At 40.9% G+C, this 133,050-nt stretch overlaps 25 protein-coding genes and 1 non-coding gene across 49 annotated transcripts in view; 16 read left to right on the top strand and 10 right to left on the bottom strand.

Annotated features, from left to right (window-relative positions):
- LOC115765000 (ankyrin repeat and KH domain-containing protein mask) overlaps positions 1-5,805 on the bottom strand; it is a 21,773-nt gene extending 15,968 nt beyond the window's left edge. For 3 of the 6 annotated variants that reach the window (XM_030708344.1, XM_030708343.1, XM_030708345.1), the window contains exons 1-2: positions 3,314-4,816; positions 323-361 (exon numbers count right to left, since the gene is read on the bottom strand). In XM_030708344.1, coding sequence (XP_030564204.1) covers positions 323-361; positions 3,314-4,696 — 1,422 coding nt within the window. In that variant the 5' untranslated portion in view covers positions 4,697-4,816. Of the gene's footprint in view, positions 1-322; positions 362-516; positions 662-3,313; positions 4,817-5,788 lie in introns of those variants that run through there. The other 3 variants (XM_030708342.1, XM_030708347.1, XM_030708346.1) reach the window with 3 other exon arrangements.
- Positions 5,806-6,631: 826 nt separating this feature from the next.
- Positions 6,632-7,301, top strand: LOC115764926 (signal peptidase complex subunit 3). Its single transcript, XM_030708236.1, has one exon. It carries the CDS (start codon positions 6,682-6,684, stop codon positions 7,216-7,218), a length of 537 nt encoding a protein of 178 aa, XP_030564096.1. The 5' UTR covers positions 6,632-6,681; the 3' UTR covers positions 7,219-7,301.
- A 73-nt stretch (positions 7,302-7,374) lies between these two features.
- Positions 7,375-10,119, bottom strand: LOC115764927 (mediator of RNA polymerase II transcription subunit 25). Its single transcript, XM_030708237.1, has 2 exons — positions 8,597-10,119; positions 7,375-8,548 (listed from the first exon to the last, which is right to left on the bottom strand). The coding sequence occupies exons 1-2, from the start codon at positions 10,037-10,039 to the stop codon at positions 7,457-7,459; spliced, it is 2,535 nt and encodes an 844-aa protein (XP_030564097.1). The 5' UTR covers positions 10,040-10,119; the 3' UTR covers positions 7,375-7,456.
- Positions 10,120-11,354: 1,235 nt separating this feature from the next.
- LOC115764861 lies at positions 11,355-13,310 on the top strand. Of its 2 annotated transcripts, XM_030708136.1 has the most exons (5): positions 11,355-11,680; positions 11,739-11,924; positions 11,984-12,640; positions 12,782-12,976; positions 13,031-13,310. In XM_030708136.1, exons 1-5 carry the CDS (start codon positions 11,453-11,455, stop codon positions 13,286-13,288), a joined length of 1,524 nt encoding a protein of 507 aa, XP_030563996.1. In that variant the 5' UTR covers positions 11,355-11,452; the 3' UTR covers positions 13,289-13,310. The 2 variants fall into 2 exon arrangements, with proteins under 2 accessions (XP_030563996.1, XP_030563995.1); XM_030708135.1 differs by having other exon boundaries at positions 12,782-13,310.
- A 132-nt stretch (positions 13,311-13,442) lies between these two features.
- On the bottom strand, positions 13,443-14,545 carry LOC115764862. Of its 2 annotated transcripts, none has more exons than XM_030708138.1 (2): positions 13,805-14,545; positions 13,443-13,741 (listed from the first exon to the last, which is right to left on the bottom strand). In XM_030708138.1, exons 1-2 carry the CDS (start codon positions 14,444-14,446, stop codon positions 13,454-13,456), a joined length of 930 nt encoding a protein of 309 aa, XP_030563998.1. In that variant the 5' UTR covers positions 14,447-14,545; the 3' UTR covers positions 13,443-13,453. The 2 variants fall into 2 exon arrangements, with proteins under 2 accessions (XP_030563998.1, XP_030563999.1); XM_030708139.1 differs by having other exon boundaries at positions 13,443-13,720; positions 13,805-14,544.
- A 254-nt stretch (positions 14,546-14,799) lies between these two features.
- LOC115764863 (40S ribosomal protein S8) lies at positions 14,800-16,255 on the top strand. The gene is made up of 4 exons (XM_030708140.1): positions 14,800-14,818; positions 15,088-15,194; positions 15,433-15,844; positions 16,069-16,255. The coding sequence occupies exons 1-4, from the start codon at positions 14,815-14,817 to the stop codon at positions 16,170-16,172; spliced, it is 627 nt and encodes a 208-aa protein (XP_030564000.1). The 5' UTR covers positions 14,800-14,814; the 3' UTR covers positions 16,173-16,255.
- On the top strand, positions 15,946-15,992 carry LOC115765082. The gene has a single exon (XR_004018070.1). It is a non-coding gene; the product is annotated as a small nucleolar RNA R442 (small nucleolar RNA).
- Positions 16,256-17,807: 1,552 nt separating the features above from the next.
- LOC115765027 (zinc transporter ZIP13 homolog) lies at positions 17,808-25,378 on the bottom strand. 2 transcript variants are annotated; one of them, XM_030708389.1, is made up of 6 exons: positions 24,992-25,378; positions 19,204-19,589; positions 19,028-19,135; positions 18,552-18,965; positions 18,338-18,493; positions 17,808-18,285 (listed from the first exon to the last, which is right to left on the bottom strand). In XM_030708389.1, the coding sequence occupies exons 2-6, from the start codon at positions 19,412-19,414 to the stop codon at positions 18,107-18,109; spliced, it is 1,068 nt and encodes a 355-aa protein (XP_030564249.1). In that variant the 5' UTR covers positions 19,415-19,589; positions 24,992-25,378; the 3' UTR covers positions 17,808-18,106. The 2 variants fall into 2 exon arrangements, with proteins under 2 accessions (XP_030564249.1, XP_030564250.1); XM_030708390.1 differs by lacking the exon at positions 24,992-25,378 and adding an exon at positions 23,509-23,575.
- A 27-nt stretch (positions 25,379-25,405) lies between these two features.
- LOC115765024 (protein RUFY3) lies at positions 25,406-37,476 on the top strand. Of its 5 annotated transcripts, XM_030708381.1 has the most exons (7): positions 26,471-26,563; positions 26,636-27,508; positions 31,896-32,329; positions 32,391-32,641; positions 32,704-33,133; positions 35,729-35,826; positions 36,652-37,476. In XM_030708381.1, the coding sequence occupies exons 2-7, from the start codon at positions 26,653-26,655 to the stop codon at positions 37,283-37,285; spliced, it is 2,703 nt and encodes a 900-aa protein (XP_030564241.1). In that variant the 5' UTR covers positions 26,471-26,563; positions 26,636-26,652; the 3' UTR covers positions 37,286-37,476. The 5 variants fall into 5 exon arrangements, with proteins under 5 accessions (XP_030564245.1, XP_030564244.1, XP_030564242.1 ...); XM_030708384.1 differs by lacking the exons at positions 26,471-26,563; positions 26,636-27,508 and adding an exon at positions 25,407-26,052; XM_030708382.1 differs by lacking the exons at positions 35,729-35,826; positions 36,652-37,476 and adding an exon at positions 33,998-35,467 and having other exon boundaries at positions 26,462-26,563; positions 26,636-27,646.
- Positions 28,195-31,794, bottom strand: LOC115765026. 2 transcript variants are annotated; one of them, XM_030708386.1, is made up of 5 exons: positions 29,815-31,792; positions 29,062-29,465; positions 28,908-29,004; positions 28,705-28,832; positions 28,195-28,650 (listed from the first exon to the last, which is right to left on the bottom strand). In XM_030708386.1, the coding sequence occupies exons 1-5, from the start codon at positions 31,748-31,750 to the stop codon at positions 28,597-28,599; spliced, it is 2,619 nt and encodes an 872-aa protein (XP_030564246.1). In that variant the 5' UTR covers positions 31,751-31,792; the 3' UTR covers positions 28,195-28,596. The 2 variants fall into 2 exon arrangements, with proteins under 2 accessions (XP_030564246.1, XP_030564247.1); XM_030708387.1 differs by lacking the exons at positions 28,195-28,650; positions 28,705-28,832 and having other exon boundaries at positions 28,937-29,009; positions 29,815-31,794.
- Positions 37,477-46,306: 8,830 nt separating the features above from the next.
- On the top strand, positions 46,307-52,033 carry LOC115764929 (doublesex- and mab-3-related transcription factor A2). The gene is made up of 5 exons (XM_030708239.1): positions 46,307-46,559; positions 47,012-47,389; positions 47,453-47,554; positions 47,635-48,043; positions 50,855-52,033. The coding sequence occupies exons 2-5, from the start codon at positions 47,243-47,245 to the stop codon at positions 51,700-51,702; spliced, it is 1,506 nt and encodes a 501-aa protein (XP_030564099.1). The 5' UTR covers positions 46,307-46,559; positions 47,012-47,242; the 3' UTR covers positions 51,703-52,033.
- A 28,301-nt stretch (positions 52,034-80,334) lies between these two features.
- LOC115765068 lies at positions 80,335-80,742 on the top strand. Its single transcript, XM_030708443.1, has one exon. It carries the CDS (start codon positions 80,338-80,340, stop codon positions 80,740-80,742), a length of 405 nt encoding a protein of 134 aa, XP_030564303.1. The 5' UTR covers positions 80,335-80,337.
- An 11-nt stretch (positions 80,743-80,753) lies between these two features.
- On the bottom strand, positions 80,754-81,321 carry LOC115765014 (general odorant-binding protein 99b). Its single transcript, XM_030708367.1, has one exon. The coding sequence runs from the start codon at positions 81,303-81,305 to the stop codon at positions 80,817-80,819; it is 489 nt and encodes a 162-aa protein (XP_030564227.1). The 5' UTR covers positions 81,306-81,321; the 3' UTR covers positions 80,754-80,816.
- A 3,260-nt stretch (positions 81,322-84,581) lies between these two features.
- LOC115765013 (extensin) lies at positions 84,582-88,383 on the top strand. The gene is made up of 3 exons (XM_030708366.1): positions 84,582-84,719; positions 87,360-87,635; positions 87,695-88,383. The coding sequence occupies exons 1-3, from the start codon at positions 84,705-84,707 to the stop codon at positions 88,271-88,273; spliced, it is 870 nt and encodes a 289-aa protein (XP_030564226.1). The 5' UTR covers positions 84,582-84,704; the 3' UTR covers positions 88,274-88,383.
- Positions 88,384-88,489: 106 nt separating this feature from the next.
- LOC115764986 lies at positions 88,490-88,950 on the top strand. The gene is made up of 2 exons (XM_030708313.1): positions 88,490-88,652; positions 88,706-88,950. Exons 1-2 carry the CDS (start codon positions 88,604-88,606, stop codon positions 88,921-88,923), a joined length of 267 nt encoding a protein of 88 aa, XP_030564173.1. The 5' UTR covers positions 88,490-88,603; the 3' UTR covers positions 88,924-88,950.
- A 174-nt stretch (positions 88,951-89,124) lies between these two features.
- LOC115764889 (pterin-4-alpha-carbinolamine dehydratase) lies at positions 89,125-90,282 on the top strand. Of its 4 annotated transcripts, XM_030708171.1 has the most exons (4): positions 89,125-89,220; positions 89,279-89,521; positions 89,576-89,729; positions 89,934-90,282. In XM_030708171.1, exons 2-4 carry the CDS (start codon positions 89,367-89,369, stop codon positions 90,231-90,233), a joined length of 609 nt encoding a protein of 202 aa, XP_030564031.1. In that variant the 5' UTR covers positions 89,125-89,220; positions 89,279-89,366; the 3' UTR covers positions 90,234-90,282. The 4 variants fall into 4 exon arrangements, with proteins under 4 accessions (XP_030564031.1, XP_030564035.1, XP_030564033.1 ...); XM_030708175.1 differs by lacking the exon at positions 89,125-89,220 and having other exon boundaries at positions 89,256-89,521; positions 89,585-89,729; XM_030708173.1 differs by lacking the exon at positions 89,125-89,220 and having other exon boundaries at positions 89,256-89,521; positions 89,582-89,729.
- On the bottom strand, positions 90,250-91,009 carry LOC115764888 (N-alpha-acetyltransferase 40). Its single transcript, XM_030708170.1, has 2 exons — positions 90,604-91,009; positions 90,250-90,547 (listed from the first exon to the last, which is right to left on the bottom strand). The coding sequence occupies exons 1-2, from the start codon at positions 90,978-90,980 to the stop codon at positions 90,310-90,312; spliced, it is 615 nt and encodes a 204-aa protein (XP_030564030.1). The 5' UTR covers positions 90,981-91,009; the 3' UTR covers positions 90,250-90,309.
- Positions 91,010-91,134: 125 nt separating this feature from the next.
- Positions 91,135-91,730, top strand: LOC115764890. Of its 2 annotated transcripts, none has more exons than XM_030708176.1 (2): positions 91,135-91,232; positions 91,318-91,730. In XM_030708176.1, the coding sequence occupies exon 2, from the start codon at positions 91,361-91,363 to the stop codon at positions 91,718-91,720; it is 360 nt and encodes a 119-aa protein (XP_030564036.1). In that variant the 5' UTR covers positions 91,135-91,232; positions 91,318-91,360; the 3' UTR covers positions 91,721-91,730. The 2 variants fall into 2 exon arrangements, with proteins under 2 accessions (XP_030564036.1, XP_030564037.1); XM_030708177.1 differs by having other exon boundaries at positions 91,146-91,232; positions 91,321-91,730.
- An 88-nt stretch (positions 91,731-91,818) lies between these two features.
- Positions 91,819-98,823, top strand: LOC115764887. The gene is made up of 9 exons (XM_030708169.1): positions 91,819-91,956; positions 92,910-93,204; positions 93,265-93,457; positions 93,529-93,925; positions 93,983-94,922; positions 94,995-95,248; positions 95,318-96,036; positions 96,092-96,257; positions 96,879-98,823. Exons 2-9 carry the CDS (start codon positions 93,123-93,125, stop codon positions 98,742-98,744), a joined length of 4,617 nt encoding a protein of 1,538 aa, XP_030564029.1. The 5' UTR covers positions 91,819-91,956; positions 92,910-93,122; the 3' UTR covers positions 98,745-98,823.
- Positions 98,824-101,139: 2,316 nt separating this feature from the next.
- LOC115764916 (dehydrogenase/reductase SDR family protein 7-like) lies at positions 101,140-103,452 on the bottom strand. 2 transcript variants are annotated; one of them, XM_030708219.1, is made up of 5 exons: positions 103,039-103,452; positions 102,835-102,978; positions 102,561-102,777; positions 102,253-102,498; positions 101,140-102,189 (listed from the first exon to the last, which is right to left on the bottom strand). In XM_030708219.1, the coding sequence occupies exons 1-5, from the start codon at positions 103,273-103,275 to the stop codon at positions 101,978-101,980; spliced, it is 1,056 nt and encodes a 351-aa protein (XP_030564079.1). In that variant the 5' UTR covers positions 103,276-103,452; the 3' UTR covers positions 101,140-101,977. The 2 variants fall into 2 exon arrangements, with proteins under 2 accessions (XP_030564079.1, XP_030564080.1); XM_030708220.1 differs by having other exon boundaries at positions 102,108-102,189; positions 102,253-102,446; positions 103,039-103,292.
- A 28-nt stretch (positions 103,453-103,480) lies between these two features.
- On the top strand, positions 103,481-104,506 carry LOC115764917 (complex I intermediate-associated protein 30, mitochondrial). The gene is made up of 2 exons (XM_030708221.1): positions 103,481-103,963; positions 104,031-104,506. The coding sequence occupies exons 1-2, from the start codon at positions 103,496-103,498 to the stop codon at positions 104,445-104,447; spliced, it is 885 nt and encodes a 294-aa protein (XP_030564081.1). The 5' UTR covers positions 103,481-103,495; the 3' UTR covers positions 104,448-104,506.
- A 264-nt stretch (positions 104,507-104,770) lies between these two features.
- On the top strand, positions 104,771-107,056 carry LOC115764939 (probable glucosamine 6-phosphate N-acetyltransferase). 5 transcript variants are annotated; one of them, XM_030708256.1, is made up of 6 exons: positions 104,771-104,910; positions 105,754-105,961; positions 106,019-106,146; positions 106,204-106,265; positions 106,325-106,538; positions 106,872-107,022. In XM_030708256.1, exons 1-6 carry the CDS (start codon positions 104,908-104,910, stop codon positions 106,911-106,913), a joined length of 657 nt encoding a protein of 218 aa, XP_030564116.1. In that variant the 5' UTR covers positions 104,771-104,907; the 3' UTR covers positions 106,914-107,022. The 5 variants fall into 5 exon arrangements, with proteins under 5 accessions (XP_030564116.1, XP_030564115.1, XP_030564112.1 ...); XM_030708255.1 differs by having other exon boundaries at positions 104,772-104,910; positions 105,751-105,961; XM_030708252.1 differs by lacking the exon at positions 104,771-104,910 and adding an exon at positions 105,093-105,679 and having other exon boundaries at positions 105,751-105,961; positions 106,948-107,056.
- Positions 107,057-107,069: 13 nt separating this feature from the next.
- LOC115764938 (GATOR complex protein WDR24) lies at positions 107,070-110,112 on the bottom strand. 2 transcript variants are annotated; one of them, XM_030708249.1, is made up of 8 exons: positions 109,989-110,112; positions 109,293-109,932; positions 108,875-109,207; positions 108,733-108,817; positions 108,510-108,674; positions 107,918-108,382; positions 107,663-107,848; positions 107,070-107,598 (listed from the first exon to the last, which is right to left on the bottom strand). In XM_030708249.1, the coding sequence occupies exons 1-8, from the start codon at positions 110,110-110,112 to the stop codon at positions 107,242-107,244; spliced, it is 2,355 nt and encodes a 784-aa protein (XP_030564109.1). In that variant the 3' UTR covers positions 107,070-107,241. The 2 variants fall into 2 exon arrangements, with proteins under 2 accessions (XP_030564109.1, XP_030564110.1); XM_030708250.1 differs by having other exon boundaries at positions 107,242-107,598; positions 108,733-108,814.
- A 381-nt stretch (positions 110,113-110,493) lies between these two features.
- LOC115765050 (integrator complex subunit 11) lies at positions 110,494-112,693 on the top strand. The gene is made up of 3 exons (XM_030708424.1): positions 110,494-110,761; positions 110,826-111,800; positions 111,858-112,693. Exons 1-3 carry the CDS (start codon positions 110,548-110,550, stop codon positions 112,460-112,462), a joined length of 1,794 nt encoding a protein of 597 aa, XP_030564284.1. The 5' UTR covers positions 110,494-110,547; the 3' UTR covers positions 112,463-112,693.
- Positions 112,694-112,764: 71 nt separating this feature from the next.
- On the bottom strand, positions 112,765-113,956 carry LOC115765051 (ATP synthase subunit gamma, mitochondrial). The gene is made up of 2 exons (XM_030708425.1): positions 113,901-113,956; positions 112,765-113,849 (listed from the first exon to the last, which is right to left on the bottom strand). Exon 2 carries the CDS (start codon positions 113,827-113,829, stop codon positions 112,936-112,938), a length of 894 nt encoding a protein of 297 aa, XP_030564285.1. The 5' UTR covers positions 113,830-113,849; positions 113,901-113,956; the 3' UTR covers positions 112,765-112,935.
- Positions 113,957-114,031: 75 nt separating this feature from the next.
- On the top strand, positions 114,032-117,976 carry LOC115765049 (N-terminal kinase-like protein). Its single transcript, XM_030708423.1, has 10 exons — positions 114,032-114,577; positions 114,660-115,213; positions 115,272-115,495; positions 115,554-115,959; positions 116,020-116,662; positions 116,718-116,882; positions 116,940-117,085; positions 117,139-117,267; positions 117,336-117,738; positions 117,798-117,976. The coding sequence occupies exons 2-10, from the start codon at positions 114,833-114,835 to the stop codon at positions 117,923-117,925; spliced, it is 2,625 nt and encodes an 874-aa protein (XP_030564283.1). The 5' UTR covers positions 114,032-114,577; positions 114,660-114,832; the 3' UTR covers positions 117,926-117,976.
- The last annotated feature ends 15,074 nt before the right edge of the window (positions 117,977-133,050 follow it).

Here is a 133,050-nt window from a genome sequence, read left to right as displayed (position 1 = left end):
GGTAGTAGTGGTAGTATTTTTTTTTATAGTTATTATTATTGTTTTTATTATTGCAAACAGTAACCCATTTTGCTATTGGGTTTAGTAGTTTTGTAGGTAGCCTTAATCAAAGTGCGTACAACAAAAACATGTAAATCGTTTTGACCAAACTTCCAAACAATTTTCGTTTAACCTATGAAGCACTTGGTTAAGATTTGTTGTTGGTTTAGTTTGGGTTAAGTAGAGCTAATTGAAAATTTAGACAATCGGTCAAAATAAATTGATAACTAGGTAAACTCTTTCGATTATAGTTTTTTAGAGGCACTTATAACGCGAAACTTACCAGGAGATCTGGCCTTAAACACAAGAATGCCAATAGGATCTACAAATAAAGAGAAACGTAAGAAACATACATAAATAATAAAAATAACTAAAGCGAAATATGCATGTATGTTAACTAAAACCAGTTCAATACGATATTGACGCGGTTCGATCTTTGCTTGGCTTGAAAATCAAGGAAACACATGTTGATATTACTTGAACAAAGGACTGCAACACAAAGTCCATGGTGGATAACGCACGCCGTACCAAATCTTTAACTGAAGCACGCATTATACTATCAAAAAGTGACGATTGAACCATTCTTGGGTGGTATGAGTAGTTGTCAGATATCAAATGCAATTAGAACAAGAATTTTTTGAGTTATTTTAATTGTCAAAGATCATGAAATATGATTACATTTACACGGCGTACTATTAGTTTACATTTCAATTTACTGTAACACACACGCAAGTGCCTGAGTTGTGTTTAGTACAGTTAGCAAATATTTTACACAGATAATTCTCTAAATATGCGGTAAATCTTTTAGCATACAGCGTTGCCAGATCACGACAAAGCTGGTAGCACAAAAAAAAAAGAAGAAACAACAGCAAGACCATCAAATTATTGTTGCCCGTGTGCTTTTTGCTTTCATTCATTACCATTTCCATTTTATTCCGTTTCGGCGCAAATACACATGCAATACTTTGCACCTATATTGGTTCGTGCGTGCGGTGCTTGCTGGTTTTTTATTACAAATTTGCAAGTCAAAGGGGAGAAGGGAAAAACGGTTTCTTTGGAATTTTAAGAATAGCATGAGTCATTCCATTCAGTTGCACTGTGATAGCGGTGTAGAAATATGTACGTAGTCATACGTATGCAATGTTCATTGATTTTTATATGTAAAATCATATACTTGCACAAGATTGAATATACATGTATGTATATGTGTAGCGCGCCCACGCCAAAATATTGAGGGAAATTATGATTTAATTAGCATCGAACACAATCATACATATTCGTACACATATATGCATGCACATATAATTGCCCGTAACCTTTAGTGAATGAAGGAACGAGACATACGCATGTTTACATACAAATGTATGTATGTATATAAGTATTTAAAGTAGAAAATGTTAAGAACAAAACTCAAACGAGTTCAATCGCCGTCGCCGCCACGACATGCGTTTTCGGTTGCTCGTGCGTTTGTCTCTGCTTTTTCTCTCATTTCGGGCGTTGAAGTGCGTAAGTGTGTTTGTGAGTATGTAAATGTACATGAGCATGTACATGTTTATGTATACTGTGTGCATTTTGTCTTATTTTTATTGAAAAAATATATATATATTTTGCACATTACACTCAAAATTTTCAAATTAACCTTTTTAAGAAAATGTTATCAAGTATATAATATTAATCGGTCATTACACTCTACGTACATTTTCTACTTTGTTTTTGTATTATTATTTTTTGTATCTCTTATTTTGCTTTGTAGTTTTGCACAATTGCTCTTCGCACACGATTCCATTCGACAAAAACAACAACGGGAACAGTAAAGGAGCTTGGCGTTGCCAGACTACCAAACCGCCAGTGTAAATTTAACCTGCAAACAACGCAATATTCAAAATGCCACTAATCCAACAACGTTGAGCATGAATACGTAACTCATTAATGAACCGTGAGAAAGTGAGACAGATAATATGCACTCGGCGGAGGGGTCAGTAATATTGTTAATTGAATGGATGTCCGAAGTTAAAAATTGTCTTAAGCATCCAAAATGAATCGAAAGAATTTGCTAATGACCTTTCCGACTAAGTAGACAATATATATATGTATGTTGATGTGCTATATTCACAAAAGGCCAGACAAAGAATTGTATATATATATATACATATATAAATACTAACAAACAGCAGCAGCTGCACAGCTGATTTTCGTATGCATGAATATTTTACGCGAACGAGTGTAATTCACAATGCACCACAGAGAGAAAAAAAAAACCAAACATCGAGTCATACCGAAATGTTACTTGAAACGGGTTTTTCAGCATGCTCAAATGAGAGAGAGAGAGAGAGAAAGAGGGAGAGAGACAGGTCGATTTATTGATTTCAGACGAAAACTTCAGAACAACTTGTATATATCGAATGGATTGATACAGTATAAGGAAACTTGAGTTTATTAATTCTAACGAAATTTTTGCATTCTATAAATATACAAAATCTGTCAAGCCGCGACTGTTCAGACAGCTGTTACCTGATAACAGTATCGAGCAGCGTTTGGAGAAGAGCAGGAAAATAAATTACAGTAGAGCATGGAGATAAACGCTACTGACATCAAATTATTTTAAATTAACTTACTACGTATTATTAAAATAACGAAATTATTAAATAACGAAAGGTAAATCCGACAAATAAATGACAAAAGGACAAAACTGAACCAAAATATAAAAGATTGCCAATTCCCATTTTCAATAAAATACATCAAATATGTAAAATAAATTGGCAAAGTATAAATTAATTGAGGTTTTGTGCCAACGAGAGTATAAGAAAACGTTAAGCAATTTGAAACTCTTATCACAAGTTGAATCGTTAAAGCGGTATAACTCTGACGTGTGCTTAAGGAAATTCGAAATCAGATTGTTTTTATAATGTAATTAGGGGATCGGGAAGAACTTTTGAAGATTTTACCAATTTGCAAACTATATATGACATATGGCAAAAACCATTGAAGAGCGACAAATTGTAAGGTTCAGGGTCTAGGAAAAACCACCTGTTACGTCCCTCAAATTTGGTTCACAGTATGAGAAATAGCTACGTGTTATATGTAAAACGCTCCTAAATACTCAAAGAGAGAGAGAGAGAGAGAGAGAGAGAGAGAGTCTGTAATTTGCACAGACCGCGCTCGCTACAACACACATACGCACAAAGGTTTTAATTATAGGTTCTAGAGAGTCCAGCTCAAATACGGAAAAAAAAAAGTCGTAGACAATTTAATATGTTTGAAATATTTGACTCACCTCGGAGACAGACTCCTCCTCAGATTCAGAAAGATCTGTGGTGACGGGCTGCGGATAGAACTCAGTATCCGTATCTGTATCCGTTGTTATGATGTTCTGCAATGCCGATGAAATGGCATTCACAATGCCCACCGACGATGACAGTGGCGAGGAGTTGGAGGATGTGGATGATGAGGCGGCGGCTGAACGATTCGCAGCGGCTGCTGCAGCGGCAGCAGCGGCATTTGAAATGGCGCCCACATCCTTCAGCTTTTGCTTGAGCACAGCGACAGCTGTTGCCGCCGAGCTGCTCGTTTGCGGCGGCAGACCGAGGCCAACAGCAGCGCCAGCGTTGCTATCGGCAGCAGCGGCAGCGGCGCCCATTAGCAGAGTTGTTGCTGCGAATTTCAAATGCGCAGAGTCTGTGCTGCTAGCGGGGGCGGCACCAGATCCACCTGATCCTGTTGCTCCAGTAGAAGGCGTGGCATTTTGTTGCTGCTGCTGTTGCATGGCTACCTGCCGCTTGAGGGCTGCGTAAGCAGCTCGCGTTTTTTTCGAGCTGGTTGGCGTGGGTGCGGGTGCGGGCGCGGGCGCAGGCGCAGAGGCAATAGCCGCTCGAAATTTGGCGGCTGCAGCGGCCGCAATGGGTGCGTTCATGGTTGCCGATTCACTTATTGTTGTGGTTGCTGTTGCTGTTGTTGTGGCGGGCATGGGCGTGGCTGTGGGCGTGGTTGTGGTGCCAGCTGTAACGAATGCGGCCGCAGCCGCATCGCATTGCGCGTTTGTTTTGCTGGCAGCAGTTTTAGACATTTTGTTGTTGTTGTTGTTGTTGGTGTTGGTGTTGTTATTGTAACTGGTAGTACTGTTAGTATTGGCAGTGGCTAACGCGCTGTTGTTGTTGTTGTTGTTGTTGCTGCTGTTGCTGTTAACTTTTAAACTGACACTTGTGTTGTGGCTGCTGCTGTTGCTGCTGGTGCTTTTCTGCTTCAATTGACTCAGCTCAACTGCAGTTGCTGCTGTATTGGTTGTCAGATCCTTGGCAACAACAGTCGGCTCATGCTTGACAGCCTGCTTCTTAGTGCTGTTGTTATTGCTGTTCTTGATGTTGTTCGCAATGAGCGCAGCCGCTATCGAGTGTCGGGCGGCTGCAATCCGCGGACCGGTGTAATTCACCTGTCTGACGTTGTTGTTCTTTGATGCTGCAATTCTTTGTGCAGATGCGCTGTTAGCTTTAATTTGTGTTGTTATAGTTGTTGTTGCTGCTGATGCTGCTGCTGCTGTTGTTGTTGTTGGTTTTGCAGCTGTTGTTGTCTTTGTTTTGTTTTTGTTTAAATACGCAGAGCGCACGTTATTTAAATTCAAGTTCAAGTCATCGCAATCATGATTTTTCGCATCATTATTCATTTTAGTCTCGATTGGGCTTCCTTTAAAATCAATTCACGCGTGCTTGCCGTGTACAAATACGAATTTTTTAACAAAATATTAAATAATAAATTACTTCAAAGAATTTGACATTTTGGGTTTTTTTTTATTTTTTTTTTTTTTTTTTGTTTTTTGCCATTGACAAAAACGCCAAACACAATTTCGTGTATTTTTTCGTTTTCTTATACAAAGCGTGCTGCGTTTTTATCGATTTTGTTAAGGAATTGAGCTAGATTATATATGTGCATATATAAAGATACACGCACACACAAAAACACACATGCACATGCACAGGCAGATCGCGACCGTATGGCAACGCTGCGCATTCTTTCACTTCTTCAGCATTGCACACTCATTCGTTCGCCGTTGTACATATGTATGTACATGCATACATATATACACTCGTTTTAATTTTCCGTTTGCCTAGTTCACGTTTTCGTAGTAACTTGTTAAAAAAAAAGGGGGAAAAAACACAGAAAAACAAGGCTAAACATGTATTTAATAAATAAATAATTTAACTTTAGTCCTTTCGCCTGGCTAATCGATGCGCAATTGGTAATTTTGAAGCTGGCACAGCGTGCTTTTACGCTTTATATAATCTCGTCAAGTACACAAAATAAACGTTAGATTCTTTCTGCATTTTAGACGATTTATAATTTATATATATATTTAATTGCAGTACTTTATTTATAAAACTTTTTCGAGCATTTTCGACTTCGCCCCAAACGAGCGCAGGCAAAAAATCACTTTACACATTTTACAGCGAACGAAACCGAGCGAACGTCGCGTCAAAGCGAGATAACAATTGCCAACCAGCTTGTCAGTGGCACAACATAGTGTATGCACAAGCGAGAGGACGCTACTAAGTCGAGCGAAACCACAATCACACGCACGCCAAAGTCGAATAGCAGGCGGACGACGACGAAGGCAAATTAAGCAACTAAGGGAAAATTTTTCTTCGCTTCTATTCCGATGCAATTTTTCACCAATTTAACGCTGCGTTAAGGTTTGAAAACATGCACAGCGTATGGGGCACATGTTATGCAATACTTTTACAATAGTTTCGCGTATTACCGTTGCAAATTTTTGGCAAATAAATAAATTTTTCAGCAGCTTTAAAATTCACTGTCTGTCATTCAGAGTTTCGGATCGCCATATTATTCCCGGATATTGAATTGAACTAGAACGCAACGGAATAGATGAACCAGTCGGTTCCAATCATTCACGACGTAAATATTGTTACGATACGTAAGGTTTCGGGAAACAATTTACGCAGCAATTTTCAGGAAAAATAATAATACTATACAAATGTACTTTGTAATTATATATAATTATTAATTATTATATCACATTAGTAAACATCAAATTTCTTGCATTCTGATATGGCAACTCGCCATGTTGCAATTGTAAGTAATATATTATATTTGATTGCAAATTGTATATTTATAAATTCAATATTTACGATTAATTTTCGCAAAAGAACGTAATGACTTATGGATAGCATTATTGAAGTCATAATTAATAGGCAAGCAAGCGAAATTTATGAACAGAATCTTAACATTTCATATAAAAGACTTTTTATTTTATTTAAAGTTATTTGCCACGAAATTTCTTATCACAAGTTAACATTATGTGTGCAGTATTTTATGTCAACAGCATACTGTCCTAAATTACCTTTTAAATACCACGAAGTCACAAATGCATCGCAGCTATCGAAGAACAGCTTAACCAGTGTGAATTAGCTTAAAACCATAAGATTATCATTTGCTGTTTGACTTTGCTATGGCTTAACAATTAAATCATAATTTTAAGAAATGCATTAAGGAACATTTTTTAATTTATTATAATCGTTACATCGTTTGTAAATTGCTAGTGCCGGCGATAGTTGTACATCTCTAACACGCTCATACATATTTTTCCATACGCAAACTACGTGTCCACTTGCGTCTATTTTGTAAACTTTAAAAATGCATACTGTTTTAACCAGAGGAAATGCCACTGTTGCCTATTCATTAAGCGTATTGGCATGCCTTACTTTCTGCTGCTTTATATCTACAGTGTTTCTGGATTATAGAACCGATGCTAAAATAAATACCGTACGGGTGCTAGTGAAAAATGTCCCCGATTACGGTGCATCAAGAGAGAAGCACGATCTCGGATTCGTGACATTCGATTTGGAGACAAATCTAACGAACATTTTTAACTGGAACGTCAAACAATTGTTTCTCTATCTAACGGCCGAATATAAGACTCCATCGAATCAGCTGAATCAGGTTGTGCTCTGGGACAAAATTATTTTGCGTGGCGATAATGCAGTTTTGGATTTTAAAAATATGAACACCAAATATTACTTCTGGGATGATGGCAACGGTTTGAAGGATAACAAAAATATAACGCTATCCTTGTCATGGAACATTATACCTAACGCCGGCCTGCTGCCATCGGTGCAATCAACCGGAAAGCATGTATTCAAATTTCCCGCTGAGTACGCGTCATCCATTTAGAATCTTAAAATTTTGATTAGAAACATTCAATACAGCTGTATTTTAATGTACTAAAATAAAAGCCTTCATATTAAATACACAAATGTATCGATTGTGGGCCTAAATGATTACAAAATGTTGCTAAAAAGAGAGAAACTTGACAATTTACAAACAAGTCTGGGGTACATTGATACTGATACTGAACGTGAATCTATATATATATATATATAAATGTATACTACTAGAACACATTAAAATTTTACATAAACTCATAGCCGCCATCATCAAAATTACGATTGCCCACCATGGGACCGCCGGCGCCCATCTGATTCGGCTGGCCGCCCATTTGCGGACGAAACTGATTGCCAGACGTTTGATGCTGCAGCAGCTGCCGCAGGCCGGGATTGTTGTTACCCAGCATGGGACGCACCATGCGCTGCTGTTGCTGCTGCGGCACCTGTTGCTGTTGCTGCTGCAGCTGCTGTTGCAGATTGGGATTCGCAACGGGCACGCCCAGTGGCATGCGCTGCTGCTGTTGTTGCTGCTGCTGCTGCATCATATTCATTTGCATTTGCGGCTGCATCGGTATGCCGCCGGATCCATTGCCGCCGGGAGCGCCGCCCATTTGCATGTTGAGCTGCGCATATTGATTATAATGCGGCTGCTGTTGCTGCGAATTATCCTGCTGCATTTGTTGCTGCTGTTGTTGAATTTCCATGGGCGACTTGCCCTGTTGCTGCTGCTGCAACATTTGCTGCATTTGTTGCTGTGGCGGCATTTGCTGCTGCTGCTGTTGCATGTTGCCGTGCGACTGCTTCTGTTGTATCACCTTGCGCAAACGTTCCACAAACATGGACTGATTGTTGGGTATGAAACCCAGAAAGGCATTGCGATCAGCCGTATATAACAGGATGAGTACCTTAATATCGCAGGCGGGCGCATTATGCAGCGCCGAGAAGTGCACGCAGCCTGCAAAGCCAGAGGTCATCATTTTAGCCAGCGAATCGAGCGCTTCGCCGGGCGTTGGGCGAAACACGACCATTTTGGAATCTTTGAGAAACTGACCGCCAATGTTGCCCACCAGATGTTTAGGCATTAGCTGCATCAATAGCTTCGGCGGCCAATTGTCAGCCTTGATTTCGGGCTCGCCATCCTTGATATTGGTGCAGACCGTGCACTGCAGTGAATGAGGTATTTTTTGCTGATCGTTTTTGATCTTCTCCGACCATTCGAGCACCCCGGTCCAGATCTTTTCCCGCAGCGATGATTGCTCCTGTGGCTGTTGCTGCTGTTGTTGTTGTTGCTGCTGTTGTTGTTGCTGTTGTTGTTGTTGTTGCTGCTGCTGTTGCTGCTGCTGTAGCTGTTGTTGCTGGGCCTGCTGTTGCTGCTGCGGGGGAGCCTGTTGCTGCAGCGCGGGCACATTAGCAGCACTGGAGACATTAGGCAACATGTTGGCATTGGCATTGGCATTAACCTGTTGCTGTGGATGCTGCTGCTGTTGCTGCTGTTGTTGTTGTTGTTGTTGCTGTGCAAGCTGCTGTTGCAGCTGATTGAAATGCTGCTGATTTAACATTTGCAATCTTTGCTGCTGCTGCTGCTGCTGCAATTGTTGCTGTAGCGAGTTCACCGTTTGATTGGGCGGCGCATTGATCCGTGAAATCAGCGCTGAATTGGGATTCTGGTTTTGCTGCAGCGGCATATTGTTGCCAGCTGTTTGCATGAAGGCCGGCCGCTGACCGGGCTGATTTGGATACATCCAGCGATTCTGGCCGGGCACAACATTTTGCTGAAAGTTTGCATTCTGCATTTGATTGGGCACAAATTGTTGTTGTTGTTGTTGCTGTTGTTGTTGCTGCTGCTGTTGCTGTTGCAGCAGTTGCTGTTGTTGCTGTGCGTTCATGAGGCCTGTTTGCGTGCCAGCGCCAGACTGCTGTGCCTGTTGTTGCTGTTGTATGGAGTTCATGTTCATGACCTGCTGCTGCTGCTGTGGTGCACCACCTGGCTGCTGCTGCACTGGAGTCGTGTCCATGGGCATGTTTTGAACTTGAGAAGACTGCTGGCCATTTGGATTATTGTTCATTGCCTGCACGGATGCTACTTGTTGCTGGGGTGCCCCCATTTGATGCTGTGCAGCCGTTGTGCCCACCACGGCCATGCTGTTCGGACTGGGCGCACGCTCCTTCAGGCTGTAACCCTTAAGCAGCACCAAATGGCGAATATTCTTGGCATAGTTTTTGGTCGTTATGGGCTGATCGCCGTCGGCCTTCATGAACAGCTTGAAAAGCACCGGCATTTTGCGTGGCGCAATGATGGATAAATTAATTTTGCGTTCATTAAATAGTGCCGCCAGCTGCTCGCAGGATTTGCCCTTGTATTTCCACAATTCATTTACGGACATCTGATACGGTGGACTGTTGCATATCAATATGCAGTGGCGCTGCAGATTCGCCTGTTCCAGTATGTGGCGCTGCTCGTTGATCTCATCGAAGCAACCATGAGCAGCAGCAAAGCCCTCGGCCATGTGGGCATGCGACTCCATGCCGCCACCGACCAAGGGCAGACGCTCAATTGTCTCAATGACTTTCTGAGGCTGAACAAAGGGGCCATAAGTGGTACAAACGGGCTCCAGGAGATTCGAGGCAGTGCGGTATGTGACAATGCCGTAGAGCGTTGCATATCGTTCGGCAATTAGGAATTCGCGTTCATCAATGGAGCCTTGTGTAAAGTGCTCCAGGGTGGGAAGAACGTAGTTTGTTTTCAGCTCGTTTAGGTAGGCTCCATTGATAGCAGTGTTTTCTATAACGAACACCACATCGGCCAACGTCAGCTGATCCACTTCCATATTGCTTACGCGACCAAAAAGCGGCTATTTGGGTGAAATTAAAAAACGTTTACTACGGATTTAACTTTCCTCTTAGCCCATATCGACACTTTTTGTTCATCTATCGATAGGTTTGCCATACTTGGTACGTGCGTTAAATTAGTGATGTGCATCAAATTAGTGACCATCTACTTGAGCTCTAATATCTTTTCTCAGGGACAATGGCACTTAATGCAAGATACAGCATTTTGTAGATACAGGCTTTAAGAAGATATAAGCATATAAGCAGATGGTTGGTACTGTTTTTGAGAAAATTATTTGATTCTAAACGAACCTCATATAGTTGATTGATAAGGTCTATCGAACTGCTAGTTCTTACGCGAATTGAACCACTCTTTGGATGCAGTGTTGAACAATTTGATACAGTTTGAGCGGGATTACATCAATTGGATAAATTGGACAAAATCAAGTTATATGAGAAGTATCCAGTCAAAGTATATGCAATTTTTGAGAAAATCTCATTTTTAATTCATGTTACTCATATGGCAACACAAAAAAAAAAAAAGTTCCCTAATATGGTTTTTTAAAAATAAGGTGGCAATATTTGATAATATTTGCAAATATATTTATCTATTTTCACAAAAAATACCACAAACTGTACGGCAGCTGTGCATTTAGAGCTGGATTTATAAATTATTTTGTTTTTTTTTTTTTTGTTATTAAATTCAACGATACAGTTATTGAAAAAATTACATGTTTCTACAACTTGCTGGTAATATTTATTTAATATTTTTTACATTGAAATGGTCGCAATATTTTCTTGTAACGGTGTTTAACAAAAAAGAGTGGCAATATTTGAAAGTAGGCCTCAACACTTCGAACTGAGCCACGGAAATGTAAAGACAGCATGCGTGTGATGTATTTGACCACTTAATCAAAATGTCTCAACATCCATTAAACAAAAAGAGTATTAGCTTAATTAAGAAGCAACAACCAAAAATACGTAATCAGCAAAAGGCTCGGCAGACACAAAATAGAAATGGGGCCGCAGTTTCAGGTCCTAAAGGATGAGGTGGTAAAATTAAGGGTGAGACAGCCGGTGCAGATGCCAAATTTATTTCCAAAGATCTAGACGAAAAATCATTTGAGACGTGTTTCACACTTTTAGCTAAATCCGTGCTTCCTCGGTAGAAATGAGTGGATCCAGTTCCAGATCCAAGTTCAATTGATGCCACCATCGCTGATTAGGCGCCCGTTCTAGTTCCCTTAAAAAGTTCAGCAGTGAATCAGTTATCGCATTAGTTATCGATTTTTATTAAAAACAAGCCAATTCAACTCTTAGTTTTGCCTGGTTGTTAACGAGGGAATAGTAAAGTATAAATTGTAATTTATATTATTTGAGACAATTTATGTACATACTGTGAGCGAGGCGATATGTCCGATGAAAGCGATTCAATAGGTGACAACGAAATCGATCCAATGGAGAACCAAAACATAATACCCCTCTTACCAAGCTACAAGCGTCAGAGCTACGTTTGGGGTTTCTTTAGTCCAGTGCCTGACCATTCGGACGTATTTAGGTGTAAGGTGTGCAGCGAAACGTTTGGCAACCGTACGCCCATTCTAAGCCGACATTTACAAACAGCGCACGGCATCACGGAGGTGATAAATCCCTTAATGATCTAGTCCATTTATTTAATTACGTTCTATTGGAAAGCAGCATCAAGAGGATGCCGTCAAAAAGGGTCGACCCAATCGCAGTTTCGTTTGGAACTTTTGCACCAAGCTGGATGATAAGCGCGCCCTATGTCATATATGCAAAAAAGTGTTGTATTTCGGTGGCGGCAACACCTCTAACATAACAAAACATTTGAGACGCATGCATGCCGAAAAACTGGAGGAGGTGGTAAGCATTCACAAGAATAACCAAAAGATTATTTTCCTAAAAAACTGTATGGTTTATAGGCAAAGCATATGCCTCGCAATGTGCGTTGGGCCATGGAACAGTCGGTCAAAAAGGAGCGCAGGGGTTCGAGCTATGTGTGGAATTACTGTGAAAAATTGACCAAAAACACGGTGCTCTGCAAGTTATGTAATCGACGTATGCGATTCCATGGCACGGCTAATGTTATAACGCACTTGCAACGTCGGCATGACATAATGGATGAAACGACGCCGGTGAAGATCGAAGCGCCCGATAAGGTACAGGAGGCAGCCACATCCAGTACTAATGAGAATCCTATGTTGCGCACCTGTCGCAGGACCAGCCTCAGCGGCAGCCTTGTTTGGAGATACATCACACGCATTTCGGATGATACCGTACGCTGTCGAGTTTGCCTCAAGAACTTATCATATCAAGGCACTAGCAATCTGCAGCGGCATCTGCATCGTATGCACAACATTGCGTGGAACGGACAAGAACCAATTGGCTTGATCAAAGTGGAAGGACATCAATCGGATGATAATTCATTTTTCTCCTTTTGCGAAACCACCAGCGATCCCAATATCTGGAAGTGCCAGATGTGTGACGAGCACTTTGAGCACAATGAGAACCTGGAGGAGATCATAAGCAAGCATATGATTAAGATTCACAGCGCTGCCATGCGTGGAGAGGCGACTGAAGTACGTGAGAACCCACTTGTTATACTCGTTATAATATACTTGAGCATTATCAACAGCTATGTTCGCCTGTCTGTTTCCAGTCAAACTTGTTGCTCAGCTTCTATCATATACTTATAATTTACCAATTCGTTTTTTGCTTAGGACTACGAAGATGATGAGGAAGAGGAGTTTGCCGCCATCTATACCGAAGTTGTTGCTGAAGACAGCAATGCGGCAGCCGCTGCTGTTAGTGCGGGAGATGCAACCGAGCAAGCGGAACTAACAAGCGCCCTTGCTGAGGATGCGCTTTATGATGACCTAATTGAAATCGAGGAAGATGTGCACCCCGTTGACGAGGTTGGCGAACATTTAATTGAAAATAGCTTTCATGCAGATGCATTGTTTGCGCAGTCCGGCGAAAACGTTGTTTCGGATTATAGCAATGACAGCACCGACGCTCAGCTAGTGACTACAACCATACAGGCTGAGGATACACCGCTAATGCGTGAGCTGAAGGAGGATCTGTTGCGTCAGCAGGCAATGTATTTCAGTGAAAAGGCCGGTTTCTATCGTATGCAAAAGTTTCTCGTGGCGCAACAGGTGCGTAAAGAGCGATTGGAAATTGAGAAGCTCAAGGCCGGCCGGGAGCAACGGTATCCAGATAGCTAATATCTCAAACAGAGCCTTGTACACGATCCTACTTATGCAAATTTAAGCACCTTTCTTTTAATCGTTAAGTGTAATGTAATTGTAATTCAAGTTGTTACATAGACCGCCATCTACTATCATTATTGTTTAATCATAAATAACAAAATAATTCTGTGTTCATGCTTTTTAGTTGCCTTCAACAACATTCATGTCAAGTAAAAGCTTCTTGGTCTGCAGATCAATTAATCGCCGTTTGGCTCTGGCCAGCTCGGCCATTTCATTGTAATATATTGTTTCCGCTTTTAGCTTCTCATCCAGTTGGGTCGTTGTCTCACCAAGTGAATTTGTGTCGTTTTGGTGATCCATCGAATGGGCCATATTCGATGGTTCCTCATCACAATGTCGGGATACCATCACGTCCGAATTGTCCACCACGTATTCGTAGAAAGGTCCCTGAAGTGAAACCGAAGTAAACTAATATCAAAATTTGCATTTGCATTCGCAGCGTATTCGAGCATATGTTTTGCCTATGCCTACCTCATCTTCCATGTGATCCGTGACCTTCTCAATGATGCTATCCACATCGTCAAAGTCGACCTTTTCCAATGGATCCAATTGCCTACGCTCCTCAGCTTGCATTATCTCCTTTTTGGGTGATATTAGGCTGTGTTGCGAGTAGCTGAGGTTTTTGGATAAATTATGATGACGCCGGATGATGTGCCGCATCAAATTGGACGACGAGTGTTTCGAGGATAATGTTTTGCTGCAGTGCTTGCATTTGGCCATAAACTCGGATATGCGCACAAAGTGCGCCCACAGCTTATTATTTTTGCCAATCACTTTATTGCGTTCGGCATGATGATGTTGCTCCTGGCGCACCTGGTTGTCAATGATGGTGCGCACCGCCGTTTTTGTTTCCCGCTCTCCCAGATTGGCCTCCATGTGTACATCTGGTTCCGGATCTGGTGCATTCAATTCCTCCCTTAGCTCCGCTAGCATTTTACCCTCGTCACCGGCAAATATTGCTCGCGCCAACTGTTTGTGGTTCCTGATTAAGTGGCGCGTCAAATTGGAAGAAGTGTGTTTGGATGAGAGGGTCTTGTCGCAGTGCTTACATTGCACAATATATTCGGTTAGCCGGTGAAAATGTGACAGCGCTTTGGCATTTCGGCCAACCATGATTACATTTGATGTTTGTTATTTTGATTATTTCTCATACGCGCACAATCAACACAATTATGTTGCTCCGAGTTGGCTTGGGTTAAATTTTTCTAGTTCATGTACAGTAGGGATGTCAGAAGTTCAGCGACTTATCGATTATTTTCAAATATCGAACGAGTGTTGAAGTGTGCTGTCACTGGTTCGTATTAAAAAAAACTAGTGAATGCATAAATTAATGTTGTATCGATTACGTAAAGTGGACAGTTATAAGGCCAAAATGCAACTCTGCAAAAAGTGCTGCCCATCGCTGTCAGTCGATAACCTAAAAATTTTTTGACACGAGGTTGTGCGTGTCTTTTCCTTTCTTTCTCGCTTTTTACTCGAACATGGGTGAGTCGTCGGCTAGTGCAAATTGTGTTAAAATATCAAGAAAATCGACTGTGAAATGCATGAAAACAACATAAATGTGCGCAGAATACGTGTCAGCTAACAGTGCACATGTGCAGCATATAACGAACATGATATTTAGCTAACATTTGTGCATTTAAAGATTGTGCAGCAGGCAGCACCGCGTGTTGAGGTTTTCTTGATATTTCGACGGGGTTCGCTATGAATTCCGAATTTTTTAATTGTGTGCATTTTCCTTTGCATAATTTAAGGTATTAGCCGTGATAGTGCACACAAGCGTCGCGCCACTGGTGGCAAGCGCAAGTCGCTCCGCAAGAAGCGCAAGTTCGAGTTGGGTCGTCCCGCTGCCAACACCAAGGTGAGTTTTATACCTGTCCGAGCGCCCGCCGCCATTGTTGTTTTAACACAACAAATTATCATAAAATGATGTTAACGCGTGTCAACTGCAAACGCACTCGACTTGTTCGAGGGCAACTATCTTTGATGATCAAAAAGCATTATGTTCGGACTACTGATTGCAAATTAAATAACAAAGTTGATTTTTTATTTGGCAACTTTTGCTAATATCTGGCAACTCTGGTTATAAATATTTGCAGCTTGGTGGTGCTCGCGTGCACAAGGTGCGCACCCGTGGTGGCAACACCAAATTGCGCGCCCTGCGACTGGAGACAGGCAATTTCGCCTGGGCTTCTGAGGGTGTTGCACGCAAGACGCGTATCGCCGATGTTGTCTACAATGCGTCCAACAATGAGCTGGTGCGTACCAAGACGCTGGTGAAGAACAGCATTGTGGTCATCGATGCGACGCCATTCCGTCAATGGTACGAATCACACTATGTGCTGCCCCTTGGTCGCAAGCGTAATCCCAAGCACGTGCAGAAGGAGGATGAGAACGATGTGCTCACCAAGAAGCGCAGTGACAAGGTCATGAAGAAGTACCTCGAGCGTCAAAAGTACGGCAAAGTGGAGCAGGCTGTGGAGGATCAGTTCACCTCTGGTCGCATCTTGGGTACGTATTCTGGATAGACAGCTAACTTTGACTGCCCTTCAATGATGTAAAAACCCTAGCGATCCAACTAATTTATTGCATCAATCTTGTTTTAAGTGAGATGCAAGCCAGTTGGGCGTGAATCACGCTTGTCATAGTTACTCTGAGATCTCTTAGATTATTATTTGATTTGTAATATTATCTACAGTATTTTAATGCATTTCTTATTCTATTTATCTAAACAGCTTGCATTTCATCCCGCCCCGGCCAGTGCGGTCGCTCCGATGGCTACATTCTGGAAGGCAAGGAATTGGAATTCTACCTTAAGAAGATCAAGTCTAAGAAATAAACGCACTAGATAAGAATGCAAACTGACAACTGATTTGCAAACAAAAAACAAATAAAACGGCTTGTTTTTTTATAAGAAGAACATATTACATATTTTACTCCATCGATTGTGTATGCGTGTGTGCATTCTGCATAAAACTATGTAAAATAGTTGTTTATAATTTTTAATTGGTATTAAAAAAAAAACAAACAAAAGTGGAATAGATAATGATACCGCCTAGAGTTGCGCTTCGTGCTATATTCATTGTATATATAATAGTGCTCGGTGGGTTTCTAAGATATTAACTTGAATATTTTTTGTATTTACCAATATTTCTCTGGGTTTTAAGGCGATAACTATATTTGTGTATAATCCCATAAAGAAGTTGGAGTAGATCCTGTTGAAATGTTTTCATACTACTTTGCTTTAAGCATATACCGCTGTATTTATATACATATGTTGTGAAAATCTGTACATGATTGATTTATATTTAGACATGAAATATGTATGTCCGGTATGTACATGGAAGGATTCAGGTTGAAATTGGGAAATATTGTTTCCAATTTTAACAAATAACTTACTTGTAGAGTCGATTCGGCTATCGTTTTCCTCTTATTTTTTGACAAAATTGTTTAAATTGCGAACACGCTGGGAAGTTTACTTTTTCGAAAATCCTTTGAGTTGCATATTAGATCATGATCAAGTATGTGTGTTGGTATTTATCAAATGCTTCTAAAATAAGGTAGCATTTTAGAAAGGCTTCTTCATTTAGGTTTTTATATACTAGTATCTCAGCCATCAGAAGGCTGAAACTGAAATAATTTAATTCTTTTTAAGATTTAGTTAAAAATCAACTGGAAATATATTTTTATTTCGGGAAGCTACCCAGAGATCACACATTTTCTTGAGTCAACTGCCTAGCCAACTGCTAGGTTGTTGTTGTGCAGGCGGAGCCTATGCACGTATCTGCTTGGTTGGTTTTTAGCGATCTCGTCACTGACCCATGGGATCTTGAGAACACTGTGGTTGGAAGTGGTGTCATGGTGAATATGTGCGTTGGAAACAATGCGCAGTGCCTTGTTTTGAGATATCTGAATCAATCTTAAGTTGCTTCGGCTGGCAGTACCCCATAACTGAATGCCATAATCCCAAATTGATTTGATAATTGCCTTGTAGACAAGGAGCTTTGACCGAGTAGTCAACTTGGATTTGCGACCAATAAGCCAGTAATAGGACTTTAGCTTTTCTTCCGCCTGTTTCATTTTCTTTAAAAAGTGAGTTCTCCAAGTTAACTTCCTGTCGAGAGTAATAGTGTCGTCTCTTCTGTTATTACAGCTTCACCTAGGTAGACAGACGGGCAGTTACCAGGCCTGAGAGAGAAGGTGGTGGCTGTGGACTTTTCGTTGTTCACCATGATGTTCCATCTCCTCTGCCATTCGTTAGATGTGTCTAATTGGACTTGTATGACTTGAGAAACCTCTTCAGGCGTCTCAGCAGTTGCGAGGAATGCCGTGTCCTCAGGTTAACGAGAGAAAGAGGCACTCCCGAGCCGTTCATAAATAAATATATATTGATATTCGTTGTAAAAGACAGTTTCGATTTATGCTTAACTAAGATATATATTCATAATGTATATTTAAATTTTCACTTGTTTCTCTATGCAACCTGACTTCATACAGTATGATATAAAATAGATATATATATACGTAATTAATAACAATAGTTCAAATATCATTCGCATTAGTTGGCTATAATTACATAACATAAACAGGGCGGGTCGTATTGTCGTAATGCGCAATTGATGTACAAATACAATTACAACAAAAATTCCTAGAAATTTGTACTGCCAATGACAATTTGGGATTTGTGGTGGCCAAAATTATAACAAAATAATTTTTAAAGCAGCGTTTAATTTGCTGCTGCTGTTACTGCTGCTTGGAGGCGTTGGATATAGCTCAGTGCTCGAAGAGCATCGTCATGAGGGCCATTAAAGCAATGCCAAAGACTAGCGCCAGCAGCTGTTTGACAGACTCTTTGCGCTCGTCCTCCTTCAAGAGATCTGGTAGTACTGTGACCAATGAAATGTGCAGGAAACCGCCAGCGGTAAACGGCATGATCCAGGATGTGCGTGCCTCTGCAATAATCGTAAGTTAAGCAGAGTTTCAAAGGTTCCTTGTGATGCTTACCCATGGCTGAAGTGACGCCCGAACCGCCAATGGCCACCAGAGCACCCAGCAGGCCGGCGCCCGCGGTCAGCAATTGAGCGCGAGCCGCATCCCAGCGACTGAAGCCGGAGCGCAGCAGTATGGCAAAATCGCCCACTTCATGTGGAATTTCATGCACTTTAAAGAAGCAAATAGATAGGTTGACGCTTTAAGATGCTTTTCGCAAAACACTCACGGAGTATGGCGAACGTAGCCAGGACGCCGTGCCTGAAGGAGACCAGAAACGAACCGGCCACTGCCAGACCGTGTGTGAAATTATCTATGGAATTGGCCAGCAGATTCAAATAGCCGGCTACTTTCTTTGGCTGCTCCTTGTGCTCCTTGGACTTTTGTTCGCGTTCACGCAAAAAGCACATCTTGTCCACATCCTCAATGTCGCAGGCACCGCCGCAGTTTTCCGCTGTCTGGCCCTCGGGTAGCTTGCCCCCGTGACGACGCAGCAGACAGTTGGCAATCTCCACGCACTTGGGCTGTGGATTCTCCTCATCGGCGCTGGTATAGCCCGAGAAGATTTTCTCTACAATTGTAAAGATGAGTATTCCAGAAAGAACCCACAGGCCAGAGCGCAGCGATGGATGACTGTTGGCGTCTTTATTAGGCGAGGGGAATTTTATGATAATATATTAAATGTCTTGACAATGGATTACTCACTCTGATTATCGCCCTCCCAGGCCTCTGGGAGCAAATGTAAAAAAACATCACCCAAAAGTCCGCCCACCGCAAAACTGAGCAGCACACGCAAAAACTTGGACTCAGCGGCTATAAAAAGAAAAATATATATATTATATATATATTCTAGTTTGCAATTGAAATAATCTGAGACTAACGATCTTTGAAGCCCTCCTTGGCCATTTTCTCCTCTGTTGGTATTATGAGCAGCGGCAAGATGCCGCTGAGCCCAATCACTGCGGAGCCGAGCAGGGAGAATACCCACGGTTTGTACTCCATACTTTTGAAATATTCTGGCACATAATCGTTCACCAGATATGTGTAAATCAGCCCAAAGTGCTCGTCAAAGAAATTGCTGCTGACGTTCATCTTGACAAGTATTGGAATTTGCCCTTGCACTTGCTCTGTTTGGTTATATCTTAGGGGGTGTTCACTGTAATTGATAGTTGGCTTTGGCTCAGTCAATGCCTTGTCATGACCTCTCCAACTGCAACGCTTGAGCCAATTTAATTGCTTTTCGCCTTAACTGTTAGCCCACAACAAGCTAAATATGAAAATTGTAAAGTTTTGTTATTATATAAACATTATATATACATATTTTATATAAATATATTTGTTCAAATTTGGTATATCACACAAGAATTTTGAGTGTATTATTTATTGTACGTCAAGTTCAGTTAGTTGAGCAACAAATTTCCGAGCCTAGTCGCCTAGCAACTGCGCTTCCACTGATATAAGATTGATGTACAAATCCCCCCCATGGAAACCAGACAATGGACGTCACATCGGGCAACAGCCGATAGAGCGACACATCGATAAGCGGAGCTGCTGTAAAACTCAAGTATCAAAGCTTAAATATGACCAGATAACTAGATACTAGCTGTGTAAAATGTGACAGTTCGCCCTAAGTCGGGCGGCTCATTAAAGATTTCGGACCCATCGAAGGGTTCTTGCATGACAAAAATTGCAATTGCAAATTTTGTTTAATTTGTTTGTTTTTGCATAAATATAATTTGATATGTGCATAAACGAACTTTTTTAAAATTTAATTTTCGATTTCTTTAAATTGCCCATTAACAATAAATATGCAATTAGATTTCACTCGACCAACTGTTTCTATGTTTCACAACAATTTCTACTTTCCAAATGACATTAAAAATCACATTTAAAAAGTTAAGAGCATAAGATCTAGAATAAATTTGCTTAATTGACCGACACGTTAAGTAAACTAACTTTTATTATATAGATTTAATGTTATATGCATCTACATCTATAAAAATGACGACTTCTTGACTAATATGAGTAATACTGTGGCAGAGAGTAGATAAGCCCTGAGCTTTGTAATGCGATGCCCACCCCATGGACAGAAAAAAAAACACGTTTCACTCAAGGAAGACGAGCTCACATTGGCACAAATTCACACAATAAACACATACGATGATAATCGAGAGCTCACTTTTGAGGAAAATCTGTTGAAACACTTTCGAAGCACAAAATCCGTAGTAATGAAATCCGTTGTCGTTGGCGAGCAGCAGGAGACTGAACTGATTGGGAAAATGTTTCACAGAGTTCTTTGTGAAAAGCCAACATACTTGTTGGGCACTTGGTAGAGGTAGGTGCGCGGACAGAGCGTGTGATTTACGACACATTTTGAGCTATTTTTGCTGTTGATTCCGATTTGATGTGCACAATGCAGCTTAAATTGTTCAGTTTTTGATAGCGATAAGATAGATATAAGTAGACGCCGACCAAATGGCAATACGAGCGTGTCCAAGATATAGACACGATACAGACGGCGACTCATGTGTGTCCGAGCTGCTGCTGCTGCTGGCTTGGGGAGGGCCTCCAAGTGTCAGCGCAATGTCAACTATGGATAAATCTATGCAGAAACGTGAGCAAATGGACTGAAATTGTGATTGATCACGCGCCGTGGGCGGGCAAATGGGTATCGCAAAAATATCACGTATACGTTAACAGTTTAACCAAATGCCGAATTTGGCATAGCAAATGCGTTTAAACGGTTTCGATTTAACGCTCGCAAGTCAGTAACTGGCAACTGCTCACTAAGCCCGCCAGCTGGGCCCGTCAATATCACAGCTGCGTCATCGTCACAGCTGACGCCGACTGCGGACACTGGGGAGAGCGACTGCGTCGGGGGTTATCTTAGGCTAGCTAAGAGTATTTAGTTATTTTTTTCAATGTTGTTATACCCTATACGACTGCGGACACTGGGGACAGCGACTGCGTCGGGGTTTATCTTAGGCTAGCTAAGAGTATTTAGTTATTTTTTTCAAAGTTGTTATACCCTATGCGTATTGAAAATGAGCTCGTCGGTCTTTGTTACACCCTGAACCCATTTAAAATGAGTAAGAGGCAAAGGAAGCATTTCCTACCCCATAAAGTATATACATATATTGTTGATCAGCATCAATAGTTGAGTCTATCTAGCCAAGTCCGTCCGTTCGTATGAACGAAAGGATCTAAGAACCTATAAGAGCTAAATAACTTTGGAACGTATAATCGATAGCTGGCCCCGTTTCCAAGTAATCTATCAAAATCATGTTTTTTGAGCATATCTCTTCGGTTTTTAGAGCTAGACTCAACAAACTTGACACGTAACTTTTTGAATATATGTATAAATATATATCAATTAACCTTTTTTTTTATATCTATAGCCACCGCCCCGTTAGCAGCACTTAGCTGCAAATCAAATAAACCAATTTAAGTCACAATTTTAATGAAACTATATTTTTAAGAATACATGAATATTCTATAATACAAGAGGATTTACTGTTGAAAATTACATCAAATTTCATAAGCTTTAAGCGCAACCTGCATTTGGTTTTGGTAGAAGAGGGTTCAGGGTATCTCCTAGTCGGCTGCTCCCGACTCGAGCCTCTTACTTGTTTTTCTATTGTATTATGTATTTGGGGAACAATGGGGGCTAGAGACTTCATATTTGATATGTAGTAGGCTCTACTAGATTATTTGAAATCATATCGATCGAAAAGTCGCCTCGGACCTCATATAACGTAAGTAATCAAAATTAGTTATTTCAATTTTGCCTGCCCAGTTCTACTCCAACTTGAAAAAAATGCATTTTTAAAAAATATTAAAATCGGACGATAAACACCAAAGTTACTCAAGAATGATTTTCCCATTGTAAATTGACTTTAAAAAGAAAGTTCAAGCTTTGAATGTTTGTTACTTAAGCTCGATGCCCGGTACTGGACATTTCCCAGTCGAGTCGATGCTAGGCACAGGGCATTTACTAGTCGGGTACTTATTGTCGTAGCACTCTTTCTTGTGCGATTCCGTTGTTGATTAAATGCATTTGGTTATGAATAGATTACATTCAGTTGCGGTTCGCTTATCAGCAGCACACGATTTGCCACTAAATGCTATAAAAACCATTACGATTATATCTACACAAAGAAATCGAAAACCCGTTTTAAATGTTTGTTTGTTTGTTCTACAGGCTGGCGGATCGGCTATTATTAATTTTGTTACGAATTTGTAATGCTTTAAAGTATTACTTTACATATCGGACCGCGTAAAGTACATAACTATATTAATAATCTGAGTCGCGCTGCCAATCTATTATAACTGACTGAAAATAGGTCCCGCGATAAGCGTGTACGATATTTGGATTTAATCTCTCTCTATATTTGAAACTTGCCAAATGCGGACCAGTTTATCATATGCCTTTAAATACCATATGTAAAGAAACGGAATAAAATATTCATATTTTGACGAAATTCACATTTTTAAAAGATATCTGGACTAAACTTAATTCGACTAAAGCTCGAAAACTTATCTATATAGATGATCAGGAAATTTCATTCGATTTGGTACTTGAAAATTTAGAATCTTCAATGTGTGGAACTTGCGTGTACCTAGATATCTAATTTGAAAGAATCGAATTTGTGCTGAACACACAGCGAGCCACTTGTCTAAACAAGCTAACCCGAAGAACAAGGTGAACACGGTTGAGACCTGTATTTTGTATATTCTGCTTGTTTTTATTGCCTAAGGCTTAAACTGAAACACACAGAAGCGTAAATCAAAAGGAAATACGAAATAGATGGGAGCAGAGCTCATGATATCAGCGCAGAGACCTTATATATGACTACGTTACGCGAAACAGAAAACAGAAACTCATTTCAATTATAGAAATTGAGACACACGCATACACACACGCACACATATATATATATACACACACACACGCACACACATCTATATTGATATGGAGGACAAAAGCCACACATAGCTCCATCTTTTCTTTCGTGTGCCTCTCGAAAAATTGACAAGTGCCGCGTCGCCGGCTGCCGGTGCTTTGAACTTGATTTGTGGCATCCGTGTAGTTGTATTGTTGTATTTTTTGTTGTTTTTTTTTTTTTTTGCATTTGTATTTGTTTATCTTCCACATAAAACACAATACAATACGCTCTGGCACTCACTTGATTTGCGGCTAATGCGGAAATTTATGCTCCCAGCTTTTATTTTTTACACAAAAAATCGAGCGACTTGTCGTGACAGCCACTTGGCTAGTTCTGAAGGAGGCTCTCGCTGCCTCGGCCTTTAAATACGCCAGCACTACGCTGCAAATTAGCCCACTTTTTGAAAAAAACGGCATCATCTGCAGCTGAATCATGTTCAATCGAAGTTATCAGCTTGTATTGTGCTTTACTTGATTTTAAATGGCGCCGCTTATTTTGCGCTCTGCACTAAACTTGTAAATACTAGATGGAAAGAGTGAGATTGAGATATGGCTGCAAAAAGAGAGAGACAGAGATAGGAGCAAGACCAGAACTGTAAATGATCAAGAAACAAGAGATTTCTTAGGGTTGCCAAAAATTGTACACCCCAGCTATATGTTTGTTGTATAATTAGACACTTAACGGTTATTTCAGAAAAAAACTAGTCTGGTTCATGATATAGTCAGACAGTAGTCTGATAAGATTTTGTTGATATATGAGGAGCATTTTGCTCGAAATTGTTAAGTTTGGTCAAGATATTATAAAACAAAAGTTTCGTAAAAAAAAAAGGAGGAGGTTTTAATCGGGCCTATTGGTGCTGATCAAGAATATATTTACTTTATGGGGTCGGAGATGCTCCCTTCTGCCTGTTACATACATTTGGATTTTGCACAAATACAATATACCCATATACCAATTTTTAATGGGTTCAGGGTATAAAAATCTGTTTGATAAATCGGTTCTATGACATAGTATACTGAGGCACAAAGCGTTCGATCTATTGCTATTATATATACATACATACATACAAACAAAAACAAAGTGGCCGGAAAAACAAAAACTAACAGCTGCAATGACGATGTGATAAGAGCACCGCGTGAATCGATCAGCTGTGCAGGCAGCGTGGGAGAGAGCGATGCAGAGCGTGCACGAGAGTAAGAGTTGGCGGCAGTGAGAGCAAAAGTGGAAACATGGCGTCGCTTTGAGGTCTTCCTCGCTTACATTCCATATGTGCTGACACACACACACACACACACATGCATATGTGCAATAATGTAGATATGCTTATGCACGACAAAGAATTGTGAAATTGAAAAGCATTTCGGTTTTAATGGCAAGATTTATAAAATGTATTTGACTACGAGTCTTGTTCAAAATGGCGTAATTGCGGCCGTGTAACCAGTTTATCATACATCAGCCGAACAGCTACCATTGTTGTTGTCTGGCGTGTTATCGCGTTGATTATGGCCAACAACAACAAGCGAATCGGCCATACTCGAGTGGTGCTCACCGTGCACAGATTCTCAATAATAAGTTTAGTGCTGTTTGCAAAAATAACTAATATGGCCGCTGTGTCTGACGTTGTATCACAACTTGAAACTTTTCTACACACACACATACACACGCATACATACAGACATATGAAATAGCTTGTGGGTGTAGGTTAGTTACACTTCCGCCTTACCGTCTCAAGTTGTTTGGTTGATTGCAGCTTACACTGCCGCAGCGGTTGTTTTCTTCTTCTGCATTACATTAATGTGGGGATAGTTTGCTTGCCTATTGATCGACGCAACTTCTTTGTTGTCGTTGCTGCTTTTTCTACGTGAATATGCGGAAAATATGCTTAATGCGCAGTATCGATCAATTTTGATGACGCTGTTGTTGCCCGGCCACTAATCTGCACTGAGACTGAGTAACGGGACGTTTATTCGAGATGCTTACAAGCTTAACTTTGTTTTTTTTTGTTCTTTTGTAACACTTTTGTTCAATTTGTTAGTATTGTGACCCAGTTGAAGTTTTCGAGTAATGTTATAAAGTCTTGTTGCTGCGACGCGGGCTGTTACAGCTGAAATGAAACAGGTACGCGTAATATACGTACTTTTTGTTTTGTTTTGGGCCGTGCGAAAAACAAACATGGCTGCACAGCACAGCTGATTTCTGTTAAGCACGATCTATCGATAATACAAAAAGCGATAGTTGCTATGTTGTTGTTTTTAATTCCTTCCATCGAACGGGCACACTGCTTATGTCGCATGCAACAGCTGTTGCAGTTGTTTCATATTTGCTCTCGCGCTTTGTTTATATTTTTTTGTTGTGCTTGCATCTAATAAAAATACGTTAATATTACGCGCTGTGTTATTATTTAGTTCAAGTGAATTTTGTGGGCGTGTGTGCTGTGTATGTGCATGTAATTGGTGCGTACTGCAATGAGTACGGACGATTTGTTGGTGCGCCATGATAAAAGCGACGACTCTGCGTCAACGTCGCCAGCAACGCCAACGTCAACGGCAACGCCTGCGCCCAGTTCGTCATTGAATCGCCTGCGCGACACATTTCGTCGCACCGAAAGCATCTCGTCTCATATTTTCAGTCAGATTTCAACGCAATTCTCAAATGCTGCTGCCGCCGCGGCCGCCTCCGAGGTTATCGATGGCACCACCACATACCCAGAGACGCCACAGACGGTGGCAACCGTGTCCAATACGCCAGTGGGATCTTCCGCACAACCCAAACGCAAAAAGCCCGGTAAGTGCACATTATATATAGGAAAGTTCTACAAACGTGACAACTGACCCGACGGTCAACTCGTGTATCATAAGTCCCAAAAATACCAGTAGGTGCACTACATTTTTCCAATTGGATAAATAAGCTAACAGGAAAATTGTCAACAATCGACATCTGATTTTTTTAAAGCCCTGCCAATGTTGGTGTCCGCGCACGCGTGCTTTCACTGTACCTACAACTATTATTATAACGCATCTTTGCGAACATATGGTATTCTTGAACCACCCTAACGAAAGCTCCTGCAAAGCTGCGCTACGCCGAGCGTGCTTGACAAATCAATAGGAGCTTTTGCGTCAGTCTGAGTCAACGCAACAACAGGATAACTCAGCGCAGCGTTTATAAATGCAACATATATGCAATCAATTATTATTTATAAAGTTTGAAATATAATTAAATATAGAAAAAGTGTTTAATTAACAAGTGCGCTCTAAAGCAGCTGCTAAACCGACAGCCAAATTCAGCAGTTTTTCACGTATGTTGCAAGCAACGCAAGCTTTTTGATTGCGCTCATTTTGGCTATTTTACTTTTTTGTATGCAACTAAGAAAGTAAGTGCAACACGATGCGTGGACTGGTTGACGAGGCTAAGAAGTCAAAATTTGGCACGGCCAACAACAACAACAATAACAACAACCTCAACCACAGCAGCAGCAGCAGCGGCAACATGGGCAGTCGTGGCAGGACAACGCTGGCCAGTGCCAGCACATCTCGATCCTTGAAGGGTGCTATTAAAACGCCCACAACAACAACAGCAACAACAGGCGGTGCGGCCAAAAAGCTATCACCACAAGTTGCTACAAAGTCCAAGGCAGCTGTGTCTACAACAACAGCAGCAGCAGCAACAACAACAACAACAACAACAACAACTAGCAGCAGCCACACAGCAAGCAGCTCCAGCATGAAGTCCAGTGCCGCAAAAGTCCAAAAGGGTCAGAATCCACCCCCACAGGCGCAGTCAACGGCCGCAGCAGCAGCAGCCGTGCCCCCTCCTGCACCCACACCCGCACCTGCAGCAGCCACCCTGCAGCCACAGTCAACGCAGCTGCAGCCGTACAACAACAACAGCAACACCATTGCTTTACCCAAGGCATCGCATGCCAATACCAGCGAGGAGCTGGCCGGCGGCGTCCAGGACACCATTTACCTATGCAATTTTCGCGTCTCTGTGGACGGCGAATGGCTGTGCCTCAAGGAGCTGCAGGACATCGATGTGGCAAACGGCCAGAAGACTGTGGGCGGCGGCGCAGCGCTTATAAATGCCACAGGAGTAGCTGGCGGTGCAGGTGCAGGAGGCGCCGCCGGTGCTGGCCACGTGCAGCAGCGTACACAGACGCACCATCATCAGTTTGGGCAGCGCAACAGCAAACGCTACTCGGGCCTGTCGACAACCAGCGGCGGTGGCACATTCGAGGATAACGGTATTATGGCAATTGAAAATCTAATCGGTCGCCGTCTGTGCGACGTTGTCGGCTCAAATGCACTTGCAACGGCAACGCAACAGCAGCACAAAAATGTCGGCCTCATCGGTGGCACATTAGCTGAGTGGTCGCATCTCTGTAGGTTGCTTCTTGCCGTATCTCACACTCTATCACACTCTATCTCTCTCTCTCTCTCTCTCTCTTTCTTTATTTGCAAGCGTTATACTTTCTCTTTCGTTCACTTTGTAGTTGTTGCTGTTATGTTAAGCATATGTTAAACAAATGTTAAGTGCTCGCAACTACGTTTATGCTATGCAAAAAGTAATTCGTTTGCAATTAATCAAAAGACCTTGTGTTGGCTGCGCCTTCAAGGCATCTTGCAGAGAGTCAGTCGTCAAATTCAAAAGCTTATTCATTTTGCCAAGTCTCAGAATTTGAAGCGATCTGGCAAGCATTGTCAATTTGCTTAACATATCAGAACTCGTTTTGGTAGCATCAGTTAATTTAAAGGGAATGTTAAGTAGGCTGCGCCTCAGCATTTTATGACTGGTTTTCTCAAACGATCCGGCCACATCTGCCAAATTGATGAGCTTATTAAGTTAGCTGCTCCTCAGTTTTCATACAAAACTTGGCTAAAGCTTAGAAAAGTTGCATTTCTAACCACAAATTAGAACACAGTTTTTCTTACAAGAATAATGTTTCTCTAAACCAGTTGTAAAAAGTGGAAAATATTCCATATTTTCTCAAAAATATCAATATTAGATTGAAGCCGTCCAAATTTAAGAAACTTTTTCTGATAACTCTCATTTTCGATCGACTACTGTTACTTTGGTGTCATTCATTAAGAAAGTCGATACAACTCAGCTAGCATAAGCGTAGTTCTAATCTTAATTTGGCATGTTATTGCATTATATTACACTCTTTGCTTTGCACTTGCTTTTCTCTGGCCCGCGCCTTGACTCGAGTGGGCTGGACCCAATCTTGGATCTCCTTGCAGCAGCTTGTGAACTTTATTAAGTAAATATATTTGTAAAAAAAAAAAAATGAAACACATTGCAAAAGGAAACACTGTCGACAGCAATTGCTCTTCACTTGCTCTCATCGTCGTAGGTGGTTTCCCAACTGGCTCCGTGTATGGAGGACTGTTTAGGATGTTTGCAAAAATCTTACACCTTCAGTTATACTTAAAAACTTACCTCACAGACACCACTTGAACGATCCGTTAAAGACAGTGGCATGGATTTAATTTCCGAATTTTCGGTCTGCGTTTCGGGCTTTAGGCTAACCGAAATATTTGGTTCAGCTCTATAGCTATTTGTAGTCCCTGTAATTGTTGAATTTAGTTTTAAAATGCTGTTCGACTTAAGTTTGACTTAAGCACAGTTCGCTTTCAACACACCTGAACTTTTTCTTTCACTGTCCAGTTTGTTTTCATCTGGTGTATCCTTTCTTCTGCAATCGCTGTTACGATTCGTATCGCTCTCGATGGGTCTTATCTGTTCTTGTAGGGGCTTAGGTTGATTTTGCTTGAATTGCGCCAGTTACATACTTACCTCTGTTTCCTTCACTCTCTCCTCCCTGTCTTGGCTGGTGGCCAGCCCGCCCTCTTGTCGTCTAAATTTCCGTTTGTTGCCTATCTTTCGTAAACTTTCCTCTGTCAGCTTTATATCTGTTTCTCGGTTTCTCGCTTCAGGCGATTGCCTTTCGGGCCTTACAGCTATTGGCTGTTTTTCTTGTTCACGTTCCCTCTCTCGATCTCGGTCTCTATCCCTATCTCGCTCTCGGTGCCATTGATTGCTGGACTGTTTACTAACGGGCTTGACTCGTTTTTTCTCCGTTTTACCATAATATTCATAGTGCTTTTCCCGACCCATCTTAATGGGTATGAATTTCCTTGGGAATTGACAAACCAACGATGAAGTCGATGTAAAGGAATCATTCTCATACCTGTCCACAGCTGAGATTAACAAATAATTTTGTTAAATGCAAATTGATAAAATTTATATTTGAGAACTCAAAATATGGAATCATATAATAAGTGATTAGTGAGTCTACAAACTGAACCCCAAAGCAATGACTTTCAGACTGTAAACTAACGTACAGATATTTTATCAGTACTCTAACTACTTAAGTAATTGTGTGGATTATGTCCATATGTAAGGCAATATGGCCTGCCTTTTAATATGTATAAACACAAATACTATATAGCTTGGACAAGTTTAAATGAACCAAACTATATAATATACTATACTAGTGTTCGGTTTCCTAAGGAGTGCGTTTATATTAAATAAGACCCATCAACTTACCATCTTTTTTGCGCGGCAACTGATTTTCCATATCAATAGAAACGTTGAGGTCCTCGTCCCGATGGCTGCTCACCAGGCTCATGCCAGGACTCAGCTTGTAAGCCTGCTTAAACGGCATACTGTGTGGCCTGGGTGCGAACATAGCATTACCTTGTTGTCGTCTAGACTTTTTGCTTTGAAACATTTTGCTCCAGCAGCTTCTCTCCGATTCTGCCTTATTGGGCGAGTCATTTGAACCTGCTGGAGGTGGACTGCGAGCCTCGGATTGTTTCTCCTCCGGCTTATTGGGTTTCAATGCGCCTCGCTTTTTTTTATTCGCCCGATTCCGGTGCATGCAACAACAGATGAGCAGCAGGAGCAGCATCAGAAGAAGCGCCAGAATGGCTGCCGCATAGCCCACATAGCTTTCATCATCGCAATCGACGCATTCCTCGCCATTTGCATCCTTTTCAGGTTTAGTCTCCTCCTGAGCGAAGCCTTTATTTTGAAGCTTGGACGTCGATCGGCTGTGTTTGCGTCCTAATGCTGTCTCCTTATCATTTTGTTTCACTTTGTCTTTTCTGTTGCTTTTATTTTGTTTTCTCTTTTTGCTTTTCTCCGCCATATCGCTGGGCTCGCTAAGGCTCTTCTCTTCGGGCCCAAGGTCATAGTCATCCGTTTCGCTCGGCATGCGATCCCGCTCATCTTCATGTGCGGACTGCTCGGTGCCTTTCGTTGGGCAGATCAAAGTCTCATAGATTTGCAATACGCCACCCAATCCCGGATAGAACATCTCATCCCGGTAGTGAAACTGCAGATTTTCGCGTATCCAGACCCTTAGCTTGTGATTGTAAATCTTCTGGCTCATGCCCTGAAATCGATAACAATTGCTCAGCGTCTTGAAGAACTTGACCATAATAAAAGCTGCATCCGGCGAGCGCAGATTGTAGATGCGTCGATGCTTGAAGGGCAAAAATATGTTGCTTAAGAAGCCACTGCTATCCTCTAGCTCCAGATGCGGCAGCGGCACAATCATCTGCTCATTCTGTGCATCGCTATTCGCACAGCTGTGATCTAGCAGGGCACAGCTGGACGCATCGTTCTCGGTGCTACACGAATCGTTTAGATGCACTGGTTTAATTTGCACATTTTTCATTCGGGAGAGTATGTCCTGTTCAGGCTGCTTCCAGCCATTGCCGTTCGTGTTGAGCACCATCAGACACTGGCGATAAAGCGCCACCAGACGCTGCACCGTGCACAGCTTGAGGCGACCAGCATAGTAGGATACCTGGGCAACCGGTACCAGCTTGTATCTCAAATAACCGCCCAATGCATCATAGAAGGCGCGCTGCAGCAGGCGACGTGTTTCTTTGTCGGACATGCGCTTTATCACCTGGTTAACGCTGTTGAAGTACTTCATCAGCGTGTAGATAATGCTGTCGCTGACCAGGCCTTTCGGATAGGAGTTGGGCACCAGCAGCTCAAAGTCCTTGCGCGCCGACATGAGTGCAATTTCCTCCGTGGAGAAGCAATGCTTCGGATAGCTGCCAAATAGGTTGGTTCCCAAAAACTTGTCCTCATCTCTGGAACAGCGTTCGGGCTTATCAATTTCCAAATCCATCTCGGGGTCTGTTTCCTCTGGCGTGGCAGCCGCATAATATGTGGCCTTAATGCGATCCTCAATGCTGCGCATCATGTCACCTTTGTCAAATGGATCCTCCAGGTGTCGTCGCACTATCTGCTCCTGGTCCTTTTCGTTCAGATTTGGCGCTGATGAAACCTCATTAGAATTTAGCTTATTTCGATACTGATGCAGTTCAGAGCTGAGCATCGATTGCAACGTCAGCTCGTTCTGAAAATCATTGGGCACCTCCAACGTGGACAGATCGATGCTGTAGATGGGACAACCGCCGGGCGCCAGGAGCAACAGCAACGAGAACAGCACACAAATGTTCATAATAATTTTTTATTGAGTTCTCTCATTGTTTTTTTTGAAACGAAATGCGAAGGCACGAGGCAGCATTTCGAACTAGCAGCTCAGACAGACCTCTTCATCGGCAAAACCGCAACACTAAAACCCCGCTTGGACTCTTCCCTTGCAGCACGTGACACGGCCGAGATTGAGCGCAGCAATTTGGTCAACATTTGCAAGCTAGTTGTCAAGGAGCTGCTGGAGCAATCGCTACGCTATGGCCGCATGCTCGACTCGGATCATTTGCCGCTCCAGCATTTCTTCATAGTTATTGAGCATGTTCTGGGGCATGGACTGCGACCCAAGAAGGGTCTGCTGGGGCCGCGCAAGGAGCTCTGGGATTTGCTGCAGAGTGTCGAAACCTATTGCCCCGAGGCGCAGGATATCACGGCCAGTGTGAGAGATCTACCCACGGTCCGCACACACATAGGACGCGCACGTGCCTGGCTACGCATTGCTCTCATGCAAAAGAAGCTATCCGATTACCTGCAGGCATTGATCGAGCATCGCGAGGATTCATTGCACGACTACTACGAACCGCATGCTCTGATGATGAGTGATGAGGTCTGTGCCAAGTCCTTCTAAATGCTGGAAGCTCTTTAACTACCTCCCCATTGCCTTTTAGATTGTTGTCATTATGGGCATTTTGGTGGGCCTAAATGTTATAGATTGCAATCTGTGTGTCAAGGAGGAGGATCTGGACTCGCAGCAGGGCGTCATCGACTTTTCGCTCTATCTACGCTCCAGCTCCCGCAGTGCTGAATCCAGCGAGGAGTCTGGTGCGCCACCTGCCCAACTGGATGCCGCTGGGCAGGGCAACATGATTGCCGTGTTGGATCAGAAGAACTATATCGAAGAGCTCAATCGGCATTTAAAGTGGGTTACCGCCAGCTATTAACCCAACTGAGGATATGTTTCAAGCTTCAATATTTTCATAGCGCCACTGTGGGCAATCTTCAGGCAAAGGTCGAGTCGCTGACCACCACCAATGCCTTGATGAAGGAGGATCTGGCCATAGCGCGCAACAGTTTGCTCGCCTTGCAGGCCGAGAACCAGGCCATGCGCCAGTCCGCCAGCCAACAGGCAGCACAAAGTCACTCGGACAACAGCTCCACGGGCAGTGGCAGTGACAAAGACAAGGACAAGGACAAGGTCGACGGCTTGAGCACGGAGCTGGCGGAGGAGCGTAAACGCAGCGCCGAGCTGGATAAGGAGCTCAAGCTGCAGATCTCCCTCAAAGCCGAATCCGACATGGCCATGAAACTGCTGGAGAAGGATATACATGAGAAACAGGACACGATTGTCTCGCTTCGCCGTCAACTGGATGACATCAAGCAAATCAACCTGGAGATGTATCGCAAGCTGCAGGTGCGTATGGACGAGCACATGCAGAAACTCACTATTAGAGATGGGCGCAAGACAGGAATGTCCCGGGAAAACAAATTAGGGTAGTGTGAAATTGGGGTTGTTCTGGAATTACAAATAATCGTCTGATGGATGGGAGGACTACATTTTCCCAAGTCGCACTTATCTATATAACGCACAAGTAAAGTTGAGGATGGGAATTCCTCAATATTCGATTTTGAGCTGGGACTATATCTAAAGAATTTCTGGAATTTTCGGAACAGCTTAACGAAGATGTGGGGTTTCTATCGAATTGGGCATTTGATGAGACGTTACCAATTACCTGACGTTAAACGGACCATGTCTGAGATATGAATGAATTATGGAGTTTTGTTAAAAAAAACGCTCCGGATTTTGTGGGTGGAGCACATTTATTGAAGCACAGCCAAGTAGACCCAGGTGTAAAATGAGAGTTTGTTGCGATAGGGAAGCCTTGAAAGAAATTCGAGACATGAGGGTTAGAATATCCAATTTTGTTGTCAATCGCACTGAAAAGTGTTTTGTTCCGAATAGGGCTTCCGTGAGAAAGAATACAATTCAATATTTTGGGATATAGCTCGACAGACATGTTGCTTGAGGTTATCCCTCTTCTGTTGCGCCTATCTCTATCTCATCAGAAATAATAAAAAGCTGACACCACACGCAAAAATCATATCTCATCTGACATTCATTATCCTCCTTCATTCGCTAGTCATTGGTTTGATTCTGTTTGTTTTTATTTTGGTTACAAATCATTTAACTTAAAATTCATATCCCAAGAGAGAACACTAAAATCGAAAAAGAAATAAGATAACACCCGCTACTCCCACCGTTTTGAAATTCAATTAGGAATGTGAAGATGAACTTACACAGAAGGGCGAGATGGTCTCTCGTTTGCAAACGAAAGCCTCACAAATTGGTAACATTTTACAATCGCTAGAAAAGAAATACGAGTCCAAGCTCGTCGAGCAGCAGCAGGTGAGCGCCGGCTGCGGCGGGGATCGTTCGCCCAACACGCGACGCCAGCAGAATTTGCAAAAGTTCGAGGCACTCACCAAGAAGCACAAACAGGACACCGGACCGCCGATGAAGCGGCTGCATCTCAAGATGGAGGGCATACCGCCCTTCAATCCCAACAACTATCGCAAATCGCCAGCCGCCACCCAGATCCAGTTGCAGCCCGATGAGCCAACCACAGCCAAGACGCCCACGTCCGCCAAATCCTTGAACGATGAGCTGGCCGAGGCAGCGGCCGCTGTGACGCAGCATTTTAAGGGCGGCGGCGATGGGTCACGCAGCGACTACGCGCTGTCCCGGGAACAGGAGGCGACAGGAGACGGCGACGCCTAAAATAGCAACAGCTTTAGTTTTATTTAATTGTTAAGAAGGCATTTACTTAAGTGTACAGTGGTTGCTCGCTAATGGGAACGGTTCGGAATTGGTTTTAAATAGCTGGAAAAAAAATACCAATATCGGAAGACAGGTTTTTGTTTTCAAACTAAAACATTTATCAATATAATATCTATAATATATATAGTTTTTGCTACTTGACTGACTGATTGATGGACTGACAGATTGGTGATTGATGAAAAGAGCCAGGAGGCTCTTCTTTCTGAAAATAATTGGAGCCGCTTAAAACCCTATTAAAGGGTTTAAATTTTAAATGAAAGGGAAACTGGTTTAAAATGTTCTGAAACACATGTTGACCGGGCAAAGAGGGTTAATATTTGCTTTTATACTACATTTATTTGGGCCAATTTTATTTATTTACTTTTTTGAATTGTTAAACAATAACATAACAGGCAACTCCTAACTTGCGAGCGGCCACTGTATATTAATTGTGCTAGTCAGGTGTACCTATGGGCACCTATAAACCATATAAGTACTAAATTCTGAGCTCTTGTGGTCCGCTAATAGAGCTGTTAACCTAACTGTAACTGAAAGTGCAACTGCTTAACAATATGTCAATATTTGAGATCCGATATTAAAAATACGTTGCCTTCAGTACTACCTATATAGTACCATAGTCATGTGTTATATAAATATATATATATATTTATATTGAATACTCGTATAGCTCCTTAGTATAGCTCCTTAGCAAAAGGCTATAACACGTTGTTGAAGATTCTCCAAATTATAAGCTGTTAGCTGAATTTCCTTCCCCTCCCCCATCGTAAAGGCCCCAAGTATTGCAAATTGCATTATGATGTACTATAGAGCTGATTTATTATATTATATTATATTCAAATCGATACGCATATGTACTCGCAACTTGCTTTATATATATATCATTTATATAAATAGATATATATATGTACTTAAACTAGTCAAATGACAATGTAATTATATAAATATGTATGTATGTATGTTTGTATCTATCTATACATGTTAAAGGGACTACATATACACACGGTAATACATATATAAATAACTCTCAAAACCAAACCAAAGAAATAAAACTTATCCTAACTCTAGTCTTTCATTTCTAACTAATACCATATTTACATATATATATTTATCATCTCCAGTTATGAACACGTACAAAAGATTCTCGTATTTTCTTCAAATCTTTATCGACAGGATTGCAAATCATCGCTGACTCACAAAACGGAGCTAATGAGCAAATTAGAGTGCCAAAAGGAAGATATGGCCAGCACAATTGAACAATTAGAGAAAAAGTAAGATCATATATCAGTTGCGCTCGGCTGTAAGGTAGAATTTGAAGACAGTTCTTAAGGAATCTTATTTTACTCAGTCAATAGATTTGTGTAACTCAATATATTTGACAAAATCGCAAGGTTTCTGATCTAATGATTCTAATGATTCTAATGCCCTTGCTAACTTATAAGAAATGGGCTTCATATATATTTGGTATTGCTTTTTTTTGTGAGCCTTAAATTATAGTAGGTGCCTAGAGAGTCTCGTATTTGGTGATTGAAATGTCATTGAAAATAAAAATATGTATTGACTTATCGCACCCATAGAGCTCTATGTTATAGTAGTCCGCTGTTGATAAGGCAGATTCTATCGGGATATTTTGAAAAGCGAACAACTTTCTGTTCAACCAATCCAATTCTAATGGAAGCTATATGACTAATCTGTGCGGTCAGTCGGACTACAATCTACGGATCTATGTCAAGTTTCATTAAGATAGCTCCAAAATGGAGATTTTATTGATTCGCCTGTTAAAAATAATTATTCACTGGAAAACTGTTGTATTTCCAAAATCACTATTTATAGTTAGCGATGCAACATTTTTTGTAATATCGTGCTCTATATATTATATATTATTTTTGGGCATAACCTTTTTGTTTCTTCAATCGGATACTAAGACATATTCTAAGGCTTTAAATTAACATTATGAAGTCTTCAATTTTCTACCCAATAGATAGAAAAAAGCATTTTATTATAATACTTATTATCTCATGTAATATATATATATAAATATATGCCTGCCTCAAAAAAAAAGCACTTGTCTAATTAACAATTCCTCCATCCCACAGATGGACTAATGATAAAAGCAATTTGGGCGAGATATTGAAGAATACCTCACAGACACTATCCACCCAGGTGAACGCTAGCGAGGAGCGCGCTGCACGCGCGGAGGCTGAGACGCGCATAGAGCGGGAATGGCGCGTATCCTTGCAGGAGAAGGAGCTTAAGTTAAAGGAGAAGATCGCCACGCTGCAAGCGTGCCTGAAGGAGCTGAACGAGGAGAAGCAGAAGAGCGACAAGCTGAAATTGGATTTGGAGAAGGCGCGCGCTCAGTGGTCGGAGGCGCAGACAACGCTCGAGGAGCTGGGCATACAGCTGAGCATGAGCAAGCTGAAGATAGCTGAATATCAGGACAACGAGCGGCGCCATCAGCAGCTGCTCTCCGGCTCTTCGCAGTCGCTGCAGGCGATGCCGGAAACGTTGAGCTCTCCCGGCATTTGGGCGCCCGATTCGATAACCACACAATGCACTGCCTGCACCCGGGAATTCAATTTGGCGCGCCGGAAACACCATTGTCGCAGCTGTGGGGAGATCTTCTGCAAGGCCTGCTCCCAGCATACCCTGCCCCTGCTCAATGCACAGGGTCAGCCGGGCCGGCCGGTGCGTGTGTGCGATGCGTGCTATTCTGCCACTGGCAAGTGATCCATAGCGAAGCTCATTTATATTTACAAATATGCTATATAAAATGATTGTAGTTATTTACGAATTGATTGTTATAAACAAATATTGTTCAGCGTCATAGTTTTTGTAGTAAACATTGTATGATAATTTTGCTGCGCCCCCATATTTCCAATTGACGTGGCCTGCGTATATGCAATAAATGTATTTTTATATTCCTATTATTTGACACAAGTACATTAAGCGAAAACTGGTTTACTTGCCCGGAAAGTCTTCAATTTGAATTTAAGCAGCAGCTGTTTTTAACAGCTGTTAAGTGAATGGAGCACCTGCTAACTTAACAGTCGTGCGCTGGTCACCTTGCCTTTTTGGTATTTTGCTGGTATTTGCTGTTTTATATACATCGACTATCGATTAATTATCACTGTTGATGGCAATGCAGCCATACAGTTTGGCGGTATTATTTAAAAGCTTTATACACACAAAATTCGAATAATTAATTATAGCATAAAGTTATATTATTGTATTTATCTAAAGTACATAGCTGTGTTCTTCTGTATGGTCTGTAGGCGTTTGAGGTGCATTTCTGGTAAGTCTATACCTCTTACCCTGTTATTGTGGGTATAAAGGTTTTTGGAAATGTATGAGATAGCCAGATAAGGACTTCAAATATACCTAAATATTCTTAGTCAACATCAACAGTCGCTTCGGTCCATTCGTCTTTCCTTCTGAATGAAGATGCCATGAGATTTCACTGTTTCGCCGACATCAATATACTTCGTCGGGGCTTAACTAGGGCTGGGAGCGTGTCAAATTTTTCGGCAAGAATCAAACTTTTTTCTAATAATTACAGGCAGTTTGCGACAAATCAAACAAGTGCCCAGCCCAGCTCTGCAGTGTCTGTAATAACCTTTTGTTTTGTTAAATAAGATGTTTCTATAACTAAACAAAAGGCCCAACATAAAAGTAAGTAAGTAAGTCAATAAACGTGGTCGATGTTCATTAGGAATGTTGCTGAAATGCAAATTGTTTTCTGTCTCCTGTTTAATGTCATGTAGAATCTTTAAATTGTATCTTTTATCGATTGCGGCTGTAAAAATCCAATCTAAGAAAAGATTCTGATGGGTCTCTTTTTAGGGCAAGATGCACGGTCCCAAGAAAACGTTGCCAAATCTTAATCGATTTTGATAAATGAGCACATTTTGGTCATTTTTGGTTGTGCATCAACAGTTGGTAAATAAAAATAACTAACTTTTTGTTTTAAAATAAATGCTATACTCAAACCAGTCAAAGTGGACACAAATACAAATGGGACATGGTTGTCAATTTGTCGGCCATTATGTAAAGCCGAAAACGCAGTTTTTAATTAAATCAAATAAAATTCACAGCTGGCAGCGCCCAACAAAAAAAAACATAAATACAGCCCGCGGCCTTTTAAGAGTTGTCATTACCATAATTCGAAAGAGAGAGAGAGACAGAGAGAGGGTATATAAACCCGGTATTTGGCTGGGAACCACGCGCCCTGTCCCAGGCGTACATATGGGCAGATTCGAGAGCCCAACTAATAACAGTTGCCCTCAACGAGCTGTCAAAGGGGCGTTTTATGCTTTTTTTTCATTCTTTTAGTTTTCGCACATAACTGAGGGTTAGATAACCCCGTTTGGGCGGGTTGAGAGCAGTTGCTCAGCTAGTTGGGGGTTAGCTCATCGAAATCGGAAACAGTATTCGTTGCCCGAAACAATGGCTGTGAGTGTACTCAAAAAAAGAAAGCATTTATCGGAAGATTGAATACAATTTATAATTTGATTATTGAAAAATGGGCTATTGGATTAAACTTTAAAAATTAATTTGATATTTTTCTCACAATATTTAGAAAATGCTGCTTAAAATATTATACAATTATTGGTTTGCTTTTTTTTTTTTAATTTTTAAATATTAATTTTAGAAGAATAAATTAATTAAAAATGTGTTCAAAAGAGTTTTTTGCAAACAAGCAAAACATTTTCTACAAGTGGAAATTGATCATTTTTTTTATCACATTTTTCGGAAAACTTTTTAGCTCGATTATAGAACTTTTTACTTTTTGCATGCCCATTGGATATAGTAAAATGAAAGATCAAAAATAAAATGATTGAAATTTGGTTTAACAAACGTTTTTTCCTGCTATTATTGCAAAAGTCCGGGATTTTTTAAATTTTGAGGATTTTTTAATATCATTAGACTATAGAATTTTACTATTATATTAATATAGATTAATTTTCAATGGAGATAAACTTATGAAAAAAATAGAAACATTTATAAAACATATATAAAATATTTACTCTAAATTCTGCCAAGCTTTTCATTTTTTAAATATTTCATAAGCTACCTCGAGGTCCAGACTTAAATGTTTATATAACATTTTATTATTATTTTCTTAAGTGCAAATAATTTATTAGAAAAATTTAATACGACATTCCATTTGCTTACTTAGTTAAAATAAAAATACGTATGTTTCTAGAGCAATGTTTTCAGTCAACCGAAATCCTCGCTGATTTTTCTGAGTGCACAGGGGGCTCAGTAAAAAACGGGCGTTGCCTCTTCATATGCCTTATTGTTATTAAAAAATTATACAAATTATGCACAATATGATGTTATTAGATGAAAATAGAAATAATCCGAGCGTGTCACATACAAAGTCAGCACAGTAGCTGCCTGGGCAGGAACTGTGTGACCTTGTTTTGGGCACAATGTGGCCAGCTCGAATTACGGAACGCAGGCATCATAATCTCAGTGCTAACGCCCAGCTAACGATCCTTTAAATGGTCCTCGTTTGCGTTAGGGTGTCAAATGGAATTCGCAATATTGTATAAATATGTGTGTGCGTGTGTGTGAGTGTGTGTTGCTCCTTGAGCCATTTGTGTGTCACGGCAATTGTTTGAAATCGGAGCTTCCGGCTTGGGTTTGATTATATTTTGTGAGCTCTGCCGGAGTTCCAAGGAATGCTTTTGGCGTGTGTCAAATGACGCAGGATATTGATACTAAGTACATATATACCTGGTATTTGGCAATAATTCGATTACATTTACAAATGAATCACAGATCTGCATGTGACACCAGCAACTCTTGGCTAGAGACTCTCTGTGAATTGATGACAAAATTTCAAATATGGCAGCCGAATACACAGAAAGTTTCTGTGAACTTTGAACAACAAATTTGTACGTTTCCTTGAATTTAGTTGAGTTTCAGTTCCAGGGCACGTTTAAGATGAAAATGGCTTCCGATTCCCCCTACCCCCCTCGGCCCCTTGCCAGCTAAACACGTTTCGTATATCAGAAAATGTAATTTCATGGCTCGCTGCTTCACGACGAGCACAGAGAAAATACAACACGAGAGTTCAAAGTTTCAGCTTGTTGCAAAGACGTGTGGCAATGCTGGCAGGTTCTGCGGCAGGACCACAGGCACACAGGACTTGAAAGCGCCGGAAGTTATTTAATGGAATTTTCTTTATGCCAAAAGATAAGTCAAAGATTGTACGCAAAATAGTCTTGTAAAAACAATCCAAAATATACAATATAGACACGATTCAGGCTCGGTTAAAGGAGCGCCGCTGCCTGGACCAAAGGATAAGCACAGAGACGGGAACAATTGTTGCACACACTTGAAATTAAATTAACTTTTTTCTCGCCCCCTGTCCACTTGGAGTGGCTGGCGTCGTCCTCGTCGCCGCTTTGTTCCAATGCCTGCCGCTGACAGTTCCAAATGGAAAGCGTTTCGGCAGCTGGGCGGGCGCTCAGCGCCTGGGCCCCGGTTCTGGGCTTGGGGCTGGGTCTCTAGCGGCTCTGCTCGGCGCTCTTCTGGGTGGCTTCAGCTCCACCAAAGACCTTTCAATAAATAGAGACAATGTTCGCTTTGTCTTCAATGATTGCTCAAATATTGGCTTTGGCTGTGGCACAAGACGCCAAACACATGAAACACAAGTTCAACTGCGCAACGCACAACAACTACAACAACAACAACAACAACAGCAGCGGGAACAACAATAAAAAAGTAAAAAACAAAAAAAAAACATAAAATAAACAAATCGCAATCGGAATGAATGAATGAGGCAATGACGCAAGGAAATCTCATTAGCCGCGTGTCTTTAAGTTTCATTTTTAATTTTGTACACTTTTTGATCTCTCTACCTACAGTAGACACACACAAAAACGATCTTTGTAAGCATATGCACTTAGAGAAAAAGGCTCTTATGTTTGCTAGCATGGTGCTCAGAACGATTTGGCCTTAGGATTTTGAGACATTTTGTTAATTTTATGTTACAATTAAACATGACTTAAAATATATTTTACGAATTTTGAAATAAATTTAACCAAATCCGCTCTTTCTCTATTTTTTTTATATCTTTAAATTCATTTTTACACTACAGTAATTTAAAATAAAAATAAAAACTGAATTTTAATTTATTTCTTTAATTAATAATTGGGTAGTTCCGAATTAAACTATATTTCTTCTAAAAATAAATTAAAAGAAGTTTTAAATGAATTCAATTTTATGATCTAAGTCTCTCTGCTAAACTTTCATATTTTATAATTCATTTCAAGCTACAATAATGTAAAATAAAAATTATTTTTTATTTTACTAGTTAGTAAAAAACGTATTAAAATTTAATTCTTTACATATTTATATATAGTATTCCTTCTGAATAAGCATTAAAATAAATTCGGAAAATAAGAATCAAACTATATTTCTTTTAAATATAGCTTGAAATAAATTCAGCTCTAATGAAGGGAGACCTGTAGTAATAGACTTTGGTGAAAAGTGAAAAAATTTGAAATGAGTACTAAAATTTATAATTTATAGTTTCTGAAATCCTTGCGTTCATACATACAGTAATACGGACAGGCAGACGGACATATGTGGCTAGATCAACTCGGCTATTGATGGGGTCGGAGATGATTCCTTCTGCCTGTTACATACATTTGCACAAATATATTATAGCCTTTACCCATTTTTAATGGGTTCAGTGTATATTAATAGAAGTATGCTTGGGTTAAGCTCAAGATACGTTTTACGACCACGGAAATATTGAAATATAAATAATATTGCTTGAACTGTAAGTCTTGAGTTTTAAGAAGCTCCAGTGTTTAAAAACAATTTCTTGAAATAAGATTTTCAACTTTGAACGACATTTGATTCCAGCGCAAAGTTGTGTTTAAGATATACATTTAACTGGATTTGATCATACAATTCCTTGGTGTTTTCTGCGAGTGTAGTTATGTACATATATGTATATACATATATATATTTTTCGGTGGTCTTGATCAAATAATTTTGCGGCCAATGCACGGCAAATATTTGTCAACATTTTAAGGCACTTTTCTTTTGTCTCTCAATCGTCTGTAAGTGGCCCAAACCCGCACGAGCAATGCGTCGCGCCCCGTCCTGCCGCGGCCAGCCCCTACTGCCTGGTGAGAGCAACTGTCACTGTCTCGGCCAGGCGCTGGCTGAAATCAGAAGCAGTTCATCGAAACTGGCAACTGGCAACTGACAACTGGAACTGGCTTCTGGGCGGCTGCTGCTGCTGCTGCTCACTTGAGCACTTGAGTCAAGTCGAGTCGAGTCTGCGTCGGAGGCATCAAAAGCAAAGAAACATGGCCAACACAGCCGAAGGCAAGTAAAGTAGCTAAATGATGATACCCCCGACTCAGTCGACAACTTTCCTTAACCCGTCTGGCGGCCCCGTTGATGGATATTTACCATTTCAGCCAAGCTAACGGCCAGCTATTTGTCTGTGATGTACATTGTGATCTTTGGCTAAGACTGGGCACGCAGACGTGATTGCATTGACATTCGAATAAGATCATGATCAAGTTGAAATACACAAAAGATATGGCACTTTATCTGTGTGTGTGATGTGAGTGTAAATTGCATTGAAGCTTAATGATGTCTGCCCTGAGATACCCTGTAGCATAACATGACTGCAACTAGTTTGCAATGTACTTTGTAGGAGGCCTCCGTAATACTAAGAACCGCTTTATATATGGTTTATTTGTAAATTACATTGACAGTGTTAAATGGTTAAAAGGTTAGTGAACTCTAGTCTAAGCCATGGCTGCTTACCCAACAAGGTTTTTCAATGACTCGCCTTAAGATTCGGTTCGTGGATTCCGAACTTTATATCCGTAAACTTAGATTTCAGTACGAACCTTGATTGGTTCAGCTTTTTAAATATATTTAAATATTTGTTGAAATTAGAGAATCATTTATATTAAACATGCATAACATATCTACAAAATATATATGATATATTAATTATTATTAGTTTAAGAATTATCTCGACCTTGAGTCCGCAAAACCTTCAGCTACATATGAAAAGATATGGTATAAGTGTATATATATATATATATATATATACGAGGCAAGTTTATACTCTAACGATTTGGAATAATCAAATTGTGGACTTGCTGTTTTCATTTCAAAAGGATTTATCCAGCAATCCAATTGAGGGAGCCTCCATTCAGTTCCTTTTTATTGCCACGCTTGAAGGGTATATTGAAAGAAAAAAATCAGGCCTTTGTGTATCCGTATTGAAATCAAATATTTGTTGTTTAGTTTAATAAACATTTGAATATATAACAAAACACAATAAAAAGAGAAGGAAAATAAGATAAAATATGCTTTGTCTAAACAGATTGAAATAGAACATTTGTTGATAAGTTAACCAAATTTTGATAAATATGATCAAATTCTGCTTGATATAACATAATACAAAGACCCCATAGTAGTTCAACGACTTAGGGAATATCAGATACAACACATTTATGTAGATGTCTTTCCTATTATTATTCTTATTTTTATTGTTTTTCGTTTTGTTTTCATTGTTGTTCAGTTGGCATTGTTGTTGCCGTTGTTGTTGTTGTTGTTCTTGTATTAGCTACTGGTTACCGATTGATGCCTTGACTCTGCTTGCTCATGATTATTACGAGTATTTTGTTTGTACTGGGCTAACCTAGCTACCCTAGCCGCCCAGCCCCCCCTGCCGTTGGGTCTGTTATGAAGTGCAGCTCATGCATGGCGAGCGGCGGCGACATAATGGACATGTTTCAGCTTTTGTTGGCTGAAGAAGTTGTCAGTACGCGGTACGAACTAATTTGCATATTTGGCCCGCAGTAAAAACACTTTTTAAGTGGCCACCCAGCAATGCGCGCTCACACACACACACACACACACACGTGCATGTGCGTGAGAATGTCTGTACATATGTGTGTGCGTGTGCACTTTAAACAAAGTTAAAATACGAGAAATCGACAACGCGCAAAAACCAGTTGCAGCAACAACAACAACAAGCATATTCTAGCCATTTACAGTTGCCAACGCTGAGGCAGCCCACTGTGCGCCCGGCTAAGAGCGATAGAGAGGGAGAGAGCGAGTGCCTGGGCCTGTGCATGTGTATGTGAGTTGTCCTTGTGCCGCTCTCACGCACGCACAAGTTCTGCTGCTGCTGTTACTGCTGCTGCGCCTCTCTTCAGTTTGGAAACTTGTTTCTTTTGGGACCACCACCAGCAGCCAAATACAACATTGTAGCCGCTTTGTGTTTATATTAAACGTGTGTGTGTGCATGTGTGTGTGAGAGAGCGAGCACTAAAAGGCGGAGCTCTGCGCGTAGGCGGAGTCTATACAGAGAGAGGGAGTGAGAGCGCAGAGAGCGAGTGAGAGCGCCAAATGCGCAGAGCTTTTAAAATGTCGCCGCTTCTGTCGCACACGTGACTTTTCATTTTGATATTGTTGTTGCCTGACGCTGTTGCTGCTGCTGCTGGCTTCGCCGTCGCACTTTGTTTCAATTGCAATACATTTGTAACATTCTAATAGGCCAATGCGACCCAGTGCTGCAGCAATTCCCACCACAGCCTCAACCCCGTGAGTCTTATGTACAGGAGACTTGCAGCGGATAGTTACTGTAAACAGCGTGATCCGATGTTCGATATGTTATCGATATGCAAAAAATGGCAACAATAATTTAATGTTTTCCATTATAAATGCATTTGTGACATCTACAGCATTTAATGAGGTTAGGCTAGTCAATATTTGCAATTTAACTATCTATGTTGTTTAACTATATTCTGTATTAAGTCAAAAGTAATAAATTTAAATTTACATACATTTTAAATTTGCATGTTGCATCAATACGCTACCGTAATAAAATAATGTATGTAGAGCAAAGATAACAATATGAATAACGAGTCAAAAAGGCTCCTAAGCAGAAATGGAAGCTTCCTTTCTATATGAAAAACCTAAAGTTACACATTTAAACAAAAAATATTTCTATTCATATAATTTATGCAGGTACAAATTTTACATCGATCTCAGCGCAAAGCAGACCTAATAAGATTTGTTAGCAATATAATGTTAAGATATGTCATGAATATCTAGTTGGGTGTGAGGAAACTAATTTGCATTTATTGACAGGCATAATAAAAAAAGATGTGGCAGTATAGTTTGTCATCTCACTATCAATTAATCCATAGAGACGGTTTCTATAATTCGAATTTATATTTATAACAGACTCGGGACATATTGCCGCGAGCCTTAGGCTATATTTTGCACTCAAAACCACATTTAAAGTGATACGGCAACATTTTCCCAGCCAGAGCTGCCATATTGTTGAGCTTAAGAAAGATTCCTAATAAATACCCATCAAATCAGTCCATGCTTCTTCTTTAAAGCTCTAACGAACATATTTTTGTTATTCGTCTAAGAAATAAACAAAATCAAATTTGTGTACAGAATATTAAGAGCTGAGCTGTAAATGAAAAGCAAAGTGGCAACATGCCAAAAACGTAAAGCAACTTTAACAAAACGAGAGCAACTCTTGCTGCAAATCCTTGAGACTGGCCCTGGGGCTGCAACTGCCACAACAGTTGACCTCCTGAGGCAGCCAACCACCCAACCCACCCAATCCAATAGGCTATACATAAGCAAAAGGCAACAACAAGCACTGCCAACTGTGTCAGTTGTGTTTTGCTCTGCCTGTGTGTGTGTGTGCGTGTGTGTGTGTGCGTGTGCGTGTGTGTGTGTGTGTCGCCTACGCTGCCATGCCAACCAGCGGCGAGGTCGCAACGCAGCTGAGGCGCCACAACGTTTTTGGTTGGCTGTGCCATATATGAAGCTCTCACACACACAGACGCACTCTCATACGCACACACGTACATTCGCACAACACCAGCAAAAAGCAATTGTGAAACAAAAGCAACAAAGAAAATGAAAGAAACCTCAAACAACCACCAGACGTGGCAGCAGCTGCTGTGCCACCACCGCCAACGTAAAAAAAAAACACACACAGCCGCGAACCAACCAGACCCGCTCCACGCTGCACGTTGCACGTAGCATGTAGCACGTTGCCCATACGCCGCGTCCGCCGCAGTCGCCGTCGCCGTCGCTGCCCGCCTCGAGTGCACAAATTTGTATACAGTACCAAATTAGAATTTGAAACTTTTTTCTTAATTGCTGCCGCAACGACTGCTGCCGACGCAGAGGCCAGCGTTAACGCCGACGCAGGCAGCGCAGGCACACAAAAGTGGTGGCAACACGCTCTCAATGCGATTTGCAACCCTCTGGCTGTGTGTTTGCGCGCGTGTGTGCGCGTGTGTGTGTGAGCGGCTTTTGTATTGGTAAATGTTGCCGCTTGCCGCCATTTGCTTGGGCCGCTGCCGCTGGCAACGTTGGCTGCGCCGCTCGCTGCTCGCCTCGAATTAAAAACCAAAGTTGAATCAGTTGCAATCGAATGCTCCGCCTGACATGGTCGTTAAAGCGCGCGTCAAAAGGAACTTAACGTGAACGTTAAACTGTGACAAGACATGAAATGCGCGTATTGAAAAACAAAGCAAATTGTTTATAACGAAAAATTCCAATAACAAAAATACTTATATAAACAAAAAACAAAGGTGCCGTGCTTGTGTGTGTGTGTGTGTTTAAGATTTTAGTGTAGTACGGCGTGTGTGCGGCATGAGTTTACCGTCGGGCGTGGATATGCAGAATCTAATGTCACAGCATCCGGTGCTGGGCGCCCTGCCGCCCGCTTTTTTTCTGCGCGCCGCCTCGGAGCGTTATCAGCGGACACCAAAATGTGCGCGCTGTCGCAACCATGGCGTGGTCCGTATGCCTAATCCTGGCCAGCTTTTACATTACATACTCACCTTATGCTCCCATTTGCAGGTCAGCGCCCTGAAGGGTCACAAGCGCTATTGTCGCTGGCGGGATTGCGTCTGTGCGAAATGCACGCTAATTGCGGAGAGGCAGCGGGTGATGGCCGCACAGGTGGGTTGACCGCTGGACTCGTGTGACCGCAAAGTCATCTAATGTGTCAGTTTTCCGTCCATTCTCTGCCATCATTTCAGGTCGCTCTGCGACGCCAGCAGGCGCAGGAGGAAAACGAGGCGCGTGAACTGGGACTGCTGTACACCAGCTCGGTGCCCGGTTCGGGCCAGCAGAACGGCGGCGATAGCGTCACGCCCAACTCACACAGTCCCACACATGTGGGTGGTGCTGGTGCGGCACCAGCACAAAACGGCGTATTCCACGGCGGCATACCCTCGCCGCCTAGCGATGGCTACGAGGCGAGCCCCACGCCCAGCCATCAGCACCAGCACCAGCCGCCGCAACAGCAGCAGCAGCAGCAACAGCAGCAGCGGCAGTCTCAGACGCAGCATTACAATGGCAATGAATCCGACACGGATGGACGCACACGTTCCGAGCACCTGAGCGTCGGTTTCTCACCCACACGTACCGAGCTGGACGAGAGTCCGGGTAAGTCCTTGCGAAAATATGAAATTATTATATTTACGCGCTGCTGCCCGCCATCGCAAACAACGTCGGGCCACTTCAGAGTGCAGTCCATGTGTGACATTCACCCCAGGGCACCTCCTCCAACATTCCCCGCCTGCCAATTCCTACACCATTTGGCCACATCCTCGAAAACGCTTCAAAGTCTGAAGAAAACGCCCGCGAAATTTTCTGTTTTTCAATTGTCAAAAGCGCAGCGGCGCATAAAGTGCCACACTCCCATCTACATGTGTGTGTGTGTGTGTGTGAGTGTGTGCGGGCTTGATTCTAGGTGTTGTTAACCCAAGGGCTTCCCAGCCAAGGCGTTGCCCCGCACTCGATTAAACCGCGCAGAAACAACAACTTCTCACACCCTCTGGAAGTTGTTTTTAAAGTTACAGCAAATGGGCGATAGAATTGCAACAATTTATGCGAAGCCCTTAAAAGGACTCCCGTCTGCTGTTATTACAATTTTCCCAGCACTCAAAGATCAACCCCCAAACTGTTAAATACACATTTATATATGAGAGTTTTAAAGGTATTATCAATAGAATTTTCAGAAGAGCAGAGATTAGCTTTTCTCTACAAGCTTTAAGATAAACATTCATACTTCTTTATGACGAATATTTTCCTTGCACACAACTTTTACTTGAAACATTTCCCCATACATTCATCTTTCGTTTGAAATCTTTCTTCATTAATTGGTGAAATATCCCTATACATAACTTTTTGCTTTCAAACCCTTCCGCATACATCCATCTTTTGTTACATACATCTTTCCTTTTGAGTATTTTCCTATATATGTTTTATTTCAAATATTTCCCTACTATCATATTTCTTTCAAATACTTTCGCATACATTCATCTTTGGTTTTAACATACTTCCTCGTGCATACATTTCACACTTCATTCCTTTTCACTATTTTCCCATACATCAATATTTCGCTGCAAATATTTTTCTAATTATACATTCGTCTATCAAATGCTGTCCTATATAAACAACTTTCGTATCGAATATAATCCCATACATTTAAATTTCGTTTTGAGTATTTCCCCCTGTTTATTCTATCATTTTTCTGAAAGTTTTATCGATGGTGCACCAAGATTTAATTATCATGAGTTTTACCAAACAGAAATAGATAATTCTGATTACCTTTACATATCCCTATTCATACTATCCACACTATCTGACATATCTATATCTCATACATATGTTATGTACTGAATGGTATAAATAGGTGTGTTTATAACTTTATAAACCACCTCTTAAAGTAGACTTTGTTTCCGCATATCCTGTGAATTTTAACTAGAAACGTTTTTCGTCTGAACTTTATTTGAAAGCACGTAAATTATTTTCCCCGCATTCGTTGGAAATGGATAAAAGTGCATAATTGTTGTGTGCAAATGTATGCAATAGGCAGAAGGAACCCGATAGAGCATAAAAATGCTTCTTTTGACAATCTACTCATGTCCTCCTGTCTGTTTATGTGAACAAGTTAATCTGAGAAGCTATAAGATCTAGAGATTTTCAATGTGAAATATATAATCTCCTATTCTTTACGTTGAATGGCATTCCTATATTTTTCGTAATATCCTACACTTTTCATAATATTGTATATTATGTATATCATGAAGATTATAAGAGCAAGATATACCAAAGTTGGCATGTAGCTTCTCTTACAGAAACCGAGATTAAGAATATTTCATCTTTTCAGTACCACTCCAAATTCCTACCGAAATTGGAAAAACTGAAAACTGAAATAGTGGATCATTTCCATAATAGCTTGTCTTCCATTCAATAATCTTATTTTGACTCAATACACAAACATATTCCTTCCATTCGTTACTTTCAAATCCTCTATTGACTTTTCCTTTATCATCGACCCAACTGTGTAAGCCTTTCAGTACATTCCCAACTGATTGATTGCTAAATAGATATAATAACTATGCCCCATAAGCCTATAAAACAATTAAAGGCAACATTATCCGACACAATGGACACATTAGCAACCACTTTTTAACAGCAGTCCTGAGAACTGCCTGAAATGGGGGCACGTCAACAGTTACAAAGTCCTTGGAATAGATACTTGGGAGCACTCAATGGGCTAATTTGAAAATGGACTTACATTGTCAGGTTGTAAGACAATGCCAAGCTGAGGGCGAAATGCGAGACTCGCAGTAGTCCCCTTTCTGCTGATATGCTTGTCCTTTTTTTTTATTGTATCGGGGAAAGAAAAACACGCAAGGACTCTCACGCGAATCAATCGAACCTGTCCATTTAAGTGCTGCGCTGTTTATTTGCACTGAAATTCAAGACGATTTCACGCATGAATTTACAGAAAACAAAATTCTGAATCAACAGCACCAGGTGCCCAGAGGAATGTTTTTTCTCGATTTTCCGAGCGCTGGTGGGTTTACGAATCGACAGAGGGGGGCGCAACTTAATTAAATTTTCACTGCGGCTTCGTCAACAGCAAAATCAAATAGACAAAAAAAAAAAATATCGTATAACTTGTTTCCATTTGTGTACAGGTTGTGCAGGAGTATTGCCATGTCAACGAACCCTCCCTACCATTAACAGAAATAAAAAAATCCCAAACTTCACTTGTGTTTGCGATTCCCGTGATTAAATTTTTATATTTGTTGTTGTTGTTGTCTCTCTGTTGTCCTCGGCGCTGCATTCGATACTTTTATTTGTTTTTTGCCTTTTGGAGTGGAAAACCGCACAGTTTTCCCAGCGCTCTACCTGACTCTGAACTCCGCACTCAACTGTCGCTCTGTTTTCTCCCTTTTGCAGTTTCCAAGCGCGGCCTGGCGCACTCAAATGAAACCGACCAGGACACGGGCTCCGAGTCCGGCTCACCCAGCAGTCCCCACAGGCCCAAGGTGGCCGGTCTATTTAATCTGACCTCCAGTCTTTCGCCCGCACGCACCGGCCCGCCCAGCTCGCCGGAGTCCGATCTGGATGTGGACTCGGCGCCCGATGAGGCCACACCAGAGAATCTTAGCCTGAAGAAGGAGGACAGCAACTCGCCGCCGAACACACCCGCCGAGAATCTGCACCTATTACGCTCCTTTGGCAATGGACATGCCCAGGGCTTTATGCCCTATCATCACACGCAGTTCCTGGCCGCTGCGGGCTTACCCTCGCATCATCCGGCAGCGCAGACGTCCATGCAGCAGCAGCAGCAGCACTTGGGCCAGCATCCACATCAGCAGCAACAGCAGCAGCGCTCCCCCATTGATGTCCTGATGCGCGTCTTTCCCAATCGCCGACGCAGCGATGTGGAGCAGCTGATGCAGCGCTTTCGTGGTGATGTGCTCCAGGCCATGGAGTGCATGTTGGCTGGCGAGGATTTGACGCAGACGCCGCCGCCACCGCAGGTGCCCCCGTCGCCGCCGTTTCCCATGAAGTCCGCCTTCTCGCCGCTGGTGCCGCCCGCGGTCTTTGGCTCGCCCACCCATCCGCATCGCTATCATCCGTTCATGCAAGCGCATGCCAAACGCTTCCTGTCCGCCCCCTATGCCGGCACCGGCTATCTGCCCGGCGTCTTGAGCAGCGCGGACATTGAACAGTCGGAATCGAATGGTGCCGGCGGCATGGCCCTCGATCGGAGCAGCAATGCGGGCGACTCCCAGGATTGAGGCAGCAGCAACAGCAACGCCGCCAATGCCAGCGGTGTTTGCGTCTTTCGGCCCTTTGAGCCATAGCTGCAACTCGTCCTGTCGCCAACCAGTTGATTTTTGTTTTAGGGAAATCGAGCCGAATCGTAGCCTAGCAATTGCTCTTTTCTTTAGTTCGTAAGCATCGTATTGTAGCACTGGCTATGCATGTATTCCTAGATACCCTACCCCATATATGTATACCCCACATATATTCTGTGTCTGCGGCATGCAAGTATTGTACCATACGTTAAGAGCTCGTAAGATACGTTTAGATCAAATTAACATCATTGAGATTATTGTGTAAAGATCATATAACTATTGAGATACCTATATGTATATGTACCATATACATATATATATATATAAATATATAAAGTACCATGTATTAGTTAATAAATTACAAACACTGTGTTAAAGTATTTAATAAATTAAAAAGAAAAAAACAAACCAATTCCAGCAAATCGAAGCGCTTAAGAGTTTCTTTTGAAGATAAGTGGAACATTTTAAAGCTTTTTTTTTCATTGGTTTATCTAATGTGCAAGAAAATAATTGATTTATTGATTGACTAATTGACGGATTGTTGATTAACGCACAGAACAGGTCGTAAGAGCTAGAATACACAGTTTTTTTACTTTTTAAAACGGAATTCGTTTTTTCAAACATCTGCAAACGTTGAGAAATGTATTGAGACTTGTTTCACAATTGTTGGAATATACATCCTCCTGAGCTTCAAAAGTTGTTTCAGCAAAATATCAAGTTTCATTTGATCTCATCAATAAATACGCGTTTCGCCCACTTTGGGTATTCCCCGTTAAAATTTGGATTATTATCCAATTGAACTCAAACTTATTTGGAAATATAGCAAAATGTTATTTGCAATATGGTGAAATATCATTAAAAATCGTAAGTACATAAATGTTTTGTTGAAGATCTAAGAATAATACTTGGATGAGAGCTATTTTTGAAAAGAGCGTTATATAGAATATTTTACAACTATCTTGATTAAACTTGATATAGACTGATAACAGTAATAATCAAAACTAGTATTGGAAAGTTTAAGTATGGATCTGATTTGACGGATTTCAATGGCATATGCATATTCACTGACATTTCAATGGATTATATAATATCTTGAGCTTATATATTCGTGTTGTAAACAAGCCTCTCGCATAAAACACATTCGATGAAATTTACGAAAGTATTCGAACTGAATTCATATTTGAATTGAATATATGCCAAAAATAATAGATGAAAAATCTCTACTAGTTCTCTAGCCCTTCAAATGGACAATATATAGCAAATCCTTGAACTTTAGTTTGGGGTACAGCCACGCGAAGGCGAAAGGTGAGCGAGCGGCACCAGCAGCACCAAAAGGCAGAGTACATGGGAGAGCACAGCGATGGGGGCACCTGAATGGCGGCGGCGTCTGCGTCTAATCCTCAGCGGCCAACATACACTCCATGGTCTGGAGCACATCACCAAGTCCTCTCACAAAATGTTCAAACGTAAGGCCGAGCACAAGCAACATTGTTGCTAGAGCCGCATCTTCGTTGGCATGCCAGTGCCCGTATTAGAAGGAGCTGGGCCTTCTCTTTGGTGGCATTGAGAAATGTACTGCAGCCCGGGTGAGCGGCACCTGAAAATCAACAACTGACTGAGCTATGAGGAAGCCGCCGAGCATTTCGGGTGTGAACCACCTGAGACACAACAGACTCAACTCCGTCAGCAACAGCAGCTCGCCTTGTGACCTCTTAAAGCGCTGATCCACAAGATCATTATTATTATTACTATATAGTTAAAAGCTTGTGGGAATGATTAATAAGTAATTATATTAATTAGGTTTCATGAACTATAAATCTTTTTAAAATCGGTTATAAGATTCTTGAGCGTGATTTGCAAGAGATGACCCTCTACAAAAAAAATGGGTTTGAAAAATTAACAAAAATATATATTATCCAAGAGACTATCCTTATATCACATGGGATCACAATTTGAAAGTTATCTAGTATTATTGATATTATATTTTGCTAAGAATACCTTCAACAAATAAAAAACTATTGTTTTTGACCAATTGCTTGTATGGAAACTATAAATATAGTGTAATAATTCGAATTTTTCTTATAATAGCTATGTTTTTGTGTGGATTACTGAAATAAAGAAAACAAAATGCATGAAAATAACAAAATATTTGAAAAATCATTCCTATTTATTAGCTGAACCAAGCAAATGTGTTGTATCTAGGAAAAGGATGAATCAATGCAAGAAAGTATCGAGAAGATAGCTTTAAATTTAGAAGATGAAATATTCTGAATATATATGCTTTATTGGTATGGATATAAAGGCATTTTTGCCTTTTTGCCTGCTTTAATCCCAATATCCAATTTTAAAATGAAATCAGTAATTAAATGGATAATTGTGTATGGATTAACAAGCACATCATTTCGAATCGTGGGAAATTTGATCAAAATTGCAAACAAATAAATGTCCGAATATATTTCCAATTGAACGCCAGCCAGGACAATTATGGGATTATAATGATGCGATGTGATGATATGCGGGGCGTTAAACCATATCGAATTTATCTATTTGCCACTATTTACAAAAACTAACGGCACACGACAGACTATGAAAACTGCAAATGGAAATGGAAATTTGATGGAAAAGTGTGTGAAAAAGGATTTCACACACATACGCACACAAACAAATTTATAATAAAACTAATGCAAACAATGGGGGATTAGAGTGCAGGAGGGTCCGACTGCTCTGTAAATGACCAGCATGCGATGAGAAGGCCGGACTCCCGGAGTCTGTTAAGCATTTGAGTTATTTTACAATGGGCCAAAGGACTCGAACAGGACAATAATATCGGTTACACGCATGCCATAGTGCAAATTACAAAACTATTTTGCGGACATGGGGCAAACTGAATGGCAAATGGATAACAAAATTAAATTATTGGATATCAATTTTATCCCAATAGGTTGGCATTGTGCGGCAACTCGAAAAGTCAACAACAACAGCAGCAGCACCACCACCACACAACACGGCTGTAAGTGTGTGTACACACACAATACGCTTGCTGTATGGACACCATTGTCAGTGGCTAACAATGACGGGGTGGTCTCTAATGCTAACCCACAGCACACAGCCAACGGAGTGGACAATAGACAGGCTGGCCAGTTGTCCTGATGGCTGCTGTGCTGCTGTGCTCGGCCAGCGTTTGGTCTGGTCCGTCGGCTTGTCCAGCCGCTTGCCGCTTGTTATTGTCAATGGACGAGAGCTGTCGATAATATCTTAGAGTAGCGTTCCATGTTGGCCAAACAATGCGCACGCCCTGCACCCAAGTCAGTCGAGACGCCGCGTAACATGGTTATTCATGTGTGTGCCTGTGTGTGTGTGTGTCTGCTCTAGTTGTGGTTGTGCTTGCCACCACACAAAATGCATACAATGTCAGGCAAGGAGCTGCATGGATAATGGACAATGAATTAATAGCAGGCGATTACGCCAAACTGAAGCCAAACAAACAAGCGACCCAACAAATAGATATTTAGATACGATAGATAGATAGCTACACAGTGAAAAAAATATATATATTTATGTTAAATTATATATTATAATTAAGTTAAGTGAAAAATAACAATATTATAAATCTAGGAGAAAAATAAAATAAATCCATAAGGAGTGAAAAATAAAAAATGAAAATAATATTAATATTAAAAAATCATAAAATTATAAAAAATCATAGAACATGCTATTTTCAGTTTAACAAATTGAATTTATATTCGTCTGGTTTTCATAATTTGTCTCCAATTTCAATGTTCTCTTTTATATATTTAATTTAAGAAATTAAGTGAACGTTATGCTGTGAGTTCGAATAGCTAAATGGAACAAGAGAGAGTTTCACTGTTCCATCAAAAAATCATTCTTCTTGAAATCGAATTATCAATGAATAATATAAATGATGTTTTTGCTCGTAAGCCTTAGATGTTCTCTTACTTAAATGCAACCTACCTTAAAAATTAATAAAAAATACGCCCACACCTAAATTGTTTTCTTCTAACATTTTTTTCATATGATATCAACTTAGAATTTGTTTTTTTTCGATTAAAATATAAGCCACAAATATTTTGCTGTGTAGAATAACTGGGCATGGGCTGTGACCTCCGGCAACTCATGCGGCTGCCGCTGCTGCAGATGCCACACGGCTCTTGTGGCTTTCCATAAGTGCCGTCAATTAAAACTCAAACAAGCTAACCAGCCCAGCTCTACCTTTAAGAAATGGCACATGGTTAGCACAGCCCTGGGGGCTGTCCTTAAGAGCGAGGAGAGAGGGGAAGGGGGGGAGGTAGAGAGCGAGTCCTTGCCAAAGGGTTACTTAACAGCTTAAATGCCTAGACATATGTTTTTCACCAAAATAATACACGAGGGTGGTCCTCGGGGCAGACAGTATTTTGTTTTTCTCTCTCCCTTTTACTTGGCATTAGTTTCATTTATTTGTTATTATTTGCTTTGCCAGATTTCAAATTTCAAATTTCAAATGCATTCGTTTTTATTTCTATCTCTCTTTCTTTTTTACCCCCCTTGTTTTTACAAGGCAAACATTAAAGACACAGGCGGCATGGTTTTGGGATTGGGTAACCCAATCTGCGGCTTGTCAAGCAATGGGTCATAAGGCTACATGGCAACTAATTTGGCAGGTTCCCCAGCCCCCAATACGGTTTTTTTTCGTTTTTTTGTTTTGTTTTTCCAGCACACAGACAGACAGTCAGCTAAACTAGAGAAAAAACCATGAAAAGACAACAAATGCCAGTAGCAAACGTGTAAAGTAGGTGGCCCAGACCTTTTGCCGCAATAAGAGACACCGCCAGAGGCGCACAGTGGTGCCAGCTTCTTGTGCACTAGTTGAAAATTTGTCAGCAGGTTAAAATTTATATAGTTCAGCTGCTGGGCTTTTCAATTTGACTCACACTTCAATTGGTGCATTATTGATTAACATCGTACTATAAACATCTCCGACTCCATTAAGTATATACATTCTTGATCAACACCAATATCCGTTCGTCTGTCTGTCTGAAGACTTCAAATTTTGAACGTAGGTTGACATGTAATTAGTAACTACTATGTAACTAGTATAGTAAGTATATGAGATCAATTATTTTTCCTCTTATGGCATCCAACTTCCCCCATAGCGCGAGCTATATTTGATGTTGGCAGAAGAAGGTTCGGGGTATCCTCTAATCAGGCACCCCCAACAAGAGCACTATTACTTTTTTTATAAGGTTTCCAGTTATGATAATTTCCTGAGCCTTAATTTGAAATGTGCTAGCCTCTACAGACTTCTTGTGAGGCTACCTTACAGTATGTGACCACTGTGCGACGTCACTGAGGCTAGGTCCGTCAGCTAATAAGCAGAGAGTCCATAGTAGAGACCTGGGCCGCCTGTTGAGCAACTGGCACGATGAGAAATCAGTTTTGATGCCGCCCAAGCAGACAACAGACAATGATATGGCCCAACAGGCCATCGAAAAGCAACCACAGATATGGTACCCATATATGATTTAATACAGTAGCTGGGCTAATGGCAGTTCTCCTGCTGCTGTTCTTTGATGCACTCAGTCCCAGTTTTGTTTACACAAAATATTCATAATTTACATATTGTGGTTTCTACTCTGTGTGTTTGTGTGTGATGTCTTTCAAATGATTTTTAACATTTGCTTTCTTATTTTGAGGTGGGATATAATCATTTATTCTTTTTATCCCAGCCGATGCCTCGCTCTGGGGCAACAAATGCTTGTACCACTAATAATTTCCGGTAGGCAACTGTACCTCAAGTACAATTTTTATTTTTTTGTAGGTACTTATGCTAAATGCGTGGGGCAGGGGTGGGTTTTTTTTGTTTGTTTGTTTTTTATTTTTTTATTTTTTAGTTGTAATGCTCCTTAGCTCATTGTGTGCCCATCAAGGTCCTCATCGGTCGCTCGTCAAAGTCCTTCGCTGCTGTGATTTTTGAACTCTGCACAAAAGTCACGTGTTGTCTCTGCGGTTGACATTGCACGAGCGTGCGCGAGGGGGACTTGCGAGAGGCAAGGGCGGGCGTGTTTTCTGGCTAAGTGCGATAAATATCTAAATGCAGCGCTTTGCGGGGCGTTTATGTTTATCCAATAGTCTAAATGGAATTGTGTGTGTGCGTTTGCGTGTGAGTTAATTGACAACAAATCGTGGCTCGAGTGCTTTGTGCAGGACACGTGAGACAAATGTGCATTGTGTTAATTGGCACGCGCTCGGCAAGGACATGCAAATTTCAACTGTTCGATGCGATAGTGAGGCAAATGATAAACAAATTTGCTTTATAAAAAGCCTTCAAATAATCGCATAAAAATAAATAATCCCATAGTAGAGTCATCTAGAAAAGAACTAAGAACTAGTTCATTTGCTGGATCACATTCAAACACAAATGTTTTCTCAATTTCAGATTAAAGACAGAAAAAAACAATTATTTTTTAGAGTAAGTTTTTATAATTTGTTTTGTATTTTTTTTTAACTTGCGAAAAATTTGTAAAAACAATGTTTCTAAGTGCACGTAATATGGATTTCTCCTTATAATATTCGCTAAAATATCACTTGGGTTATTCATTACAATATTTGTACAAATAAAAGAACATTCTTAACATATCACTTGCACATCAAGAAAATGAAAACTTTCAACGGAAGAGATATATATATTACTCTTAACAAAAAAAAAATAAAAAAATAAAACAGAAGTTTTAGACTTAATTCAAACATATATATCAACGGAACGAAGAGCTTGGTTCACTCATCGACATTTTTTTACCTAAGTTCTAAATATAATTCTTGACAATTACATTCTTATCAAAGACGTGTTATACATAGTTTATTAATCGAAATTCTTTTTAATTCAAGTTACAAATATAATTTAAACTTTTTACTTGTTTCATATTACGCTCAAGTTTTCTATTAGCCATGATTCTTACTCAAGAATATTATAATATAATATTAAGAATAAGATAGAATTTATGAAAATTTTAAGATTATAAGATTATTTCGCATTTCCGAAGCGATCTTATGATCTATCAATGTGGTATATGTATATATACATACATATATATATATGTATATCTATATATGATATAGACGCTTTTTTCACTTGCCTAAAAACACATAATGTTTATATGCTCGTTCAGAAAATATAAATAGTTACAGATCAAGGGACTAATTGAAAAGTAAATCACAAGCAAATTTTTAGAAAGAACCTTTGCTCAAGTAGCAATTCGTATTGTTTTAAAGGAAAACTTGTTAAATTAAAAGCCAAGTACTTAACATGCCACACTTCCCCACAACCTTCTACCCCAAACCCACACACAAACACACAGAGAAAAGAAAAGAAAACTGTTTAACACTGAGGGAAAAACAAGGGAAATAATATACAACAATATACAAAAGAGCGCACTATTGGACACTTGATAATACAAAGGCAATAACAAAAGGCGTGTAAAACGAAATATACAAAATACAATATGCAAAATAAATGCTCAAATAATAAAAAAATAAAATAAAAAAGAAACGAAAATAATAATAAAGAGCGGAACGCGCACAAAAATGGCAACGTAACTCAAGAGCTACTCCAAAAAAAAAGCAGCGAGCGAAAGAACAAAGGAGCAGCCGGGGGAATGTCGGTGGCAGGCTCACAGAGAGGAGTGTCAGAGCGAGAGAGAGAGAGAGAGAGAGAGGGATAGAGAGAGGAAGACACGGAGCGTGGCTGTGCGAAAGAGAGCGAACGATACAATACTGTTGAGAGCAACAAACAAAGTTCGAGGAAATAAAGCAACAAGGAAAGAAAGTACATTTTATAAAAGCAATATTAAAATAAATTGCAAGCCAGCGAACCGGTCCATAAAAATAGTCAAACGAAGGCGGCGACAAACTAACCGAAAGCAAGCAGCCAGAAAGAGACGGGCATACTCACTGGGCTGGCCAGTGAAGGAGTGTGAGCGAGCGCGAGCGAGACACTGATAAAGCTTAAGTGGATAGAAATAAAATATATAAAATAAACATGCAAGAATGTGTGAGTCACAAATGCTCGACTAGATGATACCCAGCAGCTACATATAACAATCTAGACTGTTGACCCATATTATATGACTGTTAAAAATGCCTTGGACGAACAGCAATAGTTGGGTCAATCGCTCAAGGAGAGTGTCTGCCCACTGGAGGGGCAATAGGTGTGGACCGATTTACATTTATTTGAGATAAAATGTCCTGCCATGAGTAAAATTTGTACTGTATTTTATATTATTCTTCGACTTTGTGCGGACCTAGGGTTTTCCTCAATTTGTGTACATTACATTTCTACTAATTCCCTAAAATAAATAGAATAGAATAGGTTCAGTATTCAGCACTCACCCGTGAAATTTACCAATTAATTTAAATGAAAATGCAGCTATTACGGTATACAAAGTACGTTAATTAGCAATCAGTCCTTCAATCAATCAATCAGGTTGTCAGGACAAACGGGGTAAATCAACGATATTAGAAGCTGATGAGCACTTATTTCTAATTTTCCATATTTTTCTATACATACAAATACTGTTTTAACTGAATTAATTGAACATATAGTTTTACCCCAATTAAAATGAACTGTATTAACTTATAAACTAAAACATACAAAAGATATATTTTTCAAAAGTTTGAATAGGTTCTTGTTCTTATTTAAGAATTATATATATAATTATTATATATATGCATATAACCCAATTCCCGATTCCAAATTCACATAATAGTTAAAAGATAAAAATTTAAATTTAAAGTTTTAATAAAAAATCTTAATTTTTATATAACTTGGTATATAACTACCAATTGTATTTAAATTTGTAGTTCAGATGAACTCTAAGCTCAATCATATAGAACCCATAATGGGTTGATATTCATGTTTGGGACAAGAAATTAAATAACCAAATGAAATTTGATATTATATTATCTGATAAACAATACAATACATGCTGTCTTAGCCGACTAATAGACAGTACGATAATAGAGTATTCTTGATGTCATCTTCTGCTCATTGCCCGACCCAGCTTTACGCTCTTCTGTCAATTTAACGTGTACAGGGTATGCAAACAATGCAAGAAATACATTTTATAACGCAGCTTTTGTATGGGACCTGAATCGGTAGCAGGATCAGCCCTTGTGACCAAACCCGCCACTGCCTGACTGCATGACGCCCCCCCCCCCTCCCACCTCCTTCCTCCAAGCAGCCACAATTGACAGGAGCACAAAATGCGAAGAGAACGAGGCAAAAGGGAAAAAAGAAGGATTCTCGCCATCAGTTGTCCTTTGTGCGCTTTGTTGATCGAGTAGTTTTTGTTTTTGTTTTTGCCTCAAAGGAAATAAATGTATGCGCATTGTATTCAATATATGTATACATGTGTGTGTATATACGGATATGTATGTGTATAATTGTATATATCATTTATATATACATATACTTTTTTTATAAACGCAGCTACAAATAAAGTTTTAATCAAAATGTAGTTGAGTGTTGAAGGGTTGTTCGGCAGCCCTTCAAGCGCCTCTGTGTGTGTGTGCGTGTGTGTGTGTGTGTGTGATTGTGTGAGTGAATTGTTTCTGTCAATCAGCAGCGCCTTTTGTTGCCGCTGAAGGATACAACATGATATTGATTTCGAGTTGCGGCAAATACAATGGCTGCGCACAGCATTCCGCGGGGCAACCAATGAGAAAAGTTTCAAAGACACGAGTGTGGCACACACACACACACACGCATAAAAGCTCATGTGGCAAACACACACACACACACACACACACATTCACACAGCTGTCATTCCTGCTTCTTGCATAGTTTCATAATTACAAACTGCAATGGCGCAGGACACACAAAGTCCAGTGGCACACCGAGCTCTGACCACTTGGCATTGCAACGCCCTCTGCCACACACACACACACACACACACACACAACACACACACGTAACCCTGCTTTATTTGCCTTAAAGTTTTCGCCTTGTGTGCGGCATGCGACTTGCACCGTTTGCTTCCGTTCCACTCGCAGCTGGTGGCAAATTTCATTTAAATGTGGTTGAGCGCTTGTTGGCATTGCACGCCAACGGGTGGTTCAGAGTGAGTGAGACCCCTGCCCCAGCGCACCATCCCACCATCCCACCCGTCAGCCCCCTGCTCCGTGGCCACTCTTCCAGCCCGCTGCTAAAACTCAATTAAAACGGCATTTAAATCATGCAAATTTTCAACTTTTGCTCACAAAACGTTGCCATGAAATTCTTTTCGACCCCCCGCTGCAGAGACATTCTGCAAGTTCTTGGCTTCACATTCACTTGGAATTGTTAATAATTTGTCAGGACACATTTGTCAAGGGGCTGTTCCCCCGCCCTCTTCTCATTTTTTCGTTGCCGCATCGAATTGAGACAAAGGCATCGATTTAGTCCATCTTATTTTTTTCTTTTCGTTTTTAGCTTTTCCCGGTTATGTCTGCAATTTACTCACATTTTTATTCAAATTTTGTTTAGTGTACAAACTGCTGTAGCAAAAAGAAAACGTTCCCCCCAATCTCCTCCATCAAAAGAAGAAAAATGGAATTGAAAAAGTATTTTTATATTGAAATTCAGCCGAAAATTATAAGATTTAAGTGCAACGCATTCGGTTTGCATTTTTCAAAGATACCGATTAAAGAATACCCTGCAAAGCAGTAAAAACTTTTTAAGTAGGTCTCGTATAGTCTATCCAACTGTCCAGATGTACCCCTTGGACTCGGGAATTGTAAGTGTAACAAATTCTTTGTTCAATTCTACTGTTCTCTGTACTCCTAACTTTTATAATCTAATCTACCTTTTATAATAACCAACTGTCTGATCTCAGAGACTACAAGAGCTATAGTTTGTTAATTTGATATATTAATAGGTATACATAAACGTAAATACAGAGTTTTTCTTTGAGGCATATTGCAAAATCCTTATGCGATGGAGCTGCACGTTAAGACGGGGTTTTGAGAAATTCCTCCCGCAGGTATGGAAAAACTGACGGAAATTTGTAAATTTTTTGTTTACCATCGGATTGATTTAGACTTATTTCGCTGCTCTTGGATGGAAAATGTCGTTCAAAGTCCTAATTATAGAAAGTTTATTTTTCGGCTCATCATTTCTCATCACAAGACTAACAGGAGGGCAGACCGTTGTTGCCATTATTTTGTTCTTTATTATTTTCATATTTTCAAATACGGGCGGGAAAAGTTTGCACGACAAAGTCGGACAATACCCGACCGTAATAAATATGTTCTATAACTAAACCCAATATGATGAAATGTATTATTCATACAATTAACTAATATATATTAGGCACAATGTGTTTCAATAATTAACTAAGCTGTGAAACATTAATTTTGTTTGTTAAAGGGGATTTTAGCTGATGGAATCTTAATATTTCACTAATAAAATATTAGTTTAAATCACAATCAAGTAATTAATTGTTCAAATGTGTAGAGCTCCTTCGGCAAGTCTAGCCAACCCTTTAATACCCCTTAGAAGCAGATATCATCTACAAAAATAAGAATAAAAAAAAGAGGCAAGCGCTATCATCGAGCACATTAACGACTTTATATGAAGACGGCAACTATGCCGCAGTCACATTTGCATATTTATGTAGATTTCTTCATTTTTTTTCGGTTATATTCTACGCCGGAACATTAGCATTACTGCAAAGGATAATGCGCGAACGGAAACGCTCTCCAACCGCCTCACATGGCCCCTTTACTTGTGGCTGATGCGTTGTGGAAGCAAGCGATTTGGCATTTTTTTGCGCTCAACATGTGTGGGTGTGAGTGTATATGTTTGAGTGTGTGCGTGTGAGTGTGTGCGTGTGAGTGTGTGCGTGTGAGTGTGTGTGTCGCTGTATGCATGCGTGTGCTTAAGAGCCTCGTTAACAAAGTTATTTTGTCTTTTATAACTCGACTATTCTGTTCGGGCTGTCAAACATAATTTGCCATGTGCCAAACGATTTTATCAAAATATATACAAATGACATACATCGATTTGCCTGACGTCATGCGGCTTGACATACATATACACATAGTTGCCTGCCATTTCTTTTTTGCGCATACACGTACATCCCATATCATGTTCCAGCCAAAACGTGCCGGCATTCGTGGCGTATGCGCAATATTAATAGTTAGTTCGCAGCGAACATGGCAAATTTTTGGCTTGTCATTCTGTTGCCAGCCATCAAATCCCTATGGGAGGGACAATATATATAGATATATACATATATATTTCATATACGTTATGGGCCACGCACAATTAATCTATTGTCGCTGGGATTAATTGAATTACCCTGCCCCGGGCAAATGCTACGCACCGCAAATATCAATTACAACTGCAATTAGAGCGCACAATGCTGTAGGAAGTACCAAGTGTTCCACTTCGCATTTTAATTGAATTACAATTTCAGAAATTCAATAAAAACCTACAAGATTCCTTGGAAAAATATATCGTAAATTATTGGGTGCAGGATGCACGGAAATTTTAGACGCCGCGCAGGCGCAGAAATCCAGCATGGAATATACCCTGCCAGGGGAAGGCGAGAGGAAGGGGGTAGGGGGTACAACAACTTTTTAACACATTCGCACAATGGGCACAATGGATGCGAGTAGTTGGCCTTTGTGCTCGCACAAAATGGGCCACTCGCGTGTGCATTGTTGTATATAATACTATATGGCAAGCATATCCATTGCCCCCGCAACCCCGCGGTTGGGCATATTGAAATTGCGCACATAATGCCCAAACAATTGGCAGTTTATGTGTAAAGTATACATATACAATACATAAGTTTATATATTCAAGTGATTCGCGTCGTTTGCCATTGTGCGCTCTTTGATTTCACTTTAAATCGCAGGCGCAGTCGCAGTCGCAGTCGCTGCCGCTGCTGCAGTCGCAGTCGCAGTCGCAGGGGACGTCAGAATGGCGGACGCAGCAGCTTTTGCCCCGGCAAAGCCCACTTAATTCCAGGAAATTTAGCCTTTAAATGCTGCACATAATTGTACCCTCGAGTTGTGGCCACTTGGCATTGTCAAGAGACTCCGAAACGCTGCCACACCACAGGAAGAGACGTTTCTTTTTTTTTCACTTTTTGTTACCAAATGAGGATTACCTTTGAGCAAAACTAACTCCACGTATTTAACGGCTATAAATGTGGTTCATATGCTTGGTAAATTTACAAATATGGATATAGTAAGACTATTTTATATAATTATATACTTATCTACAAGCTGAGCGCACAGTTCTAACCGAAGCTGGGATCGGGTTGGGATTGAGACCTGCTGGACGGACGTAACCGAAACGGATTTTAAACATGCGATATTTTTGTGGAATATAGTTATGGCCGAGTATGATAATTATATATTTTGAAAAACAAAAAATTTTTCTTGCAAGAACCTCATTTTCGGCCGATCGTTCCTATGGCAGCTATGTGATATAGTGGGCCGATCTAGCCGGTTCAGACCTATGTACCGGGTACAACAGAAAGAAGGAAATATGCAAAGCTTCATGACGATAGCTTTAAAACTGAGAGACTCGTTCGCATAGAAACAGATGGACGGACAGACGGCTGGATGGACGGACCTATATCGACTCGGCCGTTGATACTAATCAAGAATATATATATACTTTATGGAGTCGGAGAGGTCTCCTTCTATGCGTTACAAATTTCGAAGCACATTTAGAATACCCTCTGCAAGGGTATAAAAACCAAATATTTACTATTTAATCAAATATACCCCATTAACTAGATCTCATAAAAATTCATTTTTCACAGCTCACATTTTGAATTGAAGCTTTGTCACAATTTCATACATCAATTTCGACAAACCCCAAAATAAAATATCACAAGATAATTTTCAATTTTGCAATGAAATGTCAACAGCCCCCGTCTCCCCTCAACTCAACCAATAACCAGCATCCCTCCCCCTCGTAGACCACTTCAGCATAATTCAAAATGCCAGCAAAACATATTCTTGAGGCCAGCAAATGGGGGGAACTCACAAACTTTGCGGACTGTGTGTGCAAAAGTATTTCAAGCGCAAATATCACACTTTGACATTGTCTGTGGGTCGGTCCCGGGTCCCTGGTCCCTGGTGCCGGGGCCCGGGCTCAGGGTGCGCTTGGGGGTTGCGGTTGGGCCTGTCCTAGGCACAATTACCGAGCCATGTATTGCCAATAAACATCGCGCCTCAAACCCACAACGCCCCCTTGTTTGGACGCAGCGCCGCGGGTGCAAAAACACTTTGTAATACATATTTAGCCAGGCAAGGTGAAGAGATGCGTAGAGCATGGACGTAGAGGAGGGCAGGGGAGATGCTTGCGGGTATTAGGTTGGATCTGTGGCAACAATTCGCGTGTCAAAAGGCAAGCTCAAAATGGGGGTGACTGGGCGCCGGCTGCTTGGTGACGACTGTTGACTGCTGACTGGTGACTGGTGACTGGCGACTGGTGGCTTGTGGGTGGTCGATGTGGGGGGTGGGTGGGTGCATTGGTTGGCTGGCTGGTTGGGCCACGTCTGTGGCTGACATTCCGCAAACAGCAAAATACAACAAATTTCATTTGATCTGCGCGCTCGCCCACCAAAATTTCGTCACGCAAAGTGTGTAAATAAGTTCATTATATGTGCATACATCAAATTTGATTGAGCCACCGTCTCTGAGCCAGGTGTGCCGCCAGTTGCAATTGGTAATTAAAATCGATGGCAATTTTGAAAAGGTAACAAGAATTTAATTCAATTGGTTTGCCAAACACAAATCAAATTTGGGAAAAAATTAAAAATCCCAACTCGTGCCCTCAAGCGGACACAAAATTTGTACAATGCATATCCTTTATTGTGTGCTTATGCACGACTGGCAAGGATAACTGTCTGCGCCCGGGCCTGGGCAAGACAAATGGGGGTGCAAATCGTTTACACACACACACTCACACACACGCAGTCGGCACACTCATCACTGACCCAAACCCCGACACGATGTACCGACTCGAGCTGTAACGGATGCATTTAATTTATTATTAGAATTATTTATGACAAACGTCGACGTCGGGGGTTTGGGTTGATAAAAAAGCCGTTATTGTTAAGTTTATTAGAGCGAACCAGCAGCAGCAGCAGACCCACAAAAGGGGTGCCACAGTGGTTGGCATCGGCATTACACAGATGGTCACCAAGTCCACAATTGAATTCGCGGCGATTTGCAGTTTTTTGTTCGAGTATTGAACGTAATTCCTGATGGACTAGCTTACAGTGGGTGACAACAAATTATGAAAACATTCATTTCGTTTCAGAAATATACATTTCATTAAATGCAGTTACTTATTAATTTGATTTGTTAACTTACATAAATAAATGAATTATTTAGCTGGTCAGATCCATCTTTAAGAGATTATTGTGGCTTAAACTGGGATCCTCGTATGCGGTTACATTCTTACTCCAGTGTACTTCTGATGATTAATCTTCCTTCTTTAATTATTCGTACAACTGGGCTTGGTGGAATATGTATTCATGAGTCAAATTGGTTGGTTTCTTTTGGATATATTTCTTTACAATGTTTATTTACAATGATGCGAACTTTTCACACTAAAAGACTAGAAAACATTTATTGTTCCACTGCCTAAAACCTTTTTGACATTTAAGCATTATAATTTTTCCCAATATATTTTGAGTATGATTAAAGCAACTCGCTCCACTGTGGCAAACGCATAAAGTTTCAAAGTTTGAACGGGTCGACAGCAGAAAAATGAGTAGAAGAGCAAAAATGCAGATAGAAGTCAAATGGAACTGGCACAAAAATGATCAAAAACAGCAAAAACGCATAATTCATGCATCAGCAACATGGCAAGTCCCAATGGCAAAGGACACTTGAAATAAATTGCAGAGCCCAAGCAAACAGGACAACTGACCACAATCCGAGCACAATAACAACTAGGATAGTCACAGCAACAACAACAACAACAAAAGCAACAACAACAACATCCACAACGGGTCAACGCACACACTTGAGCAGATAAAAGGATAACAATTGAGCAGATTTGAAATATTTTTGTAACTTGCCCGTAAAAACCAAAACGAAACGAAACGAGACGAAAATTTGTTTTCAATACGAAAGTGAAATATGTTTTGGTGACATTAAGCCGTCGGTATCAGGATTAGAGGCAGCCGCCAGCCAGGACAATGGCCTAGTCCTGCGCTTCGCTAGCCGCTTTATGTGCGGCACGTGCTCATCATTTGCCAGTCCGTTGCGATTTCTCGCTTACACTTTTTTTATAATACCCTTGCAGAGGGTATTATAATTTAGTCATGGAATATGCAAGGCAACTCATATTTGAAAAAGTGCTCGATCGAAAGACTTTATCATATCTATTGCTACTAGAATGAATGGACGAAAATTGGGTTATTGTACGGAAACTTTTTTTTATTCGAACTTATTATTCTTTAATCTATCCTTCTTCCTATGTATAAGCAAAATCGGACCACGATATTATGTAGATCGCTCGAAAATTAAGTTTTTGAGATATCTTAACACAACTTGGCATTTATTAGTGTCAATATGTTCGTGAAGAATCGGTTGATATATGAGACATTTATTTTGTTTTTTTTTTTTTTTAATATCCTGAAAGGAATTTTTATTATGTCAAATTCTCTACTATTTTATTATTATATATATCTCCATAAGAAACAATCGATCGAAAGTAAAGTTTTTACATAAAAGCATTTCCAAGCCTCACAAGAGCATTTAGACTTCGGTGTTGTAGGGATCACATTTAATTCCTTTCTTTTTTAATAAGTAGCAAATTTATTTTAAACATGTGAAAATGTTGTTATCCCTGCGCAGAGGGGGGAGGTTTGGAGGGCGGTTGCAGCACAGAACGTCAATCGCATGCGAGTAAAAATTTTTAATTTGTCATTTGTTGATGTGCTTGGATACCTCTCCCTTCCTTCCTCTCTCTCTCTCTGAAGCTGACATATGCCAGCATTTGAACTGCAAGGGATTAGCGACGTCCTGATTGTCACCTTCAAATTGAACGTCACAATTGACGAAGCCAGGATCAAGCAAGGAGCAAGTTTCTGTTCGGCTACAAACTCAAACCCAAACCCCAAGACATATTTATGCAAATTTTTCTCATTACGTTGTCGCCGGCTGCATTGTGTATTTGCTGCTGTCTTGTTGCTGTTGCTGTCTTGTTTAATTCAAAGTTATTTTCCAAGTGAAATTTAATTAAATTAAATATTCAGCACACGCTTCAGCGAAGTGCGGCCTTTCGCCTCGCTGAACATGGCTAACACTTTGCCACCTTTTGCACCCGATTTTATTTCATTTTAATTAATACATATTTATGCACAAAAACCTTGCAATTTTTACACGTTTGTCGCCCAAATCAACCAATTTTTGCCAAGGCAGGCTCTAATTAAATTTTAATATTGATCAGCAGCAGCAAGAACAATTTAGGAATTCCTTGAGAGAAAGTTATTCCAATAATTACTAGATAAATGTTTTTTTCGACACAAATGCATAGAAAAATAAATCTAGAGAAGAGTTTAAAGAGTACTTTTTTATTTTGACATGATTTTATTAGAACAAGTAAAAATTAAAGTTTGAAATCATATATGTAAATGTGAGATACAAACTATATCTACAGGACAAAGCAGACTTGAAATGCCCTCAAGCATTAAAATCTTTTTAGCATTAAGAGATTGAAAATTGAAAGCACATTTACTATGGAATCCGGAATCTTTAGATGTCCAAGTTTTTATTAATTTTGACTTGACACTTGACAGAAAGATAACCAGCTCAGAGTCTGCTTCGAGATAGCTTTGTATCTCCATATATACAACTATTTGTCCTGACTGACCGACCTATTGACTGACTGGCTGACTTATTGACAGACTGTAGTTTGGTTTTTGCGAAAAATGTGAAACAATTTAGAAGAGGCATATTATCCGGAAACTAAAAGTGTGACAATTTTGAAATTTGACAGCAATATTTGCCAGCGCACAATTAGTTTTAAAATAGTTAGTTTTCGACATCTACAACCGTATATAAATATTAATTTAAGATTCCACAAATAGATCATTTTTTTCAACAAAATAAGTAAATACTTATACACCCAATACTGTTTGCACTAAAAATTTGCAAAATTAGAATTTCAAATACGCAAAATAAATAAAGTTGAACAACCCGCGATAAGTTGTTTAAGTTTTGGGTAGTACGGAGCATGGAGAAGAGCTCATAGCTTACAAAGCTGGAACTTGTACAAGTAAATATTCCTTTTGTAATTTGTTGAAATATGAAGGCGAAGAAATTTCTTTATAAAATTTGCGCTTAACTTTACCAAGGAAAAACTTGAGCGCCTGTGAGCCACGATTAGAGCACCTACCAGAAGTGCCAGCTGCGGTGCGAAAGAAACCACAGAGCCACAAAATCGCAGGGTCAGAGTGTATGAGAGAGAGCGAGAGGGAGTGAGCGGGAGAGAAGGGAGAGAGAGAAGGCGCCACAAAGCGTTTTTCAGTTTGCGCAGCAATTATGTTGCACAAAGAAAATTTTGGTTTATTTGGCATAAGGCAGATCTTTTCTTTTTTGAATACAAATTACAAAGCACACGCCGCTGCACACAAGCAAACCAGGTAGTGGAGGGCGGGGGGCGGAGGGCAGGGGGCAGCCAGGTAAGAAGTCAGCCATTTTGTTTATGCGCCGCGCACAAAGGAAAGCAACAGCAGCAATTACAACAGCAACTACAATAAAAGCCGCCGTTAGTCAAGAGGCGCCAAGAGGAAATGCCCAAAGCGGCGTAGCCACAGGCTAAGGGGCTTATCGGGGCGGGGCTGGGCGGGGCGGTGACTGGAGGACTACCGTTCGTTTTTAGTGCAAAAATAATTGTGCTAAAATCGCAAAAGGTATTTTCCTTTTGCACCTACAGCTTCACAAAGGTAACACGCACACAATGCCCGCCAAGGCTTGAGGTGCTCAACTTCTGCTCTACGAAAATTTGCCTGCTTGCCGCAAAATGCGGCACGCAATGTGTGTGGCATGTTTAAGCCGGAGAATTGCAATTTAATTGCAGTTAAATTGCAAACGATTTGGCAAAAATCAGCAGAATAAACACGCACATTATAGAGAAATCAAAAAAAAAAAGAAAAAGAAAACCAAATAAAGGAAAGCAGGCAGAGAGAAGGGCACAACCTTTGACCTGAAGTGCTGGCTGACTGGCTGGCCGGCTGGCTGTTTCGCAGGCCGCTCGCTCGAGTGGAAGAAAAGGTTCGAGCAAATGTATCTAAAGGATACGCAAGTGCATCTGTTTGTGTGTGTGTTTGTGGTGATTGTGATTGCGATTGCGATTGTGGGAAGCCTGAGCAGGTTGCACTCGAAACTCTGCTTCAGATACGAGTCTATGTCTATCTCATTATTTGTTTGCCATTTAAGAGCCAACAGCGCATGAGAATGTCCTGGGATCGCAGTTAGTGCTAGACGAATAAACGCAAATAAATAAATAGTAAAAGTGCTCTACTCGGAGTTGTCTGACTAAGAGATACGCTGCAGAGAGCGCAACAACGTATAAACATACTTCACACTTTGCAAAATAATAAGAATTGATCTGATGTTTTTAGGGCTTAAAGCTGACATTTAAATTTGTATGTATACCGAAATCAAGTATATTTCCATAAGCTGCAGTGAAATTGATTGGGAGGTATACAACAAATGTTATAAGCATAAAACGGTGCCAGTCTTTTAGGACTTACATTCGCCAAGATACATCAACAAAACACAGAACTGAGTAAGCTTATCAAGTTGTCTTGTTAATCGAATAACTTATCGAAAACAAATTACATAGTTATCCAGCGTTTATGTAAAAGAGCCTCCAGCTCTTTTAACCTCCGAGACAAAAAAAAAAACGAGATAAATATCGGAATTTATTCATTTTTGGATAAATGAACGTAATTCTCGATGAAAAATTATAAATTTCTTGTGCGTATGAAATGCCAGAACAAAAACTTTGTATAGCCTCTAAACAACGAGGTATCGATATTTATCGATTTTTTGTGAATCGAAGCATTTACTAAAGAAATTAGTTAGCGTATGATTTGTCAGAACTTAAACTCCATATTTGGTGTCTCCAGCTTTTGTAACTCTGATATTTTGCAAAGACGACCGATCGATATATATCGATTTTGGGTACAGGACAAATTTACGCTTATTATATGGCAGGTAGATGGACAGACAAACTTGTCTTAGGGTCTTCTGTTATTGATCAAGAATATATACGAGTACTTATTAAATATCTACATATGCCTATTATATGCATTTGCAAAGACAAGTATATACCCATTCACAAACATTTTCAATGCATGCAGGGTATAAAATAAAAATAAAAATGCATATCAAAATTGAAATGATAAACGCAGCGAGACAATTTGAAGATTCTCAATACGCTCAAGTGCCTATTATTATGCTGGCCACAATTGTGTCTGTGGATCAGCGAGATAAGTATCTATTAGCATTGAGTGGGCTAATTGCAGCAGGAATAACTGCCTACAGCCTGTAGTCTGTAGTCCTCAGCTTTAATCTGAAACCCTTTCTTAGGCCAGCTGCCAGATGTGGGCCTGAGGGCAGCCGCTGTTCCTTGCCGCTGTCATCACCTTGGTTATTTAATTTGGTTATTGTATTCATTGACACAAAAGCCAGGCCTGCTGTGCGCGGCAATATGTGTGTGTGTGGGTGTGTGTGTTTTATTTCGCCCTGCCAACTGCCAGAGGCTAACAGCACAAAAAACAATATGATCCCCACGAAAATACTTAGCCAAAGCTGTGCGCCAGCAATATGTTTTAGTCGAGTTTATGAATAAAATTACACCGGATTTGCAGGCACTGGCAGCAGGTCAAGAGGCGAGGCGAGGCGAGGGGTCAGGGGCATGCGGCAGGCAGGCACATATCAACGCCAGCGAAGGATAATAAGCGTATCCACTTAGTGGTTGCCAGGAGGAGAGTGCCAAAACACGCGGTCAAATGCAAGCAAACAATGGACGTGGGTGGGTGGGTGTGGGTGGGTGTAGGTTGGTGTGTGTGTGTGTGCTGGGTGTGCGCCAAAAATCCTTTGGCTGTAATCAAGCGTAAAATAGTACAATGAATATATCTACAATATATTTATAACAATGGCCAAAACTGGCAGCAACCAGGTCGCGGCATGGGCAAAGCTGCCGATTGTCAGTTGGCAAACAAAAGGATTTTCCAGCACACGTAGGTTAATGAGTTCTACGGATAACACAGAGAAAGAGACACTGAATGAGAGTAAGCTGCAGATAGAGTGAGAGAGAGAGACAGAGAGAGACAATGAGAGAGAAGGAGGGAGAGGGAGAGAGAGAGAGAAATGAGCTACGGCATGTATGTCTTGCCAATGGTCGGACCAATGCCAATGGTTCGGGTCGGTCGGGTGGCTCGGGTTGTGGGCCACACATTACGTACATGCAAAACAGATAAAAGTAACAAGAAGCAGGACAGGAAACAACGGGAATGCAACGAGTATGCGTGAATTGACTGCCAACAAAGAGGGTTGCCCAGAAAGTTTCACATATATGTAAGGACCATAGTGTTAGTAACAACCGCCGGGGTCGCTAAAGATATCTTGATAAACTTTCGGGCCGATCGTTCCTATGGCAGCTATATTACATAGTGTTCCGATCCGATCCGCAAGACGGACTTTTGTAAAGACCAGTGCGCTTAGAAACAGAGAGGCGGTCAGGCAGATGCGGCTATATCAACAGGGCTATTGTTGCTGATCCAGAACATATTTACCTAAAGGGTTCTGAAATATCTTCTTCTATGGGTTATACATTGTTTAAACTCGTTGCGAATTATAAATCGTTCAGTGCGACGCAAATACAATTAAAGTGAATATCACCTCATGAGCGGTTGCAAAGTTAGCTTGCTTTAATTTACAGGGACATGTTTGTGTCCTGCTATTAGAAACCAAACCAAATAGAGCTTAGAAATAGAAAATGCTCGTAATCAAAAGTGAACAAAAGGTTCATTCATTCACCCTTAAGAGTGCCAGAAAAATACCCAAAGAATGTAATAGAAATTTGGGGAAAGTACATTTCGATTGAGATATCTCCGGCCCCATAAAGTATATAAATTTCAGATAATCCGTTGCCCTGCCCTGCCCTGCCAGACTAAGAGCTATCGTCTTGGAACTCTGCATAGATCTATTGACATACATGCATGTGACGAAAGTAAATAACTACATCATATAACTGTCATAGGAATGATCGGTCTTTTCTGCTAACCAATATATCTTGACAAAACCCTGAATTTATTAGTTTAACTATGCGGCTTACATATGAGCCAAATCCTATGAAGATCGCACCTCTTTATAAAGCTATATAGAAAGAATCGATTAAACAGTGAGTTTTTGTAAATATAAAATATACAGTATTTCAAGATATTTTCATTAGGTAAAGCATTAACGAGCTTCATTATCATTATACATCTTTCTCATTTAAGTATATTATCTCTCAGTATATATACTTGATGCACGAATCACAATATTAAGTTTGAGTATATTATGTTTATTTATTTAAACCTTAAAGCATAAACTGGTTAGTCAACCCACACGCAGCTAAAATGTCAATAAGTTGCAGACAGAATTTAGCTATCTCGCTCGGTGCCACGCCCAAAAGCAACAAACTGCTGCCCAAGTTTTGTGTCTTGTCTCTCCGGCTGTGCACTTGACATTGCGCATACGCCGTGTGGGTGGACGGGTGTGAGTGCATGTATGTGTGTGTGTGTGCGACCAGCAGTAATTGTTGCCTTTGTTTATAAAGAGATATATAGCTGAAGATAGCAGCTAGATGCACAGATAAGTTGTATTTGTATAAAGACTTTATTAACTCCTTTCGACCGTTAAGCGCTTTGATCTTCAAGACTTCAAGATACCCGCTTGACCTCATGCTAATTGCCGAGCGCTAATGAGCTGTGGCTGCCAACTGCCATTCGCGGCAACTAAGCGCAATTAATTAACAGGACCCACATTCTGCGGCCCAATGAGAATAGAAAAAATTATATAAAATGTAGGCACTTCAGAGGGCCAGGCAGAGTCGGAGCGAGAGTGCGGACGAGTGAGAGTTGGCCAAAGAAATGCAGCTTAATGCTAAATTAATTCCAATTACCACGTTGCCCGCTGCAGTCAGCAGCCAGCAGCCCGACAAGTGGACACTCGAGCCAAGCCATGCCAAAGCCCAAGCCACCCAAAGCCCACCCAAACGCCACCCAAACCGCACCATAGACCTTAGTAATTTAGCCACGCTAATGCGCGGACTGTGGTCAACAAAAGCCGCCGCACGCGCCGCGTTACCCCCCCCACCGCACCACCATCCAGTGTAGGGTGATGGTGCGAGTCCTGTTCCAACTTCTGCGGCCTTTTGTGCAATGTTTTAATGTGAATTATTTGATATACTCATTTATTTCTTTATTTCTTTATTTTTAATTTTTTTATGGACCGCAGTTGTTTGGCTTTGTGCCTGTTCGAAAGATTCGCTAATTAATAATTAATTAAGCTTACAAATTGCCATGCATACAAGGGGCTGTGAAGGCGGCCATCGATTCGAGTGAAAACATAACAATGTGCGGTTCAAGATACCCTCTAAACACAAAGCGGAGCTCATATTTGAAAAGTACGCAAGATAAGAGTGTTGGATAACGAGCTTTTTTTATCACATAATCGAAAATAGGGTATAAGAAAAGCGATATCGACCGTATAGAATAATTGTATTGCAGTTTTCGTGTGTGGAATCTACTCTCAGATGTGCCTATGTCTAGACAGCACTAACTTAAAGGTATAATAAAATAAAAAGGGTGTTAGATAACGATATTTATCGATATTATGATAGGACCTTTATCGATTTATGGGAAAGATGATCGAATGTTTGAAAGAAAACTTGATTTTGACATATGGGATCAACTATTCAAACAAATGGGTAAACATCGATTTGTATCGTTTTGAAGAAGGGTTAGTGGGAAGGAGGCAGAAGTCGAAAAATGTTGTCAAACTCCCCACTACCTGCATCAACAAAATCTAAAAAAAAATAGCAAAATTATTTATCGATTTGGGTAAAGATAACGCAGGTTCTGAAATTTTTAACAAACGATTTTCTAACTATGTACGCCAAGCCAACCAAACTATATGTACCCTGGAAATATATGTAGTCAAAATGGGGGCTATAATTAAGATGTACATACCAAATTTGAGCTCTCTAGCTTTTATAATGTCTGAGTTCATATAGTTAGGCAGTTGGACAGAAAGAACTATGTGTCTAATATGCCTAATGGACTCTGAGAAAGGTATTTCCTTTTTTTCTTTCACACATTTGCACAACTTTATTATACTCTCTCTATACTGTTTTTTAATGGGTATAGGGCAATAAAAAGGAAACGAACTTTCGACTTTAGAAAGTATTCCAATTTTCTAGCATTTTGCAGCACTTCTTTTGCTGGCAGTTGCTGTGTGCAAAAGTTTTTCCAACTTTGCCGGGAGCAAAAGTTTTGGCACAATGTGTCGTCGTTGCTCCTCGCTGGCCACGCCCACTTGTGAAGGGAACAGGGGAAGGGGAGGGTGCGGGGTGAGCACTGAGAGCGGCTACGGAAAAAGTTTTTACTGTCGCATTTGTTGGCAGCGCAACTTGGCGCACTAAAATGCAGACACACGCGCCGCTGCACACGAACATGGCCGAGTGGAGCGAGATCCTGGCAAAGATTTCCCGCTGCTTTAAACAAAATGAAATAGAAAAGAATGAAAAAACCGCACGTGTGCACCACCCAACCACCCAACCAGCAGCAAGCAGCCAGCACTTGGCTCCATTCAAAATAGAGCTGACCTTACGGCTGGCCCCTGGCCAAAACATGTGCAAAAATTCAAGTGGATGCCGTAAATTGTGAAATTTTGTATACTGTAAACTGTGTATTTTCTGAATATGCTGAAAAACTGAATGAAACTGAAAAGCGCAAAACATTTTTTATTTAATTGCTGTGGGTGTGTGTGAGCGTGTGTGTGTGAGCGTGTGTGTGTGCGCTTTTTATTCAAGTCAAAAAGTGGTTCCATGCACCCGTTGGCCACCCAATTGAGTTTCAAAGTTGCAATTAGAGCAGCTTCAGTGGGCGACAGCCACTGACCCATTGGGGCGTGGCTCTGACAGGGGGGGTGGCCATACAATGGAAACAGTTCAGACTGGACCCCATGCTGCCCCCTTCAGCCACCTGAGAACAGAAACAATGCGCATCAAAAGAAACAACTCGCAGACCATTTAACTCCAAAGCGAACATTTTATAGCGCAATCAAATGCATCGTGAGTGAAATTATAAAATAACAGAGAGAGAGAAGTAATATGAGAGAGAAAAGGAAAACGAGAAAGTGAGAGGGGAGGGGAGAGAGGCACTATAAACCTGAATGTCACTTAAAAGTAGAATTTATATAAGCATTAAAAAAGGCTTCAAAAAAGTTTAAGCTGAACCGATTCGAACCTGAAAGAGATTAATAAACAAAAACAAGCGAGAAAGAAACCGTGGAACCGGTATGATAATATGATGTAAGGTTTAGTATATGACTAATAACGGGAAACTCGTTTTAAGCCGAACCGTTTTAAATTCCAGAGCGTCAATTTATCCCAGAGAAATCCAACAGAGAGATTAGAAAACAAAAGAAGAGAGCACGAGAGAGGGAACAGTATAAAGCTGAAATAATGTTTATCTTAAGCCTAACCACTTTGAAGCCAAGAGAGAAATTAGAAATATAAAGAGTGCAATCAAGGCGAACCAGTTCATTACAAAAGAGACGCTCAATTAAGGCTTAACCCTTTAAAATGTTAACTCTCTTTAACAGAGTGGACAGCTGAAATTATGAGAGCAGCTGTATGGCTAAAACCAAAACGATTACCATATTCTGAAAATGGTTTGAATGGTGTTTGATATTTTATCATGATACGCCAACAAAAGTTGGTGATACTGCATTGTGTTGCATATAAGTTCTTTTAATACTGAACTATACTGTGCTGCATAATCAAGAAATCCCTTTAATCAAGCCTGAAATAGGTATCGCTCCTTGTTCTACTTCCTTAAGTTCTTTGAACAATGTCAAAAGTTAAAACAATTCGTTGAGTTTTACCAAGAGACGAAGCCAACCCAAAAACCAAAGCTAAAAACTCGTAATGCCCAAATGCAAATGAAAAACTCAAATTGAATTCAGTTTTGCCTTTGACTATTATGTGCACGCCTAACCCCCTATAGAAAGCGCCCCCCCCCCCCCCCCTCCTCCTATCCTACCACCGAGCGATCCATGAAAAGTGTCAAGTGTTTATCGATGGGAAGCAGGCGCCCAATGGAAACGCCAGCAGGAACGCGGGTGAGAAGGTGGCTGTGGACGTGGTTGACGACAACGTCGATGATTTCTTTACACGACATTTAATTGAGAAATAATTGAATAGGTCGTGTGAAGTGTTTGTTTGGCGTTTTGCGGGTCTTACGTAGCGCCCGGTTCGGTAAGCCCGACGCAATGAAATTAGCTTTGTCAAACGCGGCTGACATATGCACGGGTTGAGGTTGAATGGCGCGGAAAGATCTATTGCAGCGTGAAAACGACACAGCGCGATGTTAATGAAGTAGTCACAGTCTACGGAGAAAGTCACCTATGCACTAAGACCCGCCCCTCCCCACCCCACTCCTCCTCCTTCTTCCACAACGCCCTACAACCCAGCTCAGCACACAAAAAGAAATCCATGTGCGGCTGTCAAAGGCCAAAGAAACAAGTAGGAGTGCTCCAATGGGGAGTGCACGACTAGGAGATACGCTGAGCTGCCGATTAAGTTATTCTAGCTTTTTTTAAACATATCAAATCGCAGGGCTCTACCTAACAAAATATCATTTTTTCAGTTGTAGAGGAATCCCTAATCGAAGTTAACTATAAAAGAAGCTGGATACCTTTCAGCTATGTCTTAAAAAACAGATCTTTAAATCGATAATTATCGTTACTATCGAAAAAATATGATAAACTCGTAAACTGCGTAAGGTATCTAGCTCATATATGTATTTCCCGATATAACGCAGACAGACAGGCGGACTAATATAACTTGATCGATACTTTTCACATATTTTTGTCAAATATTCTTTCCTATGCCTTTTAAACACAGATGCACAAAAACATTATACCCTCTTCAATTCCCAATTTGTCAAAAGGCACTGGGTATAAAAAAGAAGTAGGAAGTCACGTCTGATTGCAATGCACTCGGCACTTGGCTTAAACCACGAATTGCGCAATCAGCCGCAAGCTTATAATTGCAGTTGCAATTTAGACTACTTATTGTAATTGAGGGAAACGGTAAAGGGATATGATGGCGAAAGGGGAGGAGTTGGATAGGAAAGCGTTTAGGAAGATCAAAAACATTTAGATATTTGCAACAGAATGATGGTGTCACCGTTAAGGATGAAAGGGAAAGAGGATAAGCAGAATCTCGTCAACACGAGCAGATGGTTCAGAATGAGGTAGAGCAGAAATGTTCAGATGTTCAAATTGTTCGTTGTCGTAAGACTAACAATTGAGCTCGGGCTAGTTAATAATAAGCTCCGGCAAATAAACTTTGTACGCGACTTAACTCAGCTGCCTCAAAACAAAACAACGAATTAAATAAATAAAGCTTTGCCAATAAAAACACTCACAAGCAAGTAGAAAAGACTACGAGTCCCGCACAGCCCGGCTTAAACAAGAGTAGCGGAGAGTAACCGACTAGGAGATACCCTGTAGACCGCACAGAGCTGCTATAGCAAACATTTTTGCAAATATCCATACATATATAAAAATAAATACACACACTTAAAAACATATCTGAGCCGCATGCTCTGAGAAATGTTTGCTTAATTAACTTCAGTAATAAATATCCCATCTTGATGAAACGGCTTCATATACCAAAGACCAAAGCTCTACCTATAATAATGGTCGTTATTTTTTTCAATTTTGCGGAGACAGGAGAAAATATTTAAAAAGTCAAATAATTTAAAGCTGGCAAAGTTTTGTCTCTAGCTTTAATGACCTCAATAACAGGATCTGAACACCTATGCGAAAAGCGATTATTTTCGATATCGTGCTAACGAACTGCGGTATGGACGCAGTTCTGTGCCCCTAGCTCCTATAGTCTCTGAGAAATAGGCACTCAAACAGGCAGACCGACGGACAGTTGGGCAGGCAGACGGACTGACAGACAAGTTCTGACCTGTTACATACAATTCCAAAAAACTAATATACCCTTTCTTTAAACATCTTCAATGGGATCAGGGTATAAAGAGTGCGATTTGCCCGAGCTGGGCTTGGATCTGGGCCTGTCCCATTACGTGCGAGGGACAGCTATTAGAATCGTGTCGAGTCGAATTCCACGAATTCTAGGTTAATGTCAATGCCAAAGCACTAATCGGAACTGGTTTTGCCTAGAGCGGGCTTATACTATATATATATAAGAGATGCGTGTCGGCGCACATAGTGCTCCATTTACCAAGTGGATGACAGTGAATGATAATGAAACAGTTCAAGCTGCATTTGCTGTGCTGCCTGCTAATCGGAGTTATATGGACTGTCCGAGCAGACGGCACGCCTAATTGGCAGCTGCCTACAGCGGAGGCAGTGCAGCACAGTCTGCAAAGCTGCCAGGCGCAAGCAGCTGGCGAGGCGGCAAACACGCTGAGATGCCTGACAAAGCAGCTGGGTCTGTGGTCGGACGTCGATGGCTTCAAGGCCAAACGCATAGCTCACATGTTTGCGGAGCGCCACCAGATGGAGGAGCTAATCGTGGTCATCGACTACTGCAACAATAGAGAGCAACGCAAGGAGCAGCCGGCACAGTGGGCCTATGCGGCCTACAAGTGTGCGACAGCAGGCAGATTTGGCCGGTGGGTCGAGGAATACATGAATAATATCAAATAAAAAAAAATTGATTTTATTCAGTGTGCACGAATTTATTTTGGATATTTTTCCAAGTGTCTGGTTAGACTAAGCTCTTAGGCCTTGACGCTGTGCTGGACCAGCTGCAGATTGGAGCGCATGAAGCACATGCCGCCGCGATAAGCCCAGGTGCAGGCATCGCTGCCCTGCGTATTGCTGTCCGCACAGGCCACAATCTTGTGATGGGTCTCATCCGTATGATCGACATGAGCACCGCCAGACAGCTGCTCATGGATCTTGTGCACATCGAAGCCATGGGTGGCATCAAAGAAACCAAACTGCTCGAAGACGCACTTCAAGTAGCAGCGACTCTTCTCCTCGTCCGCAAATTCCCATTTAATATACTTGGCCACATCCTCTTCGGTGGCGTGCACCTGCTCGGCGCACAAATGCCGATATTTGACCAGATCCTCATGCGTCTTTACCACATAGCCAGTGACATGATGAGCATGATCATGGTCATGGTCTTCATGGTCATTATGATGATGCTCATGCTCATCGGCCAGGGCCAAAGTCAAGCTCAGCAACAGTATGAAAAATTTCATGTTTGAATTTAGTTAGACGAATTGCAACTGCAATTTTTTGCTGTGCTTGCATTTGTTTTTATAGCTAACTGGGCTCGGGCGATCACCTTCTAAGGTCGCCGGCAACAAATGTGATTGACTGGCTGCATTGATTGTCTTATCGATGGGCTAAAGGTGCTAAAAAGTAATTGTCAAGGTTCAAAGTGACCAAAAACACACCTGATAATGACACATACAGACATCTCTATTTCGGTCTAGAAATAAATTTAAATTAAATATCAATTATATTTTCATTGTAAATAGTTTAATCATATAAGAATATATACTGGGGCAAGCTGTTATGCCATCTGTTAGTAAATTTATATTGGCGCCATCTAGCGATATATTTATTCGAATTGGATCCAATATGATTCAAATAAACTGAAAATACCTTCTATAGCACTGTTATCATCTGCATCTGTTAATAATGTTATGTTGGCGCCATCTAACAACAAAGCTAATGTAAAAAGGCGACATCTGGCAGTAATATAATGTAAGCGGCTTCTAGCGATAGAGCTAGTTTAACAGGACGACGTCTATTATTTAATGTTGTCAGCTATTTAGCGATATAAAGTAGTCCAATAAGAGTGCAGCTAATAATATTCAAAATAAACAGAAATCACAAATTGTGGCGCCATCTATCAATAATATAATATAGTTCTTAAGCTTAAAATCAAATAACCCTTACCGCCATCTGTCAGTAATATATTAGCGCTACCTACCGACAGAGCAATGTAATTACGGCAAGCGCCGCAAAGCTGCTTGCTTTGCACAGCGTACAAAACGTATTTTAGTATTTAAAACGTTCAAAATTTCAAGTTTAAGAAAACTCTTTAAAATTGTAGCACAGTGAAAGCGAACATCTACAGTTCCAGTTGTTTGTGTACCGCCAAGAGATTTTCGAATTAAAGTTGTAAAAATATTTTCCTGATTATTGTACAATGGAATAGAGTAAAAGTTATGTCCACAATCGGTCAAAAAACGTTGATAAATTTTTGTAGGACTTTAACGTTTTATGTTAATTAACAGCATTTGCAGTTTGCACCTACAGCTTCTTTCTCAGTAGAAAGCACTGCAGACATAATTCGTAGTATTTATTTGACTGGTCGAGAGCTCATGATAACAGACACCTGGCACACAAACAACAATAACAACAACATCATCTAATGAACTGTTACCTGCCAGATCAGGCTGCCACGGAAAGTTCAAAGACTCATTATGCCAATCAAACGGACGGCAAACGTAAAAAGGGAAAGCGAAAGTTCATGCAATAAAGAAAACGCAACAGGAGGCAAGCAGCAACTAAAACAACAACAACAACAATAACAATAACTGCAACACACGACTAACAACAATAAATTAACAGCAAACAAGAAATCTACAAATTGTTGATTGACCCCAAGAGCTGTCGGCATCTCCAGTCGCGTGTGTATCTGTGTGTGTGCGTGGGTGGGTGGGATATACGCGCAGCTGACAGGCCGACACTTATCACCTTTGCCAGTGAACGTGACTACCACAATGCCAGCCACCTAGAAGAAATGATAGACTAAATGACACCCTATAATAGAACACATAATTATAAGGCCATAATTTCTTAAACAGTTCGAAATTGATGAGCACGCATAGTTTGAACAAACACGTGCTCCAAAACAGCACACCCTTCTTTGTAGCACGCACAGCTGCAGGGTATATTAATCATGCCAGCAAAGAGCAGTTGGGGCGAAGCTGTGGGGGCAATTTAATAGCTGTTTTTGGTTCAAAGTGTGAGACGTGCGGTAACTAGTAAACAACAAAGACAACAACAGCAACAACAGCAACAACAGCAACAGCAACAACAACAACAACAACGTCAACAAAGCAAACAAATGTCAGTTCTTAGCCATTGTAATGATGAAAGTGAAACTATTTTTGTTAAGCTCATTTGTTATGGGCTAGAATAGGGGGCGTGACCTGTCCGAGAGCCGATCAATAGCTTGTCCAGACCAGTCTCTCGCACTCATTATTCTAGACTTTCGCTCAGTTAACTGCATCCAATTGATTGCGATGCCAAAGCAATTAAATCAAAGCTAATGAAAAGCCAACAAAAGGCAGCAGAGAGCATGCGCAGCGGAGCGCACAACTAACTTTTAATACCCTACTAAATCAGAGATACAAAAACAAATCTTTTTAATGTGCGTGCTTATTGATTTAACAAAAAGTTAGTGGAATACTTTAAGCTAGAAAGGAAATGAAAAACTGTGAAGAATATGATGCTTAGGTAATACAAATAAATCGAAAATATAATTATTAAAATTTTTTAATATATATATATATATTATATATTTATAATATATATATATATGAGAATATATGCTCTACAAAATAAAATAATATATTTTTTTAAAATTATGGAAATTTTAATAAAAATATATGTAGATACTCTAAAATTAAAAAATTATCGTCCCTTTATATTTTATTATATTATTAAAATAATACAAATTGCAGAATAATTCCTTCCTTATAAAGAGCATGTTGAAATTTTTAGTGAATGCTTTTTAATATAAATTAAAGTTCATATGTGCATTTAATTTATTTGCTGCCTGATTTTGTTGTTACACATGCTATGTTGAATATTCATGTCAAGCTAATAAAATGAATATAAGGAAAGGATATACGACCCATTTTAAAAGATGAATCCCCTTCGTACGAGTCTCACACAGAAGAGAAAAGAGAATTTCGAATAATTTTCTTTACGATATGCAGCTTAAGGATACTTCCTGCTGTGCATGGCAAACCGCATAAGTGAGCTGTCATAACCGAAAAGCTGGATGGCCGTAACTAGGCCAAATTCGCAAAGAAGTTCCTGCAGCGAGCCGCCGTAAAGCGCCCATTTGCGCCAGCGGCAGCGACTGCGCAGCAGCATTTGACGTCGACGTCGCTGCCGCCGTTGAAGGTATAAAAGGTAGGAGACCGCCCAGTGCTCGCTCAAAATCCAATAAGAAACGCGCGTGCGCAGCCGCCGTCAGTTGTTGTTGTGCGCCTCGTGTGATCCCATGCTAAAGAGCTGAGCCCCGTTATAGTCCGTGGTGTCCGTGGTGTCCGTGGCAAATCGTTGCATTTAGTTTTTGCATATGCAATTTATTGCAATATAATTTATAGCAACTTGTTTTTCTCAAAGTCACAACGTGCGACGTCGCGTCGGCAGCACAAATTGCGCATTTTAAAAGTTAAAATAAATAAAAAATAAAAAAAACCAACTGACAAGAAAAAACAAAAAAAGAAAACCCCGAGTGCAGTTGACGATTTATGTGTTAATTTTTTGGACATTTCTTGAGGCTTCCTGCAAGGCGAATAAGCCCAGAACACAACTTTTGCATACCAAAAAGGCAACAGACAGAGACAATGCACAACTTAAAGGTAAATGTTGACTGATTCGATTATACGCATGGGGCATACGTACTCCCGTATTTTGATATAGATTCCACGCTCCACATGATTTTAGTTTTTTCCTTTTGTATATGATTTTGTGGCCCAACACTTTCACTTTTCGTGCCAGGTTTAAGGTTACATTAGTGTCCATTTTATTGCCTTTGAACTGGTCTCTGATCTTTTAGCCATGACTCTGAGTGTGTGGCAGCTGTGGCCAACTCTGGGGGCTGACTCAGCGTCTAACATGCAAAACTGGCAATGCAAGCTAGTTAAAAATAAGCGAATGAGAGCGCATAGGTGGACCAACCACAAATTGTAAATCATTCACAAGTCAAAAGCACAACCAAAACTATCAGAACACAAAGAACACCCAATTACTTAGCGTAATTCATTAGTAAATGTATTTAAATCTACCGACTATACTTTAAGCCAAAACAATAAAAACAGCTGCAAAGCAATAAATTATTTGTCAGATACAAACATTTGCATACAAACACCAAATGAACCAAAGTAAATCTACCACGACTTGCGCTACATCTATGTTCTGGTAAGACAATCTTATGCTCTCCAGTTCTGATCTATCTTATACTCTCCAGTTCTGAACACTTTCAGACGAGGTTTGGAATTACAGACCATTACCTATATGCGCTTTCTTAGCCAAGGCTCAGAGAAATAAGTGTCATTTAAAAGTAAGATTAGTACAAATCCTTAAAATTGAAGACCCTTAAAATCTAATCAAAATGTTAGACAACTTATACAATGAGAAATTGCGTTTTTAAGTGTTTGAGTAAAAGGAAAGACTAGAATATCGTAGTAGCTAACAAGCGCTTGTACAATTCTTTCTAAAGTCAACAGCAAAATAAACACAAGACTTACATTTTCTTTGACCTACAGATTAAAAAGATTCTGATTCGCCTTAAAATGTGACCTTTGCTTCATTTCTTGCTGTAGTAAATGGATGATCAGCCTTGAAGTTTCTAGGATTATTGCCCATTAGAGGGAAGGGAGAGCCTAGGTTGGTTTGATCAAGGACTCATCTAAAATAAAAGCAACATTTTCATTAAGCAACTCAACTATAATAAGAAAGAACAACCTTAAATCAGCCGACTCGTACAAGGAGTCCACATCGTTTCAACATACCAATTTGGAGAAAAGAGCCAGACTTCATTGTAGATCAAAGATCAGCATAGCTTAGCAGCATTTCTACTCTGTAGAGTTTCTCAGTTTTCCCAATGCTTACTTTGGCACACCCACATCATAAAAAGCCGATAATCAGCTATTGGAGTCTAAGCTTTTAAGCCTAACACACAGCCAGGGCCAAGAGCGTGTGATCTTCAAAGACGAACCGCAGCAACTTGTGCAGCAGCTAACGCTCACGTTGTTGTCTTTGTTGTTGTTGTTGTTGTTATTGTTGTTGTTGTTTGAAAACAAGCTACAAAACTCTGACTTTTGGCACTTAGGATGGCCCAATTACGAGTATTGAAGTGCACTTACTTACTTCATCATGATGATCATGATAATGACGGCGATCATCATTATGATCAGCTCATGATCGGCACGAGCTGTGCAATTGTTGCTTTGTTCCGTCGTCTGTTGATTCAATTTCAAACAATTGGATTCCATTTCATAGCCGCATGAAAAGCCAAAAAGGAAAAGCGTTGAAAATTGCTCTCTGATCTTTCAATTGCTACGTTTTTGGAAAGCACCCATACATATACACAGTTACAATTCTTCTGCGCAGATCCAGATAATGCCCGGCGTGCAATCACGAGCCGCTGCGTGGGTGGAGAATGTGTTTTGTTGTCCATGGCCATAGCCAAAGGAAAGTCAAAGTGAAATGCTTGGAAAGCAAAGCCAATTACCAGCTTCAACTTCAAAAGTGGGGGAAGCCCAGCATAAATGTCTTTGGGTAATCTGAGCGCAGCCGGCGCGGATTACAATTCAGAGTGTGGGGCGTGCAAATGCAAAGATCAAGATCAACGGAAACTCGGTCACTGATCATACTCCCAGTGTGGTATGTGTTTGTGTATTCGTCACTTACAACTTCATGGGCTGGCGCATTTCCATGCCAAGTGGTCAACTCGTTTAACCGGACCTATGACAAAGCTGCCTAAGGAAAGGCTCAAAATTCCAATGCTCTAGCCCATGTCGATCGCTCGCTGGCCGTCCGGTTTGATCGGCTTCCATAGTAATCCAATTAAAGGAACAATCTACATTTCAATTCAAAACTAATGAACTGTAGTTAATTCACAACAATGGCTAACACACATGTCTATAGATTGTAGTTGTTGTTGTTGTTGTTGTTCGAGCACGTTTTGAATGCAATACTTGCTTAGAGATCGAAGCGAATCGATCTCCCAATCGAAACTCTACTCTGGCATTTGAAAGTCATGTGCGCTGACGTCGAACTTGTGGTCTTCCATATAGCTTCGGCTTCCTTGTCCGTAGTTCCCAAACTTCCGTCAAAGATTTTCGGCTAACACACAGCACAATTGTTGGCCAATGTAAACAATTCTTTGATTGATGATCGCCATGGCAATCAATTAAGCAGCGTTAAATGGTCTTGGTGACAAATCATGGACTCGCTATTGATGTATATCTTAACCAACTCTCCTGTTCCACTTATAGTCCAGTCTGCCGCTGCTGCTGTTGCTTTTGGCCTTGTCGCTGTGCATAAGCTCCTGCCATGGTGGTCGACGTCTGCGCAAGAAGCCGAAGGTCTACAATGCACTCATCACCACAGACGACAATTTGACCTCGAGTCGCGCCTATCCGGTCATTCAACCCACCATACACGAGCCAGGCTATGCGCCATTTGGGCCCTATAACCCATTCGGTTTCTACAGTCCGCCGCTGGTAAGATTCGGACAGCCACTGGTGCCAGGTCTGCCGCCCAATGAGCGGGTGAGTTTCATGATATCTGGCCACAGCTATAAATAGTTATTAATGTTTACTCCACCCAGCTGCCGTATCCACTGCCCACAGCGCCGCAATATCCGCCCGTCTATACATCCTTTGATATCAACCAGCCCAGCATTGTGCCGGCGGAAGAGCAGCCACAGCCGCAACCACAACCTGAGCTGGCGCCACAAGCTCCAGCCCAGCCAGAAGAGGCAGAGCCCAAGGAGCTTAAGACCAAGGAGCAGCTGCCGCTGCCACTCAACGAACGGGGACTGCCGCCTGTTTTGATACCACTTTCATCTCAATTTAGTGGCCAACCCATGCATCTGCCACCCTATCCATATCACCAATACCCGCTAATCTATGACCAGGCGGGCTATGTTCAACAGCGCGAGAACTTGTTGCCGCCCTACGATTACTATCCCAGCCAGGGCTATCCAACGCGCAGTCCTCCAGCTGCTGCGCCGGCAATGCAACCGGCAGAGCCGGAGGTGCAGCCCTTGCCACTGGATAGCCTCGATGCCACGCCCAGTTTTGATGACATCAAAAATGGTTCGGAGAACAAAAATAGCGATGTGCCCGATGTACCGCCGCCACCAATACCTTCCGGGCCAAAGCGCCCTAGACCAAAGGATAATTGAGGCGTGATTTTTGGCGCCGGCCCCTAACAAAATATACGCGTATTTATTACCATTTTCTTTAAGCATTTCGATTTGATGTATTTGTACGTTGTCGTTTAATAATATAATTAAATAAGCTTAGTAAGTGTTCATCAAAGATAATAAATAAATTCATAAAAAAAAAATGTCCGCGGTGAATGAACTTGGACCATTGGGAAATGGCATAGCCGAGCTGTGGACTGCTTTCTCTGAGCTAGACCCCCGGGATTTTGATTATCTGAACAATGTGGGCCTATAAATGCAGCGCTAACAGCAGGCTATGGCACAGTTTGCAGCGAGAACCTTTGCAAAATGAAGCTGACGTTTCTCTTGCTTTTGTGCTGCTGCCTTTTCAGTTTGGGTAAGTCGACAATCTTCAATTTTATGGTTCTTAAAGAATCGTTTTCTCAATAGCCTATGGCACTGATATTGTCGCCACCAAGCCGCCATTTGTGCGCAGTCGTTATAGTCTACGATGGCGTAAGACAACCACTGCCATTCCAGAGACCACAACGGGTCGTGCCGTAGAGCCTGTTACCTCGACGGAACATCCCAAGGTGGGCACCTCAACGGCCAGTCCCGACTATGATTACTATGGCAATGGCGAAGCTGAGAACATGGTGCATAAATAGCGTGCGTTATCCGGTTGACAGTATATTTTTCATTTAAACAGTATGTTATTATTTCCGAATAACAGAATAAATTATAAATATTCAAATTTAAATTTAAATTTCTGTCTTACTTCCAAGTAACTGTAACTTATAGAAGAAGAAGCAGTTAACAGCGCGCGTTAAATGATGTGAAAATGTTTGCGCTCAGCTGGATACGCAGCTTACAGGTTTTGCTTGGCAAACAACACAAATTTTATCAACATTTTCAGTGACAGTGTGCCCATATTCAATTTTATTGAATTTTTTTACTTATCAGCTGTAAGCGTTTAAAATTCATAAGGTCACACTGCTATCAGCTGTGCTCTTTCATTTCTAGCAAAATTGTAAATACTCAACCGTTGTCGTGAGCAGCGTACCTTTCCCGTTGGCCTAACAGAATACAATTGGCAAACCAGTTATTCAGAATGTTATTAACAAATAAATGTGCGCACAATATGCGAGGTTTACAAAATCTTGCAAGCCTGCTTAATAAGCGAAACAACTCTTGCTGGCTAACGACCGCAGCAACAATAAAATTAAGCGCGAGCCATTGGAGGGAAGGGGACCGACGATTGTATCGGTGAGTACAAGCTGCGATTTATGCCAAGATTTGAGAAGCTTTGATTGTGCGCAGCAGCAGCAGCAGCAACAGATATGAGAGTTCAGTTCTGTACACGACAGCAACGAGAGAAGCAGCAGCAGCGGCAGCAACTGGTGTTGGCCATTCGAGATTTTTCAGCAAACAACAACTCACAGCAACCGCAAGTGCAAAAAAACCCAAAATGGTGGTAAGTGAATATCTGGTTCAATACAAACCAATTACCAGATACTGTAACAGCCCAATTCTACAAAGCAATATCGGGGCTTAAACACGCTTATCGCTCGGGGCCACGCGAGGTCAGCTATTGGCCCCCAAGGGCAGCGAAAGCCGCAGCCACAGTCACACAATTTAACTAAATACTTGTTGCTTGAACAAATATACCCGTACACAGGCCAAGCTGACCGAACAAGAGCGCGCTGAGAAGCTGCAGCCACTGTTGGATGCAGGCTGGTGCTTGGTTGAGGGACGCGATGCCATATACAAGGAATTTCTGTTTAAGGACTTCAATCAGGCTTTTAGCTTTATGACTGGTGTTGCTCTGCTGGCTGAGAAAATGAATCATCATCCTGAATGGTTCAACGTCTACAACAAATTACAGGTCACCCTGAGTACCCACGATGTTGGCGGCCTGAGCAGCCAGGATATACGCATGGCCACGTACCTGGAGACACAGTCTAAGCTTTTGCAGTAAAACTTAAAACTAATTGATTAAATATATTCCGTTTGTATCGCATTTAAATAATTTGTTGTTAATAAGAATCCAAAAATCAGCCCAGCATGGACTTACTTAGTATCTGATAGTCCGCCTCTTGCAAAATATCTGGTGAAGTTTCATCCTTAGCATAGCCGAGCGCTTTGAAGAACATTAATGAGTTTTCATTATTATTTAAAACAGTGAGCATAAGCTTTTCCAGCTGCCAAATCTTGGCGCATGACTCAAGCGTTTGCATCATGAACTTGCCGAGACCCTTGCGCTGATATTCTGGTGCAATTTGTATTTCGTAGCTACAAATTAAGAGCGTCTATTAATTTAAAACATGTTGCAAACTTCATGTACTTACCAATATAGCACACAATCACCATCGTCCATATCGAAGCGGAACATTGTGTAGGCAACGGGTTGCTTTTGTTGATTCTGGGCCACCAGGAAACGAGCCCAGTTCTTATTAAGCTCCGATTGTTTTATTTTTGGCTGCCAGCCCATTTTCAGCTGTTTGTAAAAGGGGCCCACATTCTGTTCGGCCAGCTTAAATGTCCATTTGAGAGTCTTGGCATCCATATCGGCCTTGGCGCGGCAATATAGTTTAAACTCCTCGCCAGAACTGGACTTATAGCTATCGTAAATCCCTGGCAGTCTATCAAGTGGATTTTTTTCACGTGCCACTGCCTCTATCAACTTGTGCTTTGCGGCAGAGCTAAGTTCGTCCCGATTTGTCATTATTAATATTAAACACAATTATTTTTGTTTTATATATTTATTCTAAGAGAGCGTGTGTTGCACTAAAAAGCGGGAAGGTAGTGTTGCATATCACGCAAAATGCAGCCCTGGAAATGGCAAACTTTACCACACTGAAAATTTATAAAAAAAAAAGTAAACAACGCAATCAGTTGGGGTACTTTATATTTCAGAAATATAGGCTGCCAAGACAAAATAATATAAAAAAATCGATTAAAGAAAGGGCTCTTACAGGTAAATAGTGATCAATGGAGAAATGACTACTTTTGTGCTGTGCAGCTATATCCATATTATGCTGACGTTATCATTCGCTTTTCAGCAGCCTAAACGAAACATATATACTGTAGAGAATCCTACACACAATGTTTAAAAAATCAAAGCCCAAAGTGGAACCACCACCCACAGCGCCAACACTAGACGAAATGCTTGCAGATATTGAAACATTCGAAATTTGCCAGCCTGCTGGCAACAACGTCAGTAGCAGCGCAGCTCTGGAACACGCACTGCTTACTGAACCCGAGAATTTGACTCTGGAAACATGGTGGCAAGTTTTTGACGAATATGATCACAAAGTGAAGAAACTGGCAGCAATGGAAGGTACACTGGACGCACAACGGGAAAAACTGTTAGCCTGTAAAGTTAAGCTGGAAAAGAATGCCAAAAATCTGCGCGAGGGTATACAGAAGCAACAGACATTAATAAAGGAGGTGGTTGATTGTTGACATGTACAAATGCTCGATAGTTTAATTCACAATAATAGCAGTTTCATATATCGATAACCGATCCCATTACAATTATTGACACACACATACATAACTCATGTTATCGAGTATGTTGGTAGACAGCGCTCAGAAAGTATCGATACTTGTTACCTGCAGCCGTTTTTTATGTGGGGAGAAATAAAATAATTGTTTTTAAATTATTTGCAATAAAATGCAAGTGTTTGATTAAATAAAAAGTGAGTGTTTTGAACAGAAAATACCATCTTACTAAGATACGGATAATATAAGACACAAACATTTATTTTGGGCTTATGAATAAGCCAGGGAACAGGTTTAGGCCAGAAAAACTTGGCTGGCTTACCATTTACGCCACAGCGTTAATGGCAATACAACAGCGAGCGGAGGTCGATTGTTTTGCGTGTGTGTGCTTGTGTTTGTATATGTGTTTGCTTGTGTAGTTGTTTTAATATTTTGCCTATGAGTTAGCCAAATCCAATTACCAAAACGAAAAAGTGCAACAATTGTGTGCAAAAAAAATAACCCCCTGCGCTGGCTTATTAAACCTTACACTATGTATTTTATTTTGGGCACTAGCAACAACAGTAAGAAAATATTTACACACACTCAGCTAATAAAATGCTCACAGCAAAGGATTATTATCCAATTAAACGGTTGTGAATAGCGAAAAAGAATGCAATTCATTAAATAACCAAATAGAGTTGCGTGCGAAAAAAAAACAAGCGAATAACAGTAATTTTCACGGGCACACACAAAACAGGCGCAACGTACATGCGTATGTATGTGATGTTTATGTTTGTGTGCGTATGTGTGTGTGATTGTGTGTGTGTGCGAACAAAGTGCTAATGAGATGCTGATGCTCTGCTTCCTCTTGCCAGCTTGTTTGTTGCTTTTGCCATTTATGCAAAATATATATATGCGTACATTTTGAACAAAAGATGTACATACAAATTTTATTGTTTTGATCTGTTGCGAATTTCGCCAGCTAACGAACTCGCTGCAAAAGGTGAAAGCAAGATTTTTTTTTATTATTTTATTATTTGCTCAAGTTGATGCTGTGTAATATATTTGTATGAAGCCGTATTTATAAAAGTGCAATCTCTTTGTAAGCTGTTGAGGCTACCGTTATTGCAATAAGTCTCGATATTCTTTGCTTATTCTCTTACAACAGCTACGCGTGAGATGTCACATGCTATTTGTGTTGCGACTGTAACGGATTTTCCCACTTTGGCAATTCTTATTGGCAAACCAACAACTGCTGCAATAATGTAAGAAACGGGGGACTTACAAAGGTCAATCGAAGCCAGCAAACGCAGCCTAGAACTAGTTAGGTTTCCACACACAGACATACTAACACACATATACACACACAGTTACAGCAAGCATGGGCTGGCTGCTGGCGCTCCTGGCGTTGCTCTTGGCCATCAGCGAGCTGCTAGCAATCCCAACACCACTCAAGCTACCAGGTAAGCTCCAAGTTAGACTTTCTCCAGTTTCTGTTTACCTAACCTCCCCTTTCTGCTTAGGCTACACACATAAACTGACGCCATACATTAAGCACTGGGAGGCGGCGAACTTTGATCGCGCCGTGCTGCAGGCCGCGCAACTGCGGCACTTGGAACAGGCACGCGCACGTCGAAAACGGCAAGTTGAGCCCTCAAGTGGCTCACCTGTGGGACTAGCGCACACAATACGCCTGAATTTCTCTGCACATGACAGGTGCGTGCGTGGGCTGCAAGTCGGGTTCAACTGCAACACAACCTTTTACAATCACCAAATTTCGCTTACAGAGACTTTTTGCTGGTGCTGCGTCAGCAGCCGAATTCGGTGTTTGCGCATGACGTGGAAATCGAGAATACACTGGGACCCATCGATTACGATGTCTCACGCATTTATACAGGCAGCCTGGAGGACGATGAGGCTGCCCATGTGCAGGCGATACTCACAAGTGATAATCTGCTGGATGGCACCATTGAGACGCAAGCGGAGCACTATTATATAGAGCCAGCGCAGCGTTATTCACAGCAGCTGGCGGAGAGTGGCGTGCACAGCATAGTCTATAAGTTAAGCGATGTAAATATGCAGCACCAAAACTCATTTGCCACCGGCCTGTCCTCGCAGGCGCCCCTAAAGACACATTGCGCCAGTGAAAGACTGAGACGCAAGCGCTGGCTGCCTGAGGAGGAGGTAAGTAGACACTTCTAACAATAATATATGGATTTATCATTTTTTTGTAAACCTCAGCATGTCACAGTTCCAACTTATAACCGCAATCCGCCGCTGCCGCTGGATCTGGAGGTTCCCTACAATGATGATTTTCGTGTACTGGCCTCTGAGGAGGATCGCAGCGAGGAGGCAACTAGAACTAGAACCACAACAACAAACATGCGCAGCACAGAAAGTTTTCTGGCCACGCTGACCAAACCCACTCCCAATCGAAACATACTTGTAAATAACTATAATCCCTCCAACGTTGGCGACACCAGTCGCAGCTACAATAGCAATACCAACACCAATACCAACAGCAATAACAATAATAACGTGCGCAAACTGTACACAAAACATAAAAACATCATCGTTAGCACCTATAATCGGCCCATAGAGCCGGAGTTCGGTACACCCTATGAGGAGCCGAATGCCAATAATAGCAACAATCTGCCAAATAACTTTTTCAATGCCAATTGGACAACGCTTTCAATGAATAACAACGATCGACCTAGCCACAAGACCCACGTGGAGATTATTACCAAGAACGGCGCTACCAAGAAACCTAACATCATTGTGAATAACTATAATCCGGAGATTATTTTTGCACCCAATCCACACAACCCCAGTTTCAATAGCATGTTAATGACGAACCTTTTAAGTGGACGAGGCGATGACATCCACAACTCCCCTCGCCTGCTGTACGATCGCAAGACCACATGCATGCTTTATTTGCAGGCAGATCACACATTCTTCCAAAAGATGGGCAGCGATGAGGCCTCCATTGAGGCCATCACGCGCCACGTGCAACGGGCTAATTCCATTTACCGTAATACGGATTTCAATAACGATGGAAAACCTGACAATATTACGTTTATGATCAAGCGCATTAAGGTGCACAATATGAATGCTATGAAGGATCCTAGCTATAGGTTTCCTGGCAACTATGGTGTGGAAAAGTTCTTGGAATTATTTTCAGGTAAGCGGAGAGAGATCAACTTACTTTCTTTTGAATTTCTAACTAAAATATCGTTTCATTCTTGCTCCACAGAGGAGGATTATGATGCCTTCTGTCTGGCCTACATGTTCACCTATCGCGACTTTGAGATGGGCACACTTGGTCTGGCTTGGACAGGTGATCTTAAGAATGCGGGTGGCGTTTGCGAAAAAAACGGACACTATCGTGGCTCCCTCAAGTCCTTAAACACAGGCATTGTCACGCTTCTGAATTATGGAAAACATGTGCCGCCCGCCGTTTCACATGTGACTCTGGCCCACGAGATTGGGCACAATTTTGGCTCGCCGGTAAACAAAACTGAAATCTGTCCATTCAAATATGTAACCAGCTAATTACTTTAATTCTCCTAACGCCAGCACGATCCGGAGCAGTGCACGCCAGGCGGCGAGGATGGTAATTTTATAATGTTCGCACGCGCCACTTCTGGCGATAAGAAGAATAATAATAAATTCAGCGCTTGCTCCTTGAAATCGATTGAGCCCGTGCTGAATGCCAAGGCGCGTTCCATGAAGGGCTGCTTCACAGAACCACAGTCATCCATTTGCGGCAACGGCGTCGTTGAGCCCGGCGAGCAATGCGACTGCGGTTGGGAGGAGGATTGCAAGGACTCGTGCTGTTTTCCCATGTCCCGGCAACCGCATCTGGATGAAACGCCCTGTACGCTGACGCCGCATGCGCGTTGTAGTCCCTCTCAAGGACCTTGCTGCACCACCGATTGCAAGGTGAAATTTGGCGACAAGTGTCGCGATGATAATGGCTGCCGGGATCCCTCTTTCTGCGATGGTCGCGTGCCCCAGTGCCCCCCTTCGGTGAACAAACCCAACAAGACCATTTGCAATAAGGAGTTTGTGTGCTATATGGGCGACTGCACGGGAAGCATTTGTTTGGCCTACGGGCTGGAGTCGTGCCAATGCATACCTGGCCCGCAGGATGATCGCATCAAGTCCTGCGAGCTTTGCTGCAAACTGCCAGGAGAGGATAATCCCTGCCGCAGTTCATTTGAGTGGAACGAAGCGCCGTTCGATGTGCCCGACATGTACTCCAAGCCGGGCACACCCTGCAATGACTACAATGGGTACTTATGGCATTCAACCAATTTAAAAGTTGTCTAAACTAATATCATCTTACAGCTACTGCGATGTCTTTCAAAAATGTCGCGAGGTGGATCCGTCTGGTCCATTGGCCACATTACGCAAGTTGCTGCTATCCGAGGAGAGCATTGCCACCTTCAAGAAATGGGTGCAGCATCATTGGTACACAGTGGCTCTGGCCGCCGTTGGCGTATTTTTGTTACTGGTATGTGAAGGGAACAAGAAACTAGTTTTGTCTAAAGGCCAGTTTTTACCATCTAAAATTTTAATTTGTTCAAATTCCTCATCGTTAGATGGTAAAAATTGTTGTTTTTGGACTCTCAAACTAATTCTAATGATACCCTTGCAGGGGGTAGGTAGGTAATAAGGGAGGCAGTATCCACATCCGAGTCTATATAGCCTTCTGTCTGGCCTTATGCAGATTTAAAATTGTTTTAATGAAACTGTTTCGAATCATAATCAATATTCAATTCATTTCAATTTATAGTTTTATATCGTAAATCTTTTACATATCTGCAAGGGTATTTGATCTTCGGAACTCCGAAGTTAATTGTTATTTATTGTTGTAATCAAATTTTGTTTGACAAGTTAATGCGTGTGGTCACAAGTATGCTGAGGGATCAGTATGAGGCCAAAGCGCAGGCCGTGGGCGAGGGTGAGCCCAGTTATTAACCCGAAATTGTTCCCAGTAAAGCTCAGTCCATTGGCCATTGTTTGAAAAAGCTAACTTAAAGCACATTTAGGCTTGAATTCATGCATTCATGTCCAAATCTCCACCAGATCTTAGCTTCTAAATTTCTAATAATTTCTATTGTTCTTTCTGCAGATCCTGAGCACAAAGCTACTGGCGAAACGTTCGAATCTGAAGCTTAAGTCTGTGACAATCATACATAGCGCCACCACTGAAACGGTGCGTCTGCCGGAGAACAACAATGGCGTTATTGTGCACACGGCTGTGCGGACCAAGGTGCCGTTCAAGAAAAAGGTCCGGGGCGAGCGCAGTAAAAAGTCTGGAGCCGGCTTGGCTATAGGAGCGGCAACAGCAGCAGGAATACGCAGCAGTGTAGTAACAAAAGGCGGCGCCAATGTGGAGCCGAAGAAAGCAAGCCGAATGCAAGCGTTGACTAAAAAGAAGCTGAAAGCAAATACTGCTGAGGAGGAGCCGACCAAGAAGTCGAAAAAGATGGGCAAGCACATGAAGGAAATCATTGACTATTCGCACCGCAACAACAATATAGGCGCCGGCGATGATGCCTCAAATTTATCAACAAGCAACAATCACAGTAATACCTTTGGCAAGGTGCAAAAGTGGCTGTTGGAATCACCTATTGTGGCACAGCCGCTGTCGCACATGGAGCATAGCTCACGTGTTCGCAAGGTGATGAGCAAGTCGCAATCAACACCCGAACGACTGGTGCAAAAAGCGCCTCAAAAAACGAAGTCCATGGGCAATCTATCAAATGAGAAAGTCAAGCTTCAGGTCGTCTACAAGCCACCCTTCAAGTTCTCGCTACGACTGTCCAAGAAGCCCAAGGTGAAGACGCACGTGGTGGGCGTAAGCGCTGGCGCGCGTCCAAAGCGAGCACAGAAGGCCAACAACAACAACAACACTCGCTCAAGTGGACAGGCGGCCACGACATCCAAGGGCCCGTATACAGAGCGGAGCAAACGCACCGCCTTGCTACTGTGCAACGAAGCGGAGGACGATAATCAAATACTGACGCTCAACGAGCCAAACTATGAGACTCTAAAGCTGCCCACGCGCAGCTCTGAGCACTGCTATGAGAATGTAGAGCTGCCCGGCAGTGCAAGCGCTGAAGCCGGAGTCACATCCACAACCAAACCAGGCAGCAACAGCAGCAATAGCGGTAATAGCAAATTAGCGCCCAACTCCAATCGCGCCAGCTTGGACCCTGCACCTGTCGCTCCAACGCAGCGCAGCTCTTATCGCCGCTCCAACTCGCTGTCTGCACACAATCCGTTTGCGGTGGCGCCGCGTCGTAGTAGCAGCAGCAGCAAAGCGGGCAAGCATGAGGCGCAGCCCGCCGGTGGCTCTATAAATCTAACGCGTAACTTTGGCAGCACGCAGAATCTGATCAATCTCAGTCAGAATATGGCCAAGTCCAAGAAACGCAGCAGTCTTAATCTGAAAGCAAGTGCAGCCAAAAACGGCAAAGATCCGCCTACAGCAACAGCTACAGTAGCAACAGCAGCAGCACCATCCCAACGTCGCTCCTCTTCCAATGCGAATCTGCGCAGAAATAGTAGCACCTCCAATGCGACGCCACAGATAGCGCCGGTGCCGCCTACACGGAACACGCGTAACAGCTTCAGCAACATTCCACGAGCCAGCCTTAATGGCCAAAGCAGCACCTCCGCAGCTGCAGCGGCGACGGCGACGCCAACGACGGCGCCCAGCTTCTCGCGCCAGTCCTCTAGCAGCACAACAACAACGACGTCCAGTGGTGGTTCACCCCCACTGCCGCTGCCCCTGCAGCAGTCTGCCTCCACAAGCGCCATGGTAAGCCAACGGCAAGTGACGCAGCCGGTGCGACGCAGTCTGCACAATTTCAGAGCACGCGCGTCCAATGGGACAGCTGCAACAGCTGCACCAACAACAGCAACACTGGACAACGAGCTGCCATCGGATCTGGAGGTGGTTGTCTCTGACATTGAGAATCTGGTTAGCTAAGAGCAGCGCTGTTCGTATACATTTCAAAGCAACCAAGTGAAAGTGATAAGTCCTAAAGTTAGTTATACAAATTGTCGCATAGGTTTACATGCATATATATATATCAACTTAGATTTGTATATATATATATATATATATATATATACATACATACATATATGTACTTTACACTGCCTTAAACTTGCCGTTTCTGCTGAATATGTGAATGCCACGCCCCGCACACAACGAAACACCCCACACCCGAAACGACCACAAAAACCACATTAATGAAAAGAATGTATAATTATCTTCGGATTGCCGAAGCTCAAATACCCTTGCAGGCATATAGGAGAGTGCAATATATATTTCTAAGCATAGCCACACGCAGTTAGGGTCGTCTTAAAATCGGTATCATTGGATTCCTATAGGTTTTGCTAATATGAGCATGGTGAAGGTTGTTATTGCCAAGATCCGTATGTATATAATACAATAAAACAATACAACCGATGCTTACTTTACACCTATATAGTTGTCCTATATATGTAGTTCAAGCTTAGTTAGGATATCTATATACCGATAGCTACTATTGGCAGAATTCGACATACGTAAAGCCCGTGGCAGAAAGATGCATCCAAGTTTTGCCAAGATAGCTTTTCAATTAAGATAAAAGTTTGTATAGAAACAGACAGGAAGGCTAAATGAAACTGTTTGTTGCTACTGATCAGGAATATACATATTTAATACAGTCCTAAGATTCCCCTTCTATAGGTTAAACATTTCGTGACAAAATATTATAGTCCCTTCTGCAAGGGTGTTTCAAAACGCAAACAACGCTAGTGCTTACGGCTCCACTCCCACATACATACTTACCCACCCACAACTCGACCCCATAAAATGCTCACCCACCCAACACACCCAACACCACCGCCACCACCGCCACCGCCGAAGCCCGATGCACTCACCGCACATTGTACCTTTGACATACTAATTAACTGTATTTACTGTTGTATTGTATTCGTGATCTATAAACTATAACTTGTAACTGTACTGTTTTGTCTATACCTATGTGAATTGTGTTAAGTTGTCGAAATACGATCGTGTTATATGTGACTTCCATTTTAAAACTGTCTTAAGTTTGAAGAATACAAAATCAGCTTAAGCATAAACTATTTTTGTAATGAAAGAAAAGTGAATACAATAGACCGATCAATAGCTAGTCTATCTATCATATATCACATACCAACGAAATTCGATCGCTGTTATTGTATAGATTCCTACATAGTATTATGTTATGTGTACATCTGATATCTTATTTTTATCATATTCTTAACGCTTCAAAACAACGACCACTGTCATCTATAAACTTCGACACACAGAACAACAATACAAGGTGCTATTTTAGTAAGGATTGTAAACAAAAAAAAAAACAAACAAAAAGAGAGAAACTAACCTAAAAAATTTTTAAAATACTCTTATAAATATTTTCCAAGAAGATCAAAAATGATTATAAGATTTGTAGTTGAGATAACAGTGTAGCCAAGTGGGGTTAGCCAGGGGAAGTTGCAAATATTAAACACACATACAATTATATTAGTAACAAATATAACCAACGATAACTGTCAATAAATCAAAAGTAAAATGCATCGAAACGTAACATAGGATAAAATAGTCGCAACAGAATCAAATAAAGATCTTTAAGCAGTTTAGCAAACCCGCTCCACATTCCCGCAGTCACACCCACACACACACACACCTACACACACACAAATGCCTGCGCCATTCTTAGTAGAGTAGTGTATATAAGAAATCAAGTCGAAAGATAAATAGTTTTTATATGCAACAATAACAAATTAGAGAGCAATGAAGAACAAACACCTAAACGATATTCATACTATAGTCACGTAGCGTATCAGATCACAGAATAAAGCAAACGGCTTGCAAAAATTAAAGAAAATCCCCATTCCCCTAATAACTAGAGATCTGTAGTATAAGCTGATTGGAGTAATCCCTAGTTATATAGTAGTATATATGTATGTAAGCAATGTTTTGGAAAATTGGCATTTTTTGAATTGCGCATAGTTCTAATTTGTGAATTTGCATTTGTATGGCTGGGTACAATACTTAAAGACGGGGCGGGGCGTGCAATGAGCACTTGGGTATATTTTTATGAAATATACAACGCATATATAGATAGACATAAGCACAGCTCAAATGATCGACCCAAAAAAAGACAGTTAACGTAAACGCGTAGGCATGTTATTAAACAGACAAGTAAAAAGAAAATAAGAAGAAAAAAGTACGCGACAATCGCTTTGAAATGCTTATTAAACACAACTAAAATTAATGAAAAATCGAAATTAGTTTTAAGTTTGTCTTAACAATAAAAAACAAAAAGCTTGAGCGAATACCTATTGATAACTATTTAAATATGAAACTATACAAGGCGCAGATTCTTTTTTTTTTAACATCAAAGTATCGGCAATATCAAAAATTTTACCAAAAAAATATATTAAAAAAAAAACAAGAAAAAATGGCCAATGTTTATGTACTGTACATAATAACAAATGCAAAGAATTATTATCTAAGCTGAAAGTATTTTGAGCGTGAAAGAAAAAAGACTATTTAGCGCGAAAGGAACCATTTTTGTGTATTGTACATAAGAAATTTATTGATTTTAAACTATATATAATAATTTAGTCGTAAAACTGCAAAACGATTTTGAAATCTGTGTGTGTACCTCAATTGTAATTATTTTTGTTCGTGTATTTTACTTTGATAAGATATTGCACGCTCTATACTGATTTGATAACGACTATTTTTTATAATTTAGCTAAATGAAATATTTCCAACCCCTCGCAGAGAACCGTACCCCGTAGTTAAATAAAGAAACTTTTAAATGTTGTCAAAGAACGTATCAAGTATGAAAAGTATTTCTGTCGTCAATTAATAACTCGTAATTCGAAAGCCGAAAAGCAAAAACAGGCATAATTTAAGTACAATAATAAATATTTTGTAAGTTGCAAACAGAGAGAGCAATTGTGTGACACTTATGTTGTACTTAACACTAATGGTATGAATACAGTAATTATTTAATTTATATTAAAACATTATCATTAACAAGATTATGCGAATTGAAACTAATTTTTTGAAACTGCACACGCATTGCAATATTTTTATAATTTTCTCATTTTAAGCAAAATTTAAATAACAATAAAAAAACAAAACTAAAACTTACACAAAAGCAACACATATTTTCAATTAGCTTTTTTCTCCGCCTTCTCCAATTTTAAGGCACGTTTTGCCATGATCCAAAAATAGACGGATGGTAAGAAATGACGCAAATAGTAGGCGATCTTTGCCTGAAGATCGCTGACAATAATGTCGGGTTCCTTACGCATGATGCATTGTAAAATGCGCTCGGCCAACTTATCGGGCGACATGCCCTTGGCCGTAGTTTCATCCATTTCTGGTGAAAGAAAAGAAAATCATGACTAGCTGGTAGTTGCATGTTAATTATATTTTTACTAACTGCCATAGCTGCTGCCTGCCCCGGTCAAGGCGTTCATCGAGAGCTGTGTGCGTATGTAGCCAGGACTGACGCAGGAGACGTACATCTTTTTATTGGCCACCTCAGCACGGAGAGAATCGGCGAACGCCTGCAGTGCATGCTTGGAGGCCGAATAGGCTGCACGTTGGGGTATCGCAAACTTTCCTTGCACAGAGCTAATGAAGCATATATGACCACTTTGACGCTTTACCATTGACGGCAAAAGCGCTGAGTGGATACAGATAACAGTTAGGCCATGAACTATATCGCAAATTGTGCTATTAGCAAACCTTTTGTCAAAGCCACAGTTCCAAAGTAATTAACAACCATGACCTTAAGATCGACATCGACAGATGTTGAGGCAACATCGGCACGCACGCTGATGCCCCCATTGTTAATCAGGATATCGACTTGGTTGTACACCGCCAAGGCGCGACTAACGAAATCTGGTATCGAGTTTAGTTCGGCCAGATCCAAAGCCAGAACAGTGGGCGGATATGCGGGATCCTGAAAGCAGCTATATATTATTAACAACGTTTTTATGGAACACGTGTGTATTCTTACCACGTCCAACGCCAGTAGATCCGATTTTACGCGTTCCAGTTCCTGGACACGACGAGCAGCCAAGATTACCTTACAGCCTGCTCTATAGAAGACATGTGCAAGGGACTCGCCCAGACCAGAGCTGGCGCCCGTTATAAGAACAACCTAAAGGGGGTAAACAAGTTATAATAAAGCAGTTCTTATATTTATTTATGCTTTTTCAACCTTGCCGGGCAGCTGGTTGCGGTATTTCTGGGCGCGAAAGCGTTGCCACAAGTTGATTATGGCCAGAGGCAATGCTACCGGCATTAGAATGCTACCAAGCACCCAGTAAAGCACATTCCAATCACTGCTGGGCGCGCATTTTTCTACTTCATGTAACTTCATTATGAACTCCTTGCAGCACGAAGAACTTTGCACTATTGCAAACAGAAAATACAAAAACAAATTCAGTAATACCATTCACATTTGATGCTCGTTTTGTTGTTGTAACAGCCATGCACAGCTCATATTTGTAAAATGCCATTCACATTGGAAGTTGGTCTTAGCTTGTGAACAGCATTTCGCGTGTTACCGTAGCAGTGTGAGTGTCACAATGCACAGCTGATATATGTTACGTTGGGTTTTTTGGTGGCCCGCCTCCACTTAATAATTGTTATTTTATTTTAAAAAATATGTTAAAATGCAAAGCCTGTTGAGACAAAGTCATCGACTAAGTTGCTGCCTACCAGCAGCACAAATTCACACCACAGCCGTGCAGCGCACTTTTTGGGAGCGAGAAAAGAAATCAGGCTACAAAACAAAACTGCCAGAGCCCTCGAAAAAGCAGCTCATAATAGATGGATTACGAGATTTAAAAAAAGAGATCAAACTGTGGCGCCAGGAAGTTAAGGAACAGCTGGAAAGCGATCCCATACTGGTATTTCGACCCGGTGAAACGGATATAGTATTCGATTTCAAAGCGCCGGACGTACTCGACAAGTGGACGGTGACAACAGATGCGGATCATGGAGAAGGTAGAAGCAGCGCCACATTAGAGTTAAGCGCAGCGGGCGCGGGACTCTTTCACGGCGAGGTAAACTCGCAACACACCAAGGATGGTATTATCAAACGCACCGGCTATGCAAATATACGCACTAAGCGTGTACGGGTTAGTATACGGTTAAGCATAACAAAATACAAGATTCGATTATAATTATATATCTATTGCCTACCAGAAATCATTTAAGCGCGAAGCCACATACGACTGGACGCAGTACAACATGCTGGTAATGAAGGTGCGAGGTGACGGACGCAGCTATCTAATTAATTTGCACACAGAGGGCTATTTTGATCTGATGTGGAATGATATCTATCACTATGTGCTTTATACACGCGGCGGACCGCACTGGCAAATAGCCAAAATACCCTTCTCGAAGTTCTTTCTATCATCAAAGGGTCGCGTACAGGATCGTCAGAGTGCCATACAGTTAAATTGTGTAACGCATTTTGGGTTCTCTGTGGCAGCCAAAAAGGGCATGGATGGGCCTTTCGGCTTGGAAATCGATTATGTGGGATTAGAGTATGATCCCAGCCATCGCGAAGAATTTGCCTACGAAATGTACAAAACACCCAAGTATATTGTAGCTACATAAAGAACAAATGTTCCTTAGTTGTAGAGTAGTAATACGAGGGCGTTAAAAATAAATGCACGTTTGTTTTAACCGTTCACTCTCTCTCTCTCTCGTTTTTGGTCTGCTCTCCTGAATCAGCTGTTTAAATGTTTACAATTGCTCAGCGCTCAGGGTCAGTGGTTTTTGTTGTCTGTTGAAATACACAACTGGTACGGCAATTTGCAATTCGCTTTTACATTTCGAAAGGTGCCCCGATTTTAACAGTTGCTATTGCATTACAGCCAATTAGAGCCGCGCGAGCAGCAGCGCTCGCAATTTTCTTTCGCACCGCTCCGCTCTTGTCAAATGCCGCCTCAGTCTCACTCTAACTCTTGTTCCTAATAGTTGTTGATAAAAACAGCGGAAAAAACTTCCGCATTGCGTGGGAGCTGCTCTAGTTTTTACCATTTATCATAAGTAAATATTTGATAAAACAAAAAAAATGGTGAGTATTTTTAGCATTTGGGAGAAACTGCCAGTAAGAAGAAGCGCGAAGCCAGCAACAGCCGACAATGTGACCGTGTAGCGGACATTCACTCACCAGGCCAGCCCGGCGGGTGTGACCTTGAATGGGCTTGCTAATATAATCCTGTTCGTGGCAAAAAACAATCCCAAATCAATAACAACTTTGAACAGTTGTGCACAGGGTGCCGCACTTTAAATACGCTTGCAGACATAATTATAACAGATGTGCCGATTCTCCCTATACAGTAGTCCGACATTAAGATTTTGCTCATATTTTAGAAGTAGAGAAAAGGTTGTAGATGCCAAGTTCCATAGTTAACTTGAAAGTTAAACTGAACTTTTTACTTATGATTCCCACTGGAATATACATATAATGCAAAAGACAAAAATAGTTCCTACTGCAAAATTTGGCTCAACAATATGGCCTTAATGCCTTCTTCAGTCGTGGCGCATTACGTGATTTAGAGAATATACCCTGTGCAAGTGTATTTAAAAGACTACGCATTTTACCGGTTTGCGCTGACGTTTGGAAAACATGTTACCAAAGCATAAAAAAAACCAGTCCAGCAGCCAACGAAAGCGATAGCGCTGCATGAAACCAGTTGCCAGATACCATTCCTGCTAGCGATTTCAGTTGATCGGCTGCCTAGCTGTTGTCTGTGCTCCGACTGCGCCGCATTCTGGCTGTCAACCTTATCAATTGCTGACGTTGGCCTTTTTCGTAGACTTCGAAAATGGTGCAATATACGGTAGAAAATAATCAAATGCAATTAAATCCAACATGCTAATTAATGCTCTCTCGTTAACGCACTGATTGCAGCAGGAAACGTATCTCTACGATCCGAGCGTGTTGCTCAAGCTCGACTTTCATCGCAGCCCAGCCAAATTTCAGCCGTTCATCTCTGCTGCCAATCCAGGTGAGACGTGGCTGCAGGTGCGTCCGCTGAAGGATACGGACTATGATCGCGGATTTCTGCAGCTGCTGTCACAGCTTACGCATGTGGGCAATGTAACACGCACACAATTTCTGAGTATGTGTCGATCCGCATAAATAGTGTTTAGAAGCTCATGATTCTCTCAATTTGCAGCACGCTTCTCGCAGATGAAGGCCAGCGGCGATTACTATGTGACAGTCATTGAGGATACGCGCAAGGGCGAGATTATTGGTGCCGCCTCGCTCATCATTGAGCGCAAGTTTATACACAATTGCTCAGTGGTAGGTTAAGGGTTAATATACGTCATCCATTAAATCTCATATCACTCATGTTTGCAGCGCGGACGCCTAGAGGATGTGGTAGTCAATGACACCTATCGCGGCAAGCAGCTGGGCAAGCTGTAAGTTGGCCAGCACAACAAAAATATTTTCTCTTAATCTATCTGATCTTTCACAACAGCATTGTGGTCACAGTGTCGCTGCTGGCCGAGCAGCTGGGCTGCTATAAAATGTCGCTCGACTGCAAGGATAAGCTCATTAAGTTCTATGAGACTTTGGGCTATGTGCTTGTACCCGGCAACTCCAATTCTATGACCATACGCTACGATGAGGATGCGTCGGCGTTGAAACGTAACACCACCTCCACGGCTGTCACTGGCGATGCCTGCCAAACTGTGAGCCTCGATTTTGCCTCTTGACAATTAGCCGCCAACGCTGCTCCAAAATCCAAGCTTTAGATCATCCAATCTATCTAAAGCAACTGCGCGAGGCGCAATGTAAAACCAATAACAAATGGATTTTTGGCCTAAAAATCAACCAATTGTTGCATTTATTAAAAACAAAAACTCTTGCAAAAACATTTCATTGCGCTTGGCGCATGGATTTTTGGACAGCGCTGGCAGGCGGTGGTGTCTTTGTGGTGCGCTCCATAAAGACATACAATTAGTTAGTATGTATGGCTAAGGCAACCAGCATTTGGTTGTGCTCTATGTTTTTAATTCTTACAGAACTCACAATTTTATAACTTTTTCTCTCCCTTCTGCTACTGAATGTGCGGCGGCGCGCCCATTTTAAATAAGTAAGGTTGTTGTTATAATGCCCTTCAAGAGCACGTTCATCAAGTAGACATAATTTTCTAAAAATATAAATATCTAAAAAGATAAATATCTAAAAAAATACATATATTATACAGTTATTAAGAATTAACAATACCAACAAGATTTTATTTACAGTTTCTTTTTGAATGGATGGGGCGCACGTACTTCTCGAATTTTAAATTCTCAAAACAAATGTTTCTCTAATTTTGGCATCACATCTGGACTCGCAGCCAGTCCAGTTGCTATCAGTTTAGGCATAAGCGTAGGGCTCCTCTGGGTGTCAGGAGAATGCACATAAATGACCACATTTTGGACATTTAGAGTGCTTTGCAAAGTATTGCTGCAAATGCTCGATATGGCCGCCATGGGAGCAGCCCTGACACCAGGCATAGACGCCACGCACAATCAGACCACAGACACAGCACTTGGCCGACTGCATGGACTTGCATTTGTCACAGTACCAGCCCACATTTCCGCCCAACGGTCGACCACATTCACCGCAATTGGTGTGCATAACTGTCGAGTGTTGATTTAATTGGCGCACAGAGCGCACCCAGGCACGATTGATCACCTCACAGGCCTCGTTCCACAGTTCATAGCGATGCAGCTGATCCACATAGGTGTGAAACCAGTGTTCCTATTGCGAGAGAATCAAACGTGAAGTATAATTCCAAATTCGGATGCTTCATAAAGACACTAACCACCACGGCATCCTCAATGGGCAGCATCTGGCGAGCTTCGCCCATAACAATGAGTATAGTCAAAGCGGTTTGCACATCGCCCACATCATTCTGCAGCATCAGCGCATCTGCCACAAATTGATGTGGCTCCCACATGGGTATGGGCGGTACATGACTGACCTTCAATATACTGGGCACATGTGGTGGCTAAGAAATGTGTGGAAGATATATATTTTTGTAAGCCAATATTTCTATGTAACAAATCGTTCCACTCACTGGCGACTTTTCATGTTCCGTTGCCTTCAGATCTAGCTGTGGTCGGGCCGCTTGCACATCATGGTGCAGCGCCGTATCCGGAAATGCCACCGCTTTTGTTACGTCCGCGGGTCCAACATAAATGAACCCATTGCGCAATAGCTCAAAGTTATCAAACGTAATCTCGCTAATGATTTGCGTCTCGGAGAGTATCACCGAACTAGTTGGTGGCGGATGTTGTTTTCCACCGCCGCCAAGCTCATCGCCATCCTCACTAGCCTCGGCAGCTTCATGCTGGCTCTCTTGACTATTCCCATTCAGTTCCTGACCCTGCTCGTGTGGCTGGCTCCAATCGCTAGCTACTTGTGTGGCACGACGCGAGCTCATGGGATTTTTTTGGTTGGAGAACGAGGAGCGATGCTCGAAGGGCGGCTCAAAGTGTGTAGTGCCGTAGAAAAGCTTGATGAAGTTCCACAGGGTGGTGGCCTGGAGAAAAAAAATATGTATTAATATAAACGTAGCTATTTTATACCCTTTGCGAAGGTATTATATGTTATAATTATCCGTAAATTAAGCATTGTAGCAAAGAGTTTTAAATGTTCGGCACTCTTACATTATGTTTTCCGTATTTCCTGGAGACATCCGCATTGTGCTCGCACAGCTCGGCAAGCTTCTTGCCGCTTAGCTGCAACTCCCGAGCGCAGCCAATGAAGACCTCGTGCACGCGCAGTTCCGTGGTAGTGTCGTGTGCGGGAAATTCAGTGCCTGAGGCCATGTTCTGTGAAATTTTAAGATGAAGCTATAAATGTTTAAATATTTGATTTTTTTTAGATTACCGTATTCTTGAGCATAAACATGTACATCTTGGAATGATCCAGATGAAATTGCATATTGCCAGGAACATTCGATTTGCGGCGACTTCTACGGGATTAGATGCATGAGCAGGCTATTGAAACTACAGAAAACTTTATGACTTACATAAAGTTGGTGCTTTTAGTATTGGATACACCACTTGTCTTTGCTGTATATTCCTTAATTTTGTTGGCAAAGGATATATCTCCATGCCTGCCCAAGCTGGCACCCTGCGCATTCGCTTTCAGGGCCGGCCGCGTGGCATCCTTAAATGCATGCTTATAAAGCCTGGAATCCTTACTAGTGGAAAGCAGACAATGTGAATCGCTTCCCTGCCACGCAATGTCCGTGGTGACGTTTGTATGCTCATTGAAGGAGGCAAAGGGTATAAAGGGGCGACGTATATCCCACACATGCACGCTATAGTCCACGACCAGGGCACAGCTAGCTATGTGATAACTGCCGATGAGGATAAGATGAGAGTGATAACCGGATTTGTCCAGTTTAATTTAAATACATAAAATTGCAAATATAAATGACTTACGTGCGCTCCGGTCGCCATTTGACGCGACCAACAACAGCTATCGTATGAATGGTGTACTCTAAGCTGGCTCGTCCGTCCATGTTCCACACCTTTATCTGCTTGTCCCGGCTGCCAGTAGCCAACCAATTGCGTGTGGGATGCCAATCGCAGGTATAGATGGGTCCGCTGTGTGCCGTGAACTGTACCATGCACTTGTCCCACTTGCGCATATCCCAGAGCTGAACGGTGCCATTTTCCGACACGGCGGAAAACACATTTGGTGAGTGAGGTGAGAACTTGAGATCGCGCACAGATTCCGAGTTGCTAAAGTATGTGTTCACGGACGTATCGGAGCGTATGTCAAAGCACTTGATGGTGCCATCCTGTGAGCCGGAGATCAGTATATTTGGCTCCGTACTGTGAAATGTAACTGTGTGAGCAGTGCGCTCGTGCTCATGGTAGACCAGCAACTGCTTTTGTCGGCCAAACTTGGACAGATCCCAAACAGACACAACGCCATTTGTGGCAGCCGTGGCTAGTATATTGCTATCTAATGTACTCCACGCAACATCATTAGAAGAATAGCTGAGATTTTGGTTTTTACCACGCATATTGCACACCTCCGTGAAGCCATCGCTCTCAATCTCATAGACCTTAAGCACTGGAAGGAAATATTTGGATCATTTCGCATCTCAAGAGTGTGAGAGCTGTGCTTACAGCTACGCCCGGCAACTGCAATCTGATTATGATCCTTGTTTAAAGCCAGGGCATTGGCATGCCCCTCCGAGCAGATACGTAGCGATACTGTGGAAGGATCTGAATCCTCTGACGTATCCGGCATTTTGCTATAATTTAAAATCGTTTATGAAACGCGAACTCTTTTTTCTCTTTGGCCTCTAACGCAAAACAATAACATTGAAATTAACATCAACATAAGCATTGCTGCACTGTTATTAACAGAGATAATAACATAACTTTACAATAAACTAGCTTTTCTAATTAGGTAAAGCTCATATTAAATATGCTGCTTATATTAAAAATTAATAATAATTTAAATACCCATTACTTTATATTATAATTATATTATTATTGTTATGATACTTTAAACTAATGAGCTTATCATTTAGCTCCTCATCGAACGGGTGCTCCACCGATGTATTTAAAATCTTCAGCAACAATGGCAACTCTGTGTTATCATCAATCGACAAAAACAGATGGCTGCTGGCTTTGACGAAATTATTGTTCCATTAACATTTTTAAAATACACACATATCAAATGCCGGATATTAAAATAACACCATTGGGCGCCGGTCAGGATGTGGGCCGCAGCTGTCTGTTACTTTCGATGGGCGGGAAAAACATAATGCTCGATTGTGGCATGCACATGGGCTACAACGATGAAAGACGCTTTCCGGATTTCTCGTACATCGTGCCGGAAGGACCCATTACGAGCCACATTGATTGTGTCATCATATCGCACTTTCATCTGGGTGAGTTCCAAATAATAACTATCAAATACCTAAGGGCCTTCTAATTACTGCCATATATGTGTAGATCACTGCGGCGCTCTGCCCTATATGTCGGAGATAGTGGGCTATACGGGGCCCATATACATGACTCATCCGACCAAGGCTATAGCACCCATTCTGCTCGAGGATATGCGAAAGGTGGCCGTTGAGCGGAAGGGCGAGTCGAATTTCTTTACGACGCAAATGATCAAGGATTGCATGAAGAAGGTAATACCCGTAACACTGCACCAGAGCATGATGGTGGACACAGATCTAGAGATCAAGGCCTACTATGCGGGCCATGTACTGGGCGCTGCAATGTTTTGGATCAAGGTTGGCTCACAGAGTGTTGTATACACCGGTGATTATAACATGACACCGGATCGGCATTTGGGTGCTGCCTGGATTGACAAATGCCGGCCAGATTTGCTCATAACTGAGAGCACCTACGCGACAACAATACGAGATTCCAAGCGCTGCAGAGAACGAGATTTCCTAAAGAAAGTCCACGAATGTGTTTCAAAAGGTGGAAAAGTTCTGATACCAGTCTTTGCTCTCGGGCGAGCTCAGGAACTTTGCATATTGTTGGAAACGTATTGGGAACGCATGAACCTCAAGTATCCGATATACTTTGCACTGGGTCTGACCGAAAAGGCGAATACCTACTATAAAATGTTTATAACCTGGACAAATCAGAAAATCCGCAAGACATTCGTGCATCGCAACATGTTTGATTTTAAACATATAAAACCCTTCGATAAGGCTTACATAGACAATCCAGGTGCGATGGTTGTATTTGCCACACCTGGCATGCTGCACGCCGGACTCTCGCTGCAAATCTTCAAGAAATGGGCGCCCAACGAGAACAATATGGTAATAATGCCCGGCTATTGTGTCCAGGGCACTGTTGGAAACAAAATTCTGGGTGGTGCCAAAAAAGTCGAATTCGAGAACCGTCAGGTGGTCGAGGTCAAAATGGCCGTCGAGTACATGAGCTTTTCAGCGCATGCCGATGCCAAGGGTAATAAATTACATAAGTTTCCCAATAGCCATAATTCTAAATTTATATTCCTTTCAGGCATTATGCAGCTCATCCAGAACTGTGAGCCAAAGCACGTAATGCTTGTGCACGGCGAGGCGGAGAAAATGAAATTCCTGCGCGCTAAAATACGAGATGAGTTCAATTTGGAAACATACATGCCAGCCAATGGTGAAACATGTGTAATTTCTACTCCCGTCAAAATACCCGTAGATGCCTCCATTTCATTACTGAAAGCTGAGGCTCGTTCCTATAATGCCCAGCCGCCAGATCCAAAGCGCCGACGTCTCATACATGGCGTCCTCGTGATGAAGGACAATCGCATTATGCTCCAAAATCTGACGGATGCACTCAAAGAGATTGGCATCAATCGGCATGTTATGCGTTTCACGTCAAAGGTAAAAATGGATGATCCGGGGCCAAAGTTGCGAACCAGCGAAAAGCTCAAAGCGCTGTTGGAAGAGAAGCTGACCGGTTGGACGGTGACAATGCAGGAGAGCGGTATCATAACCGTTGAGAGCGTAGAAATCAATGTGGAAGAGGACGAAAAGGATCCCAAACAAAAGACTATACTGATCACTTGGACTAACCAAGATGAAGATATTGGCGCCTATATACTGAATGTCCTGCAGAATATGTGTTAGCACCACAAGAAATAATTCAGGGAAGCAACAGCGGCCAGTTTCGATATGGCCTTAACGTGTCCGGCACGATTCCATAGATGTTAAGTACAAAGTTTTGATTGTAATTCTGGTTTTTTGAAGACATACTAAAATACATTTCTTAACTTTTTCCCAAACAATAATCAAGCGCAGTGATCAGTGCCTGATTTCCGAAATTTCCGACTCGCGATATGGAAAGTTAAATGTAAATCACTAAAAAAACTCGTTGTTTCCGGCAAAAACGAATTTTGAAACTTTTTCCAAGCTTAACTAAATTCGAAAAATTCGTTCCACGCTATTTATTTCGGTTTTATCTCAGATAATTATATGTTTTAAATCATTTAATACGCAGCTTCTGGCGTCTTCGAATCGTAATCTTTTATAATTAGGCTTGGATGAAATCGTTGAGGCTACAGCTGCGACTCGAACTGGAGTGTGTGTTTCGAGGACACTTCTTATGAAAGGGCAGCGGCACCGGAGATGATTTCAATCAGCTCGCGTGTGATGACAGCCTGTCGGGTGCGGTTGAATGTGAGAGTCAGTTTCTCAATCATTTCACCAGCGTTCTTCGAGGCGTTGTCCATGGCAGTCATACGGGACGATTGCTCAGAGCAAGCGCCCTCCTTCATGGTGTAGAAGATGAGCGAGGCCAGTGAGAACTCCAGATAGCTCTTGATGACATCGCTATCGAGCGAATCGTAAACGGCCAGCTTCTCCGACTTCTCCACAGTGGCGCCACTGTAGATGGGCAATGAGGTGCACTGGTACGAGACCACAGACTTGAATCTGTTGTACACGATCTTGCCCTCGGTGTACTCGTAGCCAGTCGACAAGACTTCATGCGCAATCTTGGAGGCATCCAGGAAGGTGGGTGGCAGACGGCCCACTTCGTTGGCCACCATTAGGATGTTCTTGCCATACAGACGAGACAGAATGGCACGCGACTTGTCGCCAACGCAGAACACCATGGTGTTCGAACTCTCCTTTTGTAGTTCACCACGGATTGTACGCGCAACGCCGGTGTGCACGGCACCACAGAGGCCACGATCCGATGTCACGGCAATCAGAAGCTTCTTGGGCTCAGCGGCGGCATCAGCCTGGATTTCGGTTTTCTCAAAGAATTGTTGAGCACCAACACCGTAGGGACGCGCTGCCTTTAAATCACGCTCGGCACGGGAGTATTTGGCCGCGGACACCATCTTCATTGATTGCGTAATTTTTTGGATGTTCTTCACGGATTTGAGGCGCATCGAAATATGCTTCAATGTGGCCATGCCACGTTGCTGCTGGGCCACAATGGTGGCTTCAACAGCCAATGGCAGCAAAAGCGCAGTACGTTGCATCATCATCCTGTGAGCTGTTGAAGTTCCTGCACAAGAAATTAGCACAAAATATGTATGAACGTACAGCGAAAATTCACCTGCGTGAAGTTGGCAGCGAGACGAATGTTATAACACAGGGCGGTGTTGCCAGATTAGACAACTGTCAGGTGGGCACTGTGAATGTTAGCAGTCGCTGGGAATGGCAAGCGGCTAGTACTTGAGTGCTTGAATGAATTAATCAAAATTTCAAACACACCGTACTTTCTTGTAGTTATAATTATATTTTCTTTAAGTTTATAAATATGAATTTGTTTTAATCGGTACATGGTAATTAGTCAATCGATTGCATATACGAAGTCAGCTGCTCTACCATTCGATTGTGCACCCCTAGTTCGCGTGTCATCACTAAAGCAACCAAAAGCAAGAGGAAGCAAAAAGCTGACGTACTCGGGAAAAGTTTAGAATTAATTAAGCAATATAATACTTATTAGGCAAAACGCTGTAGTTTATAATGTAACATAGTGCAACAACAAACGCGTTAGTCTTTAATCTTGCATTAAGCCCAAATACCAAACGATTGTAAAAAAGTATGTTGGAAAATTGTTGCTGCTGTGCATAGGAAACCGAACAACAGAGAGTAGAAGAGCAAGTGTGTTGGCCAGCCAAATTGTTGATGAAATTCATATATATGTAGATGATACTTCAGCCTTAATATCCGAAACCCTAACAGCTGGCACTAAACAAAAGGAATACAATAAATGCAAACGGCTGAAAAGTACGTAGCAGGCAGTGGTGGTGGTGGTGTTTGTGGTGGTGTACACGCATTAACGTTAACATCTCTCTATCTCTCTTGGCAGCGCCTCTCTTCTACTGCCTTAAACAATAGTCAACACAGCAACACAGACAGCAACAGCTGTGTGTGTGCGCGCGTGTGTGTACGTGCGTGTGCGGGTGTGTGTGTGTGTGTGTGTGTTGTCGTATTTTGTGTGTGTCCGGACGTAACAAAATATTGAGCCGTCGAGCAAAACACATGATGTGGTCGTTCTTTTCGCGCGACTCCTCCAAAGACTTTCCATATGACATTGGCGAACCCGTTGCTGGTTTTGACAATTATTCCATATGGACACTGCACAAGGCCAAGCGCAAGGGCACCCTCGAGGAGGTCTCTGTCTTTGTCTATGACATACGCAGCGGCTCCGATACGAAATGTGAGCTGGCCAAGGCGGCGCTGAAACGCCTCAAAACGTTGCGTCATCCGAGCATACTACAATATCTGGACTCACTGGAAACGGATAAAATGCTTTATGTGGCCACCGAGGCGGTGGATCCACTGGGCACATATTTTACCAAACTTGCCACAGACAATGTACAGAAAGGCCTCTATTTAGCCTGGGGCATATTTCAAATCACGGCAAGCCAATTAAAGTCCCTATTATTATATGCATATATAATTCATTTCTCTATTACAGCGTGCTTTATCATTTCTCAATAACGATGGTAATTTGCGGCACAACAATGTTTCTGCTTGGTCGGTTTTTGTCAATGCCTCCGGCGAATGGAAGTTAGGCAGCCTGGAGTATGTCGCTGCCGCTGATGGTAATCCCTTGCCGCCTGTGAAAATACCTGTCACGCTGGAGGTATATGATGCGCCGGAGAAGAATGATCAGAGCAAGCTCAAGGCAGCCACCAAGTGGTATACACTGCATACACTTTACACATCCCTTCTTAACCCATAATTTCTCTTTCCTCAGTTCCGTGGACATGTGGGGCCTCGGTTGTCTCGTTTGGGAGGCCTTCAACGGCGTGTTAAAGCAGCGGTCCAATCTCAAGGATATTGAACACATACCCAAATCGTTACAATCGCTTTATTGTGAACTGGTTGGCGCATCGCCTTCGAATCGACCCAATCCGGCGGATATTATTACGCGTTGTCGTAAACCAGGCGGCTTCTTTAAGAATGATTTGGTGGACACGCTGCTCTTTCTCGAAGAAATCCAGATTAAAGACAAGGCGGAAAAGAATCGTTTCTTTAGCGGCCTGACCACGCATCTGGAGAGCTTTCCGGATAATGTTTGTAAACACAAAATACTTCCACAGCTGATAACCGCTTACGAATATGGAGATGCTGGCTCTGCGGTGTTGGCGCCGATGTTTAAGGTGCATTATCTGATATTAAACTTTGTTTAAGCCCAAACTAACAATTACTTTTACACTTAGCTGGGCAAACTGCTGGATGAGCAGGAATATCAGAAACGTATTGTGCCCTGCGTGGTAAAGCTCTTTGCTTCGACGGATCGCGTGACCCGTTCACGTCTGTTGCAGCAATTGGATCTGTTTATTGCACACCTGCAGCCACCGGTGGTCAATGATCAGATATTTCCACAAGTGGCGCATGGCTTCCTGGACACAAATGCCACCATACGAGAGCAGACGGTTAAGTCCATTATTCATTTGGCGCCCAAGCTGAACTACAACAATCTCAACGTAGAGGTGCTGCGACATTTTGCGCGTTTACAGGCGCGCGATGATCAGGGTGGCATACGCACCAATACAACAGTATGCTTGGGCAAGATTGCGCCACATCTGCATCCGCAGGTGCGTCAGCGTGTCCTCGTCTCGGCCTTTATACGTGCCATGCGTGATCCCTTTCCGCCGGCTCGTGTTGCTGGCGTCCTCGCGCTCGCAGCCACACAGCAATATTTTTTGCTTAGTGAGGTGGCCAATCGTGTCTTACCATCCTTGTGTTCGCTGACTGTTGATCCAGAAAAAACAGTGCGCGATCCGGCCTTTAAAACAATACGTGGTTTTCTGGGAAAACTGGAGAAGGTCTCCGAAGATCCCAGTCTGCGCGAGACAATGGGTAGGCTGGGAATGCGTAATAAATTGAAATGAAAATCTATAGTTTTCCATTACAGAAGCGGATGTCCATACCGCCACGCCTTCGATCGGTAATGCGGCTGCCACCTGGGCGGGCTGGGCAGTCACAGCCGTTACAGCCAAGTTCTATCGCAGCCAAAGCGATTCATCCAGACCCAGACCGCCATTAACAGGTCGCAATCTATCAAAGCCAGCTTCGTTGGGTAAGTTTTAATTAATATAGAAGCGGGTAAAATGTAATGTATTAATTTTTTTTACAGAGCAACCCTCGAGCAGCAGCCTGTCGACCACTACAAGTAGCGTTACCTCCATGACCTCCTTGGAGCATGAAAGCAACGATACATCCGCCTCTGCCTCCGACTATGGCAACAACGATTGGGACAATGAAAACTGGGGTGAAATGGATGTAAGCTTGATTTCCAAATACCAAACAGTAGTTGTATTATGTGTATATTGTAGACCTCCCAGGATCCCAGCAGTCCGCTGGCAGCCAGCTCCAACAATGGTCAACTAGTGGCTGCCAATGCGCTGAGCGAAGTTCGCGACGGCTGGGACAATGAGGAATGGGGCAGCCTGGAAGAGGATCCGGTAAGCCAAAAAAAAAAAAAACACACAGATCAGTCAGAGATAAGCTCATTTTAAAACGCCCTGCATAGTGCGAGGAGGAGGAGCAAGCGGAGCAGGAGCAACAGCAGCAACAGTTGGCTAGACAATCGATATCCTCAACGACATCGTCCAGCCAGCAACAGCAGCGACCCCTGCTGCCGCATCAGCATCAACAGCAGCTGCAGCAGCATGAGCTGAATGATCTTATCGAGCCGCTGGCTAAACTGAATTCACACATCACTTTATCGCCATCGCGACAACAGCTGCGACCAAAGGAGCTGGCTAATCTATCGAGCAGCGCCAACACCTCACCGACAACGCCGGGTGCTTTCACCAATTGCAATAACATAAGTTCGCCTACGTCACATTTGAATAATTCGACGCATAACGCCAATTGGAATAGCGATTCCTGGGCCGATGGTGAATTTGAGCCCTTTGATGAGCCGGGCTTAGGTGGGTTTGTATTATGATAAGCAGAAGTACTCTTAACCTGTCTGATATCTTAACCGTAGGCAACAGCAAACTGGATGAGGCGCGTAGAAAGCGCGAGGAGAAGAAGTTGCAGCGTCAGCGTGAACTGGAGTCGCGAAGAGCGCAACGCGCCACGGGCCCATTAAAATTGGGCGCTAAAAAGCTTTAAAAGGATTTACAGAAGCAAAAAAAACAAGCAAAAAAGCTTGCAATTGGCATTGTATATTTAATAGCTTTTATTCCAAAAAAAAGCCTAAAGTGTATGCATATATTTGTATAACTCTGTGTGTATGTGCGTCTCTCTATGTGTGTGCGAGTGTTTGTGTGTGTGCGAGTGTGCATTGAATGCCAACTCGTCGAATAAATCTCCATTTCGATTTTTTGCCCCTAGGCGCAATTAAAATTCATACTTATATACAACTTGCACGATATTATTTAAGCATTTGTCTTAAACGTCGTTAATCTAATACATAATTGTAACACACTCCTAACTAAACGAAAACTAAACAAAAAGCAAAAGCCAACCGCTAGCTAGTAAATTATTTCCAATTTATACTGCATTAAGCTAATAACTAAAGAATGTAAGAGAAAGAAAGTTTGAGGAATGATATATGTGTAGGTTCTTTCAAATACTTGAACGATTTAAATGTACAACTTGAATAGATTTTAATGTATTTTCGAAATTTGTCAAGATTTGAGCCAGCAAGCAGTTCCACCCTTCATGTATTTAAGTCTAATTGAATCAACATTTCTTTGTACAACTCTAAATGTCATAACTCCGCCTCTTCCAAATCCGTATAGTGTGCATGTGTGTGTAAGTCTGTGTGTGCATGTGTCTGTATGAGTGTGCAAATGATCCTTTAATTACTTGCTCAGCCATTTTCAGGATTAAAAACAAAAAGCATACACAAAAACAAAATGAAACGAAACGATATTAGTATTCCAGATTTTGACTTTTTAGGAGCGCTGTAAACAAATTGTAAAACCATATTTTGCTGTACGCATGCAGCAGAACTAAAAACAATTGTGAATTTTAATAAATATATATATATATATATATATATATATTGTATTTTTATATAGTACCTAAACACAATAAACAACAAAAAAAAAACAAAATTAAAAAAATAACTGCAAGCAATTACGAAACGAAATAATTTGTAAGCTTTTTCATATAACAATTTATACGTAGTAAAAATTGCACCTGTTATTGCCTATGTTGCTATATAGGAACAATTTACCGAAAAAAAAACAACCCAAATTCAAACAAAGACATCGTCTTTTTTTTTGGTAAATATTTTTAAATGTGAATTTTCCCACTAACAGCACCAAGCGCAAGCCATTTTTTGCATGTCAAACTTACATTCAAGAAAAAATAAAATACCTTACCTTACCTTATATATATATATAAAAGCCTGTATATACATGACATATATATATATATATACATAACATATACGCCGATTTTTTCTAATACCTCAATATCAGTGTACAATTTTTCCATATATATTTTTGAATACCCAAAAAAATCAACCAATAACCAGAAATTAAAAACTAAAATCATGAAAATAATGAAAAAATGTTGAATTTTGAATAACATAAAGAAAATCTGATTGTTGTCGCCGCCTCATCAGTTGTAAATTGCAATTTAACTAGCAAAAAAAAAAAACAGAAACGTATTGCTAATTAGTTCTAGACACCGAGTATTTGTGGCATTCATTTTAAATAATATTTCTAGGAAATACAATTTTCGAGCAACATAAAAATTAGTGAATGAAATTTATAAACAAAAAAAAAACAAAAAAAAAAAGAAACAACAAAAAACAAAGAACGAAAAACTAACAAAACATGAAAATTCATTGTTTAGACAAATTTTTAAGACTGCAAAGAAATTCATTGAAAGTGGTAATGATAAAGTAAAAAACAAAAAGAAAACAAAACAAAATTAACATTATTTAGTACTAATCATCAGTAAAAATAAATTTTGAAACATTTAACACATAAATGATGGCAGTTTTTGTAATTATTCTTATTTTATAGATAATGTATATAAAATAAATTAATTAAAGGTTAGGCTAGTGTTGCTTTTCTTAGGTTAGGTTAGAATCGATTTTATAGGTTAGGTTACAATCAATTTTCTAGGATAGCTTAGAAATAATTTTCTATGTTAGTTTAGAGTCAGTTTTCTATTTGCCTCTCTAGGTTAGGTTGGATCATTTTTTTTAGGTAAGGTTAAAGTCAATTTTCTAGGTAGGTTAGAATCGATTTTATGGGTTAGGTTAGTGTTGCTTTTCTAGGATAGGTTAGAATCGATTTTATAGGTTAGGTTACAGTCAATTTCCTAGGACAGCTTAGAAATGATTTTCTATGTTAGCTTAGAGTCAGTTTTCTATTTCCCTCTCTAGGTTAGGTTGGATCATTTTTTCGAGGTTAGGTTAAAGTCAATTTTCTAGGTAGGTTAGAATCGATTTTATGGGTTAGGTTAGTGTTGCATTTCTAGGTTAGGTTAGAATCGATTTTCTAGGTTTGACTGCAGTCAATTTTCTAGGTAATGTTTGAGTAATTTTCTAGTCGTTTTTCTAGCTTTAGCTTAGAGTAGATTTTCAAGGATAGAGTTTAAAGTGATTTTTTTAGGCTAGGTTAGATTATATTTTCTAGGTTACGTTAGATTTGATTTTTAGTTAGTCTACAGTCGTTTCTGTAAGTTAGGTTGGAGTCTAATTAGAGGTTAGGCATCTTATATAATAAAGGTATAAATGAGAACAAATACAATTGCGAATGGGCTTAGACAGTTCTAAGAGCTGATTTGGAAATATTTTAGAAGACTTTGCTTATCAGTAAAATATAGCTTATTATGCGAGATATTGTGTGAAATTTATTATTATATTATTATAATTGATCTATAGTTTAGACAGTAGACCCGAAAAATTGAGAAAATTTGTTTGTTCATAAATGAAATTAGAAAAAGTCTGCGTTTGAGCCGGAACAGCTCCAATATGTGCTTTGAGAAAAGGTTTTGCGCCGTTTTTAGGATCCAGGCATAAGCTGAGCAGGTGCCCCATGAGTTCTTATCTGGTAAATACATTGAAATGGGCTTACCCACGACTCAACAAAGTTCTGGAATGCGTTTCTTAATGGGTTTTTATATTTTCTATATATATATACTATATAGTAAATTGGTATGTGGCGTTGCCAGAATCAAGTGTGTTTTGTATTTTTGTTTTTTATGGATTGGCACTTCAGTATAGTCTTTTGTTCAGACACGCCTCAATGCAAATGGTCCGGCAATTCTGGAAATTGGTTTAACAACTGTTTCGCATTGTTTGCTAATTGCAACAATTAAACCAATGGCATTAACCGCTTGGTGTATTGTATTTAAATGTCTGTTTGGACAGCTGTTTTGTTAGAGCCTCAAGGACTACAAAGATAGAGCTAAAGAAGTGCTCCATAGATCACCCAGCTTGCTTAAAGATATTATCGGCATGTTCAAATGCAATTAACAAAACTAACATGTGTTTCTTTATTTCAACTAAAAATAATCAAGTTTTTTGTGTGTTCTTCGAATTGATCAATAAGCACGCATATTCCCATCTGGAATCCACTTCTATAAAACTGCTTTCAAATAAACAACCATAAAATTGAGATTTAACTTAAAATCTAGCAAAATATCTAAAGCATACTTTTTGGGCACCTGCCGAAACTGGAAACTTTAGTAGCTTCTGAAGAACCCTTATATCATAAAATATCAGGCTGTAAAAAGTTTAAGCACGATCATAAGGGCGACTAGTAACTATTTTGATTCCATATTAAGTTTATAATCCATGTGGAACTTACAGAAACTCAACGCGAAAGAAATGGTATAAAACAGAAAATGGTTGTTTTAGGGATTATTATTGTAGGGGTAATTGGGAGCTATGCGTAAAATATATACCTGATTCATACAAATATGTGAGCTGAAGAAGAAAACACAAAGCAAAACAGGTAAGATTGCGCTAGTCGAAAGTGCCCGACTAGGGGATACCCTGAACCTTTTTTTGCCAACACCAAAGGTAGCTGGCGCAAGGATGAGGCGGGGGAGGCGGTGGTTGTAAAATTAAAGATACTTGATATGTATAGACTATTCTAGAAGAACTCTACCCATTAAAACCTCAAAAACATGATTTTTATATCTATATTTATCGATTGTTTGGGAATTGAACTAGTTATTGGATCTACGTTTCAAATTTCAAGCTTCGAATCATCCAAATATACATTTTCACTTCAGCTTATGCCTAAAATTAAGTCAGAATTTATTTTAATGATCAGAGTACAAGCGTTATAATATTTTCAAAAGTTTAAATACGATGTTGAAATGTGCGTCTATATATCAAAGTATAAAGCTATGCCTTTCATTATATGTTAAATTTGGGGAGCTGAGATGTGAGGTTTCCAACTATGACATTCAAGCTAGGGTTAGAAATCGATTTATCGATTTTGTCAGATAGATGTGCTGGGGTGAGGAATGTTAAAAATAAGTTGAAATATTTATAGGGAGTGGGTTATATTAAGATTCTTATCGACTTGCACTCACATAGACGCTTATCCATAAAATTTTGACTACATAATTTTTATACCACAGCTTCTTTAGACACTGAGCTCGACATAGATGGATGTTCGAGTAAATATATATATATATAAATTGGGTTCCGATATGCCCACGTTTACTTCAATATACCTCAATTTTTCTGTTTTTTACACATTTTAAAATCGGCACAGATTATTATTATAGACTGAAGACCGATAATAAGGGCAATTGGCAAGTGCCGTGTCCGCAGCTTAAGAGCGTCTACATATATACGAGTATATTTCAATTATTACAGATCGTTTCACGCCGTCACGCCATTCGGTGGAGGCGCTCCACTTACTTATTTATAGGTACGACCAGGCCAAGCCGCAAACTGTGCTAATTTGATTGGCTGCATTTCTCACGCGCTCGTTTCGGCTGCACTTGAATTTGTTGGAGCTGCCCTTGCCATGAGTCAATCACTCAGCAGCAAGCCACACCACGTCGCTCTTACTTGTGCGGGCAACAACAATTTGGAGTTAGCAGTCGACTGTAGACGACTAGCAAATACCCTGTGCCTAGTTGTAGCAAAAGCGGGCAGCGGCTGTGCTTCTTCCTCATGTCCCGAAGCCGTCGCTAAGTTTAACAGCTGCGTTTTTAGCTCATTTTCGTTTAACATCTTACAAATTAAAGGAGCCTAGCAAAGCACTTTATTGTATCGATATTTATGGATATTGAAGTGCACAATATATACGGGATAAACCAAATAAGATAACAAACATATAAACTGAAAATCGATATTTATCGATTACGATAAAAATCGACGTAATAATATAGCTTCGACTATGCCTGCTTCTGCTTGCTGCATACATTTGCACAAAACCAATATACCCCACCTTAACCATTTACAATGGGTACAATGGAGCATGGAAATAGTTTCATTTAGCGCAAAAAAAAAACCGAAATGTCTTTGGAGTGTATTTTTAGTTGCTGAAGTCATTGCAATCTCTGTTGTCGCTTGGCTAGGGGCCATGTGATGGTGGAGGGGGGAGGGTGGAGTGAGTTTGGTTGACAAGCAACAACAACAACAACAATTGCAATAATCACAGCATTAACAACAAATGCAGCAGAATGCATTACTCATACGCCCTGCCTAACCAGAGATCGCGTGTCTAATGTGTGTGCCTCGCTACCCGCACCTCGCACCCCGCACCACGCGCCGCCAGCTTGTCGCAATTGTAATCGTATAATTAAATGTTGGATCGTGATAAAGCTGTGCAAATATTGAGATCATTATGTTAATGCCTCAACCTAGCTGTCAGCCGCCCTCCAGCGACGGCATCTTGGCCAAATCAAATGCCACCCATTTTGCGCTTATTAAACTTGATATATTATTGTTTTTGTTTTTTATAATTGCTGTTGTTTTATTGTTTTTTGTCACCGATGCGGCCAATTTGGCACGCAGGTGTGCGACAACAACAACAACAACAACAACAACAACAGCAATAGATCTACTAAATGCACAACATTCATAAAATTCACATAATTTTCTCGCTTTAAGCGTGCGCAAAATGCATTTAATGTTTATTGTTGTTGTTTTTGTTGTCGCAGCAACAATTGCAGATTTATGACAAAAACTCTAAAATACCCTGTAACAATAGCTAAGGACACTTAAGTATACCAGCATGCATGATTAGCATAGCAAAATTACTTCGGCTTCAAAATCATGTTTATGATTTCCAAAAAAAAAAAATAATTGTTCGCCTTTATTGTTCACAAAGTATATGGAGATGAAATTCTATAAAAAACACTATATTTTTAATTTAAAACAAGAGGTTCTAGTCGGGAGCTCCCGACTAGGGGATACCCTGAACCCTCTTCTTCCAACATCAAATGAATATATATATTCCATTTTTGAAGCTATATGTCAAGTTTGATGACTCTAGCTCTTATTATTTACCAAAGTTGCCAAAAAACAAGATATAGATATCGATTTTTATCGATTGCTTTTCCGTTTCCACGGAGCAAGTTATCGATTATCGGAAACAAAATCGATCTGTGCGGGCACTAGGAGCACCTACATCTAAAATTTCAAGTCTCTAGCTCTTATAGGTTCTAAGATCCTTGCGTTCATACATACGGACGGACGGACGGACAGACAGACGGACATGTCTAGATCGACTCGGCTATTGGTGCTGATCAAGAATATATATACTTTATGGGGTCGGAGATGCTTCCTTCTGACTGTTACATACATTTGGATTTTGCACAAAAACAGAATACAAATTTACGGAAATGGTCTTTCAGCTTACCGGATATAAGCTGCACCTATTTTCCACTTGCCGTTTTAATAAACTTATTTCAAATATTTTAAAGCTCACATTAAAGCTATGTGATACAAATTTATTTAAAACAAAAGTCAATAGATAGCTATTGGTCTTTCTTATACCCATTACAGTACCTACCTTTTTTCATTTCGTATTAAAAACCTTAAGACTCACAATAAAGCTATCTAGTACAATTTTTTTAAAGCCATCATCAAGAATGTCCTTATGTCCTAATGTCTTTTCCTATATCCGTAATAGTACCAACCCATATTTATTTGCTATTCAAAAGCTTAAAGCTCACATTAAAGCTCTGCCGAAAACCTGTTGTTTTCAAGCAAAACTTTGTGTTCGAGCTCGAGGCTAGTGTTTGGTTGTATTGGGGTCTCAGCTTAAAGCTCACATTAAAGATATCTAATAAATATTTATTCAACGTCAACGCCGAGAAGTACCTATTGTCTTTTTCCATATCCGTTACTGTAACTACCCTTGTTTAATACTTAAAAACTTAAAGCTCACATTAAAGCTCGCGCGAGAGTTAAGGATTGTCCTTGGATGAGCCAAAAGCCATAGTAAGTATATCATATACAGGGTATCGGTTAGTCGCGCATTCCAGAGGACTTTTCTTTATCGTTTTCGAGTTTGACTTTAGCGTCAACGTCTCGCATTCAATTCAATCAAAGCGCAACGTGCCGCTGCCTTTGGCTTAAGATTTGTTTTCGGCATCTTTTGTTGTTTTCGTTATTTTTGTTTTTGTAGCAAAATTGTTGAAAATTTCAAATTAGCTGCAGTTCGCATTGTTTAATGTTTTTAATGTTCGTGTTTTACGTTTTGTGTTTGTTTTTCTTTATTTATTTTTTTTTCTTGGGAGCGGTCCCTAAACATTTTCCAATCTTTTTGCTGTTGTTGTTGATTTCAGTTTTGTCGTCTAATATTTGTGAATTTATTTACTTGGCTTCTGATGCTTTTGCTGACCTTGGGAATTGCATTTTGTTTCTTATTGTTTTAATTGTTTTACTAGATTGTAACCTACACCTTGTGGACCCTGCGCTTAGTAGGCAGTTCTATTTATCTACACATATATCATTTTTACGCTGTTATCAAGATAAATGTTCAGGGCACAAATATATGTAATTTAGTATTAAATTGTAAAATTCCCTTGATATACTGCGTACCCATATATAGTCTTTATAGAATAGAATTTACATTAAAAAGCATTACTTAACTTAATTCCAATTCTTCATGATTAAAGACAAGTAATTTATTGATTAAGGTTTACATACAGGCTGTCAAATCAGAAGATGTTGGTTAATTATGTTTATTTTAGGGTTTTAGGGTAAAAAGCAACAACAGCTCAGCTCAAAAGAAATCCAAGCCCATTCCATTTTCCTCGATCCTAACCTAAACCATCCGGCAACCCGGCAAAGCCCGGCCTCGAGCTCCAACAGTCTACATAAACTAACCTAACCTCACAACTTAACAGCCGCGGGACATGTTAACAAATTTCTGCTAACTTTTAATTCGGCAAAGGGTAACATATAATGCATTTGTGCACATGTATGTAACAGGCAGAAGGAAACAACTCCGACCCCTTATGGTATACATATATATTATTGATTAGCCTCAATAACCGAATCGATCTAGATATGTTCATCTATCTGTCCGTACGTATGTATGTATGTTTGTATGTATGTAACGTCGATTTCAGTACCTATAAGAGCTGGGAGTGAACATTTGAAAATAGGTCTTCCTAGTAACCGGGCACTACGAGTTTGTTTCAGATAATCGAAAACTTGCTGCGTTTCCAAGCAGTCTTTAAATTTCGATGTCGAAATCCAGTCTTTGAGAAAATCTTTTGTATCTTAAGAGGTTGTGTCACCAAACTTGTCATTTAAGATCTCATTCTGTCTCTTTTTTAATGTTAAAGTTTTATTAAAGGAAAAACTTAAATTTAATTTAGTTAAACATGGGAAAATGGACAAAATAGGTTGCTAAACCGCTCTTAGAGATCGATTGAAGGATCTAGTTGAAGTTAGGTCCTCAGCAAACTTAAAGTTATTATGTTATTGTTAATGTGCTTACAACGACATCTACATGCGACTATTCTAATAATATACTTATTTATCTCTTGCACTAGGTTTTGTTGAGCTACTTATTATTATCAGCATATAAGACTGATTCGTCATCTGTATATATATTCTGCCTACTAGATTGTATATTATTAGCATACGCATTATATCCATATGCTTGAATTACTTTGAAGTATGTCTCATCGAGGGTTTTCCCCAATAGCTCAATAGAGCAGAAGACATGTGCGGAGCATACTTATGATTTAGGCTGGGTACAAAAGTAGTTTCCGTTTTGCTTGTACAAATATGCATATGTATAATACATGCTCTGTGTGTGTGCATGCGTGTGTGTGTGCATGCGTGTGTGTGTGTGTGCGTGTGTGTGTGTGTGCGTGTGTGTGTCCATGGTTGGGGCCACAATAAAAAGCACACACACTTTTGCCGCTAAATGGACAAACCCCCAAAGCAAATAAGCTATATATAAATACGTGTATACACACTTGTGTATACCTATATGTAAATAAAAAGTTTCAACCGTAATACCGCACAATGGGCCCAGCTACGTTTAGCACTTCCATCCCCCCTTTCAGCGCGCCCCCGCTCTTGACCAGAAAACAGCTTGAGCTTAAATAGAAAAGCCGCGCAAAATGCAAACCGCAACAGATAAGCTCCAGAAATGCGTGTAGCGTATGATAATAAAGCCAGCAGCGCGAGAGCGAGCGCGACCGCGAGCCGAGGCCCCAAATTAGAGCTGGCCGCTTGGTCGTGATTTCGTTCGTGACACGAAAGTGCACAATTAAGCACGATGTGCTCCTGCGTCTTCGACAGACAAGCTGTGTTTAAGAACAAACCTAGAATATCTACATTTTTCAATTGAGAAGTGAAAAATGGAAATAATTATTTTACAAACATCGCACATAGATTAAATTAGTCGGAATAATATTAGTTTAACTCTTACGCTGTTGCCTCTTAAACTGAAAGCTCAAACTGAGGTCAGATAAAATGTTAATTAATCATTAGTATTTTATTTTCCCAATTGAGGCACACTGGCCAAATTGGGCACACTGGTACATATCTGAATAATATATATCTGAATAATATATGAACAGATATCCGTATGTTTGAATTGCAATATATGTACCAGCTCTCACATTCTAAACATTTAAACGGGCATTTATATTGTGTTAACTTGTTGATAGGAGGCAATTTTTGATCTTTTCCGCTTTTTATGAGGGTCATTACCTGATGCAACCAGAGTTATGTAAACAATTATATTGTTCCGACTACTGTTGACTTATCGTAAAGATAAATGTGATATACATTCAGATGTAACTCTCTTGCGGTCTAGTGTATTTGAGTAAAAAGGGAAAAATTGCAAAACAGAAAATATAATAAATGTAAATATACACATAATATTTCGGATCACGCGCCCATCTCTAGGCGAGGGCCCAACAAAGCCTCAGCGCTGGAGTCTCCACAAGCGATGACTCATGCAACGGCGACGCGTGGACATTGAGACGTTTGCACCAAGTGTGCCCCACGACGACTTGTGGCACGAGCGGCCCAATATTTACAACTGGCGGCTGCATGCAACAGTCTTTCAGCCGATGAATGAAAGTGTGGAGCCTACTGCGGGGATGGAGGAGTCAGCTGGGCCAGCTGAATACAGGCGCAATTAGAGCGCCTGCAAACAGGTTTTGTGGCCAAGTTGTGCGGGGCTTGGCTGGGCGCACACGTGCAACATTTTATTGCAGTTGGCATTGCCAGGCGCTGCATAAAGTTCATGCCACATGCCGCCGCCGCAGCCACCCGCAGCCGCGACACGAGCCTGCGGCTGTAACTGGGTCAATTACAGGCTGCCATTGTCGCGCGACTTATAAGGCGAAATACACACACACATACATATATGTACATATGTACATACTTAGCCATTAATGTATGTGTGTGTGTCCGTTTTTGTGTCTGCCAAAATTGTGAAATAATAAATTCAATTTCACAAATATATGTTTAAAAGAAACTACGCAAACCAGAAGCAGCAGCAGCCGCAGCAGCAACAACAGTTAATCAGTAAGAGTGCTCTAGTCGAGAATGCCCGACTTCGATATGCCCTGCACGCAGCTCCGGATTAAGTGATGAAATTAAATATTCTGTACTGGTATATATGTATATATCTTTTCCGCTATATAAAAGCCTGCATAACATATTTGGTATAGAACTAACTAGAATTCTATATATGTATATCTTTTTTCGTGGTGAATCGAGAAAAATAAACTTTTTAGCAAATTAGATTTCCCATAACAATATTTAAGATATGCTTAGCAACGATATATAGTGCGAGAATATTTGGTGTCACTTTATAATAGATATAGATGCATATAATAGATATGCTTAATATCGATATATATCGATTTCACAGTAAAGTGAGAAAGGCATTTTTTTCATGTTATAAGTCAATCTATAAGGTGTTTACAAATTTTCGGGTCTATCGGGGGCTTAAAAGTAATTTTAAAAAGTATTCATAACTATTTTATACATTCATTAATTTGCTATATGTATATCCAGAAGCTGTCATACGCTGTTCAACATCATATATGTACATATATCTGATATATGCACGTGAACAACAGCATATACCCGTTTGTTTACACATAACCCATGAGTACAGAGTATACAAAACGCGTTCAAAATTGATTGTGAAATTCTAGGAACTGTTGTCGCCAACTGCGCTGCCAGCGTCGCTGCCTGCTGCTGTGCCAGCGTTGCGGTAGTTAAATTTTACGCTACATTTGGGTAACCGCATCAACAACAACACAGCTGTGTGTTCGCTAAAATAAGCTGAAACGATCGCCCATGCCCTCGCCCCCCCCCCCCCCCCCCCCCTTTTCGACCACTTCTCATCAACGACTTGTCCTGCGCCTGCGCCGCCTCCTTCCAGGGCCGGCTTAACGTTTGTTGTTGTTGTTGTTGTTGTTATGGCGACAGCAAATGCGACGAAATTTTTATTTATGTGCAAACGCTCTTTGTATACTCTTACGTACTGTATAACAACTATGACATTGAGCTTACACTGCAAAGCTCTCCCGCAATGCCCAGAGACTTGTCTTAAAAGCAAAGTTCTATTTATTTATTTAAGAATAAGTTGAGAATATCTTTATTCCCGCCTCTATTATGGTTTTCGTGCAAGCTTAAAAAGTTAATGCGTCAAAAGCTATTATAAAGTTTTCAGACATTGATCTGCGGAAATCATTTAAATTCTTAGAAACCTTAATCCAGGTTTTCTTAAGAGCAAAATTAAATTTAAGTCTAGTCGTATATATGTATTTCTTTTAATAAACCATACCAATATATTTTCATTTTATATATATATTTCTTTGATATATTACAGGGACATAATGCCAGGTTTTCTTAGAGCACGATTAAATATGTCCAGACAAATAACATGTATGTGTCATAAAGTTGGGTTAATACCAATTTATTTTTTCCTTTATATATTTATTTTATTGATATAGATGATAAATTTAGGGTTTAAACCTTATTCCAAATAATTTCGAAAACTTCAATTACAATTATTTGAGGAAGAGCATAAGAAATGCTGCCGGCATGTTTAAAGCATACATTTGAGTTTTATTTTGTTGTTTTATGTTTTTTTCTTATTTATTTATGTTTTCACTCCATTTTTAAGGTGTGTGCAGTTTTTAATTTTTAATTTGGAAGTGCTTTATCTGCTGTCAGGCCCGACTGGGTCTCTCTCTCTCTCTCTCTCTCGCTCTCTATCTTTACCTCTTTTGTTCCCAGTTTCAGACCATGGCAAAGCCTTTTTTCCTCCAAAATATACATTTGTGAATTAATTTGCTTTTTTGCTTAATTTACATGTATCAAGAACGTTAAAAACGAAATAAGACCAAAATACAATCGGACATTGAAATCTGTTTACTTTAAGTGAGGTTATGAAAGCTTAATATCTAGAATGGATACTTTCTGGACAACATATATCATTTTTAACCAAACAATTGTGACACCTACTATTGATTAAAAAGATATAATTAAGAATTTTCTCTATTTGTTTTTCAAGAAAAGTTCTTCTTAAATTCGAATAAAATATAGTTGTAGAACGAATCTTCAAAAATGGATAAGAGGGAAAAATATACACGATATTTATCCAAACATTTTCGAATAATCCAAGAAAATATTAAATTAAATTATAATAGAAAATGCTTTCAAGTATTAATATCGATACATATTAGACGATTTTGAATCTAAAAATCTACTCCCAAAAGTATACTATATATGGATGTGAAATTAAATTTTTGAAATGAAAATGGAAACAATTTGAAAACTTTTAAATTTAAATTTGTACTGTAACTTTTAGCATATATAAAGCTTTCTTTGATTGAGTTCAAACGAGTTCTATCTGCTCGTAATATATTTGCATTTGTGTACACAACTCCAGGCTTCGATTCGGCGTTTCTTATTTTGGGATCAGCCCGGTTTTCGGGGGTCTCTGTGTCTGTCTCCGAGTGCCTCTGGCAGCGTCGATTAATTACCCAAGGCCCGAGAGTTGCCGCTTTGCTGATTTCAGATTTAGCTTTACGAGCCTTTTGCGCTTGACAAGTCCGAATTGAAATATGCCTCGGAGTCGGAGTCGGCGACGGCGACGGACACTTTCGCGCGGAGGGCATAAAAATACCAGAGCCAGAGCACGGCTTGTTTTTATAGGTTTCTTTTTTTATATTTCTGTATTTATACCCTAGCAAAGGGTATTATAGTTTTGTTGCCAAATGTGTAGCGCAGAGATAGATTTCTTGCCAAGAAAAAATCGCTTAGTTTTAAAGCTATTTTCATTAGACTTTATTTTGATGCGTCTTTTTATCGCTCGGATCATATATATATATATAAAAAAAATGTGTTTTTTGAATGAAAAGCTGCTTTATTTTAAAAGTTATCGAGACTCTTAACCCTGTAATTATACATACTTAATTAATAATTAATTAATTATTTATTTAATTTTTAACATCATTATTTCATTTAATTTTATTTTATTTTTATTTTAAGCCTTAGGCATAGCAATAGGAAAATAATATTGTATATTCACCTCGTATCTTCTATAATAATATTGTTAGTGTATTTAAGCTTCGGCATGCTTTGCATTCTGTTCTTCCTTATTCGTTTTTTTTTTTTTTTTTTTTTTTTTGGGCAAAAGGCATTTTGTGTTTTGCTTTGTTTAACTGGCTGATTGGAGTTTTTTGAAGAGCCTCGATTCACACAAATCAGCGAAAAGTTAAAAGATTTTCAAATGCTTTAGCAGAATTCAATTTGCGGGGTTATATGTACATGCATGCATACATATTCATATACACTCGCATAGATACTATTTACTGTGTATGTGTGTATACTAGCTGATTTGTAGACCTAGGTCCGGTAGCACAACAAAAAGAGCGCGCGAGAGTGAGAGTGGGTGAGTGTGAGCGAGAAAGAGAGAGTGATAGCAAAGTGAGTTGCGCATACTAAATTGACAGCGGCATTGGCGACTACATTGACGCTGACGTCGACGTCGACGTCGACTACATTGACGCTGACGTCGACGTCGACGTCGCACGCTTAATGTAGGTTAGAAATCGAAACGGCTAAGCAGAGCGGGCTGCTCTGCCATGAGTCATGGTCACGTATACCAGTTCCGCACTCTACACTGTTTTGTAGAAATGCCCGAAAGACGTCACGCTACTGTTGTTGTTGTTGCGATAAGGATGTCGAACACGTCATTCCCATGACGGTTGCAGGTCTATGCCTGTCGGCTGTAGAGTTCAATGTACAGGGCTGTGTCGCATACATGAATGTGTGTGTGAGTGTCTGTGGAAGGGGGCGACACACCTGTTGCCGAAACCCAACAAGAAAACTACAATAAAAAGCTGCGACGCAGTTAAATGGCAACAACAAAGCAGAAATCACGCTGCGATCATAAAAACAAAACGTGCTAATAAAAATAAAAACAAAGACACAACAAGACAACATTAAGGAAAAGCTCTAGAAACAACTGTACCTAAAGGAAATGTCTCTAAATGTCTGCGCTGCAATGGAATGTCAATAACGTGTGCAGAGTGTAGAGAGAAACGGCGAAATGGGGCCAAGGCAAACGACAGCACAACAGCGACATGACCACGACCTCTCTTCCTCTTGCCGAAAGTAGTAGTGACGCCCGCGGCGACTTCTGTTCTTTTGCCGCCAATTGCGTGTTTGGGCTTTTTGTTTTGGTTCTGCACATTCGTCAATTATGTACATATGTACGTGAGTTTAAGTGTGTGTGTGTGTGTGATCGCAGTAAAAGGAAAAAGCTTTTGCTTTCCTTGTGCACGATGATCGC

This window comes from Drosophila novamexicana, unplaced genomic scaffold (genome assembly GCF_003285875.2).
Source record: "Drosophila novamexicana strain 15010-1031.04,08,12 unplaced genomic scaffold, DnovRS2.1 tig00000877-arrow-arrow-pilon, whole genome shotgun sequence".
Classification (NCBI taxonomy): domain Eukaryota; kingdom Metazoa; phylum Arthropoda; class Insecta; order Diptera; family Drosophilidae; genus Drosophila; species Drosophila novamexicana.
The sequence above is the reverse complement of the archived record's forward strand: the minus strand, read 5'-3'. Positions and strand labels throughout refer to the sequence as shown.

What these genes read in the sequence shown, in the direction of transcription:
- LOC115765014 (XM_030708367.1), bottom strand. Translation starts at nt 81,305, where the DNA reads ATGAAATTTTTCATACTGTTGCTGAGCTTGACTTTGGCCCTGGCCGAT.
- LOC115764887 (XM_030708169.1), top strand. Translation starts at nt 93,123, where the DNA reads ATGGGCTGGCTGCTGGCGCTCCTGGCGTTGCTCTTGGCCATCAGCGAG. An exon ending in AACACCACTCAAGCTACCAG is followed by an intron (nt 93,205 to 93,264) that starts GTAAGCTCCAAG and finishes CTTTCTGCTTAG; the next exon opens with GCTACACACATAAACTGACG. An exon ending in GGCACAATTTTGGCTCGCCG is followed by an intron (nt 95,249 to 95,317) that starts GTAAACAAAACT and finishes TCCTAACGCCAG; the next exon opens with CACGATCCGGAGCAGTGCAC.
- LOC115765051 (XM_030708425.1), bottom strand. Translation starts at nt 113,829, where the DNA reads ATGATGATGCAACGTACTGCGCTTTTGCTGCCATTGGCTGTTGAAGCC.
- LOC115764938 (XM_030708249.1), bottom strand. Translation starts at nt 110,112, where the DNA reads ATGCCGGATACGTCAGAGGATTCAGATCCTTCCACAGTATCGCTACGT. An exon ending in TGCAGTTGCCGGGCGTAGCT is followed by an intron (nt 109,933 to 109,988) that starts GTAAGCACAGCT and finishes ATTTCCTTCCAG; the next exon opens with TGCTTAAGGTCTATGAGATT. An exon ending in CGGAACATGAAAAGTCGCCA is followed by an intron (nt 107,849 to 107,917) that starts GTGAGTGGAACG and finishes CACATTTCTTAG; the next exon opens with CCACCACATGTGCCCAGTAT.
- LOC115764890 (XM_030708176.1), top strand. Translation starts at nt 91,361, where the DNA reads ATGTTTAAAAAATCAAAGCCCAAAGTGGAACCACCACCCACAGCGCCA.
- LOC115765024 (XM_030708381.1), top strand. Translation starts at nt 26,653, where the DNA reads ATGCGTGGACTGGTTGACGAGGCTAAGAAGTCAAAATTTGGCACGGCC. An exon ending in CTCTGATGATGAGTGATGAG is followed by an intron (nt 32,330 to 32,390) that starts GTCTGTGCCAAG and finishes ATTGCCTTTTAG; the next exon opens with ATTGTTGTCATTATGGGCAT. An exon ending in AGATGTATCGCAAGCTGCAG is followed by an intron (nt 33,134 to 35,728) that starts GTGCGTATGGAC and finishes CTTTATCGACAG; the next exon opens with GATTGCAAATCATCGCTGAC.
- LOC115764929 (XM_030708239.1), top strand. Translation starts at nt 47,243, where the DNA reads ATGAGTTTACCGTCGGGCGTGGATATGCAGAATCTAATGTCACAGCAT. An exon ending in GCTGTCGCAACCATGGCGTG is followed by an intron (nt 47,390 to 47,452) that starts GTCCGTATGCCT and finishes TCCCATTTGCAG; the next exon opens with GTCAGCGCCCTGAAGGGTCA. An exon ending in CGAGCTGGACGAGAGTCCGG is followed by an intron (nt 48,044 to 50,854) that starts GTAAGTCCTTGC and finishes TCCCTTTTGCAG; the next exon opens with TTTCCAAGCGCGGCCTGGCG.
- LOC115764888 (XM_030708170.1), bottom strand. Translation starts at nt 90,980, where the DNA reads ATGACAAATCGGGACGAACTTAGCTCTGCCGCAAAGCACAAGTTGATA. An exon ending in GGTGATTGTGTGCTATATTG is followed by an intron (nt 90,548 to 90,603) that starts GTAAGTACATGA and finishes CTTAATTTGTAG; the next exon opens with CTACGAAATACAAATTGCAC.
- LOC115765050 (XM_030708424.1), top strand. Translation starts at nt 110,548, where the DNA reads ATGCCGGATATTAAAATAACACCATTGGGCGCCGGTCAGGATGTGGGC. An exon ending in CATATCGCACTTTCATCTGG is followed by an intron (nt 110,762 to 110,825) that starts GTGAGTTCCAAA and finishes ATATATGTGTAG; the next exon opens with ATCACTGCGGCGCTCTGCCC. An exon ending in AGCGCATGCCGATGCCAAGG is followed by an intron (nt 111,801 to 111,857) that starts GTAATAAATTAC and finishes TATTCCTTTCAG; the next exon opens with GCATTATGCAGCTCATCCAG.
- LOC115764889 (XM_030708171.1), top strand. Translation starts at nt 89,367, where the DNA reads ATGTTATTAACAAATAAATGTGCGCACAATATGCGAGGTTTACAAAAT. An exon ending in GGGGACCGACGATTGTATCG is followed by an intron (nt 89,522 to 89,575) that starts GTGAGTACAAGC and finishes GATTGTGCGCAG; the next exon opens with CAGCAGCAGCAGCAACAGAT. An exon ending in CAAAAAAACCCAAAATGGTG is followed by an intron (nt 89,730 to 89,933) that starts GTAAGTGAATAT and finishes ACCCGTACACAG; the next exon opens with GCCAAGCTGACCGAACAAGA.
- LOC115765027 (XM_030708389.1), bottom strand. Translation starts at nt 19,414, where the DNA reads ATGAACGTCAGCAGCAATTTCTTTGACGAGCACTTTGGGCTGATTTAC. An exon ending in GGCTACGTTCGCCATACTCC is followed by an intron (nt 18,494 to 18,551) that starts GTGAGTGTTTTG and finishes GCTTCTTTAAAG; the next exon opens with TGCATGAAATTCCACATGAA. An exon ending in GGGCGTCACTTCAGCCATGG is followed by an intron (nt 18,286 to 18,337) that starts GTAAGCATCACA and finishes CGATTATTGCAG; the next exon opens with AGGCACGCACATCCTGGATC.
- LOC115764986 (XM_030708313.1), top strand. Translation starts at nt 88,604, where the DNA reads ATGAAGCTGACGTTTCTCTTGCTTTTGTGCTGCTGCCTTTTCAGTTTG. An exon ending in CTGCTGCCTTTTCAGTTTGG is followed by an intron (nt 88,653 to 88,705) that starts GTAAGTCGACAA and finishes TTTTCTCAATAG; the next exon opens with CCTATGGCACTGATATTGTC.
- LOC115765049 (XM_030708423.1), top strand. Translation starts at nt 114,833, where the DNA reads ATGATGTGGTCGTTCTTTTCGCGCGACTCCTCCAAAGACTTTCCATAT. An exon ending in CTCAAGGCAGCCACCAAGTG is followed by an intron (nt 115,496 to 115,553) that starts GTATACACTGCA and finishes CTCTTTCCTCAG; the next exon opens with TTCCGTGGACATGTGGGGCC. An exon ending in GCAGCCTGGAAGAGGATCCG is followed by an intron (nt 117,268 to 117,335) that starts GTAAGCCAAAAA and finishes CGCCCTGCATAG; the next exon opens with TGCGAGGAGGAGGAGCAAGC.
- LOC115764927 (XM_030708237.1), bottom strand. Translation starts at nt 10,039, where the DNA reads ATGGAAGTGGATCAGCTGACGTTGGCCGATGTGGTGTTCGTTATAGAA. An exon ending in TGCCCGCGCTGCAGCAACAG is followed by an intron (nt 8,549 to 8,596) that starts GCTCCCCCGCAG and finishes CAGCTACAGCAG; the next exon opens with CAGCAACAGCAGCAGCAACA.
- LOC115764861 (XM_030708135.1), top strand. Translation starts at nt 11,453, where the DNA reads ATGTCCGATGAAAGCGATTCAATAGGTGACAACGAAATCGATCCAATG. An exon ending in CAGCGCACGGCATCACGGAG is followed by an intron (nt 11,681 to 11,738) that starts GTGATAAATCCC and finishes ATTGGAAAGCAG; the next exon opens with CATCAAGAGGATGCCGTCAA. An exon ending in TGCGTGGAGAGGCGACTGAA is followed by an intron (nt 12,641 to 12,781) that starts GTACGTGAGAAC and finishes TTTTTTGCTTAG; the next exon opens with GACTACGAAGATGATGAGGA.
- LOC115765013 (XM_030708366.1), top strand. An exon ending in GTCTGCCGCCCAATGAGCGG is followed by an intron (nt 87,636 to 87,694) that starts GTGAGTTTCATG and finishes TACTCCACCCAG; the next exon opens with CTGCCGTATCCACTGCCCAC.
- LOC115765026 (XM_030708386.1), bottom strand. Translation starts at nt 31,750, where the DNA reads ATGAACATTTGTGTGCTGTTCTCGTTGCTGTTGCTCCTGGCGCCCGGC. An exon ending in GTTGCCGCGCAAAAAAGATG is followed by an intron (nt 29,466 to 29,814) that starts GTAAGTTGATGG and finishes TGTTAATCTCAG; the next exon opens with CTGTGGACAGGTATGAGAAT. An exon ending in CAGTGAAAGAAAAAGTTCAG is followed by an intron (nt 28,833 to 28,907) that starts GTGTGTTGAAAG and finishes CAACAATTACAG; the next exon opens with GGACTACAAATAGCTATAGA.
- LOC115764862 (XM_030708138.1), bottom strand. Translation starts at nt 14,446, where the DNA reads ATGGTTGGCCGAAATGCCAAAGCGCTGTCACATTTTCACCGGCTAACC. An exon ending in CGGATCACATGGAAGATGAG is followed by an intron (nt 13,742 to 13,804) that starts GTAGGCATAGGC and finishes TTTTGATATTAG; the next exon opens with TTTACTTCGGTTTCACTTCA.
- LOC115765068 (XM_030708443.1), top strand. Translation starts at nt 80,338, where the DNA reads ATGAAACAGTTCAAGCTGCATTTGCTGTGCTGCCTGCTAATCGGAGTT.
- LOC115764917 (XM_030708221.1), top strand. Translation starts at nt 103,496, where the DNA reads ATGCAAAGCCTGTTGAGACAAAGTCATCGACTAAGTTGCTGCCTACCA. An exon ending in TACGCACTAAGCGTGTACGG is followed by an intron (nt 103,964 to 104,030) that starts GTTAGTATACGG and finishes ATTGCCTACCAG; the next exon opens with AAATCATTTAAGCGCGAAGC.
- LOC115764939 (XM_030708252.1), top strand. An exon ending in GGCAAGCAGCTGGGCAAGCT is followed by an intron (nt 106,266 to 106,324) that starts GTAAGTTGGCCA and finishes CTTTCACAACAG; the next exon opens with CATTGTGGTCACAGTGTCGC. An exon ending in CTGGCGATGCCTGCCAAACT is followed by an intron (nt 106,539 to 106,947) that starts GTGAGCCTCGAT and finishes TAAATAAGTAAG; the next exon opens with GTTGTTGTTATAATGCCCTT.
- LOC115764863 (XM_030708140.1), top strand. An exon ending in GTCCCGCTGCCAACACCAAG is followed by an intron (nt 15,195 to 15,432) that starts GTGAGTTTTATA and finishes AAATATTTGCAG; the next exon opens with CTTGGTGGTGCTCGCGTGCA. An exon ending in CACCTCTGGTCGCATCTTGG is followed by an intron (nt 15,845 to 16,068) that starts GTACGTATTCTG and finishes TTATCTAAACAG; the next exon opens with CTTGCATTTCATCCCGCCCC.
- LOC115764926 (XM_030708236.1), top strand. Translation starts at nt 6,682, where the DNA reads ATGCATACTGTTTTAACCAGAGGAAATGCCACTGTTGCCTATTCATTA.
- LOC115764916 (XM_030708219.1), bottom strand. Translation starts at nt 103,275, where the DNA reads ATGGTATTACTGAATTTGTTTTTGTATTTTCTGTTTGCAATAGTGCAA. An exon ending in ATCTACTGGCGTTGGACGTG is followed by an intron (nt 102,778 to 102,834) that starts GTAAGAATACAC and finishes AGCTGCTTTCAG; the next exon opens with GATCCCGCATATCCGCCCAC. An exon ending in AACTGTGGCTTTGACAAAAG is followed by an intron (nt 102,499 to 102,560) that starts GTTTGCTAATAG and finishes GTATCCACTCAG; the next exon opens with CGCTTTTGCCGTCAATGGTA.